The sequence below is a fragment of the Camelus dromedarius genome, chromosome 8, assembly GCF_036321535.1.
Source record: "Camelus dromedarius isolate mCamDro1 chromosome 8, mCamDro1.pat, whole genome shotgun sequence".
Lineage (NCBI taxonomy): Eukaryota > Metazoa > Chordata > Mammalia > Artiodactyla > Camelidae > Camelus > Camelus dromedarius.
The window spans coordinates 2,608,173-2,738,692 of NC_087443.1; the positions used below are offsets into that span (position 1 = coordinate 2,608,173).

At 46.9% G+C, this 130,520-nt stretch overlaps 2 protein-coding genes and 1 long non-coding RNA gene across 7 annotated transcripts; 1 reads left to right on the forward strand and 2 right to left on the reverse strand.

The window, feature by feature from the left end:
- The first annotated feature begins 31,361 nt into the window (after positions 1-31,361).
- On the forward strand, positions 31,362-76,359 carry ERO1B (endoplasmic reticulum oxidoreductase 1 beta). 3 transcript variants are annotated; one of them, XM_064487838.1, is made up of 17 exons: positions 31,362-31,645; positions 37,394-37,513; positions 43,642-43,725; positions 46,807-46,848; positions 48,388-48,470; positions 52,808-52,881; positions 58,153-58,273; positions 58,401-58,447; positions 60,822-60,833; positions 62,694-62,720; positions 65,871-65,963; positions 66,097-66,343; positions 67,117-67,186; positions 69,445-69,531; positions 70,494-70,627; positions 73,374-73,430; positions 76,025-76,359. In XM_064487838.1, the coding sequence occupies exons 1-17, from the start codon at positions 31,544-31,546 to the stop codon at positions 76,038-76,040; spliced, it is 1,416 nt and encodes a 471-aa protein (XP_064343908.1). In that variant the 5' UTR covers positions 31,362-31,543; the 3' UTR covers positions 76,041-76,359. The 3 variants fall into 3 exon arrangements, with proteins under 3 accessions (XP_064343908.1, XP_064343909.1, XP_064343910.1); XM_064487839.1 differs by lacking the exon at positions 73,374-73,430; XM_064487840.1 differs by lacking the exons at positions 73,374-73,430; positions 76,025-76,359 and adding an exon at positions 70,726-71,260.
- A 642-nt stretch (positions 76,360-77,001) lies between these two features.
- GPR137B (G protein-coupled receptor 137B) lies at positions 77,002-115,870 on the reverse strand. Of its 3 annotated transcripts, XR_010381804.1 has the most exons (8): positions 115,324-115,870; positions 100,759-100,808; positions 93,844-94,066; positions 90,911-91,060; positions 88,580-88,708; positions 84,987-85,111; positions 80,369-83,162; positions 77,002-80,198 (listed from the first exon to the last, which is right to left on the reverse strand). XR_010381804.1 is itself a non-coding variant. In XM_010979775.3 (7 exons), the coding sequence occupies exons 1-7, from the start codon at positions 115,735-115,737 to the stop codon at positions 83,051-83,053; spliced, it is 1,203 nt and encodes a 400-aa protein (XP_010978077.3). In that variant the 5' UTR covers positions 115,738-115,870; the 3' UTR covers positions 77,002-83,050. The 3 variants fall into 3 exon arrangements, 2 of the variants coding, with proteins under 2 accessions (XP_010978077.3, XP_031316674.2); XM_010979775.3 differs by having other exon boundaries at positions 77,002-83,162; XM_031460814.2 differs by lacking the exon at positions 88,580-88,708 and having other exon boundaries at positions 77,002-83,162; positions 115,324-115,761.
- LOC135321779 (uncharacterized) lies at positions 99,440-100,752 on the reverse strand. Its single transcript, XR_010381805.1, has 2 exons — positions 99,886-100,752; positions 99,440-99,559 (listed from the first exon to the last, which is right to left on the reverse strand). It is a non-coding gene; the product is annotated as an uncharacterized LOC135321779 (long non-coding RNA).
- Positions 115,871-130,520: the final 14,650 nt, after the last annotated feature.

A 130,520-nucleotide genomic window follows, 5' to 3' on the forward strand; every position in this document is an offset into this window, starting at 1 on the left:
CAGGACAGGAAAAAATTCACAGGAGGAAGGGGAGAGAATAAATAACCAACTTAGGAGCAGTTCTAACTTCAGTTGGGAAATCAGAAGCCCCTTCTAAATGCCTCTCTTCTAGATAGGTCTGTTAAACTAGCAAAGCCAAAAAGTACAAAATTATTTGTTTCAAAGTACATAGCCTCGAATTTTTGTCATGTAGAAAATTACCCCGTTGCCTCTATTGGTTAGCTGGAATTTTGAGAGGAAGCTAATGGATAAAGTAGGAGGATTTTTAGCACCGAGTGAGGGCAGCTTTCTGAGGAATGTGTATCTTTGAAGGGAGGTCTCCCCAAGCCTCTGGAGGTGTGCGTGTCTCATTCACTGGTCAGGCAACTTACTGCTTCAGGTGTCTGCACAATGGACTCAAATTAAAATCCACTTCCAGGGGGAGGGTACAGCTCAGTGGCAGAGCGCATGCTTAGCATGCAGGAAGTCCTGGGCTCAATCCCCAGTCCCTCCAATAGATGAATAAAAAAATAAATAAACCTAATTACCCCCCCAATAAAATAAAATAAAAAATCAGAAAAATAAATAAAAAGAAAAGAATAATATTTTTTGAAAAGCAGTAAGTTAGAAAAAATCCACCTCCAGCTACTCACAAATTATTACAGGTGCTGGACTTTCAGAGATCTTTGCAACAAGGCAAAGCCCTGGTTGTTAAAAACATAGAACAAGGTTACTGTGTAGCACACACATGTGAAAAATGGACATCTGTATGCACTCGCTGGTTTCAGTAAGTTGTTGTCCACAAGATCATGGGGTTGAGAAACAACTGGAAGGTTCCCAGAAAATGGTGGATTTTGGGGGGAAAGAAGATGAGGGTGCGATTACCAGATTTAGGAGGTAACGAACAAGGCATGAGCTTTAGGACGGAATCAGGAACTTCTGCTGTTGTCTTGGCAGGAGCTGAGGTATGAGGGCATCCCAGGGCTGCCCTGCGCTGGGTGGGACACTGGGAGGAGGCAGAGTGACTACTCCGCAGCAGAGCCACCGTTTCGGTTTGGGTATCAAGAAACCACCCAAGTAACTTAGCCAGAAAATCACACTTGTGGTAGGTGTCTGGGGGTTAGTTCTTCACAGCTGACAATACCGAGTTGGCTGGTGACTGATAGCCTTTCCAGTGCCGACACTCCTGGGGTCTGCGACTTCTTGTTCTGCTGCCCACCAGGTGTGGGACCTTGGGCAAGTCCTTAACCTCCAATTCTACCACTGTGTCATGTTTTCATGTGTCCCAAGCCCCAGAGTTTGTGTTATCCATAACCAGACGCAGGTCCTTTGGTTCTCGGTCTCCTCACTGGGCTGACCATCACAGCGTAGAAGGCGCAAGACAGCCCTTGGTGAGAAGTGATGGTTCTCTTCCCCACGAGGCAGTAGAAAAGCTCTAGGAGAGGGTGGATGGCTAAGGGAAATCCACCAGCGCTTGGGGGCATGGGGAAGGGGGTGCTGACAACAGACTTCTGGACGGAGGGCACAAGGTGCCACCACTGGTTCTGCTGCATCACAGAAGGTGCCTGGGGACCGAGCCCGGAGGAGCATGGTGACGGAGCGGCAGAAGACACTGAGAATGCCCTTGCTGAGCAATGAGAATGGAGATGTCTTGTTGTCGCTTTTGATTTTGTGAGTGTGTGTGTGAGAGAGGCAGAATGTGTTACATTTTCAACGAGGGAGATAGAGGTCTGTTTCCTTTTGTTTCTGATAAGATTTATTGTGTGATAAGAGCAAATTCATTCGCATGATTCTAGGTGGAGTCCTGGTGCCGGACTCCAGACGCAGGTTCAGAGAGTTGAAGAGGGAGACCTGGGGAGCCATCCTCTTAAGGAGAGAAGTAAACACTCACCATCGGGAAATCAGAGGTCCTACAGTACAATGTGGCTGGTGTCATCCGGGCCCAGGTCAATGAGTCTCACTGTTTTTAATCTAGCAGAGTGACTCCTCGTTGCATTAAGTGCACTGGGTCGTGCTGCAGGGCATCGAGGGAGCTGGGGGAATCCGTGCCACTGGGGCCTTTGTGGAAAGTACCTGGTAGTACACATAGCAATGGGGATCAGTTTTGGAGGACTTAGTCTACTCTGTTCCAGGCACTGGGCTCTGACCTGGGTTTATAGTGGCAAGATCAAAGCAGAAATAAAAATAGACGTGTGAAGTCTGGGAGGGTTATGCCTCCAGCGTCGTTCTTTGTCTTCAGTATTGCTTTGGCAATAGTGGGTCTTCTGTGGTTCCATATAAATTTTAGGATTATTTGTTCTAGTCAAATAATATCCTGGGTAATTTGATAGAAATTGCAATCAATCTGTAAATTGCCTTGGGCAATATGGCCATTTTAACAATACTGATTCTTCCAATCCAAGAGCACAGGATAGCTTTCCATTTCTTTAAGTTATCTTTAATTTCTTTAATCAATGTTTTGTAGTTCTCCACATATAAGTCTTTCACCTCCTCGGTCAAATTTATTCCTAAGTATTTTATTCTTTTGGATGTGATTTTAAAAGGGATTGTTTCCTTACTTTCCTTTTCTCATATTTCATTGTTAGTATAAAGAAATGCAACTGATTTCTGTATGTTCACAGCAGCACTATATACAGTAGACAAGACATGGAAACAACTTAAATGTCCGTTGACAGATGATTGGATAAAGAAGTTGTGGTATATTATACAAGGGAATACTACTCAGCCATAAAAAAGAATAAAATAATGCCATTTGCAGCAACATGGATGGACCTGGAGATTGTCATTCTAAGTGAAGTAAGCAAGAAAGAGAAAAAAATGCCATATAATATCACTTGTATATGGAATCTAAAAAATACATATACAAATGATCTTATTTACAAAACAGAAACAGACTCACAGACATAGAAAACAAACTTATTGTTACCAGGGTAAAGGAGGTGGGAATGGATAAATTGGGAGTTTAAGATTTGCAGATACTGACTACTTAATATAAAATAGATATACAACAAGGTCCTACTGTACAGCACAGGGAACTATATTCAATATCTTGTAGTAACCTATAATGAAAATGAGTATGTGTATGTATACATATGACTGAAACATTATGCTGTACACCAGAAATTGACACAACATTGTAAACTGACTGTACTTCAATAAAAACAAAACCAAAACCAAAAATAGATGTGGGCTCTGTCTGTCCCCACGAAGCTGAAGCCCGTCTGTTCTCTTTTATGGTCCCATCCCCTTCCTGTCTTCTCCAGACGCTGGGCGACCCCACCAAGCGCCTACAGGGTATTCGAGCCTGATTCTGTAAAAGGACTGCGGCGTCCTCAGTGAGCTCCCCAGGCCGGCTTCGCCTTGAGGGGTGGAAGGAGAGGCGAGGCGTTTCTTCCTTCTGTTTGCCGGCGATTTTATAATCTGGTGGTGGTTTTCCGTGGCTGAAAGTGGGTGAAGTTATCTGTCATGGACAGGCTGTTCAGTGCCAGATAAGTGTGGAGGAAGCCAGCCTGATGCTGTGGAAGAAGAGTGGTTCCTGAGTGGTCCCTCCCACTCCTGGGTGACAAACAGATTCCAAGAGTGTGATCAGTTACCTGCGGATGGCAGGCGTGCCCCCTGGAGTGCTTGGGAGATCAAAGGCAACTGCCCGACTGTGTTAGCGGATTTTCTGATGGGAAGTGCTTTGTGCAGAAGATGATGGTCTGTGGACCAGAGGGGCGGCATGCTGGAGCAAGTTCTACCAGTCGTGGAATATACTGTGCTTTTTCATCCTGGGCGCAGCACTCATTAATCTCCAGTCCAGTCAATATGCGGTTATAAAAATGAGCTTGCTCCTAACTGACATTTCTTCACTTTGTAACCTTTTGCAGTGCAAATTATTCTAACTTTATCCCGAAAATACCTACTCCTGTCTAGTAAGGAAAACTTGAGAGTTTTATAGCTCCATAAAGCATTTAAGAAAAACAATGGACTCATTCCTGTTGCTTTTTAATCCTGCTGACGTGCCAAAGAAAGGAGAGACAAGAAATATCAGAAATCTTATCACAAAGCGCAAATTGTGATTTTTACTTAAGACATAATCAGTCAGTAAATCTTCTGCCTCCTCAGAAGCCTTTTACAAACCACCTTCTAATATCTCTATTACGCCTTATAAATAAAGTAGTCATATATACACATATATGTATTCCTTTTCATATTCTTTTTATTATAGGTTACTACAAAATACTGAATATAGTTCCCTGTGCTGTACAGTAGGACCTTGTTTATCTATTTTATGTATATTAGTTAGTATCTGCAAATCTTGAACTCCTATTTTATCCCTTCCCACCCATTTTCCTCTCTGGTAACCACAAGTTTGTTTCCTGTCTGTGAGTCTGTTCCTGTTTTGTAAATAAGTTTACCTGTGTCTTTTCTGTTTTGTCAGATTCCACATATGAGTGATATCATATGGTATTTGTCTTTCTCTTTCTGACTTACTTCAGAAATTGACACAACATTGTAAACTGATTATACTTCAACTAAAAAAATAATTAAAAACCAAAGTAGTTAGCAGTGTCTAGCTGTCATTAATCACAATTTAGCTTACTCCCAGAAGTACAAATAAACTCCTTCTTACATTTTTATCCCATTACCTTGACACTGACGTAGAATTGTTCATCGGCTGATTCCTAAATCAGGAACCACAAAATTTTAGTAGAACGATAGTATTCTTGATGGTAACATGGAATCGTAAGTGCCCAATGAAGTTTTCTTTATTTGTAAGACTCTTTTTCTCAGTCTTTTATGTTCAATTGCTGGTCAAGTTTTTACTTTTATTTTTATTGATTGATTATTTTTAAAATTATCTTTTATTTTTTATTCTCATATTTTATTGAAGGATAGTCGATTTACAATGGTAGTTTCAGTTGTACAGCAAAGCAGTTCAGTCATACATACACATACACGTATATATTTTCAGCTTCTTTTCCATTACAGCTCATTCCTAGATATTCAATATAGTTCCCTGTGCTCTACAGTAGGTCTTCGTTGTTTACCTGTTTTATATATGGTGTGTCTGTTAATCCCAAACCTCTAATCTACCCCCTCCCTCTTTCCCCCCAGTAACCAGTTTGTTTTCTATGTCCGTGATTAATTTGTAAGATTAAATTAAACATTACAGTAGATGCGTCAAGGCCATTGTCAAGCCTCCGTCAAGAAGAGTCATTAACTAGAGGAATTTCCCCTTGCCCTTTGGGAATACAGCCTCTGAGCTTCCAGGTTCCGTTAGTTTGCTACACATGTTTGATAGCCTTGTGGACTTTCTGAGAACTGAACAGTATATCTGTGTTTAAGGCACTGTGGTCCTTTTTCTTAATGCAGGAATGCCAGTGTTTTCGCCTTTCATGTTACCGCCCTCATTAGGAAAGTTCCTGACCCACAAGGTTAAACCAGCCCTCCAAGTGAATTTTCAGAACTACCTCCAAGATGACCACCTGGTGTATCCCCAAGATAGAAGTGCAATTCCAAACAACATCCATAATAACTTTATTTAATTTTTATAAAACAGAAGCAGACTCACAGACATAGAAAACAAATTTGTGGTTGCCAGGGGGTAAAGAGGGTGGGAAGTGGTAAATTGGGAGTTCGAGATTTGCAGATACTAACTACTATATATAAAATAAAGAAACAAAAGGTCCTCCTGTACAGCACAGGGAAATCTATTCAAATCTTGTAGTAACCTATAATGAAAAAGAATATGAAAGAGAACATATGTATGTATGTGTCTGACTGAATCCCTATGCTGTACACCAGAAATTGACACAACATTGTAAACTGACTCTACTTCAATAAAAAAAAAGTAAAAGGAATATGGAATGGATATTGTTGGAGGACAGTTTTCCGTGAATCTCCATTTCTGCACATCTTGTGAGCAGAGGCACTGAAAGCCCTTGCTCCAGGCTGTCTTTTCAAAGATGTTTATGTAGTGAACATCCTTAAAATACAGAAGGAGGGTCGCTGTCCAGAGAAGAGGGCAGAGTTGCTCACTGTCCAGTATAATAAGGATAACATCTCCATTTAGGGAAAGATCAGGCTTACTGTCCATTATAAAAGCTTTGGGATCCCAATGCTCAGGGCTCCTCAACTGTGATGCAAACCTGCTGTGTGCCCAGCATCCACCTGGGCTGCTCCACGTTACCCCGATGACACCTGGGGAATCAGAGAAGCCCACGTGAATGTGAATCTCATGCTGTCCTTTCTTGTGCTGACCTAAATATCATGTGTCTTCTGACAGCACCCAGGAAACTGTGGCAGGCCAGCTTCTGAGCTTGCAGTGGGGGTAAAATTTCCAACCCTTCCAATTCTTTATAAAAAGTCAAGTAGGCAGTGGAATGTACAAGCATGGAGTTCACAGGAAGGGTCTGGAAGGTACGTGTCCTGGGAACATCTCTGATGTGCAGGTGCAGAGCTTGACCTTAGAGATGAACGGCTCATCCGTGGTCATGGGAAGGTTACCGCAGAGCTGACACCGGCACCTGGTCTATATGCTGACTGGTTAAGCCTGGCTGTGGGGTCAAGCTGCCTCCAATCTTGGTTCCTTTTGGCTATGTCTTGTTCTCTGACCCTGTTTTATAATTTAGGAAATGAGCATAATGATAGTGCCTGCCTTAAAGGGTTACTCTGAGTTTTGAATGTTTTAATCCTCGTCAGATATTGACCACAGCGCCGAATACACAGAAAATGCTTGGCACTCAAGAACTGTTTTCTAATCTTGATACGACATATCAGTGCATTTTGTACCCATGACCAACTGGCTCTTTTGCCAAGAACTGATTAAAGTAGAATAGGCCTGTGAGAAAATTCGAAGCCAAACGGTGAACGCCACGAGAAATCGCACCTGGCAGGTTTTGTCTTGGCTGTGGTTCCAGGAACAGACAAACAGGCTTCAGAGACGCAGGTGACCCCTTCAGGGGCCATTTGGGAACTTCCTCAGAGTTAGAGCCTCCAGCTGCAGAGACCACCAGGACCAAGCCTGGTATCTGTTCAGATCAGACGTATTGACTCCATATAGTGACGGGGGATGTTTCGCAGAAACCAGAGGATGCTGTTTGCCAAGAGGCTGGAGGAAAGCGTCCTTTGGAAGGTCCGGGCTCCCGCTGAAGGCGCCTGAGGCGGGTCTAAGGGAAGCTGTTCTGGACTGGTTGCTGTTTCTCAGGTGCAGTGAGCTGAAGTCAGGATTTGTCAGGATTTGGTGCCGTCTTCCTTCAGGCTGTTATAGCAAATGACCTCAGACTGGGGGTCTTTAAACAAGTGTTTATTACTCACGGGTCTGGATTCTGGGAACTTCAAGATCAAGGTACTGGCAGCTCTGGGGTCTGGTGAGGGCCCGCTTCCCGGGTCACAGCCAGCCATCGGCTTGTATCCTCACGTGGCGGACAGCAGAGAGTACCAGCTTGTGTGTCTTTTCTTGTAAGGACACTAAGCCCATGCCTGAGGGCTCCGTCCTCATGACCTAATCGCCCCAAAGGCTGTACCTCCTGATGCCATCACCTCGGGGGGTTAGAATCTCAACATAGGAATTTAGGGGGAGTGTAAACACCGAGTCCCTAAGAAGTGCTGTCATGAGGACAGGGCAGCTTAGCAGCTGGGTGCCCCTGGCATTTCACAGCTACAGCAGAACCTTAGAGACACAGTGGTGTCTGTGGCCCGTGCGGCTGCCCTTGTGCCTGGCCACCCAGTCGGACTGATAGCAGGACTGCTTTTTTCATTTTCAGAACAAACTGATTTCCCCTCTTTCAGTCTTGACAAACGTTTACTCTTTCAGAGTTAGTGAGTTCTCCCTCAGAATTTGGCATGTTTGCATCTGCAGTCGTGGAAACTGCCAAGGGGCCAGGGTCCCGGGTCCCAGGTCTCTGAGCCCAGCCTTTGCTGGCATGTCACAGGGTAGGGAACGCTGGACTTTCTCACTCCCTGAGCTTCCACCAGGAGGTTGGCACACATTGGCTTGTTGTTTATTTATATTTATGTATTTTATTTATTTGTTTTAATGGAGATACTGGGGATTCAACCCAGGGCCTCATGCATGCTGAGCACACACTCCACCACTGAGCTGCACCGTCTCACCCCAAGAACTGTCTTCATATTTTTTCCTACTCTGGCTCCAGAACAGTTTGCCGGATGGGCTCTCATTTAAATCCAACAAAATGAGAGTCCAGTAAATATTCTCAGAGAAGAGAGAAACCAGACTATCCAAGGAAACTCCACTTGAATTCCATTTTAAACTTATGTCATATTTATAAATAACATAAGTAATCACAGAGTTACTGAACACTCACTATGCGACAAGCATTGCTCTAAGCACTTTACAGGTATTTGTTCAATCCTCACAACTGCCCTATGAGGTAGGTGCTATTATTACTCCCACCTTACAGATGAGAAAACTGAGGTTCAGAAAGACACCAGGTGATAACGGGCAGAGCCGGGATGTGAGCCGCGGCAGTCTGGCTGGAGATCGTACCCTCGCTGGCTGTGCTGAACCATGCCTCTAAGCACTGCGGGATTCACTGCGATGCGCTCTAGGCTGTGGGGCAGCCCTGCTGATGTCTCAGGGGTCCTGCCCTCACGGTGGCCTCATTGTACCAGGCTGAAAACGGCCAGTGGCCTTTCCCAGACTGACGGAAGAGCCTTGCTTCCTCAAAGCCACGTGGCTCAAAAGCTTCCTGGAGGGAGAGAAGCTTGTTGTTTATTTTTAAAATTGAATTGCTTGTATGTGTGTTTGAATGGTGGTGGTCATGAAAGCCCTTAACTGGGCTTGCCGTGAAAATGGTGCAGAAGACGCTGATGGAACCTAGAAGACACTGATGAAACCTCGAAGAACTGGCAGTTGGTATGAGGCCAGAGAGAAATTTTTGAAAGCGTCTTTTGAACATCTGGCCATTTGTGAGGGCTGGGTAGGTTCTCGGGACAGGTTAGATTTCAGTTAGGAAATTTTGGAGATTCCATGCAGGGAAGCCCTCCTGAATCTCATTTCCTTGTGCTCTTGCAGGGACAATCCTTAGTTTGGGTTGGAAGGGAAGATTTGCAGACCAGGGTCCAGAGGGAGGGGCTTCCACAGACCCAGGGCTTGCTCTTGGGCCAGGCTGTGGACCCCAGGAGAACACACTCTCTGGCCAAGCTGGCACCTCCTCTGGTGTTGAGGTCCAAGTAGTCTCAACTTATCAGGTGCAATGGGGCCTTTGGCACCTGTGGTGGGCTGTGCAGTACCTCAAACTGTTGCAGAAAAGTGAGCTACAGCTCAGTGTTATAGTTCAGTGTTACAGCTCAGTTGTGGCAGCAACCTGGATCCACGCGAGAGACCAAGCAGCACTCAGAGAGTTGGAGAACTCAGGTTTATTACACCAGCAGGCCCAGAGGAGTTAACAGTCCAAGCTCTGGACCCCGTCTGTAGGTTTACACAGGCTTTTATAGGCTGCCAGTCTAGACTTTGCAACATTTTGTAACATCATATGCAAATAAGGTATAACAAAGGTGACTAATTAGGAACAAGCTTTGTAGAAATGGACCAATCAGGAGTGAGATCCATGCAAATGAAGCACTACAAATGGACCGATCAGGAGTTAGCTCAGGGAACAAATAGAATTTTAGGGGTAAGTTCCACTTTTCTAGAAATAAGCCATTTCAGAGGCAAAAAGTGAGATAGAGCTGCTGGGCCAGGGAACTGGATGGTGCTGGCAGGGGAGTAGTGGCCCTGCCTGGGGGTCCTGCTGGTCTTTTTTATGGGGCTTCCCGCCTGAAAACTCAGGAAGAGAAAAGGCTGCTTTAAGATGACTTATTTTTGGCTAGGAAGGAAAGCAGGAAGGAGATGACATTAGTGTAAATAAAGCAAATTGGGAATGATGTTGGAACTTTAGGATTTGTCCTTTATGTCTCTTACCTTGCGTATCTCCCCTGTCTGTGAATTGTGTTCTTAGAGAAGTGCTTGCCTTGATATTCCTGTTCATTGATTTACTCTTGATCTGTGTTTTCTCTGCTATTCAGCCCATCTGGTGAATTAACTTTAAACACGATTTTTATTCTTGCAAGTTCTTCCCTCCACACCCAGTCTATTTTTCCCCAGGTGCCATGGTCTCTCAGCCCTCTATAAATATTATCTATAGTTATTTTAGCACGCCCTTCTGCTTTTTCAAAAGACTCTCCATTTATAGATTGTCATCTGTCTTTCATGATGTTGGTTTTCCTCAAATGTTCGTGATTGTTGGTTATTAACAAACCTGAGCTGGAGAGTCCCTGATGACGTGACACCTTACTCTCCACACTACGGGGGGTGGTATGGGAGGAACTCCTGCCTGAAGCAGAGACATCCCTGTGCTGCCGCACAGCTCAGAATGAGGCGTGAAGCACTCCTGGTGCATTTGCTTCATCGTTATGGCATGATGATGATAGTATGATCTGATGTGTCAAAAAAAAAGTGAATTTTTACTGTCTCTTCTGTTTTTAGCGTTCTGAGAAGTAAACAGGCATATATGCTGGGAATCAAAGAAGAACATAACAAAATATTAAGCATTATTTTCTTTTACAGAAACCACCAAGCAAAAAAGATTTTTTTGGTTGTCATGTATGTATAATGAATTGATTTCTTTTAAATCATCTTTTAAATATTGCCTTCCCCCAAAAAACAAAGAATAACCAAGAGATTTTTTTTTTAAGATCCTACATCTGGTAAACATTGTCTCATGATGGCTGAGACTTGATTACTTACAGAAAAAGAAATAATATTAAAACAGGTGTTCGATTAGTCGCTGAAATGTTGAGTAACAAAAATTCTAGCTTTCTTTTGCGTAATTAGAAAAAAAATGGAATCCTGCTTTGAGCAGCGTGCTGTTAAATTAGAAATGAGTTGCATAAACCCCGGAATATGAATCTCATTGCCTTTATCAAATATTTAAGCGACGTTGCAGAGAAGACTGCAGACTACCTTCCATGAAGATCCCCTGGTAGGACAACACACTTGTTCACTTAACTCCATCCCAGCTATGGAATAAAAGCTTATCCCACAAGTCTGACGGACAACTCTGGGCACTTCCTGCATCCTCAGGACCCTGCGGTGGGGACCGAGAGGCGCGCTGCCCTTGGCTGCACATCAGTGATAGCTGGGAACACGCTGGGCTGTGATGCCCACCCAAGGGCAGTGAGACCAAGTTCGGTCAATGACACACTCTTTCAAGAATTTTAATTTCCAAGCAGAAAACCCACAAAGGACTGAAGGTTCAGAAGCAGAGTCACACAATGGCAGGGCCCCCAAGGAAATTCCTTCTGCTGAGGACTTGGGTCCTGCCTTGAGGGCATTTCAAGATTTTATGGCTCAGCATTTTCTTGGACCCTATGGATTGTTCAGTATAACTGCAATACGTTCCTTTGTTTTGAACAAAGTTTAGTTATTTCCTATTGCTTGTAAACATCGAAGACGCCTAGCTGCGGTGGAGGGAAGGGGCTAGTTTTGATTTTTCTCTTTTTTATTACTGATGGTATGGTTCAGGCGAGGGGAACGCTCCCCTCAGGTCTTCGCAGCTGGCGCTGATGCTCTGCTCTGAAGCCTGTCACTAGCTTGGCACACAGCCCAGGCTTCTCGGCCGCTGCATCCAGCCCAGGGCGGGGCTCAGCAGGGGTGCGAGGCAAGCCGCCTCCTCCTGGGAGACTGCTCGGATGCAGGACTCCCCGAGCGGACTTGAGGACATTGAAGACGGTGCTGCAGGCTAAGACTGTTACTCCACTTTCCTTCCCGTCTTCTCTGGCTTTTTAATCAGACCCAACTCCAGGTCTGACCGCTCTCCCAGCCTCTTCCGGCTCCCTCCTCATTTTCTCTGACGGGCATTTCCTCAGATAAATGTCTTGCACTTTACTTAAGTCAATGCTTTTAGAGAAATAAAAGCCAGTATTAGTTTCATTAAAAATTTTTTTAATTAAAGAAAAAATTTAAAATTACATACATGTTATCATATTGTGTGTCTTCTGGAAAGTTGCTTTTTTGTTTAGCATTGTGTTTAAAATTTCATCCATGGCTACAATTCATTATGAAATTTTCCATTAAATGGGTATGGATAAAAAAGAATTAAGCAAGAGAGGAACTCTAAAGATTAATTAAATCCACAAAAAAATTAAACCAAGAGAATTCTATAAATTAAACCTACAAAATAAAATGGGTATGGATAGTCCATTGAGAGATTAGAGTATTTTGCACTTACAAAGGTGAATGCACACGTACGAGTCTTTTGAGCACCGGCACAAGCATTTCTGCAGAGGACGTACCTGAGGTTGAAATTGCTGTGTCCTTTAACTATGATCCTACCGCCAGTTGCTCATCACAGTGGTTGTAACAGTTTACACACTGGTCAGGACTGGATTTCTCATTGCTTCACCTCACTGAAATAACCTTGTATCTTCAGATTCTTAAATGTGGTATAATCATAAAATGAAATATTACTTGGTAGTAAAAAAAAATGAAGCACTGATACAAACAGCAACATGGATAAACCTTGAAAATATTATGCTAAGTGAAAGAAGTGATTCCTAAAAGACCACACGTCTTGTATGATTCCATTTATATAAAATGTCCAGAAAAGGTAAAGTTACAGAGACAGAAAGCAGATCAGTGATTGACAGTTGGAGGGAAACTCGGATGGTGTTTTTCCTGGCAGGGGTGGAGGGTGGAGGGTGGGGGTAATTAGGTTTATTTATTTATTTAAGATGGAGGCCCTGGGAATTGAACCTAGGACTCGTGCATGCTAATCGTGTGCCCTACCACATGAGCTATACCCGTCCCCCTACAATTTTTGACTGCTTATTGGAGATGGGGTAAAATTAGAGGTGACAGATTGCAACCCAAGTAGACTTGCAAACACCAGCATAGAGAAGGTGGCGCTGTTGTTGGCAGCACCATGTGTCTGCAACAGCTGTGATCTCAGAGACTGTCAAAGCCTAGTGCTGTTGAGCAACAGAGACTCTGAGTGTCTTACAAAATGTGATGAGTAGATGGCTGCCTTCTTTCTGCCTGACGTACTGTGGGTAAAGTATTTTGTGAAAATTAAAGGTGAACCAAGACCATGAGTTGCTTTATAAATATTTAAAAGGACAGAAAGTCATTTCAGTGGTGTCAATAATGGGATTTAAGGATCAAAACTGCACATATAAGGCTTCCAACTACCACGTACGCCTCTTCCTTTTTCTGGATGGCACACCTGCTTGTCAGCAATGCTTTCTCATTCCCAGTAGAGAAATGACACATACTTTTTCTACCGTACAGTACCTGCTGTAAGAGATGCTAAATATAACACGAATCTGTAATTACCGATTATTTATGGGAGAAGCAATGCTCTCAATTATGGCTTTGGTGATACTGCTGTCTTCATTCATATCCACTGATTTTTTTTCCCTTAATGAATATGCTGGGCATTGAACCCAGGACCTCGAGCATGCTAAGCATGAGCTCTGCCCCTGAGCTATACCCACACCTAGTATGGTTTAGATATTGTGGAGAATAATGGGTTGTGAAGTGTAGCTAAAAATAATCCAGAGTGGGATATTCTCTTAGAAGGTATCAAATCAAAACAAACACACACACACCAAAACTCAGACCACCTCTCCCAATTTGGAGGATTGAAAATTTTCTCATAAAGAATTGTCGTGGAGAAAATTCACTTTATGAAGCATTGTCTTATTCACTTATTCTATTACGGGAGTTTTCAAGTAACAGTCCCCTCGGTTAGCTGTAAGCTGATCATCATTACAGCTTTCTGCAGGCGTGGCATTTGGAGCATATTATTGATATAATTCTGGCATTTCATTTGTGAAATGAAACGTGAAAAAAAAAACAACTTACCATCTTAAAATGTATGTATTTTATGCTCTGAAGATGATTTATTGTCAAGCAAGCTGTGTCAAAAGGCCCTTTGGTTAAATGGACTTTCTGGATGCCTGAAATCCTCATTATTCACGCCATTCCCTTAATGGCTTCTAAGGAGACGTCTTCATTTTAGCAGGGCTAAAGCATTTTTTTTTAAACTTGGAAATAGTCCCTAACTGAGTAAATGAAGTGAACAGAATTCAACCGGAAAGGCGCTATAGGCAGCTGGTGAAAGGGGCTGATGCCAGGGAAAGGCCCTGAGAGGCTGCAGCAGGGACGGCCACTTCTGTCGCTGTCAGGAGTCCGGGAGGCGTGAAACGGGCGGCTGGAGTGGGACGTGGTGCGCACGTCTGTTCCGGCGGCGGCGGCGGCGGCGGCAGCTGCCCACAGCTGACGTGTGGGACTGAGGTCGGGCCTTCGGATTTGTCAATGGGCCAGCAACTTGGATATAACCGTGAACTCTTCTTACTGGTGAATATCGACAACTAATTACACTTTTAAAAAGTCTGTAGGGCACAATTTGCAAGCCAAACAGGTTAGTTCTGTGATATGTATGAGGTCATGGACCACCAGTTTGAAATTCTCACAATAGAAGATTTTCCAAAGAAGCTGAAGAATTTTTAGGACCAAAGTTGGCCTCTTCTCAGGTGAAGCCAGAGCTCGCGGCACCGGGAGTCCACACCTCTACTCCCTGCACAGTGTCTCCTTGCACGAGGCCAGCTCCTTCCCTGAGGACAGAGTTCAAAGGTGATTTTCAACTCTCTCAACATTTTAGAACCAGCAGAGGCACCGTCCTTTCCCAGAAGCACAAGTCCGTCTTCTGAGGTGAATGAAAGTCATGGGGGATACTGCTCTGCTGGTACTTCCGCCAGGGGGTTAAGAGCATGAAAGTTATCAGATATTTACCTTACTCCACACTCCTCACATAGACTGGTTAGTACTTGGCTTCTTCAATGAGAAATCACGGGCAGCTTGGAGGATGGAAGTCTGGCCGGGGAGTTGGGACTTGGTGTCACACACACCACTAAGCCAGCCAAGGTTCTGCGGTGGGTAAGAGCATGGGCTCTGGAGACAATGGCCTGCTTCAAATTCTGGCTCCACCCCGACTTATTAACTGTCTGAGGTTAACCCATCTGTAAAATGGGGGTAATAAAGTACCCATCTATGACGTTGTTGTATGCATGAAATACATAGATACTTACTGCTCTATACAGTGGTTTGCTATTTAAAAAAAAAATAGTATTTTGGAAATTTGAAGAAACTGGGGCTCCAAGAAGCTAATTGACTTGTCCAAAGTTACACTCCTTAAAAACAGGGGGAAAAGTAGGTACTGGAATTTGAACTCCAATCTCTCTAATTCCAAATACAGTGTTCTGGTCTATTCGCCCCACCCCAGATTTTCTCATCACGATGTGGGGTTTGTCTGATTACTCAATAGAAGTGATTCGCACGAAACTGGGTTTTGCTGCAAATCTTGGTGGCACTGGAATTCAGTATAGCACGTCAACTGAAATAAAATGCACAACCTAAAAGTTGGAAGGTAAGCTTTATTCAGCAGACTGCCTGAGGATTGGAGCCCGGGACACAGCCTCTCAGGTGGCTCCAAGAGACTGTTCCAAAGTGGCAAGGGAGAAGCCAGGGTGTATAAGAGTTTTTGCCGCAAAGACCAGGTAGTCGGAACATCAAAAGATTACTGTTAATTAAAGAAAACCAGACATCTCAAGTTAAGGAATTTAGCGCTTTTCTGTGTATGGGAAGGTGCAAAGGTCTGGGCTCATTGAAATCGTTCCTTTGATGTGCACCTAGCTCTCTAGGGCCAGTGTCCTATTCTTTCCCATCCTGAGGGGGCACTGTTGGGGGTGCTGCAGAGGCTGGGACACCTGCTTGTGTCCATCCTGAGTTCTCTCCGCCGTCAGGGTGGCAGCAATGGCTGATGACTTGGTGGCCACAGCATCCTTTGTTCTGATAACGGCTGCAATACTTTTCATTCACAATTATGGAAATCAGTGGCGATACTTCAAGGCAAATAGCCTTCTAAATGATTCAGTGTGAGTTCTTTAAAGAGGAAAACATTTCAAGGCAGTAAGGGAATGTTCACAAGTCCAAGCTGGTTGTAGGTTCTATAACCCAGAGGGCGGGGGGGAAAGTCTCTCTAGAAACAGCGAACTCGAGATATAAAGGTTCATCCCAAAGCAGAGGAAAGCAAAAGCTTACCACTTGGTGCTCGCTTTGGTCAATTCAGGGGCAAGGAGTAAAGACCCTAGCGATGAAAAGAGGTCCCTGGAACTCAAAGGCCTTGCAAAATTAATGTACCAAAAAGTTCATTTGGAACACTTTTCTTAGTTCAACATCTATCAGCAGAGGATTTTGAAACAATGCATCAGTGACCAGAATGGGCTGCTTTATGGGGCTGAGATGAAAAGGTACTTCCAGACCTTTTCAGCCCCGCCCCCAGATCAGCTCACAGCAGCAAAAGCCCTGGGTCGCTCACATCTGCCAGGTGTTCCCAGGCCTGAGATGAGGCTTCTCAGGAAAGAGGTTCAGGCATCCTGAATCCATCCCAAATGGGCGGCATTAGGGTTTCCATGGGGAAGTCAGGCTCTGTGGACAGGGGAATCTGGAAGCATCTGGCTAGCACCCCCTGCGAGGCACGCTGGGCACAGGTGTGAGTGAGCCAGGCACCAGGACGTGCAGCCGGGCTGGGGCCTCCTCGGTGGGTGGGCGTGGCCTGGGCGCCTTACGTGATTTCCCTGGTGGAGAAGCTGATGAGGAATGATGACAATAAAGTCAACAACATGTATGCCGATCAGTATTAGAACTTTTTTTTTCTTTTAGGTGGGGTGAGAATTCGGTTTATTTACTCATTTATTTATTTACTTTTGCATGTGTATTTTTACTGAAGTCTAGTCAGTTTACAATGTTGTGTCAATTACTAGTGTACAGCACACTGCTTCAGTCATACATGAACATACATATATTTGTTTCATATTCTTTGTCGTTATAGGTTATTACAAGATATTGAATATAGTTCCCTGTACTCTACAGAAGGTCCTTGTTGTTAATCTGTTTTATATATAGTGGTTAATATCTGCAAATCTCGAACTCCCAATTTATCCCTGCCCAAATGGAAAGCCCTTGTCTTTTATCATGGAGTTGGATCCTCCGATGAAGCTTCACTGAAATTAAAGGAAAAGTCCCCAGAAATAGCAAGGCGTCAGTACCAATAAATCTTATTTGTTACTTCCTTTTACTCTTGTAGCAGCTTCAGCAGGCTTAAAGAAGGCAGGTGTTATCACCCTTGTGTTACTGATGAGTGTACACAACGGGAAGTTATAAATGACTTGGTCACAGTCATAAAAAAGGTGGCAGGAAAAAAGGACTAGAAGTTTGGTTTCCTGCCAGGCAGACTACCAGTGAGTGACATTCCTATTCTTTGCTCTTTTTGACAAAGTCTCCTTTCTACTTCCTCCAAAGCATCCACCTGTGCCTGAAAAAAAGATTCTAATGCCTCACATCCCAGTGAAGATTAAGCATTATCAGAATTAGTCTTTTCTTAAGGCCCCTTTCGTCAGTTGTCTCATCGAATTCCCACTTCAAGACATCTGTTCCAGAGATGTCACATGTTCTAAAAGTCTGAACTTAGGGCTGTTTCCTAGAGCTGGTAATAAACCTTTAAGGCCAGAAAAGGCATACAGATACTTAGAAATTTACCTAGGTTTGGAAGATCACAGTCCTTACTAAAAGTTCTGGTCATGCGTACCTACCCGGCCCCATCCAATCTTTCTCCGTAGCCAAAAGATCTTTAGTGCCATCCCTAACTATAATATTTTTTACCAATTTATTTCCAATATAGAGTAGCTATATAACATACATTTAAATGAAAATTTAAGACATAAAGCATTCTTGCAAGTATGTCAAACTGCCTTCATTTTCCTCTGTCTTCTGTCCAGATCTTATCCATTTGCATACACGTGCCATATATAGTGTTTAATCATGGTTCAACTTTTATTTTTTTTTTATGTATGTAAGTAATAACACCCTGGCTCACTTAAACACTCATTTAATTCACTGAAAAGATTTAAGATTGTCCTAAAGAAAGGAAAATCAGTGGCCGTCAATCTATACTTGAACCCTCAACTGAAGAATGAAGCCTCTGTAAGAAATTCTTCCCTCCTTGGGTTAGAGGGCGTAGAAGAGAGATGTGAACCCGTTTTGCCTTTAGACATGGGAGGTACTTTGAGATGAGATTCCATGTGGAAGGAGAACAAGGAAAAAAAAATCCTTGGGGAAGAGGGGGAATAAATGACTCATTCAAGATTATTCTAAGATTTTAGAAAAAGGAAAGATTCATTTAAATGCTTTCTTACAACACAGGTAATCTTATAAAAATGGCAAATAAAGTAGAACATAATATTATTTTCATCAGAATATATACTTAAAAAAAATGAACTACAGTCGATTTACAGTGTTGTGTTAATTTCTGGTGTATATACTTTTGAATATTTGTTGTCTTGTAGTAAATATACCTATGTAGCTTCGTGATGAAAAATAGCCATTTTGACAGAAAAAAGAGGTCATGTGTAACATGAAAGGATAACAGAGCAGGGGGCTTATGATGTCTTCATCTGTCTTCACCACCCGAGGTTTCTCTCTCGTTTCCGTTGAACGTTCTCTTCTTCAAGAAGCTGAGATGAGATGTAAATTCAAGAAGTAAATATAGTTAGCTTGGCACTGGCAAAGCATATGTCCTGAATCTTCAAAGTCTAAAACCTTCCCCATAAAATGTATAGGATGGTGAGTAAAAAGACAAGGCTCCTTGATGTCACAGCTTTTTTTTTTTTTTTAATGGAGGTACTGGCGATCGAGCCCAGGACCCCATGCATGCTAAGCACAGGTTCTACCGCTGAGCTCCACCTCAGCCCCTGGGAAGGCCCTCTGAGGTGTGGATTCTGTGCTCATGCATTATATGCGACTCACTCCCACACTGCAGTCTCACGTGCGCTAAATCACAGACGTGCCCCTCAAAAGGACTGTGTGTGATTACACACGAAGCTCTTCACAGCTTTTCAGACCACTCAAAACCACAACTGCTAAAACCAAGAACTGGAAGACTGACGGGGACCTTGCTACTGTGTAGCAAGTGTAGTTCAGGGACTGGTGGCATCAGCAGCACCTGGAAGCCTGTTAGAAATGCAGAGTCTGAGACTCACTGCAGCCTTGGGAATCTGAACCTGCATTTGAACAGGATGCTCGAGGGACTGACACTCTCACTGGAGTCTGGGAAGCCCTAGGCTAAAACACATCCCTGTGTCCTAGGGTTGGCCAGCCTGGTCCCCTCGTCCGCTCTGTGGCAACTTTATGTAAGTAGCTCCCGGGCTTCATGGAAGGGTTCTTCCTGGATTTTTCCTATTGAACGGAGATGGAGGCGTGAGCGATTTCTTGAGGCATGGCACAGTGTCATACTGGTCGGTATTTACAGCAAATTAAAAATAAAGGCTAACGGTCACCTGACTTGACAACAAATAACAAAATAACAGCTCCTAATGTAATAGTTACAATTCAGAATTTCTAGGCAGCAGTACAATTAGTCCAACAGTCTAGAGAGGACGAATTCACAATTCCTAATTTGTCTCTAATTTGTACGATGTATTTGCCTTGCGGTTTAAGTTTTTGTGGAGCAGGTGACATCGATGGCTTATTTCCAGGAACAGAAGTCTGAACACTTCTGCCCACGGCGTCTTGGTATTGGAGTTGCCAAGGAAAACAAAACACAGTCAAAGCACTGGATGGAGCCAAGCTGGACTCGCGTAGCGGAGACAGCGCAAGATGGTTGGTCCCCTGTGGCCAGTGGGCGCACCCCAGGCAGCCGATGCAGGGCAGTTGGCTCTCTGGAGCTGCACCAGAGAGAAGGACCCCATCCCCTCCCAACAGGGACAAACAGGGCAGAGGGGCTGGCCAGGCGCCACATGACACACATGCTTAAGCAGAGCAAAGAAGCACACATTGAGCCTGAAGCAGAGAAAGATGTTCCCACACAAGGCGACAAGCCAGCACAGGGCTTTGTCTCTTAGGAAGGAAGAGTTCCAGGCCTGAGGCCCCTGCCTGCACGGCCACGTGGGGGTTGAAGACATGTACCCGTGAGACTTCTTTCCCAGCTGTTTTAGTTTTAGTATCCCCCTGTCTTTCGTTAACTGTGGTCTACGTTACTTTTTTTTTTTTTTTTTTGCGATTAAGTCTTTTTTGGGGGGGCAGGTAATTAGGTTTATTTATTTTTATTTTTTAATGGAGGTGCTAGGGATTGAAGCCAGTACCTCGTGCATGCTAAGCATGCACTCTACCACCGAGCTACACCCTCCCCCAAACTTACATTAACTTTGTATAAAGCTACTTCATTTGACAGTAACCTAAGTTGGGAAGGCTCACAAACCGAGGTGCATCCCATTTTCCTGCATTATGTTGGCCTGGGAGTACTATTCCTGCTTCTCCTGAATGTTGACCCAAGAACCACAGCCTTCTGAAGTCCTTTTTAGGTGGTAAGATAATGCCATTGAGGACTGCCTGAAACAACAAGGTCCAACTGTACAGTAGGGGGGACTGCATTCGGTATCTTGTAATGACCGATCATGAAAAAGAACATACATAGGTGTAACTGAATTACTATGCTGTACACCAGAAACATAACATTGTAAATCAAGTATACTTCAATTAAAAAAAAAAAAACAGATGGACCTAGAGATGATCACATTAAGTGAAGGAAGTCAGAGAAACAAATATCATATGATGCCACTTACATGTGAAATCTGAAAATAAATGATACTAATTCTATTTATAAGCCAAAAACAGACTCATGGATATAGAAAAACATTACCGAAGGGGAAAGAATAGTGAGGGATAAATTAGAGGTTGGGGATAAACAGACACACGTTACTATGTATAAAATAGATAAACAGCAAGGACCTGCTATACAGCAAAGGGAAATATGTTCAATTTTTTGTAATAACAAATAATGGAAAAGCATCTGAAAATAAAATATATATGTGTGTCTATGTAGAACTGAATCACTTTGCTGTACACCTGAAACTAACATTGTAACTCAACTACATTTCAACAAAAAATTTAAAAAGTAAAAGGCCCGAGTATATCCTGTGAGCCTCACAGTGGCAATAACCACGCGTTGTTTCACTTCCGCGGTGCACAGGTTTCCTAGGCTGAGCGTTGGGTTTTGTTTTGGATCTTTCTTCTGCCGGGTGGCTGAGTTAGAACAGTGCACACTGCTCCTTGGAATTTTGAAGTTATCTTTGCAGACTCTCCGGTGCACAGGATCCCAGGGCTCCCAGGCTGTCGCTAGTAGGCTGGACCTGCGATGGCCTGGCCACGTGACCAGGGGACCAGGGGGACTGAACGGCCCCGCACAGCACACGTGGGCGGGAGAAGCGAAAGCAGACGGTCGTGGTGCTCACACTGAGATGTAGCACATCGTGGCAGGGTGCTCTCACTTTCCACACTCAGGAGGGACTCTGCGGGTAACTGTGCTTTGTGACCTACCACAACTTTGTTGATGGTGCTCTTCATGGAACAGAAATCATTCATTTTGTGGGAATAAAACTGACCAGTTAGGTTTGTGTTTTGAAGTCGTGTTTAATAATTCCTTTTCCACCTCGTAGTTCCAAAGATGTACTCCTGTATCATTTTCCTATTAACTTTATAGTCTTGCCTTTCAATGAGAAAAGCCAGTAACACACCAAGGATTCTGAGCTGTTTCGCTGGAAGAAGGGAGTTGCCATTCGCTGAAATGGGGAAGATGAACAGAGGAGCATCGCGGGGCCGGGATGCTTGGCAGACAGCACGGTGTACATGCCGTGTGGGCCGGGGTGCGAGCCTGGAGCTGAATGCAGAGGTCCAGGCTGGAGATGGAAATTTGGGTGTCACTGTCATGTGATGGCATCTATAGTGGCTGGAGGAAATCACCAAGGGAGTGAAAGTGAATAACCAAAAAGAAGAGCATGTTTAGAGGTCATGGAGACTAGGAAGAACCAGCAGAGGGGACTGGGAGGGAGGAAAGCCAGGAGTGGTGTTCTGGAAGTCAAGGGGAGAAAGTGTTTCAAGGAGTGACTGATCAGCTGGGCCAGATGCTGCTTCAGGTCACGCAGAAAAGAGCTGAAAATCCAGCTCTGGACAGAGCGATAGTTCTGCGGTGAGCTCTGATGAGGGTGGTTTTGGGGTAGTGAGGATAGAAACGTAATGGGTGTGGGTTAATGAGAGAACAGGATGGGCAGAATTGGAGATAAGCAAACGCAGATAACTAATTAGATAGTTCTGTAAAAAGAAAGGCACGGCACAGGGGACAATATTCCATTCTTGTAGTAGGTAACACTTAAGGAAAAAAAATATGAAAAGGAATATATGTATGTATCTGTATGGCTGAAACATTATGCTGTACACCAGACCTTGACACATTGTAACTGACTATATGTCAAATTAAAAAAAAAAAGAAAGAAAGGTATGGCAGAAACAGGGTCAAGAAAGCGTATTTGAAGGATGGGAGTAATGACAACATGTTTTTATATATTGATGGAGTAAGTCTGTAGAGTGCAGAGGGACACACAGGAAAGGGATGAGAGAACTGTGAGAGCAACGCTCAGTGTGTAAGGGCAGGGATGGGCAGTCCCAGGACAGGCAGACGCAGGCTGGGTGGACCTGGTGGTGGGAGACAGCGGGCCATACTTTGGTTTCTCTATGGTTTTTTGCAAATGAAACAAAATTTTTGGTTAACATATGTTAAATACAATGATAGTGATGGGTGAGATGTTCACTTTGTTTTGTTTGGAGGTGGGTAGGTAATTAGGTTCATTTATTTGTTTACTGGTTTTTAAATGGCAGTACTAGGGATCGAACCTGGGACCTCGTGCATGCTCAGCACGCGCTGTACCACTGAGCTATACCCTTCCCTCCTCATTTTTTTTTAAATGAAACATTTTTAAATTGAAATATAATTGGTTTACAGTGTTGTGTTAGCTTCTGGGGTTCACCAAAGTGATTCAGTTATGCATTCATATATATATATTCTTTTTCATATTCCTTCCCATCACAGGTTACTACAAGCCATTGAATATAGTTCCTTGTCCTACACAGTAGGACCTTGGAGATACTCATTCTGGATTGAAAAGATTATCTTTCAAATCTGAAAAGTCCCCATGTTACCAATGCTGCTGTGACCCTGGCGAGAAATGCTCAAATGCTCTGAGACAGACTGGTGACTTTTCTCCCAGATAGCTCTTTCTGACGCTGCTCTCTGGATGTTTTAAAGTGTTTCCTTAAAAAGCTTAATAAGAATAACTTAATAATAACTCTCTTAAAATAACCCCGCAATAATTAGTTCCCTTCATCTAAACATCAGCTATTTTTCAGTTTGGATCTTTGAGTCATAATGTTTTTCTTGCTGTTTTTTTTTCCTAGAGGAGCCTCCATTCCTGTTTCCTGGGCGTTATTGTATGTAGTCTAGTCTATTTCAACAAACTGGTAAAATGTGGCTGTTGATCGCTCCATTCACTGAATTTATAGCTACTGTCTAGTTCAAACTATTTGTGGTGGGAACATGGGATAATGATCATTAACTGAATTGATGACATTGGTGCCCAGACTGAAAATGAGGGGGAATCATCCTAAAATGTTTGCGATATGTTGGAAAAAGACTTTGGGTTGGTCGGTCGGTTGGTTGGTTGGTTGATAAAAGGCTTGGTAGAGCTCTCTGTGTTTTAGGTGGGATCACTGAAAGCCAGGATAGAAAAAGTCTTAAAAATCATCTGACCCAATTATGCAGTCGATGCTTAAACTCCCCTGTGACACCCCTGCTAAGTGTGTGTCCACCGTTCCCTTAGCTCTTGTAAGTGCTGGGAAGTGACAACTTCCCTCCTCTACATCATCGAAATTAATGAGCAAGAACACATTAGCAGGTTTCTATTTAAAATTGCTACGAGTTGTATGTAATTTTCAGGACAGTTAAGACATTTTTCAGTTGTTACTTGGAAAAAAAAAGCAGAATTACGCTTTTACATAGACTCAAAGCTGGGAAGTGCGGGTGGCATAAATACCTTGTGCAGCAAAGATGCAAAGAATCCCAAGCAAATTCTGGCCTGAAGCACTAGCCACTTCATAGGTGAGGGCACGAAATGCTGTGGGAAGTCTGAGCTGGCAGGTGCCAGCCCAAAACTGCCGAGGAAGGCAGCTTAATTTCTTCCCTGACCTTGACAATGCGGCAGACACTTTTCTCGCCTTTGACTTAGCTCAAGGTAACCGGTTTGCTGCAGAATTTAAAATTCCACCCTCCTGGTTCATAACTTTGATCAGAAGACTGCATTCCTAATCATTCATTTTTAATAAGACAATTGGACACAATTTTTCTCTTTAGAGCTCATAATGCAGATGGGAGTAAGAGAAATCATTTCAGGTTAGCAAACTTGATGCTTCATTTTCGTTTTAATCTACATGGTTGGAATTAATTTCCACCGACACAGACTTTCCCATTTGTGACGTAAACCTCAGCATAGTAAGTTTATTAAAATATGATTTCCCTGGGGAGAGAGGAATGACGAGGTGAAGCACAGGGGATTTTAAGGGCAGAGAGGCTATGTGTAAGATGCTGTTATGGTGGGTACATGTCAGCACACATTTGTCAAGACGCATAGTGTGTAGAACACCACGAGTGAACCGTAAGATCAACGGTGGACTTTGGGTGATGACGATGTGTCAGTTCAGTGTCTGTTCATTGACAGTAACACATGGCCCATTCTGGCGAGGGATGCTGAAAGGGGGCAAGGCTGTGCTTGGAGGGGACAGGGGCACACGGGAGCTCTACTTTCTGCTCCGTTTTGCTGTGAACCTAAAACTACTCTTAAAAAAGAAAGTCTATTAAAAAATGATTTCACAAAGCTTTCAGGTATGCCCACAAGTCTCTGAACGAGAACGAAGACTCATTTGCAAAATGTTCTTTTTTTAATTAGAAAACTTAGAGCCATTTTTGATCAATTTTTACACAGAGTGATTACAAAGCTACAGTGAAGGCATTTGATCAGGGATTTCTTTGGTAAATTATCTTGTAGGGTGAAGACTCACTCTACGTTAGTTGTGTGTTACATCCAGAGATGTCTGGATAGAGCCCCACACACTAGACGTATCAGATTTTAAGACTTTTTTTAGAGCAGAACCTGAAAACTGGGGGAAAGATTCTCTCGAGCAGTTGTAAAGTAATCTCTGAAATACCTGGATATTTTCTCTGCATTTTCTGATTGTTTTATAACCCGGTGACAACTGCAAACTGGTGAAAATAGGTAGTATTTTCCAAGAAATAGCTAGTCGATTTTATCGTACAGCAGACTGGAAAGTGAATCTCTGGAATCGTGGAAGAAAGGGGAGGCGTGAATAACCCGTTCCATTCTTGGGGGCCTGGAAGAGTCCCTGGAATGCAGTTCAGTGAGGGGTCTCATCCTGCGTCTGTGGGTGACTGTGGACAGTGGTCACAAGCAGTTAAGACCTCCACTGGGATTCCAGTCCTAAGAGGTGTGGGGTCAGGGCACGTACAGTGCCTTGCAGAGTGTGTGTTATGCCCGTATTCTTTTCAGGAACGAGTACAGGGTTTTTCTGTAACATTCTAAATGCAAGATGGTCATCCTGCTCACAAGGAAGTTCCTTGAAGAACGTGTATCTATGAGAGATCATTAAAAATAAATAAGCTACAAGGAGGTGGGGGTGGGTAGAGCTCAGTGGTAGAGCGTGTGCTTAGCCTGCACAAGGTCCTGGGTTCAATCCCCAGTACCTCCATTAAATAAATAAATAAACCTAATTTCCTCTCCTGCCAAAAGAAAAAAAAAAACAAGCTACAAGGATATATTATACAGCAGAGGGAATACAGCCATATTTTATAATACCTTAAACGAAGTATAATCCATAAAAAATTTGTATCACTGTGTTGTACACCTGAAACTAATATAACATTGTAAATCAACTATACCTCATTCAGAAACAACAACAACAACAAAAAACTAAAAAAAAAAAGTCCCTAAGTAGAATAAAGGAAATAATGCTAAATGGAAACCAGCAAGCACGTGATTCTGTTAAGGCCAAATGGAATCCAAATCTGAGTCAAGATGTTGGCAGGCAAGAGAACAGGAGGCACAGGAGGAGGTTGGACTCCTGCCCAACTGAGGCTCTGCTGGGGGAAGGGGCTGGGGAAGGGGACAGCAGGGCAGCAGTGGGGAGGAGGTGGGAGTGTGACCCCTGCATGAGGAGCAGCCGCACCGAGCAAAGATGAAGCAACTGCCTGCACTCAATATAAATATACTTGATAGGACTCAGGAGAAAGCAGCTGCATTGGGGATGCTAAACTTCCCGAGGTTCCCAATGACTGGGGTTACAAATTGACAGGAGGGAGGAACCCAGTCAGTGCTGACCCAGAAACACCCCCAGCAGGGATTTATGACCACCTGTGACCTTCTCTGCCTTTCGCTGTCTGAGGTCACCATCTCCATGACCTTGTCCCTCTCCACTTCCAGGGATGTTGGTTTCTATGTTGTGCAAACCTTCCTGGAGTTAGCCCTCACTGCCATGTGCCCTGGACCCTTTGTGGATGGACCAGAGTAGGACAGGGGACAGAAGTCAGACGGTCCCAGCGTGCAGGTCGTGACAAAGAACTGCGTGGTTATGTGAAGCCTTTTGCGCTAGAGAAACCTGCTTGGAGCATGACATTGACAGAATTATGATTCTAGTTTTCCCAATTATTTACCTTTAATAGGTGTTTCCCTGATTACGTTATATATCAACTTCTAGCGTAATACCATGTTTGTTATAAAGAAGAAAGTTTTATCCAAACTGCATATATCACCATGTAAACTCCTTTAGAAATGGAAATAACTCTTAAGTTTATCAGCCTTCATTGCTGTTAAGTGAAAATGTTTGACAGTGTCGCAGCTGAGTACATATGAAAGAAAAACAGTAAATGCTTTCGGTAGGTAACCAATAACAAGCCGCAGACCAGCCAAGTTCTTTGGTTTGGATTACTTTTAATCCCCATTACTTGTCAAAAGAAAAGGGCAAGAAATTCCCTCAGTAAAATTGAGAAATCTTATCATGAAGCAAAAATTCCCTTTGTAGCTAAGGTACAGGTGGAAATCCACTTTTAAAAAAATTGCTGTGGCCAGCTGTTAACACAGTGGGACTGTCTACAAATACAGTTGTTTAAACACAACAGATTACCATTATGTAGCAGGCTCATTAATCACTTTTCAGCTCACTATCAGGGGTGAAAATTACTGGTGTTATTAAATTTCCACCCCATTACCTTGACTTTTACTTAGAACCATCCATCAATGATTTCCTCCTTCATTAGAAGTCACAAGTTAACCAAGCCAAAAAAAAAAAAAAAAAAAACCCATCAAAGAAACACCATTTGATGGTATCTTGGAAATGTAAATACTTAGTGCAATTTCATTAATTCACAAGGTCTGTTAAGCATTCTAGTAATCTACTCAAGACAATTCTCAAGCCTTTGCTTCCACAACCATTAGCTGTAGACATTTCAACCAGTGCTTGCGGAAAAAAAAACAACTCTTGAAGTCATAGATTTCCAGTAATTGGTCTCAACTGGTCCTATGACAGGTCTGTAACTCCCTCAGTTTTGTTTTTTTTTTTTTTATGGTCCCCCAATACACCTCTGTTTAAGGAACTGTAATCTGTTGCCTTAATGAAAGGCTGAAAGTTCCATCGTATTGCCTCTCCCAGCAATGCTCTGGTCCAGCGAAGCCCATGTCCAGCTGTCCACGGGAGATGTTTAGGGACACCACACTCAGGATCGGTCCTGAGACAGATGCCTTCTAAGATCAGTGAAGACCCTAAGTAACATTAACCAGTTAATCAACAAATATATCTCAACTGCTGTTCGTGGGAACTGAGATGGCCATTAAAGAGAGGATGGTGTCAGGAGATGGCGTCCTCCAGAACTTGGCACTTGCGTGTCTGCAATCACATACACACAGGAAAGGCAAACTCCTGAAACAGAGCAGCAGATTGCTGGTGCCAAGTGAATGCGGTGGATGGGAACCGCCGTAGCCCCTGGATGACTCACTCCAGGCTATGGGGATGAGAGAATTAGCCCATCCTCTCAGAGAGGAAGGGAGATAATGGAGTGGAAAGTAGGCAGGGGAAACAAAAGGACATAATGTGTGCTTTTTGGTGTTCTGCTCTCAGGCCATCTGTGATGATTTAGTGAATGTGTGAATACATGCTGAGGTTAAAAAAGACAACGTTAAAGTGCAAATTGAGTATCTGAATAAAACCATGACGTCCAGAGTGGAACATCTGTCACTTTTTTTCTGACCAGCATCCCTTTTCCTTCTATCAAAGACTGAAGGTAGTAGCACTCACTGTTCATTTGTGCAATTACTTCTTGCTCATTTCATGTAGTCTTGTGGGGTTGTCAATCAAAGAGCTTGCTTCCTCCCCCCCAAGCTAGACTCTAGAAGAAATTTGAATTTTGATTCTAGGGACAAGGACTAAAAGCAATTGGAATTGAGTAATCCAATGGCAGTATTCTAGGTAAGATTCTCCTGGGAGCCCCCGAATGCTGTCCTGATTCTTGCCTTTCCAGAGGTGTGAGCGGTGAACTCTGCCTTGGTACTATAAGCTATTCCACATTTTAAAAATTTGCTATGATTTAAAAAAAAATTTAGCTAGAGCTGATTTTTGTGGCTGGCAACCAAAGGGAATTAGGGCATGCACTTTACTTCTTCTGTGACAATTTCCAAGCATAGTATTAGGGATGGAGAGGTTCAACCTGCATGTGCCCATGGAACTCTGCAGAAAGCAGAGTGACACCACCACACCTCTCAGAGTGCTGGCTTCCGTGCAGCTGATGTTGGGGAACGTGAAGGTCAAAAGTAGGGCCAGGGTGAGAGAACCAAGCAGAGGGCAGTCTGTTCACAAACCCCTCGTAACACTGGTAACAATGAACACTAACACAGATTGCAACAGACATCGCTGTGAGTGAGTCTGGGTAGTCCGTACCTCATGACAAACGCTGCGATTTCCAATTTCACTCACCAAGGAAAAATCCTATTCACCCCCAAAGGTTGGGTCAGGCTTCTGAGCTGGAAATGAGGAGGGGGTACCACTGTTACTGTTACTTTCTGGCTTAGGGAACCGAGAGGACAAAACCTATCCAACCCCTGCACTGGAGTTCTCTCCCTGCTTTCCCCTTTTCATCAACTGACCACTCAAATTGTTCTTCAACGACAAATCCAGAAGAGCCTGAACTACAGGCTGTGGATCCTGCCCTTGATATCACAAGCCCGAGAGGACCTGAGAGTAAAGGTCCATCAAACGACCTGAGATTTTACAAGAAAATTTATAATCCACTCTTTTTGACAAGAACAAAAATATTTCCAATATTTTTTATAACGTCATCCCAGGAAGTAGGTGTTACCAATGACATCGAATGCAGTACCGAGACGAGGAATCTTAAGAAAAGTCCACTGGATTTCACGAGAGAAAAGTTTTAGCAGGCTGATGGCAACAGAGTACAGTTATATGGGGGAAATGGGAAGATAGAAGAGGGAGGTTTGGCAAAGAAAAGAAGAGGAGAGATGGAAAAGTAGTTGGAAGAATCAAGTAAAAACTCTTATTGGTTTTTTTAATTGTTGTTCAAAGCTTTTAAAAAACTGTTTATTTTTAATTCTTATTTTTTTTATTGAAGTGTAGTTGATTTGCAATGTTAGTTTCAGGCATGCAGCAAAGTGATTCAGTTATAAATATATATATATATATATATATATATTTTCAGATTCTTTTCCATGACAGCTCATTACAAGGATCTTTATGTTTTTAAGCTAGGGAAGAGCTAAACATGTGTGGAGGCAGAAGAGAAAGTGTTGCTGAAGTGAAAAAGGCCAGACAAGGCTGGCTTCTGGGCATGCGACCTGTGTTTAGAAGGGCCCTGCACCTGGTTTAATGCTCTGCTGTCACTGTCCTGAAATTCTTCATATTTTTTGAGCCAGGACTCGGCATTTTCATTTTGTACTTGGCCCAGCCAGTTATGAAAGTGCTTCAAAAGGTATAAAGCATTATGTGTAGGCTGACTAATGCCCCTACAAAGATGCCCATGCCCTTGTCCCCAGAACCTGTAAGTATGTTACCCTATATGGCAAAAAGGACTTTGCAGATGTGATTAAGTTAAGGGCTTTGAGTTGGGGAGATTATTCTGGATTACCCGGCAGGCCCAATGAAATCACAAGGGTCTTTACAAGAGGGAGGCAGTGGAGTTAGGGTTGGTAAGAGGAGGCATGTGACAATAGAAAACAGGGAGTGAAATGGGACAATGTGATGCCAGGTCATGAGCTAAAGAATACAGGTGGCCTCTAGAAGCTGGAAAAGGCAAGGAAACATACTGTCCCCTAAAGACACCCTCTAGAAAGAGTGCAGCCCTGCTCGTCCAATTTGGACTTATGACTCCCAGAACGGTAAGATAATACATTCGTCTTGAGCCTGTGGTAATCTGTTACAGAGGCGATGGGAAGCTAATACCCACTACATAAATGTACGGTGATGTATATACGCGTTCACTAGAAATCAAGGATATTAATAAAACTAACAGCACCTATCATTTGGTGAACATTTCTTGTGTGCCAGGCATCATACGAAGAAGCCCTTTATGGATATAATATTACGTAAGCCTAGAACGATGCTAGAGGTGGGTATTACTGTATTTACTTTACAGACGGGCAAACTGAGGCTCAGAGAGGTGAAGTAACTTGTGCAAAGCCACATAACATACTACAATGTTTTAGAGGTGGGAGTTGAACCCAGTCCATGATCACTCGCAATTTTTCTGTGGGTTCATCTCCATCCCTTATTATATTATACACTCGGGTTTACTCCGATTCTTTAACGTGCACGGTGTTTGTGCGTGTCCACAGGAGTGGAGGCAGGACGGGGCGAGCATGACACCCACGACTGGGGCATGGAAGGCGAAAAGGGCGCGGGAGCACGTCCACAGGGGCAGGGGCTTCTGCAGGCACCCACAGCGGATGTGAGTGAGGCTCCAAAAGAGTGAGCGACACAAAAAAAGCGCCTGAGCTGGGAAGCCGAAGGCCTCCGCCGTTGGTTGCTCGCCCGCGTGGGTACCGGACGCATCCCGGAGGCTGCGGCCGCGCGGCGTGCAGGGACACGACACAGGAGGCCCCGCCCCGTTTCCAGGAGCAACTGCGGGTGGGAAGAGGGGAGGAGGAGGGGCCCCCACCACTCCCCTTGTTTTGGAGGCCGGCGTGGTCCCGCGTCATTGGCCGCCGCGGAGCCCGAGGCCCGAGGAGGAGGAGCAGCACCCCCGGTTGCTGTGCCCTGCCCCCTCCCGGCCCCGCCTTCCGGCCCGAGGCGCCCCCGCCTCGCGGACTACAACTCCCACAATGCCCCGCGCTCTGGGGGCGGGGCCGGGCGCTGGGAAGCCGGGGGCGGGGCCGCCCGTGGGATGAGGTGGGAGCGCGCGGCTCTCCAGCGTCGCTCACCGCTGCCGGGAGAGCGTCCCCATCTCCGGACGGCGAGCGGCCCCTGACCCGGAGTCTCTCAGCCTCCGGGAGGCGTCCCCTCGGGTCGTCGCCCGGGCCGCCCGCCGCTCCCCGGCCGGCCGCGGCGTGGGGGGAGGTCAGCATGAGCCGGGGGGCCCGGCGGGGCGGCGCGGGGCAGGGGGCGGCGGCCGCAGTGCAGCTGCTGGTCACCCTGAGCTTCCTCCCGAGCGTCGTCGAGGCCCAGGTGAGCCCGAGCGCTGGCGCGGCGGGGCGCCGGCCGAGCGGGCCGCGCTGGGGCTGGCGTGGGGGTCGCCCCGAGGGGCTTGTGGCGGCGGGGAGGCCGGGGGCCGGACACCTGACGGCCAAGCCCGCGGAGCGCCTGCCGGGGGCGGGGATGGCGGCGCGCGCGGCTCCCGGCGTGACTGGGGAGGCCGGGTCGGCCGCCGAGGTGTCGTCGTCTCTGTCCCCGGCTGTTTGAGCGGCTGAGACCGGGGCGGGGGGTGGGACGGGAGGAGGACGTCCGCGGCTGTCGTGGGGAGAGCACGCGCGCGGACGGCGGCGCCCACCCCGCGAGGCGGGAGGGGAGGGCAGGACGCCCGGCCCGCGAAGGCGACACTTAACTTCCCGGACTTGCGGATCGAGAGTCCCTCGGCTTTTCCCCCGTCCCTGGCCTGGGAGCGCTGTGCTTTCACCCAGCTGGGACTCTGCTCGGCGGCATCGCCAGGGGAGTCCGGTTACGACCCTAGGGGTCTGTGTCTGGCCTCGCGAGTCCAGCAGCAGTGAGGCGACGGCTGATAAATCAGAGTTTGAGCGTGTCTTTGTGAGACGTATCTTAACAAGTTTCTCAAGATGCTGGAAATCGCGGGGGAAGCGGACCAGAGCCTTTTGCCTGAAGAGAGGTGTTTGCTTCCTTTTTTACTCAGTAGACCGCGGCCAGGTGCTGTCTTGTCTGCACCTGCTGCAAAGTGGCAAAACTGCTAAGAGCGAAAAAAACATAAAAAGATGTCCCAGGTGGCCCGATAATGAGGGCAGATGTCGTTTGAAGCAATTAATGCTGGTTGTTAAGAAAAACTGAAGGTAACCCTGGGTGTAATCATGTAAACATGTTTTTCTAACTTTACTCAGACACTTTTGACACTTTTGTCAGTGTTACGGTGTTCTGAATCGAATCTCAGGATGCCTGAATCTTAAATTTATGTCCCTGTTCAAATGTTTTTTAAGTGAATGATTCGATAAAAGGGAGAAGCTTTTGGTTTTGGTTTTTTGGGAGCGTGTTAAAAATGCAGATTCTTTGGCCCCATTACCGGATGTTCTGATACAGTGGATCTGGATGTGGTCCAGGAGTATCAGCATTGTAAAACAGCCTTGCAAGTAACAAACGCAGTTATCCCTTCAACTGTCTTTAACCCCACTTGAAAACACAGGAACAGTGGCAATCTGGGCATATCTACCAGACTTATGAAAAGTATATTTTCCAAATTGTCTTTGGCAAAATTATTTTCTAGTTATTAATGGGCTGTTTCTTTTTTAGTAGAATTTACATTTAGATGTTTTTCTAAAATGAGACTTTTCTCTTTTTTTTCCTCATTTTTTTTATTATGTAGCATATATCAATTGTATACTGTATCACCAGTGTAGAAGCTTCACTTTAGGCTCCTATCACTAATTTTGTATACTAATGTCTTATAATTGCCTGTGTACTTTAAATTTTATTATATCCAAATGAATATGTGTAATTTAAATTTATGTCCAAATGAACATATACATATATATAGTTCAGCAGTTAAAGATTTGGCATATTCAAAGTAGCATTGTGCCAAACTGTCCTCAAAAATGAATACATTCGGTTTTTGTTTCCAGTGGTACTTTCTAATCATCGTGTTTGATCACATTTTAGATCTTACTGTAATTTGTAACGTTTAGATATACATTATCATTTTATTTGACGCACCTGTGGGGCTGTTGAGGCAACGGACTTTCAAAGAGTTACATGATTAGTTTCACACTTGTTACGTAAGTGAGCAAGATTTAACTGGAGACCAGTAGGCCTCTTTCTGTTCTATACAGTGCAACTCACTGTGCTTGCTTCTGTGCGGTACAGAAATAAAGCAGAAGGAAACCCAGGAAAATAAAAAAGTGGAACTAAGCCAGTTTTTCACTTCTCTTTCGTATACTAAATTGGAAGAAAAAACAGTAAAGAATGAAAGAGGTCGTACTTTTATTGACAAGAAATCATTTAAGGAGATGAGTATATTGAATATTATCTTTTTACATTTAAAGCATAAAGTCATTTGCAAGCACATAAAATGATAGGCATTTGTACATCTCACACCCTGTTTTATCAATGATATGCAAATGTGCTTTGTAGTACAGCAAAACACTAGGAACTAAAAACACCGCGCACAAGTGCTCTAACAAGCTTCCTGTAGAGAAGTAATTCCAGTGACATATATTTTTTAAGTCTTTCTGAATGCATTTCTGAGATGGCATTAAATCATAGAATGCATAAAGCCCCCTCAAGATGGAGAGCCAGAACCTTGAGACTCAAACGGTGCTGCTTCAGTCCCGTTACCCTGAGGATTTCCCCCAGACCCTGGGGACCTTGAGCTTCTGCTTTAACAACCATGTGGAGAGGAGGAGAGAGGACATAAAGCCTTTGTCTGCCCAAAGAGGGGACAATGAAAGGCCCCACAGTAAAAGCGGAACTCCAAAGGGCTACATGTTCAGTGTAAGGAGAAATGAAACCCACCACAAGTAAGGGGAGAGTAAAGAAACTTGCTAGGGAAAGGGAGGAAAACTGCCTTGAGAATTTGTAACCACGAGCCAGCCCTTATACAGGCCAAATTCATGCCTCCTGTGCTGGGAAGAGCTTCGAGGACAAAATTTAATTTATAGCAGCCTCAGGTTGGTACGCTCCTAGTTTACTGGTAAAAGCAAATACCCATCCCCGCTGTAGGAATTTGTTTTCAACCCAGGCCCTAAAGAATTCTTGAAGATAAAGTGCCAAGCAGAATAAGCTAACAGTCAAAAAAAAAAAAAAAAAAAATCGCGAACCCCACAAGGCACCGTGAATGAGGTATTAGAAGTGTAGACTACAGAAACAGACCTGTCCAGACTTTAGATTTTGAAAACATAAGGCATAATTTAAAATTACTATGTTTAATGTGTTTAAATAAAAAGATACTCAGAAATATGAAATAGAACAAGAGCTTTTAAAGAGTGACCAAATGATTAAAGCGTCGTGAAATAGGAGTTCTAGAAATGAAATTAACAACTCAATGGATGAACTACATAGCTGATTATACCCAGCAGGAAAAAATGATTATTGAATTAGACAACCGCTTTATGTCCTTTTCTTTCTACTTAATCCTCTAGCACCTCTTCTCCATGCTCGCGCTTAGCTTCATACTTGACCAAGTTAGAGTAATCCCGTCTGTCCACCTGCTAGTCTCTGCCGCGTGTATTTTGGCTTGGGCTGCATACCTGTGTATGAACTGTCTGTACTCTTAGCAAAGGCCAGTCCCTCTGCTTGTTAGGGCTCGAGCAAAACTTCCCTTTCTCTCTTGGATCACCAATTTTTCCTTTTCTGATGGACTGTTACTGTCATCATAAAACGTGCTGTTAATTCTACTATTTTAAAGTCCTCTTTTGACACACTCATCTCTTCTGACTCTGCTCCATTTTTTTGTTCCCCTGTATAGAAAAACTCCTCAAGAGAAGTATCTTTCTCTTCCCTGTTCTGGTCATTCAGCCCATTCCAGCCTGCTTCTTGCCCTGACCACTCCTCTGAAACTGTTCTTGTCAAGGTCACTAATGTCTTCCTTGCTGCTAAAGCCAATAGTTTGGTGAAGCTAAGGTTTAAAAACTATGGGCAGATTTTTCCCACAGCTCATCACTCTCCTTTAAACTCCCTTTTTTTTTTTTGGCTTCTTGGGATACTCTACGGCTCTGGCACCCTTCCTGTCTTCCTGCAGGGCAGTCTTTCTTAGTATCCTTTGCTTGATCCTCCTCTTCCCCTGACCGCTGATCACTTGAACCTCAGGGTTCAAATCTTGTCTCTTTCCTCTCTCTATCCTGGTCATCTCATTTAGTCTCTTGGCTGAAATACCGTCTACATAACTGACTTTCAAAATCTCCAGACTAGGATTCTCAGCTCTAGATCCACATGTCCAACTACTTTTTCAATGTCTCTATTAATTACCTGGATAATTAAGAGATACCTCACACTTGATGTATCAGGAACCAAATTCCTGATTTTCACCCCATTGGATCTGCTCTTCCCACAGTCGCTGCCCCTGAGTCACATGCAGCAGCCCGGCTGACCTCCGTGTTGTTCTGGAACACAGCAAGTGTATCTTTGCACTGAGGCCCTTGTGCCAGCAGTTTCCTCTGCCTGGCACACTCTTCTCATGGATTCATATGGTTGGCTCGCTCACTTTCTTAGGTTTCTGCTGAAGTGTCACCTTATCTGCTGTGTCCACTTACCTGAATGGTCCTCTTGCCCGACCATACGGTATAAAAGATAAAATGCTTCCTCCTCGCCTTGTGCTCTGTGGTCCTTTTAGCCTCCACTTAAAACTCTGCAGTGGCTTCCTCTCTCACTCAGTGTGGTGTAGTACAAAGTATATTTGGTCTTTGTCCTCTATTCCTGGCAACCCTTGGAATTTCCTGAGTAATCGGAGTGCCCCTTTCAGTCACGCCTGAGTTGCCTTAGGTGGGAACCCCTAGATAGCTTCAGGATGAGCCTGGTCCAGGAGGGCCAAGTGCTTAGAGGTGTGGAACTTCCAGCCCCACCCGCTGACCTCTGGGATTGGGAGAGGGGTGCTGTAGGCTGAGCTCTGCAAAAACTCTTTAAAACAGTGAGATCTGATGAGCTTCCAGGTGGTGAACACGTGGACTCGCTGTGGGGCAGCTCAGGGGTGTGGAAGCTCTGCACTTGGGCCTCCCAGGACCCTGCCCTGTGCCTGCCTTCCGTTTGGCTGTTTCTGAGTTGTATCCTTTGCAATAAACCAGTCAGTATGAGGAAGGTGTTTTCCTGAGTTGTATGAGCCATTCTAGCAAATCATAAAACTTGGGAAGGAAGTTGGGGAACCCCTGTTTGTAGCATGTTCATGAGTCCCATTTTTAAATTCAGCTGAGGAATGCTTTATGGAGTTTTTGGATCCTGAACTCACTTTGTAAATATCATTTTCTCCAATTTATTGGATAAAAGCATATATTTTATTAAAAAATTTTTTGGATGGGGAGATAATTAGGTTTGTTTATTTTTAGTGGAGGTACTGGGAATTGAACCCAGGGCCTCATGCAAGAGCATGTATTTTAAAGTGCAGTAGACTTGGGAGTAAGTGTCATCTCTGCTTTGGAAAAATTATTTTATCCTTGCAAAGCCTTAATTTCCTTGTATGTAAAATAAGGATAATAATACCACTTCATAGGGTATTTTAAGAATACATGAGTTAACACATGTAATGCTGTTAGCATTATGCCTGTCACACGAGTGTTCCACAAGTGGCGGTCTGAAAGAAAGTTACTACAGCAGTATTATTACAGCCTGTGCTTTCTAGGTAAGTCTTGGAAGAAACTGCCTTAGCATTTCCACGACTATTTGGATTTTATATATGTTTAGGCAAAGGAGAGAGCATTCAGTATCTTTCTTTTTGACCTCTAGCCAAGAATGTTTAGTCCTTCACCATGGGTATATCGACTCCTACTGTTGCTTTTTATTTAGTTGACCTTTGTAAAAAGTGGCTGCTTTACATTTCAATCAGCAAATACTAGCTCAGTTGAATGAATAATTTTATCTTTTTTTTTTTTTCAGATGGAAATACTGGGGGTTGAACCCAGGACCTCGTGCAAGCTAAGCACACACTCTGCCACTGAGCTGTACCCCCTCCATAATTTATCTTTTTATATAATGGAACAGATTTGTTAAGGTTGAAACGTCAGTCATTTACATCATTTCAATTATATGTACACGTATTTTTCCCCCTAGGTCACCGGAGTCCTGGATGATTGCTTGTGTGATGTTGATAGCATCGATAACTTCAACACCTTCAAAATCTTCCCCAAAATAAAAAAGCTGCAAGAACGAGACTATTTCCGTTATTACAAGGTATGATCATCATTTGATTCCACTGGTATTGAAGATTCTTATTTAGCTGTCCACAGGTGTGCTTTTTATGACTCTCCTGAAAACAGGTTTTGAGTCTTCTCAGCGCCCTGTGTTTATCCTTTATTGTTGGAATGTATTAAGAAAAGTAGTGAAAATCTATTAATCTTTTTGAACACTAGGAATCTGAGCCCCCTTCCTGTGTTTGGGGAACTTCTCATTGCTCAGTTCGGGTTCTGAGGCAGTGACCCCTCCTGCTACAGAGGTAGAGATGCCCAGGGCCCCTCTCCTCCGCCTCCCCTGTAGGTTAGGTGCTGTCCATAGACACTCCTGCCCAGCTGTGAGGTGTGCTGCTGGCAGTGTCGTGTGCTGTCCCCTCAGCCGTGCAGAGTCCCACTGCATTTGAACTGGCTGGCTCGCCGGGCGGGGCGGCACACCAGCCCCAGGGATGGAGGCAGCGCGCCGTGCACAGGAAGATGCAGCCTTGGTTCCGGAGCCTGGCGGTCTACTCCAGACCTCTGCAGAGTAACCGGCGCCAGCGACAGTGCAAACGCAAAAGAGCAGCGGGGTAAAAGCTGCCCTTGTGCTTCGCCCGTCTGATCCTGCTCCAGTATTCAGTTGGCTTTATAATTTCTTTGATTTTCCTTTTTAGTGTATTTTAAAAATTGAGCATGGTTTTCTTTTTTATCATGAGTTTGTATAGGTTATCTTAGTCCTTTAAATAGTTTTGAGGGTTAAAAAATGCATTATTTTGGCAGTCTTAAGTTGTGCAGAAAGGTCACAAATTAGAGACCTAAAGACTGGGAACTCACCCCCTTTCCCCATCAGCACCAGGAATATACAAAAAGTGAATGTCTCTCCTCTGTACGAGATCCTTTGGGAATGCAGATTCCATAAACTTATTTGAAAAAGAAATCTATGCCTAAGCAAACTATTGACTATTATTCTAGACATTTTACTTACAAATAACAAAGGTTGGAATACCTTCTTTTGACTCCCACCTCTGAATCTGTATAAATCTATCTGCGCTTGTAGCTGCTTGCTTTCTGCTGCTAGGCTTAACCATATGAAGTTGTTGCTTTTAGAGGTCAGAATAGTTGAATACTGCCATTTGCTTATGATTCTGTCTAGGGCTGTGAAGGACCGCTCCTTCTGTCCCAGATTGTCCCTTCATGGGACGTCTCCGTCATGTCTCCGCTCACTGTGTCCTAGCCCTCACCCTCCCGCTCCTCCCTTGTGGGGCTGTATCTTCTGTTGCTGTATTCCCACAGGTCTGGTCAGTAGTAGACACTCAAATATTTTGAGTAAATGAATTAATATCTCATTTAATCTTTACACAGATATTCTGTCAGGCCAGTATTGCCCACATTTTACAAGTGAAGAAACAAATGGTTTAGGTGTCCTAAGGTAGGGCACTTTTGTTGCCTTAACAAAGAAAACAAGTTTTATTAAGAAAAGGTGTGGAGCAGCTCACAAAATTGAAAGATAAGCTGAAGAAGCATGTCTCAGAAAATACAGAAATTAGAGCAGGAACTAATGGTCATTCTCTTTACGATACCACCAAAATTTTGGATCAGATTAGCCATTTTCCCAATTTTTTACATTATACAGGAGTCAGATTTCTGAGAGAAAGGGTCTAATTCGTCTAAGTAAGGTCATGTCACTCCAGCCCTTGACCAAAAGATTGAAAGACAAATCCTGTCTACATTTGCATATTTGCGTGTTATTTCTCAGGAAAATTAGGGGATGTTACGTAAGGAGGAAAAATGAAAGTTGGATAGGTAGAAATAACAATGTGGCCCTCGGCTAGCTGACGTACAGTTCCTCTTTATACGTGCAATTTAAAAAATGCTCTCACCAACATAATGAAACTGCTCTGTATATAACCAGAATACACTTACACTCTCTCCCAAAGGGGAGGGGAGTAGAGAGCAGTGATCTAGCTCATGCATCCAGCACCGAGCCTCGGGTGTGTGGGTGGTAGCTCCTCCTCTTCTAGTTCTGTCAACCTGTGAATTAAACAAAAAGGAAATCTAACCACCAGCAGTGCATTCTACATACAAAGGTGGCAGGAAAGGAAAGCTAAGAGAAGAGGTTAATTTTAAACACACACACTTGCTAAGATTCAGTCAGCAAGGACACACAGGTAGAAGCCATAGTCTACCTCTGTCGGCTGGCCAGTCGGCTGCTCTGGCTGGTGTGTATATTTTCTCTCTTGTACGGTCCGTTCCATTCCTTTATTTGTCAGGTATTTATGGAGTGATCACTTTGTAGCAGAGTATGTTCTAGGTGCTGTGAATACAACAGTGAATAGGACAGAAACTCTGATCTCATGAAACTTATTATGATTAGAGCAACAAACAATAAACAAATAATAATGTATAATTTCCTATGATTATAAGGTAAGTGCTATGGGGAAAAAGCTAAGCAGGAGACAGAATGATGGGGGTGGGAGAGGTCGGCTGCCCAATTTTAAAGAAGGAGGTCTTCCTGCTGTGCCATTTGAGCAAAGAGCTACCTAATGTAAAAGAGTGAGCCTGAAAGACTTGGGGGGGGGGGGGCGTTCCGGCCGATGCGAAGGCGTGGAGTGTTGGGAGGCCGGTAGAGCTGGAAGGACGCGGACCAGAGCGTTGGAGGGGTAGTAGGGGCTGGACTTAGGAAATTAGAGGTTGATGGATTTTAAGAGTGATAAGAAGCTACTGGAGGAATTTGTACAAAACAGACTGAAAGGGTGTGAGACAGGAAATAGAGAAACCGGACAGGAGGCCGTGGCAGCAGTCCAGATGAAAGATGCTAAGGGCTTGGGATAGAAGAGTCGGTGGAAGAGGTGAAAAATGATCAAATTAGTGTCATGTATGAAGGGTAACAAGCAGGCTCTTCTGATGGATTGAATGTAAGGCGTGAGGGTAGAAGTGAAATCAAAGGTGATACGTACATTTTGAGCGAATTATGAAAAAGTATATCATGACCAAGTGGATTTTATTCCAAGAATGCAAGGATGAGGCTTTCAGGGCTTCAGCAAGATTCAACACATGCTCCTGATTTTGTAAAAACATAATAGAGTAAAAATGATGGATACTTCCTTAACATGAGCATTTCGATCCTAGCACATCAGCATTGCAGCGTCTTCTGGGGAAACACTCTATAGAGGAATTCTCCCTTAGGTCAGGAACCATGGTATGGGGGTACTTACTATCTCCTTTACTCTTAGACCGTATTAGCCAGTATAGTCAAACAAGAAAAAACAACCAGTCATACAAATTTTTAAAGAATAAATAAAACTACTTCCATTTATAAATGACAAAAGTAGAGCTAGAAAACGCAAAATAATGAAAACAAACAATAAAAAATGCATCAAGATAGGCTCTAAACTTAATATTTAAAAAATCAGTATCTTCGTAAGTACAACAAGCAATGACGAGTTTGAAGATATAATGGAAAAGAAATCCCCATTTACGTTAGCAGAAAAGATAAAACGTATAGGAATAAATGTTTCAAGAAATCTAAAACCTGAAAGAAGAAGGCTTCAGAACACTCCTGAAAGACACAAAAGTAGGCTTGGACAAATGAATAGATGTCTTTTGTTGCATAAAGATGTTAATTCTCCTCCAGACTGATACATAAAAGTAATGTGACTCCAATAAAAACACCAGTTGGTTTTTTTGGGAGCCAGACAAGTTGTCACAGGGAAGTTCCCTGGGAAGCTGGCTCCGAGGCAGTGGTTAGTGTAGAGAGGGTAATTAGGGGATGCTCTGGGGACTGGCCTCTGGGGAGGGAGGCCATCAGGGCTGGCACAGGGAGGAGTAAAGCTGTGAGAGCCTCAAGGAAACCTCGGGTGGCCCCCCAGAGCTGTCCCCACTTCACGGACAGGTCTGGGCTTTTATATCCCTTCACCTGCCATGGGATGAAGGGCATTGTAGGAAGGGGAGGTGTGACCCTGGGCAGAGTGGCTCTCTAGCTGAGGTTGGCTGCCTGCGACCTTCCCAGGACTGGGGTAAAAGCCCTTTGTTCCTGAAGGTGACCCGAGCAGCATGTGCGCTGTCTCCCGCCGTCCCCTCCTTGCACTGGGTATTAGTTACCTGTTGCTGCATAACAAATAAGCCTAAAATGTAGGAACTTAAAACCACAAGCTGAGAAGGTGGCCTTCAGGGAGGACCTAAAGGGATGAGAGAGCAAGCATGTGGACATCTGGAGAAAGAACATTCCAGGCAGAGGGAGCAGCAAGAGCCAAGCCTGGAGACCACAGTGGGCCTCATGTATCTGAGGAACAACAGGAGGCCTGTGAACGGCCATTAAAGGGACTTGGATTGGAACTGCCCTGATCTCCAGAGGTGGTGTATGTAGGGGGAGAAAAAAGAGCCAAAGGTGATGCCAGGATTTTGGCCTGAAGACCTGAATGACGGAGTTGCCGTTTACTGAGCTGGCAGGAGCGAGCAGAGGGAAGAGCACAGTTTGAGGTGTGTTAATAAGTTGAGGTGCCCACGCATGTCCCCTGAGATGCCACGGAGGCGGTTGGCTTTACAAGCCAGGAGCTCGAGGGCGCCTGCGGTTCCCACCCGTGCCAGGCGGCTTTAAGCTTCTCTGTCTTAGACATCCTGACCCCTCTTTCGCTAGGAAACCTCTAGTCGCACCCAGTTTGCCGAGGAGGCCTTCCCCTTCCTGACACTGCAGGGTTGGAGTTCAGCCAGTCACTATCTGTTTGGCCCCTTCGTCTGTGACGTGGGTATTGCTGTCCTCATTGCTTATGTGCTTATTAAGGTGTCTAGTACATGTTCTAGGCACTGGGATAAAATCACGAACAAGAATCGGCAAAATCCCGACCCTTACAGTGGGGGTCGCAGACAGTAAAAAAGTAAATAAATAATATTCGGGGAGTGATAAATGCTATGAAAAAGTATAGAACTGTGTGGGATGCATAGCAGGCCCTACACTGGGGAGTCCGGTCGGGACACAGCTGCAGTGATGGAGGGGGTGAAGGGGTTGAGCCACAGAAGATCCGGAGGAGGCACCGGCGCAGGCGCAGAGGATGCTGCCAGCCAGGCAGGAGACAGGCAGCAGGTGCTGTGCTCCAGCACGCGGGCCCCGTGCCTGGAGGAGCGGGCTGGGGGCAGGCCACACAGGGCCTGTGGTGCTCGCTGCAGACTTGCCGTTTACTCTGCAGGTGGCGGGAAGCCTCAGGAAGGCTCTGAGCAGGGGTGGTGTGCTCTGGACTATGTTTCAAGGAGGTAGTTACAGCTGCCGTGCAGAGGATAGATGGTAGGAGCAGGAGACGGGCAGCAGTGGACCAGGCAGGGGATAGGTGGTGAGAAGTGAAGAATGCATTGTTTGAAGGGGATGAAAAGGGAGGAAACACAAACAAAACTTTGATTTTGGGCTTGGGCAGTCCATCTGGAAGTCCTATTGAATTACCGTCTTCCCGTTATGTTTAGGATATGAAAATACAGAGTTTTTACCGTGGTAAAATGTCCTGCATGGTCTTGCCTCACTCCACCCTCCTCTGCCTCCCCCTGCCTTCCCCACTGAAAGTCGGTTGCTCAGACCCCGGGATTGTCCCAGCCCTGTCACCTTTCCCCACACGTTGCTGCCCACTCTCCCCCGTCCTAAACACTGCCTCCACAGGGGCCTCCAACACCAGCCCCATTCTTTCTGTCACAAGACTCTGAACTTTCCCTTGTAGCACTTGGCACAATTTGTACTTAAACAAGCATACAAATAGATAATTCTGTCACCCCCAGCACACTGTAAGTTGCAGGGGAAAACGCTTTTCCTGCCTCTCTGTCCCCTAGAGCCCCCCCACCCCAGGGCCTGGGGCGGAGAGGGTGCTCGGGGCACGTGTTTAAGTGCACAGGTGCGTGAGGGACAGCTGGGCTGGAAGTAACAGGTGGTCCTGGAATGCTTCCCGGGTTCTTCAGGTGACCAGCGGGCTTGGACTTTAGTTCTCTTTTGAAGTGTCAGAGCGCTGATAGCAGTCGTTTATTTTTTAAAATTAGTGTTTTATCTGGGGTGTCTGAGAAGCTTCGGTGGTTGTAACTCCTGCGCTCTGTGCTGCAGGCTGGGGTGCGCGGTGATGCTCGGAGCACTGCAGTGCCGAGCCGCACGCCCACTGTGGCTGACTCCTCCTTTCTCTCCAGGTTAACCTGAAGCGCCCATGTCCCTTCTGGGCAGAAGATGGCCATTGTTCAATAAAAGACTGTCACGTAGAGCCTTGTCCAGAGGTAAAATACATTTTAAAAATAGAGAAATGAAGTGCTTTCTCTTGGACTTTTAGATAAGCATGAAGTCTATATTTTAGGCTAATGTCAATGCATTTGGACTTGTCATAAAATTCGTACGCTTAGCTCTCTCCTTTTGAACCAGATTACTGAATATTTAATCTGCAGTTGCCACCAGAATGGGTTTGAAGACACACTTGTCTCCAGTGGTGTTGGTGACTGGATGTAGAAATATAGTCTCATTCTAAAATGGATGGAAAACTGGAGGCCTGTTCCGGGGCTGGATCCACAGTTGGCTTTACTGAACCTGCATCTTGTTTCATGGGCAGAGACAGTGTAACTGGACCTTAAATTTCAAATTTAGAGTGGGAATTAGAGTGCATAAAGTCAGGAAATTTGAGACTTGAAATTAGGTCTTCACTCCGTCTTTTTACGTGGGAAAAAACAAGGGCTCTACTTACTCGTAAGGAGTCCTACATTTTAAACTTTGTTTTTTGACATCTAACATAATTAATTATATTCTTTAAACAGTAATTAGTAATAAGCTTTGTTTTCATTTTACTTTTTGTATCTAATCAGTCTAGTTTTTTGCCTTAAAAACGGGAAAAAAATCTGAACCAATATCCTTCCTAAAGGGAAAATTTTAAAAAATTGTTTACATTTTCTTAAAGGAATAAAATTGTTTTTTAACTTGATAGTTTGAAATAATTTCAGGCCTATAGAAAAATTGCATAAATTCCCATATACTTTTTATCCAGATTCCCAAAATGTTAATGTTTAACAAGTTTGTTTTATTATTCCCTCTATATGTATATACTAATATTTTTATTTTCTGAACCATTTAGGTGTAAGTTACCAATGTGATGATCTTTTACCCTGAGATACTTCAATATTTCCTTAAAAGCAGAGTTATTAACCACAGCATAATGAGCAAAATCAGGAAATTAACATTTAAATGATACCAGTGCCTACCCTGTAGACCTCAATCACACCTTGCCAGCTGACTTAATGACGTGCTTTACAACACTAACAGCAGCAGCAACAACAGTTTCTGATCCAGAGTCGTACTTTGTATTTGGATATCATATCTCTTTAGTCTTCTTTTAATCTGGAATAGTCCCTCAGTATTTGTCTTTCGTTGCCTTGACTGTTGGAAAGCTGCCAGACTATTTCCATTGTGGCTGCACCATTTTACATTGCCACTAGCAATGCATGATGGTTCTAGTTTCCCTGCATACTTGTCTACACTGACTACTGTCTTGTCTTTTGCTTTAGCCATCCTTACAAATGCCATCTCATTTTGGTTTTGATTTGCATTTTCCTGAAGGTCAGTAAAATAAAGCATCTTTTCAGGTGCTTACTCGCCATTTGTATATATTCACCAGAGAAATGCCTATTCAAATCCTTCGCCCATTTTAAAATTGAGTTTCCTTTTTATTGCTGAGTTGGGAGAGTTAATTGGCTTTGCACAGTTTATGTTCCCAAGTTGTATTTATGTTAAAATAATCGTTGTCTACAGTGGGTTATCCTTTGTAGTCTGAAATTTCTAATAAGAATAAATGAAAGTATTTATTGTACATAAATCCCCAACATAAGAAATATAACATTTTGTGTATTTTAAAATTTCTGTCTGTTCCCTTCCCATTCTCTTCCCTTTCTTTCTGGAGGTAAAAACTATCCCTTCATGTTGTTTATTTTTTTAAACCTAATGTTTGGGGGAAAATTGACTATACATTTCGTATTGAACCCACACTTGGCTTGATACAGTCTCAATCTGCCTTCTGTAATTCGAAGTCTAATGTAACTTCGAGGCTCACTTAATTTTGTAATTTACAGACTGCTGCTGCTTGTTATTAGCTTTACATTTATCATTACTTCTCATGATTCTTTTTTGTGATTTTTGTTATTCATGAGGATCATCTGTGGTTCCCACCCCAGTATCTCTTGATGGCCTATATTAAGATGTGCTTAAGTCAGGTTATTGCATTTCACATCAAACCTTTTGAAAAGCTGCTGATATTTTGATTTTTAGCATATTTTACTCGTTAGAGGACGTACAGTAGTCAGAGGGCACTTTTTATGGGTGTTTATTCCATATTTTACATTCTGGGTATGATAACTAGCTTCTACGTTTGACTTGAGTTTTTTAGTTTTCTCTCTTCTGCCTCTGTTAGAGGTGGTGGAAATTATTGAAATGATAAAATATTGGTAACATTTTAACTATATGATCTTTTTGTTGGTTGGGGAAAAGTCTCTCATCATTATAATTTACATTATTCAGTCTGACAGGAAAATATTTATTCTGAATGTTGGTTAAATTTTATCTATGAAACACAAACAAAGTAGGAGATTTGATATTGATTTGTTAGCCCATAGATGCAAATGTTGGAAATTAGTCCCCCCTGGGTTGATCAGAGGGTTGATCTGGAATTACCTGCTTTCAGATACGATTTTTGTTTAAGACTGTGTTTGATAAAGCAGTTGTAATAATTGATTGATTTATTAAAGCCCAAAACTAATTAATGGCTTTACAGAAGAGCATTTTGGACCTACATGCAGATCTTCCATTGGTAAACCCTAGATTACCTAGATTGGCAAACCCTAGGTTAATCGTATGAACCAGAGAACTTACTCTTGCCTTCTGGTATTGATCCAGAATTGTCCAAACTTTGAATGTCAGCTTAGAGCAGAAATTTAAATTGAGCATACAGATTTCAAATAATTTTGAGTTTTTAAAAAGTGGTTTCTGTGGTAAGAAAGTGTATGGAAAAAGTGATTGAGTCAGTTTTTTTTTTTAACCTGAACGTTATATAAACTATTAATTACTGCTTTGAGAGTCATTAGAGCTGATTTTGACACTTCCTCTGTTTCAGTTTTCTGTAGTATGATTTATAAGTCTGTAAATCGGGATAGCTCTTTACCTTTTCCCTCAGGAGGTAGTACGAAAACAATTTTAATGAATGTGTGTTTTCTCCTCATAGAATAAAACAGCCTTTGAATTAGAGCAATGGCATTAATACTCTGTGAAGAAATCTCAAAAAATATAAACGCCATTTAAAAATGTTTTGTTCTTCTCCTTTTAAGAGTAAAGTTCCAGTTGGAATTAAAGCTGGGGGCGCTAACAAGGTGAGTCGCTCGTCCTCCGTAAACGCGTCCGCTTTGCACGGTGGAACTTGCCCTCGCCGCCTGACGCGGCTCGCTGGGGGCGGACGCGGTTTGCCGCAGCACGCGGAGCCCCTCGCCTGTGGCGGGCAGTGAGGCGGCGTGTGTCCTCACGGCTGAGTTGCACGGCTGCTTTGGAAGCACTTGAGTTCCGCTTTCAGAACCCGTGGAAGGGCCGTGGGGAGCTGCGGGGTCCGTCCCCTCGTCCGCGCGTCCCGGCAGGCGTGGGCTGCCCCTCTTCGGTTTCCGCTGTTTTCAGCTGTCTGAACTTGCCGTGTTCAGGGTTATACTGCGTGTCGTGCACAATCACCGAGATGCTCTGAGCGTGGCGCTTCTAAACGGCATGAAGACATTCCTGTCTTAAAGATTGCCCTTTCCCCTTCCGCGCGTGCCATCGTTTACGTTGCCGGTCGTGTGTCTGGAGTTACAGCGTGCTTGTAGTTTTTCACGATTGTGCAGTTTGTGATAGAGACCGTCCTACCCTCTCTCCGTTCCCTTCTGTTGTGGCTCATTCTCTTTTACATACTTTTATTTGAGAGCTAAAGTAAGTCAACAAACAGTCTGAGGACACCTGGGCTCCCCTCTGGACTCCCCCCTCCCCGACCCCATCGTATTCTCTCCCCCCCGGAGCTCCCGCTTTGCCGAGGCTGGTGTGCGTCCCTCTGTGATAGTCTTGATTTTTATAGTTTATTGTACAGGTGCCCACAAGTAACATACAGATCTTTTATATGACATTTTTAAACATTTAAAACAATACTATATTTTGTATTTCTTCAGGTTAAAACATTTTTTATCAGTTTGTATTTTTACTCAGTATTGTGCTTTTGAAATTTTGTCTCTGCTGATATATGTAGATTTTGCTAATTTTAACAGCTGCAAAATATTCAGATGCATAAATCTTTGTGTAATTGTGCGAACAGCCATTCCTCTGTTGAGGGACAGTTCACTTGTTTTCAGTTGTTTGCTGTTGCAGACGGTGATGCCCTGGCATCCTGTCTTGCTGCACTGTGCACATATGGAAGCTTTCCCCACGTCTGTATTTAGCAGTAAGATTGCTGGGCCCTGGGATGTGCCTGCCTCAACATTAGGAGATGGTACCAGATAACCTTCTAAAGTGATTGTACCTTTTTATTGTTTTTGTTTTTAAATGTTACTCTGAATGTGGATTCACTCGTGGGACTCCTGGCTCATGGATTACTTTCTACAGACCTACATAAATGTTGTCAAATTACTTTCCCAAGAGGGCCTTCTCAGTTCTCATCATCACCACCATCCCAGTGCTGTTGTTTCATTTTTAATGTCTTTGCTTATTTATTAGGTGGAAATTTGTGACACATTTGCATTTGCATTTCTTCGATGTGTTAGGGATTTTGGTAATAGGATATTACCAAAATTATATTTAGTGTATGTCATCATTGACAAATTGACTCTTCTGCTAGTGGGACCAGACATAGAGAAACACAACAGTTATCACTGAACTTACTTTTATGAACTTCCTTTCAGTACTTGAAAGTGGCCAACGCCACCAGAGAACTGGAGGACTGTGAGCAAGCTAGCAAACTGGGAGCAGTTAACAGCACGTTAAGGTAAGTTTTACCTTGACAGTATTAAGAAAATAATCTTTTAGTTTATATGAGAAATCTTCTGACTTTTCTTGTGGTTTTGATTAAACATTATAGTTTCAACTAATTTTTAAAAGGAAAAAGTTATTCTTTATCCTAAATTCCACAATAACTTTGCTTCCTCTTGGCTGATGTGTTCTTAAATTTCTAAATCATCAATAGTGTCTCTGTTAAAAAGGAAAATTTTAGGCAGTTTATCAACTAGCAGGATTTTTAGGTCCATTCTTCCTGATTATTATGGGAAAAGGAACTTGAACCGACAAGTCTTTTCTAAAATAGTAATTCAATCTATATGTTACATTTTGAACGATAAAGGTTACTATTAACTTAACTGTTATATTTCATAGATTTTTTTTCTGTTGACTTTTCTTTATTAGCTCTAAGTATAAGTCTGCTTTTGAGAGCCAACATAAATTATTTGTAAGTGGTCTCAGATTATGCAGTATAAAATGACTGAGTAGATCTGTAGTTGTGAGTGGAAATGGAATATTATAGAAATTCTTTTGATTTACCTGTTTAGATTTGTATTTATGTACTATAATTGTTAAAGACTTAAGTTAGCAATTTTATTTATCTTTTCATTGATGAAAAATTCTAGTACAGCAAAGTAGAAAGGATGATATAATAAAGACCCAAATATCCTCTACTCCAAATGAACAAATCTTAACATCTTCTACCATGTTTTGAAGAAGAGAAATGTCACAGACAAATTTGAAATCCCCCATGTTTATTCCCCAGTTCTGTTTTCTTCCCTTTTTTCTTAGAGGTAACTGAATTTGGTATGTATCGAGTCCATGTTTTTGTCTTTAATTTTGTATATTTATATACATGCATACATATGTATGTGTGGTTGGTGTATATGATTTTATTTTCCTTTATGTAAATGGTAGAGTGCTGTCATTGACACTCTGCGGCTTTCTTTTTACACTGCACATTTTGCTTTCCAGATACATCCATGTTAAAACAGAAACTTGTCTCATTCTTTTAACTGATGAATGGTTTTCATCATATAAATATACCATATTTTACCCATCTGTTCCCCTACCGATGAACATTTAAGTTGTTTCAAAATTTTTACTTCTACAAATTATGCCACCGTGAGCATTCTTGATAATTGTGTGTGTGTGTGTGTACACACACTAAAGTAAAGCTGCTGCGTCTTGGGTTGCCCTCTTGCAGCTCTTACTGTTATGTGATGGCTTTCCAAAATACTCGTGTGGATGTATACCACCTCTGGTACTGAGAACTTGTTCTCCACATCCTTGCTAAACGTTGATGATGTTTGATTAAGTGTGAAATAGTGTCTCATTTTTTTTAATTTATACTTTGTTGATCACTAGTGAGTCTGTACATTTTCTCCTCTCTTTATTGGACATTTGGGTTCCTTATTCAACAAGCAGATCCCTGCAGAATGCCAGGTGCTGTTCTAGGGACACAGGAGTGCCGTGAGAAGCAGATTCCTGCCCTGGTGCGGCTTCATCCTATCAGAGCTATGCGTGAGCAAAGTTAATGGGAAGTGAGTGAGGTGGTGATGAGGACCAGGGATAGAGGATGCAGGGAAGAGGGATGGAGAGGGCTCGGAGTGAAGGTGTTGCACTGGTTTAAACTGGGCGGTCCGAGGAGGTAGAGCTGATAGGATTTGCTGAAGGATTAGATGAAAAAAGACAGGAGCTTTGAATGACTACGAGATTTGGAACTAAAAAAAGAGTTGCCGTTTACTGAACTGGGGGCACCTGCAGGAGGAGCAAGTTTGATGGAAAATTTTAGTGCAACCTTGGACTTGTTAAGTTTGAGCTACCGGTGGGACATCCAGTTGGAGATGTGGAGCAGACAGGTGGATACGCACACCTCGGTTTCAGGGGAGAGGTCTGGGTGTAGGAGTCATTCAGTGAATGTGTGGTATTTAAAAATCACAAACCTGAATGAGATTACCAAGGGTAGGATATAGATGGAGAAGTGATCCAGGGACCGGGCCTTAAGGCATGATGAGATTTTGAGGTAAATTGCCTGTTCATACTCTTTGCTATTTTTTTCTCCATTGGAGAAGGGGCTGCATTTTGAAATTAATTTGTAGGCATTCTTCATATAATTTGTTGGCTATATGAGTTGTTGGGGTTTGTCTTTGAATTTTGCTTATAGATTTTTGTTGTTAAAAGTTATAAGTTTGAAAACTTTTAAGCATAACACACATATAATAAAGTATACAAGTCTTAAGGATAAAGTTCAATTTAATTTTACAAAGTGCATCAGCTCTATTAGCCACCCTCCAGAACAATGTAGTTGCTACTCATAAGATGGCATGTCCTTTCCTAGTCATTAGCACCTTCTGGAGTTAACCATGATTTTGAGTTATACTAGCAAAGATTAGTTTTGCCTATTTGCATAAATGAAGTCATACAGTATGTGTTCATTTGTATCTGACTTATTTTATTCAACATTATGTTGAATAATATTATGCTGGATGTTTTCCATTTGAAGGCCATTTCACTAAATATTTTGGTGGCTCTTTGGTGGTGCGTTTGGTGTGCATTTCTATGGAAAATATACCTAGGAGTGGAATTAAGGACTCCCAGGTGGTTTTCCAAAATGACTGTCCTAAAACACGTTGCCGCTAGTCAGTAGCATGCAGAGGTTCCTCCCCCAACAGCTCCCCTGACAGCCCGTAGTGTCACTGGTGACCGTGACGCTTGTGGTTGACATACGATATGCTGCACCAGTTCCAAATGCGCAGCCTGGTGTTTTGACCTGAACACAGCACCGTCAGCACAGTCACGTCTGCTGTCCCAGAGGTTTTCTCACGCCCCGCTTCCACCCTGGCTTCCCCTGCTTCACGGACTAGACTTTAACTCACAGCACCGTCTTGATAGGAAGCCCTGGGTGAAGCCCAAAAAGTTCTTAAGTCCCGTGGTGTCCATCTTCGAACGGACTTTTAGAAAAGGTGAACTAGATGATGTCTAAGATTCCTTCTAACTCGTGTGTAAACCCCACTGGGCCTGGTTTGTTAGCGTCAGGTTAGCGTGCCGTGTCTTTTCTGCTCCCGTGGCTTTAGGCAAGGGTTAGATGAAACAGTCGGGAAAACCTCATCAAATAAGGGTGCTAAAAGTTCCTCTAAGTTAGTCGTACTGCTGACAAGGAAATAGGAATTCATATCAAAATTGCTTTGTTCTTTACTGTTTTCAGCAGAAGACGTACCTGATTAAACATAACCATAGCTGTGATTTTAGTTATAACTAGAACTTAGGCGTTCTTGTTTTATGGCAACATATGTATCAGCTGAGCCACCTTTGATATAAAAGTTTCCATTAACTATTATTATTTTAAATTAATTATATATCCCTATAGGAGAAAAAAATCCCATGGTAGTTGAATTGGGCATTTTTTTTTTTCGATAAATCTGTAGTGCGGCCGGCCTCCTGTACTGCTCACAGTGTGGTGCCGTGTGGCGTTCTCAGGTATGAAACAAATTACTGGCTGTGACAGTGCCACAGCTAGGAATACCTGATTTATCCTTGGTTCACAATTTTGTTTACCTTTTTTTTTTTTTTCTTTTGTGTCGTGACTATAGAAGGGTAATATTTCTCTCATGGATGCTGCCATCATGTATTTAAGGCAGAGAAGATCTAATGTAGGTTAAAGTGAATATAGGTCAAAGTTAACTTGAATGAATGTAGTTGTTCCTTGTCAGTTCTGTGAGTCAGCAATCTTGATCGTAGATTTTGGTAAATGGGAGGTAAGGTGTGAAATGAATGATAAGCCACGATGGAAGTGATGTCGGTGTTACGAGGGAGTCGCACGCTGGGTGGAGGAGGCTAGCAGTGCAGGTTTTAGTGTTCTGGGCCCTGTCAGTACAGAAGCAATTTAAATTAAAAGAATTGTTGAAAGTAAGTTTAATTCCTACTTTAGAAAAAAATAATACATATTTACTACAATTTCTGAGTCAACCTTGAAAAGACCAGCTTGAATTTTCTCTTTAACTTCATAGTGTGTGTATGTCTGTGTGTGTATATATATACACACACACTTGTAAGTTAATTTTCTGGTCAAAGTAATTATCACTGAACTAGGGCTAAAATAATTTTAATACCATTAAGAAACGTGTCCCTCGTGGAAATGAATACCTGTGTCTTGCATGTAACTTGTTTTCATCATTCCTTCGTGAGACCACTAACTGAATTTGTGACACCATCTAATTAGTAAAGAAGTAATCTCAGATTGTCTGTTTTTAATTACACTAGAATACAATGTTAAAGTTTTCAACTCCAAGTTTAAACATTTTTCTTTTTTATTCCTCCTTCCCATAGTAATCAAAGCAAAGAAGCTTTCATTGACTGGGCAAGATACGATGATTCACAGGATCACTTTTGTGAACTTGACGGTAATAAAGTATTGTAATTACATTATTTTCACTTGAACCCTTTGAAGACAAATCAGTGACAGTACAGAGTTGTAGCTTTAATATGCCAGGAGTTGTGTGTGGACCTTCTTTTCCATAGTGGCGCTAATCGAGAGCCTGTGTTCCAGGCCTTTTGCCGAGCGCCTTAGATACATGACTTCTGGGCTTGACAGCTACCCCGATAATAGGTGTGTATTACTTTATAGCTGAGGAAACTGACTCTCAGAAAGACGAGTTAACTTGCCCACGATCACACAGTGGCAAGAGGCTGAGACAGGATTCAGTCCCAGATCTGACTGAATCCCAAACCTGTCTTCTTTCTGTTATGACACCCCACCTCCGATAGACCTCCAGTTCACACCACTTAGTTAGATACAGGTCTGTGAACATAGTATAGAAATATTCTGTAGTTGGAGGTCTCAACAAACTGACATAAAGACACGGACACTGGGGAGAACTCCAGTTTGACTTCCTGACAGCCCTCCTTCCACGAGTGCCCTGGCGTGGAACAAAGACAGCGCACGTTCAGCAGTGGCAGCCGCTGCTTCTAACAGAGGAGAATTGACATGACTCAAAATACCGTATCTAGGAGAGGATCCCCAGTAATTGTGCTGAGTAGGCTGAAGTCGTTCATTTGGCCTCGCGTCACCTTTACGTAGGCATTGTTATGTTTTTGGTGGTGGAAAAGAGTTCGAGGTTCAAGCCCGCAGAGTTAGAAATAGCAGAAGTCCTCCTGAACTTGTGAAGCATCTGGTGGTCACACTGCTTTCTAAAGACTCTTTAAAGATTCACCTGCAGCGTTGTGCTGTGAATCGGGTCTGTGATGGAGGGGGTTACCGGGAGCCTCTACCAGAGTGTGGTGAATTGAGAAGCTGCTGGGAGACGGAATGTTATTACCGTGGTTTATGTGGTGTCAGCAAGGAAACTGTTGGATCTGAGCAAAGATTTTGGGGGTATCTAGACATAGTAATGGGCATTTAACAAAATACCCCTATTATGATATTTAGAATTGGCAGAGGTTTTATCGGGGCCCGCCGGTGTTCTAGGTTAGGCACTCACCTCGCTGCTTCCTCTTTCGTCTGCGCTTTGGTTTTCATTCTAATTGTGTTTGAGTGTTTAACCCTCCTAGTCACTTCTTTCTCACTTTAATTATTCTTTGATTAAAATGAAACACTTGGTCGTGCTTATTGAACAAAAAATGCTACTCAATTACAGGGATTACTTGCTGTGGTTAGAACTGATGTGCCCAATTGCCTGTCAGCAATATAAATAGTGTTAATTTTTTAATAATAGCTTCTTAAATTGTGAAAGTGGAAGAGATGTCCTATGAGACATATTTACCTAAAATCATCCTTTAAGATTTTAGCATAATTAACCAATAGTTTTTATATTTTATGTGGTTCCTAAATATCTGAAATCATGCTACTAGCTGGATTACCACTGCTCTTCTGGGTGGCAGCGTTCACGTGTGCCCCAGTGATGCACACCTGTAGTTTTTAAATGCTGTCAGAGTTGCTTTAGAGTCATGGCTTAGTTATTTCAGTCATCTAAAATCACTGGATTAAAACAAAATCTAGATATTCACCCCAGTTTATTGGAATATATCTGTACACCCCTGCTCTCTGCTGTTTTTCTGGTTTTGGTTTTGTCTGTATTTGAAAGGAACGTGATCCCTATAGATCAAATAGTAGGTGTTTTAATAATTTAGCAGTTTCAGGTAAGCTGCTCTCCCTCTCTTTTTGTTTGTTTGTTATTGTCTTCATGCCTGGCTGGCTGCTCCCTTTGCTTCGGGTTTCTGCTCAGATGTCGCGTCATGAGAGAAGCCTGCTGTCACCTCCCCTGTAAAATGGCAATAACCTCTGTCGCTGTCTCTGCACTGCGGCCGCTCCCCGAGCACTGAGAACTGCGTGCAAGTGTACTGGTTAGCTCCTCTGTTTGCTGTGTCGTCAGCTAGATGGTGAGCTACTTGAGGGCAAGGACCTGTCTCTTTGTTCACAACTGGATCCCTAGTGCGTAGATCACAGCCCCTGCATGGCACACGCTCAAGAAATACTTGCTGGATGAAGTAGTTGGTTTAGTAGTAACCTAAGCAGTTTTATTTTTTTATTTTTATTTTTTCCCCTTAAAACATGTCCATTGTTACATTAAAAATAGTTTTAAACTGTAGTTTCTAAATCTGGCTGTGTATCAAAATTACTTGGTTACTTTATGAACTATAGATTCTCCTTGACTGAGGAAATTATGTTTTAATAGTAAGTTAGTGGCAATTAGGGGTAGAGGTGGAGGTGGAGAACTGTAGGCTCGGTCCTGAACCCGTAACGGGTAGTTTTGGTCTAATCAAGAAGCCTGCACGCTGGGTTGGCCTACGCAACTGCTGCTTTAGGAGACAGGTGGGTGAGGAGGCGGGAAGCGTGCCCGGCGTCCTAGGGAATGCAGCTTGGCCTCGTGCGCTAGAGCTAAATCGGTACGGTGAGAACAACGTTCACCTGGGGGAAAAGATACACTTGAGGAGGGAGAGACATCAGTTCAAGCTGATGGATTCCCAGAAGTAGGTATTTTGATTCAGTGGAAATTCTTTGAATCCTTAGGTAATGGTTGGCATGGTCAAAAAGAAAGAAGAGCTTTGGAGCAGGTTTGGAGAGGGAGGAAGAGAAGACTTGGGGAGGACTTAGTAGGGATCCAAGAGAATTATCTGCATGAACGACACAGCTGTACAGTGGGAAGAAGTTACAGTTAGGGACAAATTAACATGGTGTCCCAGGTGGCCCAGCAGTGAGGAGGGGTGTGCTGTAGGGAGCCCCACCTGTGCATGCTTTCTCCCACGTGCCTTCCTCACTCCGGACGTCGTGACGTTCTTGTCAGTGTGGGTCAGGGGTTGAAACACCTTTCCTTCTCTTAGTGGGCAGATAGTAACTATTTCAGGCTTTGTGAACCCGATGGGCTCTGTTGCAACTGCTCAGCTCTGCCGTAATGTGTGAAAGCAGCACATGAGCAAATGCCCCTGGGTTTTGTTCCACAACACTTGGTTAACAAACACACAGCAGACCAGACCTGGCCTGTGGGCCATGGTTTGCTAACCCCTTCTGTAAGTTAACAAAACCCACCTTTTTCATAATTTGAAAAAGTATTGCAGTTTTTAAAATATTGATTGAATTAGTAAAATACACATTAAGAACATTAGGAAAGTAAGTTTTACTTAAGAAATTAATTTGAAACTGATATAATTGATTTTACTTGTAGACTTTCCACTCCCTTAAGTGTATTTTGAATCCATATACTTTAATATCTGAATCCAAGTTTTTTTTTCCCTTTGTTGGTTGTTTAGTTGGTTAATTGGGTGACGAGGTTGGTACTTACTGTTTGCACATTCGAATACAGATGACAGCACATAAGTGTAGGCCTATGTGCACACACACTCTTTATACGTGTGTACATACGTGTGTCAATGCATACGTATTTATTATATGATTAACATTTCTAAAGCTTATACACATAACTGAATCAGTTTTGCCAGTGAACTTAATCATGAACAGCTCAAAGAAATCTAAAGTGTAACAGAAATTAGTGAATTGCAAAACGTTTGTGTCTACAAAATTCCTCCTTTCCTAAATGATTTAAATTTTTATTTTTCAAGTAAGATTTTTTAAATTAAGTTTATTGATCAAGACTTAGTGATGTCCTTGGACAGTTCCTGCTCATCCATCTGTGAACTGCTTTTTGTGCCTTCTGTTTGGGCATCTGCATAATGTTAGTGCTAGAAGTAGAGCCAGCAGTCTTCAGAACCGCATTTCTGTTGTCTGTTAGCTGCGGTGCACTTAGGAATCGTAAGCTGGGATTACCCTCGTGCTCTCCCTCCGTCGTGAGAGTACAGGTAGGTCTTGGAAGGCATGGACCGTTATGATGATGGATAATCCCAGTCTACGGTCACTGAGTGGCCAGTGAATACTTGTGACTGACAGATAATGGACACAAGAGGGACCGTGTCTTAATGACCATTTTTGGCCCCTGTTTCAAGCCAGGTGTCTGTATACCATTGATTTAATATCACGACACCAAAAAGTAGGAAGCATATAAGTAAAAGAACACATCCGTGCCAACACGCATAGCACTTCAGTGACGTGTATTATGAGCGCACTGTGATACAGTCATCATCATTTTCCTGTGGTAAAAAAGCATGTACTTCCCTTTTCTTCCCAGACCGACAGCCTCAATATTTAAAACCATTTTTCTTTATGTTTCGTATCCCCCAGAGAGGTTCTATCAAAATGTTGCCCAAATAGTGCAGATCTAGTAAATACTCACTTGGGGTTCAACGTGGAAAATGGCTATTTAATTTTAAGTGTGTTAAGCTCTTGAAGTTGTGCTGCTAACCAACGTGTTAACCAGTTAGTATGTTAACCAACATGTTAACATTGGTAAAAAGTTAATACCACGCATTTTTGTTTTACTAGAACATTGTGTGACTCTGTGAGTGATAAATTTGAATCACAGAGATACTGCACCATTTGCTTCCTAAGCCCAAGAAGGGAGTAGCAGGGAAATCTCTTTTTTAAATACAACATGTGCGAACAGAATGAATGTTTCAATCATGTTTTTAGGAAGGAATATACATGGGGGCAATCACATGAAATGTTAAAATGGGTTATGACTGTTGGGTCTGTTCAGCCCTGATGGGTAAACCTTAAGAACTGACTACTGCCTCTGATAAGGTGAGGCACGTTACTTTACTTAAGAGAGCATTGAGCATCCAGAGGAAAGAAAGAAGTTATTTTCCTTTCTCAAGTTCAAGTTATGATGACTCCTCGGTCGAGTGCTGTCACAAGTGTGCTAACCACTCTGCCGTTTAAGTTGGAGACTACTTGAAAACGTAGCATTTGTCTAACTTTTGGGTAGTCCTCTTTGCTTTGTAATTTATTTCATTTTATTTTATTATTTAAAAAATATATTTATTGAAGTATAGTCAGTCTACAAAGTTATGTCAATTTCTTGTGTACAGCACGATACTTCAGTCATATAGGAACATACATATATTTGTTTTCATACTCTTTTTAACCTTAAGTTGCGTTATTTTTTGTGCTTTTGTTGGGGAGAGGTAATTAGGCTTATTTATTTATTTTTAGAGGAGGTGCTGGGGATTGAACCCAGGACCTTGTGTATCTCCCACTGAGCTGCACCCTGCCCCCTTGCTTTGTAATGTGACGGTCTAGCGAAATGGTGAAACATGGATGGTTTTGTGAATCGTTTCTGGTCCAGATGAGAGATCTCCAGCTGCCCAGTACGTAGACCTGCTGCTGAACCCGGAGCGTTACACTGGCTACAAAGGGCCCTCGGCGTGGCGAGTGTGGAACAGCATCTACGAGGAAAACTGCTTCAAGTAACCGGGGCGGTGGGGGCGGGGCTGGGGCGCAGCTGACGGGGTTGGGGAGGGCCTGCCGCTGTCAGGATAATTACATCAAACTGTCAAACCATTTCGTGTTTGAGCTTTATGCTCTCTCTTCCAGGCCTCGATCTGTTTATCGTCCTTTAAATCCCCTGGCACCCGGCCGAGGTGGGTTTTTCGTACATTTTCATGCTTTTAGAAGTTGTTTACAAGATATCTTTGTAACTAGACTTTATATTGAGAAAAATTTCAATTGTTTTATATTTTTGCTTAATGTGAACGAACAGTGTAAGATTAGTACTTGGGTAAGTCTCAAGACTCCCACCTGTTTTATAGAATTACTGTCATTTACTGACTGCGTGATATGTGCCAGGCCCTAAACTAAGAGCTTTGTGTAAAATAGGGCATACGAGCAATCCATGTATATCTGAGGTTCCTGGGGAACTCTTAAAAGTCCAGATGTCCAGGCCCTGTCTTAGTGCAGTTGTCAGAATCTGTGGAATGAGGACCCAGGCTCTGGCAGCTTTTACACTCTCCAGAGCACTCCAGTATGCAGCCAGGTTTGAGAACCGGTGGCTCACAGCGTGCTCCTCAGACTTCAGCGCACGCACGGACCACGGAGGAGCCTCGCTGGAATACAGGTTCTCACTCTGGGTCTTGGATGTGGCCCAGGGCTCCGACAAGCTCCCAGGCGGTGGCCCAGGATGCTGATCCAGGCACCATGCCTTGAGTCATCAGGGTGTAGAGGAGAAGCAGAAAGTCCGGATGCCTGGAGCACTCTCCAAGCAGGGGGTGGCCACTTGCCACATGAGGCTGTTGAGCACGTGAAATGTGGCTAGCAAGAATCTCAGTTTTACATTTTACTTACTTTTAGTTCATTTAAATTTGAAAACCGCAGCAGTCTGAAGTGTCTTTGCCGTTAAACAGAACTCTGCTGTTTTGGTGGAGCTGCTTCACCTCGTGCGTCACAGAGCACACTGTTGCGGTCCTGGAGAACAGGTGTACCTTCTGCTTTTCCAGTGTGGGTATTAGAAAACACCTGATTAGAGAACAGCTTTTAATTACATGCGTGGCCGGCGTTGTCGCAGACGGCTCGAGGTTCTCCAGTACACAGTTATTAGGCATATCCTGAGTCTGTTGTGAACGAGGAGCCAAAGCTGGGCGCAGCCCTGGGACTGACGGGCCATCCTGATGCTTGCTTTAGACCAGGATTGATTTAGGAAGTCGAATTTCCCAGTCTAGATCCCTCTCGCTAGGTGTTTCTGGGAAGCAGAGAGATGCAGGAGGGTTGGATGAGTGGGCCTCCCGTAGGGGTGCTCTGTGGCACAGGGACCCGTGGTCTCCCCACGTGTGGACGAGGTCACCGGAGTATGAAGAAGGTGTGCCTGGCTTCTCACCCTTTGTCTCTTTCATTGCTTTCCCCTCATAGCTTTACTGTTTTCAACTTAAATGTTTTTACTCTGTAAGATTTTCTAAAAAGTGAAACAATACAAAAAAGTGATATAAAGTGGAAAGGGGACCCCCCCGCCCACCTGCCTCGACACACTTTTTCTTTTCTGTAGCAGAGTTTGGAAGGCATTCTTCCAGACCTTTCCTATGATCACCTGCTTTTAAAGCAGAAGATGTAATTGTTCATTTCATAAAAGCATCAAGTCCTAAGGACTCCTTCACTTCCATATGATAAACTGGAGACATAAGACTGCTGGAAAGGTGAGGAGAGGAAGGACAGTGTGTACAGAGAAAGACGGAAGGGCGAGAAGAGGTGGCGATGTCGAGAGGGAGCGCAGAGTGGGGGTGAGAGCGGGCCCTGGGTGGCAGGCGGGCACCCGAGAGCAGCTCATTTGATGCTGCTCATTTGCTTTCTCCCCCGAAGCTGCTCCTGTTGGTCAGCAGCTATCTAGCCTCCCTAACGATGTTCCACACTGTTCCTGAGCCCTGGCAGATAGACTCCCACAGCCCACTTTCCAACAGCTTTTGTGCAGCAGAACGTTTTCCCAGAAATGAAACCTGTGTCCGAGTCCCACATCCAGAGCTGGGGCAGGCAGCGCGGCTGTGAATCCTGAAGCCCGGCCACCTGCGTCCTCCCACGCCGGGGCAGCCTGTGGCACCTGCTGGGACGGCTTCCCTGGCCACGGTTTGGGAGGTGCTTTTATGAAGGTTCATGTGTGCTGAGGAGTAGTCACCCGGCAAGGAAAGGTATCCCAGAATGGAAACACATGTTGAGAGAGAGTCATGTGCATAATGAGTAAAAGGGTGACTTTATGTATTTGTCAGTTAATTGTTGAAACTGGTGTTCTTCACGATTATTTCTAGTTGCCTTCTGACACTGCTTACCGTATATAGCTTGAAAATGTTGTTCTCTTTGGCCTGTATGCTTATTAAGAAGTCTCGTTTGCAGGATGGCTACACACTGACCAAAGTTCATGGTGTAATTATTAGTTTAACACACAGTAAGTTTTAATCCCGTATTAAAATAAATAGGATTGGAATCTGAACTGTGTAAGACATTTTCTGAAATCCTGTCTATTATTTTCTCTTTCAGGAAAAGATGATGGTGAGTTAAAACTCTGATTTTGGGTTTGCTTCACAGATGTAGAGAAAATTGTTTTACTGATCAGAATTTGATTTTTCCTCTATTTAATTAAAACTGTTTATTCTTTTTTTTTCACAAAATAGATACCAATGAATGGTGACGAGTATTTTTTATAATTTAAACTTTATCCTATATTTAAAAAAAGTTATAAAGACCATTTTACCTCAATGTTTAGTATAGAAACAGGATCACAGTCTACGTCCCCCATTTTCTGGTCATTATGAGCTACTTGAATATGTTCTAAAGAAATAGAAGTTAAAATCGTTTTATCAGATGATTTGTCCTGTGACTTTTTAATTTTCTTATTGACTTTGAAATTTAAACCTCAGTTATCATTGTAACAATCTGATGAATAGTAGTTTATCAGCAGTTGGTTATTGCAGGTCACTAAATGAATATTGGTCATAATGTCCATCAAAATAGCCAAAATAACTGTGTCAGATGGATGTTTACTTATCTGTGCGCTAGGGCACTGTGGTGGGCACTGGACAGGACGGAAAGGTGTATAAAACATGCCTTCCCTCCAGGAGCTGCCAACACACAGCAGGAATGATATGCACTGTGCGTGAACCGTGATAAAGAAGTGCTCTGCACGTTGTACAGCCAGGACGTGGCATCGCTCTTTAGAGGTGGAACAGATCCTGTCTCCCTGGGGAGATCTGGGCAGGCTTACTGGAGGAGGTGGCACTTGAGATGAACTTGAATCCTGGGGCGGATTTAGGCCAGTAGAATTGGGTAGCATGTTCTATTTGGATGACACAGCATGGGCCAAGGGGTTGAGAAAGGAAAAACGAGGCGTGTTTGGGGAGACTCTGTTAGCAGTAGGAAAGACTTCATTTCATATCGGGGTGGTTTAAATCGGAAGATAAGCAGAGGCCAGGTTGCTGAGGCCCTTGTGAGCTAGGCTTACCCTGTCAGCGGCTGGGGCTTCTTGGATACACAAGTGAGATAATGATGAGTGATCCTCAGTGACAGGCTGTTGAGTGAATGAATCTGTAGGAAGATGTGTGTGTTGTGTTACAGAAAAGGTGAAGACTCTCAGGAGGCAAAGTGAGTCCCCAGCACCCAGCTCATCCCCTGGACTCCTTGTTCAGCTCACCTGTGTATCGAGTATTTCTGGCCAGGCCTTGCTTTTCCCAGTTCAAGTGAGACACGGATATGCCCGTAGGAAGCGTGTAACTGCTATCTTTATTGACTGCACGTTTTTCCCACTCAGAAGAGTAGTATCGGGCTAGAGACTGTTCTCAGCATTAGTGCGCGAGTAAGTCGGGCCCGTCGGATTCTGGTCTTCACTGTTCTGAGGGATTGTCCTGAAAATCAGGGAACCTCTTAATTAGCCCTTGAAACTTAGTAGTTTTAGACAATTCAGAAATACACCTAGTTTGACTGGTTCAGGAAAAATGGAATAATTAAGAATTTTATTTTTGTATCATAATTCACTACTTTTTGGAAGTTTTAAACAGTGCTATGGTGTCATCATCAAAAGCAAATTTAATATTGTTTCCCCCCATACCTATGGGTATTTAAGCCTTCTAGTGAGTAAGATTTACGTAACATTTTGACTGAAAGTTTTCTCCAGAATTTTACTAGTCAGAGTATCGTTTGTAAGAACATTCTCCCAGAATTACGTCAGTTACTTTCGGGCTTTGCTGTCTAGAACCATATGCCGATTTTTCCACTTTACATGAAGCAGTGGACGTTTCTAAAGATATTCCTTAATCTGTCATAAGAAATATCTTATAGACTTAATTTATTCTTATTTATAAATGACCCTTTGAACATTTTAACCCAATTCTCTTTGTGTCTGTGATTTTTTTTTAGGAGAGTCGTTCTACACGTGGCTAGAAGGTAAACTTAATGTCTGTATTTTAATCTTATTGGCTTCTTGCAAACAATGAATTGACTTATTTAATATATATTCATACGATTTAGGATTCATTATCTAGACAACTAATCTTGACAGTGTTTGAAAGAAAATAATATGATTCAGGTTATTATATTTTGGAATTAAAGTTTTTGAAAATTTTGAGGATGTTGGTCAGCTGAAAACTAGTTTCATGGAAATATACAGGGCAGATGCCGTCATCAGGTTTTCATAATTCATTCCTAGTCCTGTTGCTGTTCTGTATGTAATACTCATCCAAGCTACTTTTCTAGTAACCACTATGCATATCTTTTTTTTTTAAGTAAAAACATTCTTTTTGGAGGAAAGTATTTTTAACATATGAAATTAAGGTAAATTTGAATTCTGAAGGTTTTGAACATGTTTACACATGTTAATATAGTCTAACCTTGTCTGAGTAAAGGATAAAAGAGTACAGATCCCAATCTACTAGATACTTTTGCATCTTATATTTTCCAGTGTTGAAAATATACAGTGTTATTAATGGAAAACAGATGCTCTAGGATTTTTAACAACTTTGGTTAATAACTAGGTGTATGATGCTTTTAAAAAATTTACCAAATTGCCATTAATTTATGAAACCAAAAGTTAAAATGTATTAATGAAAGACAAGCAGGTTGAATTAGGGTCACTGCAGAGGTAAACTAAGCAGCTCCACTTCGTGTCTGTCTGTCAGTCACACAGCCTCATAAATGGGAGTTCTCTCTCTAGTTAACGAGCTGCGCGCGTATCTGAGCTGCTGTGAAGGAGGACGTTGTTGTTGTGCAGACTCTGCTGGGAGTTAACGCTGATAGATGGCCTTTGTGGGGAAGGATGCTTAGCTTTGTTTAGTTAGCACTGTTCCCAAAGTACAAACTGCGAGAAGCAGTATTTAGGTTAAAAGAGGTGGTCAGAGACTCTGGATGTTGGTAACGGCGGATGAGAGTGAAATCTGTGGGCACTGCTGGGTACACTGTGTCAGGCACTCTCCTGCTGTCCTGCTGCTGAGAGTCCCCGAATGCTGCCGCCTGGCTGCAGAGAGCCCTCCTGTTTACGTGCCGCTGACCCAGCTTACCCAGCTTACCCAGCTCACCCGCCCTGTGAGTGCAGCTGATGCCTGTAAAATCGCTGAAGTGTTCAAATGACAAATAATAGTGTCACAGTAAATCCAGCCCTTTTGTGAGCGAAGCAGTTGGTGTCCTATAATTCAGCTGCTGAAAATGAATTTGAATGAAATAAAGTCCAGAAGAGGAAGAGGAGAACCACTTTCTAAACTGAGGAGTGGGTTTGCCGGGCAGGCCTGGCCACAGAGCGTGGGCAGGAGCAGCTCTCCAGCAGCTTCCTGCCGGGGGTTGTGTCTTGTTGGTGCACTCACTTGGCACGTCTTTATTATGGCGGTTTTGCTTGAGTGACCTAGTTTTCACAGTTGATGGAAGTACATGTCTACGCCCCTCCGCCCCCGCTTTTACCCCCATTTTATCTCAGGGCCCTGGTGGGCTGCAGACTAGACCTGCTTCCTAGTTTTCCACGCTCTCATTTGCAGCCACGTGAATTTTCACAGGCTGTCCCTTCTCTAGTCTTTAGACGTGTTGCTGCTTAGAGAAGTAGGTTGGAAGGAAGAGAAAGTAACCCTGCAGATCTGATCATTTTGCTGCTTTAATTGACTAAAAGTTGTCATGGAGAACTTAGTACCTAAGGTTTATATCAAAGTTATTCACATTGTTCGTGTCCCTTGTTACCATGCGCGTTCAGAATTGGCCGTATACTTTTAGGCAGAAATTCCACAAAAGGGAATTTAATTTCAACCTTTTGGTCTCCATCCATGACAATGAGAATATTCTAGGAAGAATTCCAAATTAGAGGATGACAGCTCAAAATAATTATTTCTTCCTATTAGAAGCTCCTTGCGTCAGACCCACCTGTGGTAGAACATACAGGGAGAGTAAATTGAAGATCTAAAAGATCCTGAAAAGATGCAGAGTAAGCCACGTACACGTTTAAAAGTCCTCCAGCATACACAGGAGGTTATTTCTTTAGTTTTTCTGCTGTTGAAGCCCATTTTTCCCCAGGAGGAAAGTAAAAAAAACCAAAAAGCAAAAAAGACAAAAACAAACACTGCTGGGTGGTAGGAAAGGGAAAAAGCTAGTTGTTCTGCCTCTGGTGGAGTCTTAAAACTTGCTTTTTTGCATTTTTATTTATTTATTAAATTTTTCTATAAAGAATATTTTCTAAAACATGTTTCTCTTTTTCAATTGTGATAAATTATGCATAGCACAAAGTTTACCATCCTAAGCATTTTTAAGTGTTCTTAATGGATTGAGTGCATTCATAATGTGCATCACCCGCATAATAAGAGAAGATATTTTTAAGTGGAGATGGGGGTAGGATAGGGTGTGAAATAATCTTGGCCTCTGTTTTGAGCAAAAGCCTGTGTGGCTTAAGAAGGCTGTAAAATAATCCTCCATCATATTCCTGAACTCCATCTTGATATGATTTTACTCAGTAAGTAATCAGCACACCCTTATTTCTTATCGGCTGAAATTCCTGGACGTCTGTTTCCCACGTTTTGGCTCCTTACGAGTGGAGCATGTAGCTGAGTAGAACTAGAGAGTTCCACGGCAGAGGGCTAGTGAGACGCACACTGAGGGTTCTGGAGGAAGGAGAGAAGCAGCGTTCAGGCTCCCGTCCCTCTGCTGTCAGGTAGGTTCAAATAAGGAGCATCTGTAGGGGAGGGAGGAGGAGAAACAGCTACTGTGAAGCCGCAGCGGGGCGCTGCGTCTGCCTTGCTTGAGCCTAGCCCGTGGGAAACCGCGCTGTTGCCCTCAGGGTAGCACGAGGACTTACCAGGTGCACCCAGTGTGTGGGCCTCGGCTAGGCCAGACACTCCCGTCTTCTTCTGCATTAGGATCTCGTGTTCAGTTAATGCCATTCTGCAGTCAGAATCCTGTTTCACCTTCTAGTGAGAGAATCTCGATCCAATTATTTTATATTTTTCCTTGATTTATTTTTGATGTACTTGAATCTTAACTTTAAAAAACCAGCCTATGTACGCATCTTCTTGATTATTTCTGTTATCTAAATGGATGTGATTTCTTTTTCAATCTTCTCCTGAATAGGCTTGTGTCTGGAGAAAAGAGTCTTCTATAAACTGATATCAGGACTTCATGCTAGCATCAATTTACATCTGTGCGCAAATTATCTTCTGGAAGGTAACCAGACTTTTACATAGAAACTTTGCCTTCTATTAGTATAAAAATTGTTGGGGGAAAATAACATACTCTCCACAGAGGAAAAAACATTCTGTTTATTAAAAGGATGTAATGTATCTCTCTTTCTCTTTAGAAACCTGGGGGAAACCTAGCTGGGGACCTAATATGAAAGAATTTAAACACCGCTTCGACCCCGTGGAAACCAAGGGAGAAGGCCCAAGAAGGCTAAAGAATCTGTACTTTTTATATTTAATTGAGCTTCGAGCTTTAACAAAGGTGGCCCCCTACTTTGAGCGCTCAGTTGTCGACCTCTACACTGGAAATGTGGAAGATGATGCGGACACAAAAGCCCTTCTGCTGAGCATCTTCCAAGACACCAAGTAAGAGCTGGGCTGAAGTGCCCCGTCCTGCAGCTGGGCGGGGCGGGGCTTGAAGTGCAGCGAAGGCCGCCTCTGGAAGGCGGGGAGGAGGGGCCAGAACCGAAGTGTACGTGGAGTGGCGGCATTTAAGCGTTTTTCTAAAAGTGATGACGGAAAAGGATCCATAAAGCATTGTTGTATAAAGTTTACACTTGAGAATAGGCTGTATTTTTAAATATAACTTTAAATTTTATGTAGTCTCAAAATTTAATGCTATTTAAATGTTCTTTCAACTGATTTTGATTTCTTCCAGTTGCTTTTAAAATTCACATGTAGTGCATGTTAGCCTAACGATGTATTGTCTAAGGGAACACTAACCTTACTTTCTGTAATACTAACTTTAAACCAAAGTGCTGGGTCTATGAAACTTAAGTTTATTGATGGTTAAAATGAGCGTGGAGTTGGGTTAAGAAGTGTTTAAGGTAAATTATGCATTACATTTCAAAAGATATTTACATTTATGTATATAAATTGTTTTTAGTTAATTTTTTAGGTTATTTTTATCAAGTAATTTTTTTCAAAATGTTACAGTCTTACAAATTACAAAGCCCTTTTAATCTTGCTTGACTCTTTTATTGAATAGTCTGTCTGTGAACTGTTTGCCACTTTCCTACGTTACCAGTCCTGACACATGAGTAAAGTGTGAATTTGAAAAAGTGTGGTATTCGTAGGAATAGAAGATTCCACCAGAGCGTGAATTTTTCGTCCGTAACTTACAGTATTGTCATCCCCAGGTCCTTCCCCATGCACTTTGATGAGAGGTCCATGTTCGCAGGTGACAAAAAGGGAGCCAAGTCGTTAAAGGTAAAAAGTTGTTGACTGGGGATCAGGGTGGGGGCAGTTTACTGTGTTTTAATCCCATTCATCTAAACTTTCTTCGCCAGTTCTCCATTTTGCTGAAGTTGGTCGGACTGGATTTTACTGTAGTTGATACAGAAACCTCTGCCTCCTTCCTTCTCAGCTCCTTTCTCCTTTCTGGTTTGACCAGCTGCTGAGTGAATCCTCAGTCATGACTCTGACTAATCACACCTTTATAAATGTCTTTTTAAAAGGCATCATTTTGAGAGAAAGTTTTCTTTAAAATCACAGTGAGCATTGCTGTTTTGATGCATCTCTCAAAAAAATCATGCACTGTTCGCCATTTTGAAGGCAATAAATGGTATATTTTCTAAATTTTATCTTACGGAATGTTACAGTTTTTGAAACTATTATGGTTTTGTCCTTATGGAGTGACATAAAAAGTAAAAGTTACCCGTTGACCTGTGATATCAGAAAGAGAATATACTTCAGGAACATGTTGAAACTTTGTGCTGGGAGCCCCGCGTTCTCCTTTGCTCACAGTGGTTAAGGAACACGGTGTCCCCGCACAGCGCTCATGAAAGCACTGCAAACTGCCTGACAAGTGGTCTTCTGCTACAGCTCTGCGATCTTTTTTTTTTTTTTAATATGCAATTCTGAACTCCAGAAAGCTCCAAAACCTGAAGCATCTTTATGTTTGGTACATATCAGTTTGTTAGCAAGACTTGAGCTGGTACAACACTATTTAGAGTGGTTTTTTTTAATTCTGCTTTGTACGAGTATCCTTACGCTCTGTTGCAAAAACCGTTGTGTATTCGGTTACGTGGTGTTGCCGTGCACTCTGGTGGGTGTCTCATAATAAGTGGTGTAGGTACTGCATCTGTAAAACCTGAAAAACTCTGAATTCTGAAACACGTTTGGCCCCAAGATGTTTTAGATGTGGATATGCTACAAGAACTCATAAACTAGCACTGAGTGGTTCTTGCTGTTTCTGAAATGCAGTAAGTTATTCAGCCACAACTGTATTTTAGTTTTGGAAGGTGGTTTTGCTTTATGGTTGTTTTAAAGACGTGTTACTATTATGATATCTAATATAACGTTGATTCATTTTTATAAGACTTCCGTTTTCTAAGTGTTTATACAAATATTATACCTTTGATCTTCAGAACACCCTGTGCAATAATAGATAAGACAACTGTGACTGTGTATTTTGTAGGTGAGGCGAGTAAGATTGAGAACAGACTAAGGTTTCACAACTAGGTGCTGGAAATTTTGTTTGCTATTTTTCAAAGGTGTATAAAGGAGAACTTAAAGGTCCATTTTCCCGTTTTCTCCAAAGAACATGAATTACATGAGAATGGAGAGCAAAGGAGTTTTGTGTTCTATTTATGTCATCTTTCTTTTGGCCAGAGTGTTGATTCCTCTGAACCCTTGGGCAGCTGGGTGGGGCTTGTGATGGCCAGGTTTTCAGGCGACTCGCTCCAGTTCTTTGCAATAAAATGTTTGCCTCCGTCCAATAAGATGATTTTTATGGTCAGTGTTTGCTATGCGAAAACGATGAGGAAACTTCTTAACTAGTGTTGTCCTCGGAGAAGGTGAGAATGCCCTTCGAGTCACAGAAACCCATACACAGATGCTCACAGGCGGAAGAGTTACCCAGCCGTGTGGGAAACTGAGACAGCAAAATCCAAGGACAGTAGGCAGGCAGGAGCCGCACTGGCCAGTGCTGGGGCCTGGGGGACCTTACCCTCCTGTAGCCCCAGGATCATCGTGCCCACGGAGCACAAGGGATGGGCGGGTGCGGTGCTAAGGAGGGAGACGGAAACCAGTCATTGCTCTCGGACGAGCTTTCTGACTCACACTCCCCCGAAGCAATGCATTGAAAACAGATGAAACACAGGTGTATTTCCCCCTGGTGGTGTGCAGATGCCAAATGGGAGGAGTAGTTAAGCTCCTTCAAAGTAAAAACCGTATTATTTACTTCCGTGTCCCCCAGAGTGTGCATGTTGGTTCTTTGTATGGAGTAGCCCCTCAATAAAAAGTTTACTGAATTAAGATGTGGAATGAATTTTACAAACAACCATTAACGTTAGCTATTTCACGTGCCATGTCATGCGCTACACGTTCAAATGTTTTTCTTCCTCACTGTTGAAAAACACAACTCATTCATTAATAAGTTTCCAAACTTTTATGTTTTATAATTTAGACAAATGCACTTTAATTCTAAATGTCTAATTAGAATGAAAATATTTTCCACATGTTAGGAGGAATTCCGGTTACATTTCAAGAATATCTCCCGTATAATGGACTGTGTTGGATGCGACAAATGCAGATTATGGGGGAAATTACAGGTTCGTGTGTTGTCTTCTGTTCTGAAACTATCGCTAACCTTAAATTTCTCCATTGAGAAGTTGTAAGTTTTTATTAAAATTTCCTCATTCATTGAATTAGAAATGTGCTTTTCCTGTTTTAGTTATAAAAACAATTAATATTAAACGGTGTGTTTTACTTGTGTGTGTAAAGACGTTTTCCTGTTACTCAAGGTCGGTGATTTTTGGCTTTACTGTAACTGTTTCTGCTGGTACAATCTCAGATTCATTTCTGAAGGTGGTGGTTATAAACAGAGTATATTAGTATTTTACATACCTATATAAAGGGTAAAATTATAATTTTAATTTCATTTATTACCAATTTTTGTGTCAGTGATCCAGAGGAGGCCCCCTAGTCACAGAACAGGGGAGTTCTGCCGAGAGGCCCGTTTCCCTGCGGACTCCACGGGAAAAGGATTGTGTGATACTTTCATTTTTTAACAAAGGTGATAGTAAGTCATAGACAGTTAAGAGGCAGAATTGCATTAATGGAGGCTGCACTGAAATCAGATTTTTTTTCCTCTAGTGCTAATAATTGAGAAATTATTAAGTACAGGTCTCACTATACTTAAGCGTATAGTTTCTAAGTTTTGACTTGCTGGGGGCTGCAAAGAATGCTTTCCAGATGACATACTGAACATTGTAATCCTAACGTGATATTTTCTAGATTTAAAAAAGGCATTTTAGTAATTTAGAAAAGTATAATATGTGTCCAAAAACTGTTAAACTATTCAGGTTTCTCTAACAGCTTAGGTAAATTTATTGTACGTGTAATCTGCGAGGAAGTAGGAACTGTATTTTGTATAGTTCCACATTTTGGTGAAAAGTTCAGTTCATACGAATTTCCTGGCTCTCATCACAGTGGCTGGGAGTATTCCTTTAAACCTTTATAGCAGTTGTTACTGTATGAATTTAATTGCAAGTTTATCACTATTTTTTTTCAGACTCAGGGTTTAGGAACTGCCCTGAAGATACTGTTCTCTGAAAAAGAGATCCAAAAGCTGCCAGAGAACAGCCCGTCTAAAGGTTTCCAACTCACTCGACAGGAAATAGTCGCTCTTTTAAATGCTTTTGGGAGGTAAGAACTGTGTTCCCAGTGAAGACCCTTGATTCCCCTGCTGGTTCCATCGTCTCCTCTGCTTACGTGGTTTGTTTTGCTGTGTTTTGGTGACATAGGTGGTTGCTGTGATACAGGGTCACGTCTGCACGGACAAGCCAGTTTCTCTACAGGTCACAGGGAAAATTCACAGTCTCAGACGCCAGTATTTCTCAGCTGGCCTTCTCGGCCTTGTGGGGAGATACTCTCCTGACAGGATCCTCCCTAGCTGTTTCACTTGCTCCCGTGCAGCAGCAGGGCTGAGGGCGGTCTGGTTCAGACAGTGGGGGGGAAGAAGAGGTGAAACCTCCAGCTGTTCCTTGAGCTGTGGAGGCACTCGTTCTTGCCCTGTTTTCCCTCTGTATCCAGACAGACGGCCTCCTTAGACTGCAGATGATTTTGGAAATAATTTGAATTTGCCTACAGAGGTGCACGCAGCACCACCTGACTACAGAATACAGACGAGAAGGCCAAGGACCACAGAAAATAAGAGCAAACGGCACTGTGCTGCCCTGGGAAAAGGGCAGCAAAGTCAAATCAAGGAGGAATGCTTTTTAAAAAATAGAGAACCGAGTGATACAGAGATTCTTGTGTTTTCTTTTTTTTTTTTTTCTTCTCTTTTTTTAATTGGGGGGAGTGTTTGTATGCTAAGCACGCACTCTACCACTGAGCTATTCCCTCGCTGCTCTTTATGTTTTCTTAACATGCATTTTTAAGTTAGAAAGAAGCAGTTAAATTAAAAGTAAATTAATTCCCCATCTTAATAGCAAAGATGTCACCTGTCGCTCCTCTGTATTTAAAGATGACCATGTTGTTTGAGCTTTCAAACACAGGACAGACATAGAATGTCCATCAGTAGTTGGTGTTTGATGAAAAATTCAGTCCACCCACTCATGAGGCCTTTAGTAAGCTAAAACAGGAGAAACTGAACTAAATTTAAATTATTTAAAATGAAACTTTTAAAGCTTTTAAACAGTTTAAAATTTTTTCTTAAAGTATGGTTGATACACAGTATTCTGTTACAGGTGTCCAGTATAGTGATTCACAGTTTTCAACGGTCCTACCCCGTGTATAGTTATTATAAACTGCTGGCCATGTTCCCTGTGCTGCACAGTGTATCTTTGTACTTACACGTAATAGTGTGTACCTCTTAATCTACTAATCCTGCCTATATCGCCTTTCCCCTTCCCTCTCTCCACTGGCAACCACTGCCTTGTTCTCTGTATCTGTGAGTCTGCTTCTTAAAACAATTAAATTCAAATAAAATTAATTGAGAAAGAAGCAGATGTCAACTTCCTCAGAACTGTTCTGAGTCTTAAAAGGAACACTCAGGAACTCGACACTTCCAGCTTCGGTTCTGTAGCTGGAGCCTCTTACTGCTCTGCTCAGAGTTGGGCCCCAGTGTTCTGAAATCTGCGCGTTAGTTCGTCATGAATGGGTAGCTTTCTTGGTCAAGCCACCGGTGTGATACAGCCCCACCTCCGCTGGGCAGCCAGCATGGCATCGCGGCATCGCCTCATCGCGTGGTGCTCGTGGGCAGACACGCAACGCGCAGGGGTCTTTGGTTCTGGACATGGAACCCTGGGAAGTGTGGTTTCTTTACCTTGAATGCTCTGCAAATGTCTTTCCTACACGAATGGCCATTTTTTGATAGTTTCAACATTTGTATCGAATGATTTATGTTCCAGGGCACAAACAGACATGGCATTAACATGCCTGTTGGATATTACAGTGTATTTTACTGCCCCTCCGAGCACTGGCAGAGCAGCAGGCCGCTGCAGGTGCGTGCTCTGGGCCAGGGTGCCTGCCTTAGCACGATGACAGGGAGTGTGGCACAACTCTCTGTAGTAAATGGCGAGGTCTGGACTGCGTCTCCCAGAGACTGCCGTATCGTGCTGGTGAGCTTGCACTCCCAGGGGGACAGGCAGCCAGGGTTCGTTTCTGGGATAACCTTTGAGTTTTTCTTTTTCTTTTATTTTTCAAAGAATAGTCAGTTGACAGTGTCGTGTTGGTTTCTGCTGCACGTACGCTCCCCCTTGTGTCTAAACCAGGCTTCGGCGTCTTCCTTCATCTTTCACCTGCTGCTCTTTACTAAGCTCTTTTCTTTGGTTATGGACCTTGGCCTCCACCTCATCTTCGTGTATATTTTGATAGGTTTTTTTTTAAACAGGTACTTTGAGGTACAGCATATGATTTCACATGTTTATAATCTTCTTTTCCCCTAATAATTAAGCACTGTTTCAATCCTCTAATAGTCTGAGGATTAGAGTCAGAATTGATACAACTTGTAAGAGTATAAAGAGAATGCTTTTAAGCCCACAGAGAGCGTGGATTTTCTGAGTCATGTGGCCTTGGGATCTGCTGAGCTGGTTAGGACCCATCCACCAGCTCAGTGACCCTGGGGAATTGCACATTTGAGCCTCTGCTTTACTAATACGTAAAATTGGGGTTAATTTATTTGCCTTGTAGGTTTTTTTTTTTCATCTTGTACAGCTAATGAGATTATATGTGTGATGGGCTCAGAACATTGGCTAGCATACCTTAAGCTCTCGATAGAAGAAAAGTTATTCCTTCTTAAGTGCTTGAAGAAGGGAGCTCAGTACTGCGTCTGTGTCATCTTAGAAAGAGAAACATTCGATTTTTACTGTGTCAGCCCTGAATTTCTATAATTTGAAATATGTACACATCATATTAGCTGAACTAATACGCCTTTTTTTTCCTCCTCTAGGCTTTCTACAAGTATAAGAGAGTTACAGAATTTCAAAGTCTTATTACAACACAGTAGGTAATAGAAGCTTTTATGTCTAATTAGAGACATAAAGTGACTGTGTGAAGCCTTTTTAGTCTTGGACAGTCAGCAGAAGGAGACAGTTTTCAGACTTCAAGAATCCTGAACTCTAAAGAGAAAATTCAAAAGTTCACTTGAATATTTATGCTTCTTAATAGATTATCAATGAGAGATATTTATAAATGAAGGAAATACTTTTAAAACATGTTTTACGGACACTGCATCTCCATCTGTTGGGTGTTCTGCTCTTCTGTTTGTTTAGAATTGGTTGTGCTCTTACTCTGTTATTTCCAGTGGTCACACCTGAGTGACTGCGTCTCCATCCTGATGACACTGCTGCAGTCTGTTGAGGAGGAGGAGAGCTGGGGAGCACGTGTTGTGTAGGGCGGGTGTGTGTCAGTGACCTCTAAACGTGCTTCTAGCCTGGCCTAGCCCTGGTGTCACCTGAAATGGGAGTGATGGATGGATGACCCCGTCAGTGTGCAGTTACAGAAGCCATGTGCGACTCCCGAGACTTCAGCTTCACCGTCACTGGGTTTTATTGACAATTTTTACTTGCTGTTGCTGCTGTTTTGTTTGGGTGTAGAGGACCTGCTTCGGTAAAGGTGACCAAGTACTGTCCCCTGTGCTGCTCAGCCAGGTTCCACGCGTGTGCAGGGGGCTGGAGCAACAGGATTCTTGACTTAGACCCGATGAATCAGTGTCTGTTGACTGTGCATTTCTTTGTCCCTACTCCAATTTTAGACATTTTTGTTTAAGAAAACAGCCAAAAAAATTGCATAAATACTTAAAATACTTAGTTTCCATCTTGATAAAATTTGAATGAGGTTATATGGATTTATAAACCAATTTAAAACATTGTGTACACAAAAAGCTTACTATTTTAAGTTAAAGTGAGCATTTTTGAAGGGTTTTATTTTAGAATGCCGTCTATGCAATCGTCTCTCAGTCTGATTTTCCTCGGTACGCTGCGCAAGCGGGTGGGTTAGCTCAGACCTCAAAAGCTTCCCCTTCCCCCACACGTTCTTTTCTGGCTCTTTGTGTATAGATGGTACTTCGTATGACTTGTACCAACAGATGACTTCATAAATCCTAAACTGTCATTTTCTAAACCTGGAATTTAAATATTCTTAATATTTAAAATATTGGTTATTTTAAAAAAATGTTAGTATGTCTAATGTGATTACTTTGGAAGGTCGCGTCTGTATGCGCAATGCGGGTATCAGTCTTTTACGCAGTAAATAAGGGCTCTTAGACCCCCGTCTTATCCTGCCGAAGTCTGAAATGTGTTCAGTGATGAGCTGGTGGCATATTTTAAATTGTACTTAGTCGGCTTGCCCCCCTTTTAAGAATCTTCAGCCGCCCCTTGGAGGAACAAGGTCGGAAGGCAGTGAGAGCTCACTGGTTAATTGTTTGCTTGTCCATTTCCAGCCTTTCTAGGCCCGGAGTTTTTATGTTGGTGGTGGTGGTGGTGGCGCCTCCTTGTTAAGTCGAGTAAGCCCAGCTGGCTTGGTTGCAGCCGCCTCCACTGCTGCTTTTCATTCTGAGGGATGTAAGTGTTGTGTGGTGGGGGAGCGGCACCTTAAGGTAAACTTGTCTGAAAAGTGAGGAAGTCATCTTGCTGGTAAATTATCGAGAGTTACTCTCAGTGTTCTTCAGAGTCTGAGGAAACATGACTGTTTTAAACTTCTTCTGTTATTACTGTAAGTTTAAAAACCTTTTTGGTAACATTACTTTGCTGTTCCCTCAGTTAAAGATAAAGGTTATTATTCAAGCTGTCTTTATCAGAGAGAATCTTTGGTCATTTCCACTTCTTTTCTTTATTGTGATTTGTTTCAAGCTTAGTTAAAATTGTGTATTAGAGTGAGTTGTAGGAATTAAAAAAGTCTAGGTAGGGTAAAAAGTTCTTTTAAAGGTTTTGCTAAATCTTTCACTACCAAGAAAATAAATGAAGTATTCTTAAACTGAAATCTATTTAACTTTATTTTACCATAAATTAGATTGTGGGGGGCAACCTACATTTTTGTGTAAATCTGCGTATTTCTTAAATGAATGTGTGAGCTCTTGGAATCTTCGTGAGCCTAGTAATGTTTTATGGCCCTTGTGGTATAAATTCTTTTCTCCAGTTTGCAAACCTTTTGTTGTGAAGTGACGTTAGGTTGCCGGTTGCGTTGTGAAGGTGCTTGGCTGGCCGTACCTCTTGGCAGTGTGTCTTTTATCTCATCACCTAATTTAAAAAATCCAGCACTTGATAATATAACTGACAGAAACGATTGTACCAGCTGATGAAGTGATGAAAATGAAGAAAAGGAAAAAATTCCTTCTTTCAATGGCATGAGTTTATTTTTTTCTTAAGTGTCATCTATGTAAGTTAGAAATGGTTGTATATTAAATTGGCAAATTTAAATGTTTCTTGTGTTGATTCTTAGATTGTGAGGAGGACTAGACGGAATGTGAGTAATAGTTTTTACAGGTGTGAAATTTGATAAGTCAGATGTTTTATTTTGACATTTTAACATTGTGAACTTCTCAACACTCGTAATCTCTGTATGTCTATGAAACACTGTGCCATGTTTTCCAACTTTACCCAGGTGCCATTGTAGGTAAGAAAGGACAGCTGTTTTGATCTCCATCTACATTGCCTTCGTCTGGAAATTTGGGAACAGTTCACAGTAAGCCTCTCAGCAGTTTGCAGACTGGAGTACCTGCAGAAACCTAGCTAGTCACCAAACTTCACAGACGGGGTGCATGGTACCATCGAAATTATTTGGTAAAACAGAAAAACACAGGCATGCACACAGGTGTGCGTGCTCTATTTTAAGCAACGTCAACAGGTGCAGCTTTGGTTTTGAACAGAATTCCAAATAATTTTGCTCTTGTACCCACCAGATTACAGAAAACGTGAATAAAAGTAAATGTTTCTGCACTCTTTCTATCTTGTTTTTTCCCCCTTTTAAATGTTTCTGTTTGTGAGATGAAGAATTGGTTATAACTTGTGGAGAAGGGAGAAAATAAGTAGTCCGTGGTGGCTTCTCTTTCAGGGCGTCACCGGGAGCTGCGCGTTAAGGGCTCCGCATGGACTGTTTTCTTTTCCCAGCAGCACTGGCAGGGAGGTACGGTTACTTCTCTGTTTTTAAATAAGAGGACTGAGGATAAGAGGCTAACGTGTCCACAGGCACAAGTTCTAGGCTGTGGGACTAGAATTTGAAACCAAGGAGTCTGCCTCCAAGAGCCTCTGCTCAGAACGTGGTGTTTGTGTTGCTTCATACGTTGAGCCTGTTACCATTCGACTAAAAACGGGGGGCTTTTAGCGTCTTTGATTCATATCAACTCAGAAGATTTTTCAAATATACTTATTTTATTTAATTCTTTTAATAAGTAATACATTCACATTGTTCAAAAACCAAGAAAATACAAAAAGCTACACAGTGGAATGTCTCCTTCCTGGCCTGCCCCTGCCCCTGCCCCTGCCCTTGGCTTCTTGTGTCCATCCATGCATTTTAAGACAGATACGAAGTCTTATTTTTTCCCTCATTTTAACCCAAAGAGTAGCATCATATACATACTATTTGCTTTTTTTTTTTTTTCACTTAGTTTTTCTCGGCAGTCCTCCCACTTTTTTTTTTTTTAAGTAACTGCTCGGTGTTCCATTATATTGAAGTACAGTCCTTTAATGAGCCAATCTCCTATTAATGGGCATTTGGATTGTTTCCAGACTTTGTATATAAGTCATTTCACACATAAATAGATATGTACTTGTCATCTAAATGCCCCCAAATGGAATTTTGGGGTCAAAGACCATGTGCACTTGTAATTTTGGAAGATACTAGACTAGGAATACTGCCCTCCACAGGGGATGGTTACGAGTTTGCCCACCCACCTGAAATTTAAGACCATGCCTGCCAACCCGCAGCCTCACCAGCACCGACACTATTAAAAAGCTGGATTTTTGCCATTCTGCTAAGACGCAGTTACGTATCGCTGTGTTTCAGTTTGTACTTTTCTCATCGTGAGTACGGCTGACTGCCTTTAATATGTTCAGGAGCCACCTGTGTTTCCTTCTGCGTTCATATCTTTTACCCATTTTCCTGTGGCTCTTAGCACTTCGAGGAGTGCTTTATTTGTTAGGGACATTAATCCTTTGACTGTAATACGCTGTAAAATTCTTTTTTAATTTGTCTTTTGACTTTGCTTATGATGGTTTTGACGTGCAATTTTTAAATTTTTACACAGTCTAATTTTAATTTTTAGTGGTTTCTGGATTTTGAGTGGTAGTTAAGAATGCCTTCTTCACTCCACTGCAATAATTCAATTGTATCTTCCCCCAGAACTTTTATGGTTTTATTTTTTTAGATCTAAATGTTGGTTCCTCAGGGTGTCTCCTGGCATAAAGTGCAAGTTACAGGTGCGGCCTGACTTCTTCCCGGTGACCGCTCAGTTAGTGCAACCCGCCCATCGCACGGCTCCTTCCCCCCGCCAGTTGGAGATGCTGTTTGTCACGTGTGGAGTCCCGGGCTTTCCTTCTGTCCCGTTGTCTGTTAACTCGTGCACCAGCACTGCATTATTTTAATGGCTCAGAGCCTATATTTTAATACCTGGTGCACTGGTCTCCACTCGCTTTTGTTAAAATAACTTTTTTAGCTCTTCTTGTTGGTTCCATATGAGCTTCTAAAAATCCTTTAACATATGGACCAGGCAGAAGCTCCATCCAGCTCAGGGTTTTCTCCGGAGGGTAGCACTTCTGACCACACAGCGCGTCACGGTTGTGTTAATTTGACATTTCACCTGGTGAAGACCTGCCCCGTGCTGTCGGTCATGGTCATTATCTCAGTGTCCTCCTGCTAGGGCCCAGACGGCGACGCGGGGCCCAGATGGGCAGAACGAGCAGTGCCTCTGGAGACGGGGTTTCCTCTCAGCGCTTTTAGGACTTAGTTCTCAAATCATTCTTAGGAATTATCTTGCTGTCCAATCCCATTTGCCTTTTTATTTCCATTATGGGATCTTTGTCCAAAAGTTGGATGTCTTGGAAGAGCCATTAAAAAAACAAGGGGGGAGCCCTTAACTGCATTTTAAACTTGTAAAATCCACATGCGGTGGATAAAAGGTCACCTAAAAAAACCCCAATGATATCGGCCAAAACAACAGGACGGGAGGGCTCCCTCCCCTCCCAGGCCCCGCCGCCACGTGGCCTGACTCGGTCACGTCGAGTTTGTGGTGACGACACGCCCAGGGAGAGTACGGCTGGCCCCTGAACGTGGGACTGAGCCGCACGAGTCCAGCGAACACACATGACAGAGCGGCAGCCCCGGGGGTCTGCACCCGCGGACACGGCGAGCTGTGAAGTCGCGAAGCTGCCTGTGCATTTCCGGCCACACCGAGGTCGGCCATGCTCAACACGGAAACCTGCTTGTGGAGCAGGTACCCTCAGTGTCTGTTTGGCAGGCCAGCAAGTTGTCGCAGACGATTAAAACCAGCCCCTCGGTCAGGGCGGCCAGCATTCACCACACATCGTCTGACAGAACTGAACCTTCCCTGCGGACCTCCTCACAGACTGTCTCTCCCCATGGTAAGTGTTCTGCTCTCTGACGGGTGCCAGGTCCGCACTCCTGAAGCCCAGACTCCGGCAAGTGGACGCACCAAGGGGCCAGCACACCAAGGGTGTACGGGACAAACTGGCCGGCAGAGCGGTAACTCGTGGATCCTAAGCAAACCCTTTTTATACCTCAGGTAATGCCGTCCAGGACCACTGAGACTCAGGCCTGCGGACAGACAGCAGGACCGGCGCAGGTTAGCTAGGTTCCTGGGAAACTGAGGGTCAGAGTCAGGAAGGGCCATGGTGACAGGGACCCGCAGGGAAAGAGGGACTCTGAGACCACGCAGGCTGAGAGGCAGCAGGTCGTAGCTGGAGCTGGAGAGAGAGCGCAGAGCTGACCTCGGTCCTGACCAGGCTTCTCGGGCTCAGAGGCGGTGCACCTGTTCTGGAGAGAATGTCTAAGTCTCTGAGTGGTGGGGCAGCCGAGGTCCAAAGGGACTGGTCAACTTTGGAGGCTAAAGAGTGAATGCGGCCAAGGTGTGACCCACCTCGAGGAAGAGAGGGAACAGGTCCCAGCCACCGGTCAAGGACCAGCTGGAGAGGAACCAGCCAGATACCATCAGAAGCGCTGAGCCACTGGGTCTGGACCTGAGGACTGTGGCTGCCGGGGTTCTATCAAGTAGGGCTTCCAATCTCAGAACCCCACCACGGATGAGCCCGCCATGGGCGCCCTGACCCGGGGAGCTAGACCTAGGTGGGGGCCCAGGGGCAGCGCTCGTGGCTGTCAGGGGAGTTACTGACCCTCTGGTGCAGGGGCTCTTCCTGCACACCTGCTAAGGGCCAGGAGCAGGGTCAGCGTCAGGGCGTCGCCGAGCCGGCCGACTGGGCCCAGCACGTGCTTGGTGCTCCGCAGACCCTGACATCTACCTCCTCACCAGCGCCGCCCCTTTGATACAAACCTTTGCCCACTTTAATCAGCTTGTTCATAGTCTTGGATGAGAATCCCACTGTTTAGCTCCTTCCCAGTAGCTGCTCCACCTGGACGGCGAAAAGCCGTAAGTAGCATGGACTTCAGACAGTGCATTTCTTTTCCCCCACAAACTGAAGGTTTGGGGCAACGCTGCATCGCGCCAAGTCTGTCGGTGCCATTTTTTTCCAACAGCATTCGCTCGCATCATGTCTGTGTCACATTCTGGCAACTCTCGCAGTATTCCTACATTTGTTATGGGGACCTGTGAGCAGTAACCTTTGATGTTACTCCTACAGCTTGCTGAAGGCTCAGATAATGGTTAGCACTTTTTATTTTTAGCAATATGGTATTTTTTAATTAAGGTATGTACAACTTTTTTTAGGACAATATATCGTACACTTAGTAACTGACTGCAGTGTAGTGTAAACATACCTTTTGCACGCACTGGGAGACCACAGAGTTCACGGGACTCCCTTGACTGCAGTACTTGCTTTACTGCGGTGGTCTGGAGCCGAACCTGCAGGATCTCTGAGGTCTGCCTGTACCCAAATCAGCTGGAAGTTTTTCGACGGTTAACTCGGAAGTGTGGACATCTATTCACGTTTCCACTGGATGTAAAGAAACTGTCACGTGCAGCCTTCTAGTGCCGAGTCAGACTTCGATAAATCATGGCACAAAATTTTCAGTGATTTAAGTGCCTCTTCCCCCTACTTTTTTAACTTTCAAATTGTGGGGCTTTTAGTTTCATCATGTTGCCTTAGAACGAGAGAACACCTGGGTATTTTAGAGCCAGCAGTCACCACTCCTTGCCTTCACCAGTTCACCTGCGAGTTGCTTTGTTAGTGCACATTGCACAAGCAACTCAGGAAGCTGCAGAAAACTGTAATCGTCCTTTCCACACCACACCTGCAACATTTCACAGGCTACATGCGATCGTTTACCTTGAGAGAAAGACAGTTCGCTACAATCATAGTTTTCTATATTCTAGATGTGTTTACAACATTTGTGCTTCAGCATTATTTTTTAAAAAGGGAAGAGAAAAATAGGCACTGAGAACATTTTTATCCTTTCCAATAAAAAATAACAGTTCAAATGCTAGCAGCTCTATCATAAAAATAGGTTATGGCTTTTACCAGTTAACACTGAGTATTTCGATCTTCCTGCCAATAATCAGAATAACAAAGTATTTGTCCATCATCGTAGGATGAGTATAAAAACTGCATGGCTTTAGTGACGCTTTTAAAAATACATCTGCCCTTCAGTGACCGAATATTGAAGAGCTACAGTATTTCCTGAAAGCACCATTTAAAGGGTTTTTAAGCATTTGCTGATCTGCCTTTAAATTCTCCTAAGTATCAGTAACAGACAGTGTGGCAGGTAGGCTGTTCGTAAAGCTACTCAGAACAGCAACTGTGCCGTTTTAAGGCAACTGGAGTAGTCAGTGCAAATGTGGCTTCAGTGTAGAATTTCCCCTGGCAGTAATTATGTTAAATATGTGACCCAAATTCTTGCACACACTGAAAGGCAAGTATGTTTTGTGTGACTATGCAGGGCAGAGGTGCTCCGGGCCAAGGAAAAGCCCGATCCTGACCCACTTCAAACTTGAGATCCCAATTTTAAATAGAACCATCAAGAGAAGCAGACTTTGATCGCTGTGAAATCAATGCCCAGAGATTAGTTATGCCTGAAGACTGAAATGGTAGGTCCGAGACACCCAAAACAGGCTTCCTCACTCAGGCAGAACTGACCAGTGTGAGCTCCTCTCCGCCTGCCCCTCCCCACCTCCGTCCAGAGATGGGAGGTCCCCTAGGCCGAGCGGGGGGCACTTTCTGCCTCTGGTAGGTCACTCCGTTCCGCAGGAAGAGCGAGCGTGCGACCTCCCTGACAGCCGGGTACGCGCTCCTACCGCAGGTAGTTTACAACTGCAGGCTAGATGTTATATACGCATCATCATTGCATGTGTCACCCTTGGAGATTCTAGAATGGCACTTACGGCTGGGGAACTAGTACGTCACGACATGTGTTTCACTTACATGAATGACAACGGTGAGCCCCTGCACGTGGCTGAGAGATGGCCCTCGTGCTAGACAGCAGGGCCCTGCTGCTCCCATGTCAAGGGCGCAGCCTCCAGCAGGCTGCTCTCACAGCTCCTTAACGTGGTTGGAAACTAAAAGAAAGCTGCTAGGATTCCAGTCTTTTGGCTCTAGGACCCAGGGGAATTTGTTACCGATCCCCCGGTGAGACCCTCTTCCTTGCCCACCGACGGATGGATGTGCGGTGAGCTGGGAGAGGGGCAGTCCCGCGGAGTCCCGAGGCGGCGGGTCTCGGATGTCACGGGGCTCACAAAGCACACAGAAGTCTCCAGTACAGCAGGGGAGCTTTGCCAGCGTGAGTCGAGTCTATCAATGCTGTTAACGTTATCAACTTATCAGCGTAGTGTCTGCACTAGCGCCTTGTTTAGAGAAGCACTAAATGTTGGCAACATACAGGAGATTCTTTGAGGGTCCAACCACCTGGGCTTTGAACAGCTCTGAGGAGCCAGTTCCCTCACGTGCAGTCCGCTGACATTCTGCTACGTTACAACTTTCAACGCAGGTTGCAACTGGCTTTCTAGATGTCGATTATAGTTAGTCTCTACCAGCATGGAGCTCAGAATCTGAGTGACCTGAAGAGGTAAGGATCTGAAGAATACTTTAGTCCAAAAGCCTTTAAAAAAAAAAACCATCAGACCATGTCCTGTATCCTTTTAAAGTGAATTATGCATAAAAGTCTGTGCAAATTACAACATATATTGCAGTAACATTCTCAAAAATCCCTAGTATATTTTAGCATTATTATTTAAGTTATATAAAATACATCTTTATAAAATACAGAATTTTTTTAAAGTTTAAATTACAGCTGCTGAAATTGGCAGCCAGGCTCACTTTTTAGTACTAAAATACGGTTTTATCAATCTAAATTATTGCTTAGTCCTATGGAGTCATCAGAAACCTGTGACAAATAAAAATCAAGTCCTATTTCTTAAGGAAAAGTGCCCTAAAGTTCAGTTGTCATTACATTAGTCTTTCTGAAGCTTTTCAACTGAGGAATCTTCCATAAAACTGTTAACTGACACTACCCGTGGCTCGGTTTGTCAGGATCCAAAACTGAATCTGGTTGCGAAGTTCCCCCTTGTGCCAGGACGCTGTTTGCTTGCTGTCCCCAGTCATAGTAGTCCGGAGCAAAGCTGGGAAAGAAAGGGGCGTGTCAGCGCCTGGGGACACTGTCTCTGCCGGTCTTGACATGTCTGGTCTGGGCAGAACTGGGGTCTTCCATAAATGAGGCAGCCCCAAAGCTTTCCAGAGCAGCTCCTGGAAGCCCCTTCCCCACAAAACAGTGCTTCACACGGTGACTAGAAGTCTGCCCTGGAGCCACCTGAACCCAAGAGAGCCCAGAAGCACAGCATCACTGGGCCCATAAGCCAACCGCTGGTAACGACAGAATGATTCAGCGACAAATGGTATCCGAATCCTAGCGGAGCAGAGCTCACTGCGTGTGTGGCTTCTGTGCCTCGGTTTCACCTCCTGTTAGAGCAGGGACTACCTCGGTGGGGCTGAGCCAGCCCCCGGGCAGCGCTCAGAGCAGCGTCTTGGCCTCTAGTCACCGCGCTCAGCGCTGTTATTCTTCCCAGCCTCCCCTGCGTCACGGAAAAGGGGTCTCCTCTGCCACAGGGGTCGCCAGGGCGCCCGCAGCTCCGTGTCGCTCCTGGCAGGTGAGGGGTGAGGGCCGTCCCAGGGGGGCGGGGGGACACATACAGCAAGTCGGGAAGCAGTCAGGTCACTGGGTAACAGGACTGAGGGGCCAGCGGCCCCCACGCGTGGGCTCCCCGATGCCCGCCTGCCAGCCCTCAGCTGATGAAGGACACTCTTCACTGGCGCGTCTGCCCTAACAACCCAACAGCCGGGTCACGCCCAACCTCACGACAGCTCAGGCGGGCTGCGTTCAGCCCCCCCCCCCCCTCGTGTCAGTCACAGACCCCACCGCCCTTCCCGGGCCCTAAGCCTCTCACCTCACCTGCGGCCACCCAGAGCCCCGTGCCCGAGCCGGTCAGGCCCCTGTGACGCGACCTTGTAAAAGATGCCAACAGCCGGCCCTCGCGGCTCCCACGGGCGCCCCTCGTCCGTGTGGCCTGCTGTGGTCTATGGCAGCATAACCCAGTAAACTCTATGTTCATCTTGTGTCTTTGGTAAACCCTTCTACCGCCCACAACACCGGCCCGCCTTGTCCCCCGACAAGGACGGTTTCAGGGAGGAGGGTCAGGCCCCTTGGACCCTGTCCTCCGTGCACACTACTGGCTTCCACGTTGTTCACAGCGCCGGCTGGGGGGCTGGCCTGCCTGCTCTCCTCCCCAGCCCCACCCTGGATTCTCTCTGACCAGGATCTCTCTGCTCCCAGATCCACTGAGAAAGCAGTGTGTGCTCCCGGCTCGTCCTCAGTTCCCTGTCCCGACAGCCCGGGCTCCCTTCAGGTCTCTTTCAAGGTTTCCCAAGGATGTCACTGTTAGTAGAAGAGCAGAAAAGTGGGCACAGCCTCTCTCTCACCCTGCCCGGGGGCGGGGGGACCTGACAAAGGACTGCGGGAGACAAGGTCTCACTTCTGAGAAACACAGCCTGAAGCGTCCCTTTCAGAGGAAAGGCCCGGGGGTCCTGGGAACCCCAGGCCTGCCCCCCTCCCCCGCCAGCTCCCCTCGCCCCTGCTGGCCTTGAAGTCCAGGGTCCCCGGGGGAACGAGGGGATGTGCTGGTCCCTGGCAGGGCGGTGTGGTGGGAGTGTTGTGGGCTGGGGAAAGGGAGACGGGGTCCAAGGGCTACCCACTCCTGCTGGCCTGCTGGCCGACCCTGCCCGTGGCCTTGAGGGAGGGGGTGAAGCCCTGACCCTGGGGCAGGCCTGTCCTCAGCTGCAGTTAGTCTCACAGGCAGCCCTCCCCCCACCTCCTCCTGTCCCCTGACCCTGCCTCCAGTCCCAGGGCTCTCATCCAGCTCGTGCCCCTCTGACAGGAGCTGGGGTCTTACCTTCCCTGAAGTCCCTGAGGGGCAACGTTCCAGGCAAGGTCATCATCACTGTCATACCTCCGAGGGTTGTCAAAGAAGTAAGACCTGGGACTGAATCCGTGGCTGGGGACCATTCCCGGGTTGGTCTAGAAGGACAGTCAGCTGGTCAGGACTCTCTCAGACACCAGGCCTCACACGCGCTTCATTTTAAGCTGAGATTAAAGCTTTGAAAGATGTGTGTTCCCCACCATGAGCTTGACAGCTTCCCAAAAGTTGAAAAGATTTTTCTGATGATCAGTGGTGATATTAATGCATGAGAATTTTTTTTGATACTGTATAAGGAAAACTTAACTTAGAAGGTCCACATAACTCAATAAACCAGTATTTTCCAAATGATCAGTGCAAGACATTACGAAACCACGCATGGGTAAAAAGGTCCACTCTGAGCGCAAGGTAAACCAGCAGGTGCTCCTGTATAACACCCTCTGAAAAGTGCACCGATAGGGGTTACATTCCACACTGCAGCTGGCCTTTAAGAAATCACAACTTACTGAGTTTGGATGTATATTAAAGAATGTTCACCGTTACATTAGAAAGTTATTAAAATACTCATTTTTGCAACTATGTATCTCTGTGAGGCTGGGTTTTCTTCATGTACTTCAAGCAAAACACATCACAGACTGGATGCAGAAGCAGCTGTGAGAACCCAGCTGTATTCTATTAAGCCAGATACTAAAATAGATTCACAAAATTTTAAAACAATACTATTATTCTCCATCATTTGTTTTGGAAAATATAGTTCTTTTTTCTATAAAAAAGAAATATGTAGTAACATGGGTTTATTAATAATGAATTAATAAACTGAGTGAGTAAAAAATTTTCTCACGCACACATACCCCCAAACAAAAGCATTCTGGGGTCCTTGATAATCCATCAGTGTAACCCCAAACAGCCAAAGCAATCCTGAGCAAAAAGAAGAAAGCAGAGGCATCGTGCCCCCTGACTTCAAACTATACTCCAAAGTTACAGCAATCAAAGCAAAATGGTACTGGCATAGAAACAGACGCACAGATCAGCAGCATGGAGCGCTCAGACAGAAACCTACGAAGACACGGCCAGCTCATTTACAACAAAGTGCCAAGAACCTTCAGTGGGGAAAGGACAGTCTCTTCAATAAATGGTGTCGGGGAAAATGGACCACTATCTTACACCGTGCACAAAAATTAACTCAAAATGAATGACAGACTCAAATGTAAGACCTGAAGCCATAAACTCCCAGAAGGAAACACAGGCAGTAAGCTTGACATCAGTCTTGGTGATTTTTTGGATCTGACTCCAAAAGCAAAGGAAACAAAAGCACAAATAAACAAGTGGGGCTACATCAAAATGAAAAGCTGCTGCAGAGCAAAGGAAACCATCAACGCAGTCAAAAGGCAGCCCACCAAATGGGAGAAAATGCCTGCGAAGTCTATGTGTGGTAAGGGGTTGATATATAAAACACATAAAGAACTCATACAACTCAACAGCAAAAACAACAAACACCACCACAATCTGATTTTAAAATGGGCAGAGGATCTGAACATTTTTCCAAAAGAGACATTTTTCCAAAGAAGACATATAAAAGGCCAACTGGAACATGAAAAAGTGCCCAACATCATTAATGATCAGGAAATAAAAATCAAAACCACCATTGCACACCTGTCAGAACGGCTATTATCAAAAAGGCAAGAGACAACAAGTTTGGTGAGGACGTGGAGAAAAGGGAGCCCTTGTGCACTGTTGGTGGGGACGTAAATGGTGCAGCCACTGTGGCAGCTCCTCAAAAAACTAAAAATAGAACCACCACATGATCCAGCCATTCCGCTTCTGAATATGTATCTGAAGAAAACGAAAATAGTAATTCAAAAAGATGCACACACCCCCATGTTCACTGCAGCATTCCTTACAACAGCCAAGACGTGGAAATAACCTAAATGTCCTGCGAGGCAGGAATGGATAAAGAAAATGCGAAACACACACACACACACACACACACAAATACTCAGCCACAAAAAAGAATGAAATCGTGCCATTTGCAAAAATACGGCTGGACCTTGAAAGCATTATGCTAAGTGAAATAAGTCAACTAAAAAAAGATGAAACTTTTTTATACTGTACACCAATGACACAGCGTCGTAAACTGACTGTACTTCAAGAAAAAATATACATATACAAAAAAAGATAAATACCACATGATCTCACTTACATGTGGACTCTAAAAACAAACAAACCCTAAGCTCACAGATACAGAGAACAGACTGGCGGTTGCCAGAGGTGGGAGGTGGGTGATAGGGGTCAAAAGACACAGACTTCCAGTGAGAAACTAAGTCCTGGGGACTAGCGCACAGCACGGCGACTACAGTTAACACTGTACTGCATATCTGAAAGTCGTGAAAAGAGTGGATCTTGCAAGTTCCCATCACAAAAAAATTTGGAAACTCTAGGTGGTGACCATTTTGCAACAGACATAAATATCAGATCATTACACTGCACACCGAAGACTAATATATGCCTTCAATTATACCTCAATAAAAAAAAGCAAACAAAATAACAAATAATTCATCAGTGTGAAGCATCTAGAGACCAAAAAGCCTGGGAACCACTGCTCTAAGATAATACCTTAAGTAACAGATATATTCAAACACAGCAGCCAAGTAGCTCAACGCACACGCAGAGCGTGTCGAGGCTGACAAGCTCCCCTGGACCGTGAGAGTATCCACGTTGTTCTGTATTCATTTAACAAGACAGTGCTGAGAGAGTAGCAGATCCTAGATACAAAGTAGATAAACAAGAGATTTCTTCTGTACAGCATGGGGAATATATGCAATACCTTGTAATAACCTATAATGGAAAAGAATATGAAAAGGGATACATGTGTGTCTGTGTGTGACTGAAACATGCTGCGCACCGGAAACTGACACAACGTTGTAAACTGACTAGACTTCTATAAAAATAGCTTGCAGAGAAAGGAAAACAAACAAACAAACAAAAAACCAAACAAACAGACAAACCAAAACCAAGACAGCACTTTGGGCAACAGCCTTGCCCTCCTTGGGACGCAGGTGTATGCCTTCCTCAGGACCGCCCTGGGGGTAGGGGGTCGAGCTCCTGAGCCTCTGGGACACCAGGAAGTGGTGAGAGGGCACACGGGGTAAGAGGGTTTTATTAAGAGACTCATCCTTTGTCCCCTGGTCACACAAGGTTCCCAGAAAATGTGAGCTGTCTGCCTGCAGGGAAGGAGGGAAAACGAGGCACTGGAAGGGTTTAGGTTTAGGGACGGAGCCCAGGACCCCACGCACTCTGAGCACGCGCTCCACTGCTCGGCTGCTCCCCTTCCCTCTCTCCCCCAACCTTTTTTTTTTTTTTGGTAAAATAAAACTAAACTGAAAAACAAATTTCCCTTAGAAGATGATTAAGGGGTGGGGGGAAAGAAAGTCTCAGTTAAATCGACAAGGGAACTTTTCATATCAGAAGAGGGCGGAAGAGGCTCTCCACTGAAAATCTTGGGAAAAATTCTGTCTGCTTCGTGATGAGAATTAGGAGATGCTTCTGCAAAGATAAAGCGGTTTACTGACCAGGTCCTTTGCAGGACTCCTAACTCGGAAGAAGAAGACCACTAAGGTGGTAGGTAAGAGCTCCCACACGAACAGGACCACTCCGAACACCACGTAGCCGGCGTCGCCCAGCTGGTTCCGCAGGTCCGCCTGTCGGGAAGGGAACACGGAGAGTCACCAGGCGGAGGGCAAGGGAAGCAAGTCTGAGCCAGCTCTTCCTCACGCAGACGGAGACTAACTCTAATATCGTGTCGTTCTTTTCGCCTAAAATGTGCATGTTGAAATCAGGAAACACTCATGGTCCAGACCTCAGGTGGGGAGTTACTTCAACCGTACAAGACAGACAGTTTTCTTCAAAACATTCGAGAGAAACTGCCAGCCTCTGACGTTTCATTCCTCCCCCACAAAACCCTCCTTCGTCCAAAGTCGGCCTGGAATAAGCCGATTTTCTTCTCTTCAGTAACGGCAGTGAGGCCGTTCCTTCTGCCGCCCTGGCCCCCGTTCCCGAGGGCAGCACACACGTTGTGCCTGTGGCCTCTCCCTTAGGAGATGCGTGTCGGTTTTTAGACCTCTCTTCGCATCCTATCCTTTACCCTTTAAAACTTACAGCAAACGAGACTGTCTAGAAAAATGCTGTCTGAGTCCAGGGTGTCTGCCTCCTGGACAAGTGAGACAGCCGAGCGGTGGAGAACAGCGGAGGCGCGTGGCCGGCGGCACAGCTCTCCCCGTGTGGCCCGGCCGGTTCAAAGGACGGCGACACCACTGTCAAGCCAGGAAGGGCCAGCGCCCCGGGCGGAATCCTTCCGCCCTCCCTGTCACCTCATGGTTAAAGTCCAGTCACCCATGCCGGTCACGCTCCTCCTCACAAACATTGCTCCCAAACTCTGCACCTCAAATTCCACCTCTCCGTCTCAGCAGCAGGTGCTGTGTGACGTTCCGATCCACACAAGCAAGCTGAGACCTGGGCCATCTGTTCTGCTTACGACACAGAGGTCTAGAGATCAATAAATCAATCGCCACTAAAAACAACAGAATTTTTAAAACTGTGGTCATATTTTAAACTTGGTATAATCATAAGCTCTTAATTAAAAGAAACACTGAGATAATTGTCTTGTTATAAACCAAATCTCTGTTGTTTAGTCGGGGCAGGTTCTGTCTGGGGTGATAAGGGATTTCTGGAGACGGACGAGGGTGACGGACATGTCACTGAAATGCAAGCTTGTGAATGATTGAAACAGTCAATCTTGTCTATTTCACTACAATAAAATCCTGTGTGTATTAGGACTAAGCCTCTAATCTATCACTGACGAAAGTTTAGATTTTTATATACTTAAGTTCTGGTCACGGGGGACGCCGGCAGCAGTGCCGCAGCCCACTGTCTCCCATCCTGCTCATGAGCTGGTGGTTTGGGGGGGGGGTTATGCTTGTTACTGATGCTGTTATAATAATTTCTAGCTGTAACATCTTGCACGGGTGTGCCTCTTCAGGATTTCATCTTGTCTTCACAGTTTTAACTTATCATGGTCATTTTATTTTTTCTTCCAGAGTCTTCATTCAGGGCAAGATTTACGTGCATTCCTCTATAGTTGGGTGTCCACTGTTTTTCCAGGAAAAGCTCAGGAGTGTTTGTGATTCAATCCAATGGACCCCAACTACAGAAGCTCTGTTTCTTTGCTGTGATGGCTGTTTGTGTGTCTCATGTCCTCTGTGAACATCGACTCCTATAGGCAGGGGTGGGTCTGGTCGTTTTTGTGTCTCCAGCACTTGGTCCGGGGCCGCTGGAGACACAGAACTGATACTTCTCCAGTGAGAGGAGACTAACTAAGCCTCGCTCTTTTTCATTTTGAGCTTTTCTGAGCATGGATGCCAGATAATGTTTCACTACCTTTGTTCATCTGCTTTGTAATTTATGAATTTCCTGAAGCTACTAAAAAAAGAAAGTTTCAGATGGAGATGTGAAATGGGTTCTTTCTAACACCTTAATATCCTCGGTCACTTTTGTCTAGATTTCCTCCAATCCTGTCAGTTTATACGTTCCATTAAAAAAAAAAAAAAACCTCATAATTTTATGTATTTTCTGAAACCTGAATACAATTTGTTTTACCTCTGCAGATTTCACCCTTTAACAAGATCATCTTACATTTATATGAAAGCACTTAAAAAAAAAGTAAATACTGCTGGACACAGGCCCCAGTAAAGAAAAAGAGGTGTGTGTGCGTGTGCGTGTCTGTGTGTGTGAGGGTGTGTGTCCCAGTTTTCTAAGAGACGCGTGGGCTGGGACAAGGCAGCACTGCGACCCCGTTTTACAGGCAAGGATGCAGGCGCCTCACGGGGCGGGGGGCAGCCACTGACCTGGTCGGACACATTGTACCAGTCGTAGTCGAAGGAGCGCACGTTCCTGCTCTGGGAGAACGACAGGGTGAACAGGTTGTAGCAGGCGCGGGAGGCGTAAAGCAGGATGACGGTGACGCCGACGGCAGTCACTTGACACACGGAGGAGCCCTGGAAAAGCAAGGGCGTGAGCGGGGGACCGGCCTCCTCCCGGAACACGGCCTGGGCTGGGACCTGGCGGGCCCCCCCGTCTCAGAGGCAGCGCGGCTCCGCCGAGCGTGCGGGAGTACCCTCCACCCCGAGGCCCCCCTGCAGACCTCACCCTGCTCCACGCCCCTTCCTAAAATCTCAAATGACCCTCCTACTGAGGCTCCCAAACCTGGGACGTGACCTGGGAGCGCCTTCAAATAGGAGCCATTTGCCTCAGGCCAAGTCTGTAAGAACAAGAAAGCCAGATGGTTTATTCCGTTAGATCTCTAAGTGCCACTGCCCAGTTCCAAGGACCCTCTCAGCTTAGAGCCCAGTGCCCGGCCCCTGGCTTGGGGACAAGCCGCGGGACTGGTGCTGGGGACAGTGGCTCCAGGCAGCGATGCTTCCTCCAAACCCAGTGCCGGCCAGGCTGGGCGTCTTGGACCCCCACCAGACCCGGGGGTGGGAGCCATGTGGAAATGGGGGGTTCGTGCCCAAATTCATGAAGCTATCAATTGGCCAAAGTCAGTTAAAGGACCCCTTAGCGAGAAACAGATAGCTAACAGAACCGAAACTCTGAACTGATTTTTGAGTTTTGCATTTGGAAGTCACTCACTAAACCCAAGAGACTATTTTATTTTGCCCGTCATAGTTTATGAGTTTGTTTGCCAAGGGGGTGATCTAACTAGTAATGTGACAATCTAAAATTTAACCCTTCCCGTTAAAACCACAATTCTGTTTTTTTTTTTTTTTAACTGAAGTGTAGTTGATTTTATGATATTGTGTTAGTTTCAGGTGTACAGCAAAGTGATTCAGTTACAAATATACATATACATATATATATATTCTTTTTCATATCCTTTTTCATTGCAGGTTATTACAAGATATTGAATACACTTCCCTGTGCTGTGCAGTAGAACCTTGTTGCTTCTCTGTTTTATATACAGTAGTGTGTATATGTTAATCCCAAACTCCTAATTACCCCTCCCCCACCACAATTGTTTTTAAAAAGCCTTGGCTGGCACTTATACAGGACAATATAAATAAATATAAAGAAAAAAGCTAAGGCAAAATCAAGTCTAAAGTTTGTCAAAATTTATAAATGAAAAAACTTCCCTGCCATGCTGACTTTGGGGATTTGGCAAGAGCCCAGGCAAATCACAGGATGCCCTGCTGGAGGCACAGATGTTAACCCACTGGTTACCACTGAAGATACAACATCCTGGAGACAGAGCTGCTCCCGGTCTTCAGACCAAAGATGTTACAGACACCTGGGGAGCCTGGCAAGGAAGGGGGTGGGGTGGGGGTGCCTTGTGCCACTGAATTTCAAAAAAGAGGAGCTGTGAAATCACTCAACCACTTTGCAAGTGAGAAAACCGAAGCTCAGGAGCCGACAAGCTCCGTGTCAAGTAAGAGCTCCAGGTGGGAAAGGCAGACATCCTGACACCCCGTGGGGCCTGTACCTTCCATGGAGGTTGGGAACGGATTACAAATGGGCCAAGGGATGAACGCATTATGTATTTATTTGTTTTCACCTCTAGGTGGCTAAGTCCAGAGGCTTCCAGCGACAGCGTTGAAAGGTGTGGTTTTTAGCTTTGTGAATGGAGGATCACAAAGAAAAAAGCACTTTTCAAAAAGTTGGCAGAAAGCGCTGAAGCGCACTGTGGTAGGAAGCGCATCGCGCACCTGGGGGCCGGAAGTGTCGGGTTTCCACTCCTGGGCTGGATGTTTTGCCCCACGGTTGTACTGCTCTGACTTTACGTGCATCAGAATAACTGATTTGTTATTTTCTTGTGCGGTTAACACCAAATAAAAAATTGAAAAAGGAAAAAAAACGGTAAAGGTAATAGAGGTAGGGGTGGTCCCACGGCTGGCCAGAGTCCAGGGCACCCGCTCCCGACCTGCACGTGTCACCAGCGTCTCAACGAGGGGAGATCAGGGACCAGGCTGGGCGGGGGCACGCTGGCCCCTCTGCTCCGGGCACCACGCCTGCCCCTCTGTAGCTCTGGGGCTGGGAGGAGAACACAGACACTCTAGGCAGGGAGGCCCAGCAGCGAAACAAGAGAACAGGCAGGCGCTGCCCTCTCCCAGCCCGCCTGGCTCCATCTCTGAATGTCACCACCAGAGGCATGCGGTCCTGAATGAGGGGGACGCTCTGGTGGGCACAGCCAAGGTGGGGGTGAGCCTGGATCCAAGTCCCCCTGCACTAAGACCGGGAGGAGGAGAGGACAGGACAGACCCCAAGCCCCAGAGCCAGGCTGCCGAGTCCAAATCTCAGCTCTGCACTGACAAGCTGTGTAACCCAGGGTGAGCCACTGACCTCTCTGTGCCTCAGTTTCCCTGTCTGTCGAGTGGGTAACACCCACCCCCCCCCAAAGCAGTGAGGGTTGCATGCGTCTCTGCAAGCAGAGCGTGGTTACAAGCGCACACCAGACGTGTGCTCCTGCTGGTACCCGTGGCACAGCCCATCCCCTGGTCCTTTAAAATGCCGCTTAGACCGCTGCGTCTACAAACCAGGGACTCACCTCTCAGCCAGCAATTCTGCACACTCCGATACACCCTGCGCCCCCCAGAGCGAACGCTTCTCGCCTACAAAGGTCAAGGAACCACGTACCTCTGTGATCTGCAACCCGCCCCCCGCCCGCCCCCTGGCTAACCACCTGCAGGAGGTCAGGTGTGAGATGCATGGGTCAAGTCCACCTGCAAACCAGGGAACTTTCTAGAACTGGTTGAGTGGAGGCATCTCAACCACAGTTCCATCTTACCTTGGACTCCAGGTAGATGTTGGCCAAGGACATCTTAGAGATTTTGTAGAGGCAGACGGACAGAGAGACGGCACACAGCACGAAGAGCGTGTCGTTAATGGCCACGCGCACAGACACGATGACCTTCCTCTCCCAGTGGCCCGTCTTCACCAACACCGCGCAGGTGAGGTTCACCAGCAGGAAGATGAGGCTGATGAGGAGCGAGGCCAGGTAGAGGGGGAACCTGGGAAAGACCAGAGGAAATGTGAGGCTCCATTCCCAGAGTGTTGCTTGTACATTCTGGATCCATCCAGAAGGAAACTGATTTTTTTTTTATTTGTTTAAATGCTTAGAGCAGTAAACAAACACTGACCGGCTTGGGCTTTGGCAGTTTTCTGGATTTAAATTACAAATCAACTGCAAACGCGGGGAGGTGCTGTACCTCTCCGAGCCCCCTTTCCCTGTCCCAGGGGGCCATGAGGATCACAAACTGTGGGCATCGGCCGACGCGCCCCCTGGTACCCAAGCCCCACGAGGATGCAGAGAGCAGAGCCCAGTGCTGAGCCAGAGCTGAGCGTGGGCGAGGGTGCCAGCTGTTCTGCGCCCTGAGAACCTGGGCAGAATCGATCTGTGTGAGCCTCAGGGTCGTCGTCAAAAAAGAGACAACAATCCCCACCTTGCAGGCCATTTTGGAGGCTTAAGGGAAACAATGTTGAAAAGGGGGTTTAACCCCCAAAAGTCATCGAGCCTGGAGAGCACTCCCTGGCGGGTGGTCTGCCGTGTGTTAGCGCCTGCTCAGCACGTCGCCCGGGGCTGAAGGAGACAAGCTCTGTGGTGGGCTGTTTCTACACATCGTTTCTCAGCTGCATGCTGCCTACTGACCTGTGCCAGGTCTAGAGAAAGGCTTCTCAGATTTACTAAAGCAGAAACCAGCAGTTCAAGCTTCCCTTTAGGACCATCCGTATCGTGTTTACTTCAAGGAGACATCACTCAGGACGCTAGTAAGGAGCAGAGTGGTTTGGCTCAAGACTCGACCATTTAATGCTGGAGGGGGTGTGGAGAAAAGGAAACCCTCCTACACTGCTGGTGGGAATGCAGTTTGGTGCAGCCACTGTGGAAAACAGTATGGAGATTCCTCAAAAGACTGAAAACAGACTTACCATATGATCCAGCAGTCCCACTCCCGGGCATATATCCAGAGGGAACTTTAATTTGAAAAGACACCTGCACCCCAATGTTCACAGCAGCACTATTTACAACAGCCAAGACATGATAACAACCTCAATGTCCATCCAAAGATGACTGGATAAAGAAGCTGTGGTATATTTATACAATGGAATACCACTCAGCCATAAAAATAATAAAATAATGCCATTTGCAGCAACATGGATGAACCTGGAGATTGTCATTCTAAGCGAAGTAAGTCAGACAGAGAAAGAAAAATACCATATGAGATCACTTATATGTGGAATCTGATAAAAGGCACAAACGAACTTATTTACAAACTAGAAACAGACTCACAGACGTAGAGAACAAACTTACAGTTACTGAGGGGGGAGAGGGAGGGGAGGGATAAATTGGGAGTTGGGGACTTGCAGACACTCACTACTACATATAAAATAGATAAACAGCAAGTTCACACTGTAGAGCACAGGGAACTATGTTCAATATCTTGTAGTGACCTACAATGAAAGAGAATATGAAAGATAATGTATGTTCATGGATGACTGAAACATGATGCTGCACACGAGAAACTGACACAACATTGCAAACTGACGACACTTCAATTAAAAAAAAAAATCAACCGGTGGCTCACAGCAAAAGAGAATGTGACAATGAATGTATATACGTTCATGTATAACTGAAAACTTGTGCTCCACCCTGGAATTTGACACAACATTGTAAAATGACCATAACTCAACAAAAAAAGCTTTTTAAAAAAAAAGGGCAAAAAAAAAAAAAAAAAAAGGGAAAGGAGAGGGAACAAAAAGGCAGAATGAGCAAGCAAGCAAGAGAAAGAAACGGAGGGGGCAAGAGGCTGAGACACTGGCCTCGCACGGTAAGATCAACATTTTCTCCCCCGTGATGTGCAGAGAGTGATGCTGGGGCAGAACCTCCTGAAGCGTCACCAGCACCTCACTGCCCGGCCCCCTCCACATCCTGCTGGGCGATGTTCCCCAAGCCTCCTTTCCCGGAGGTGAGAAAAGGAAGAGATGTTTGGTTTTCGGCAGCCAATTCTCTGGCGTTTTTTTAGCCTCAGTAAGTATGGGCATTGCATACATCGGGTATGATTGAAGACAAAGAATGCGGAGAGGGAAGGAAGAAGGTGACGTGCGGGACCTCGCAGGGGAGAAGCAAGCTGAGTGTATGGGGCAGATGTACAGAGAGAATTTAAAAAATAAGGGTCCAAAGAGGAACACATTTTGGAATAGGATTATGAGTGAGGTGAATTTACAAACTTACAAATCTAATTATTTTTTTGGTAATCTTATGTAGTTTTGATATTTTTAAAAGGGTCATTGATGCTCATACATTAAATAAATAGAACCTTTTGATATATTCTTAATATCTTCATACAATGACCTACTTTTGCTTTGGCAAGCTAAAAAACATTTATGTAAGCCCAACATGGAAGCGTTATTATAATTTCTTTCCAAATAATCACATGTTCTCTTCGTTTTTCTTCCTTTATTTTTTGGTCATGTGTGGCTTTCATTCTGCCAACATTATTGCCTTCATAGAAGGGAAGCTGGGTGTTAAGAACAAATGGTCATTTCTTTAACATTTAATAGTTTAGAATCACACATACCTAATGAAAGAACTAATCTCGATTACTTGCCCCAAAGTTGTAATTTTATACCCAAAGAAGTGCTTTTTTCTTTTTTTGGTAATAAAGGCAAAAGAGGCTGGAAAAAAAAAATCAACCATTGAACTTGAATGTGTTTCCAAGTCCCAAAGCAAAAAACCATCCATTAAAAGTGGGTCTGAAGCTAGAGGGCGATCAATGTCAGGATCTCCCAAAGCCACCACAGACCGAGACAGAAACCTGGATGCTGGTCCCGGCTCCAGACATCACGTCACTGACAGGAGGTGGTGTGGCGGTGAGTGGGGTGGGCAGGGGGAGCAATGGTCCAACCACGTTTGATTTCCTGCCATCAGATGTCAGGGCGATGTAACACACCCCACTTTCCCAAGCTCATCTGAATGGGGTTTTATGTCTTGCAGTTAATGATTTAACACACGCTGGCTCTGCCTGCCTCACTCATTCTCACCCTACGGGTCTTAGCTCCAGTTTCACTTCTTTTTTTTTTAGGTTTATGTATTTTCTTATTTTTTAATGGAGGTCCTGGAGATTGAACCCAGGACCCCCCGCATGCTAAGCACGTGCTCTACCACTGAGCTGTGCCCTCCCCGCTAAATCCCACTTCTTCAGAGAAGCCTTTCTGACTCCCTCCTGTACCTGCACGCACGTGCACACATGCACACAGTGTGCACACAATCAGGCCTCCCTGGGAGCTGCCTTTCTGGTCCTCTGCACCTGAACTTCACAGACTGACAGCCAGTTTATAGTAAGGCATAGGGACAATGGTCTGACCAGTGCCTGTGCCCCCCGGGCCATACGCTCCCCGAGGGTCCAGACTTTGGCTCTTTCCTTCACTCCCTCTACCCACACTGTATACAGCAGGAGCTCAGTAAATACGCTGAGGGGGAGGGAGTGCAGGGGGAAAGTCGGTCCAGGTGAAGATGTGCATTTAGAATCCAGAAAGCACCTGTCAGAGACCTAGACGAGGCCGCCCTTTCTTTCCTGAGGACACTGTCACAGCAGCTCCCAGACCCTTCCCCATTTAGGGGAGTAGTCTGAACCTGAGGAACCTCTGAGGGTCAACTAACATGAATTAGTCTCCAAGGACAGCTCTTTTACAGGATGGGACTAGGCCCTTCCAATCCACCTCCTCTCCCCGGGCATCACGCACCTGCTGCCCGCTGGGCGTGGAGGGCCGGCCGCCGGCTCCCGGGACAGCTGCCCTCGGTCAGCAAGGCTCTCCCTGAACGAGGAGCCCAGAAGCCCCCCGACTGTCTGCTGCCGCTCCTGTCATGCCGAGCAGGCAGCGACCCTCACAGCAGCTTCCACGTGGGTCAGTTCCAGGTGCTGGCACCCTCCCCGGCCCTGAACTGAAGGAGCTCAGGGAGGGCGGCCCCCAGCCCCGCGGCCGCAGCGCCAAAGCACCAGGCTGGGCTGGTGCACCCCTGCGCGACGATCGAATCTAGGGCAAGTCTGTTTCATGTCCTCACACTGCTAAGATCAGGACCGTCTCCCCACGTGGGATGCTGTGCGCTCGACGCAGGGCTGGTTCTTCTCTTCCTGAAGCGGCCGTAAGGGAAAAATGTGCCTCAGGGAAAAATGCTAGGTCAGACTCAGGGAGAGATGACTCGTGTGTGCGACCCCAGGACTGTCCTGACCAGGCCTCCACACAAGGCGAGGCAGGACTTCTGTGTCTGTCCTGCACGGCTGCTGAGGGCCGGGGAGAGAACGCGTGTGGGGTGGTTAGCACGGCTCCCGGTCAGTTATTATGGTTTTACCCGTTCTCTACCACGTCCTCACAGTGATGGGGGAAATCAGAGGCGTGGAGAGAGAGACAAAGGCAGGACTTCTGGGAGTCACCAAAACCTGCAGTCTGGCTCCTCCAAAGCCCTGTTTTTCACGGTTTTCTTATGATCTGCTGTGCTTGTGTGAACAGCACTATTTGGAAACAGCCAGAACCTCTGGGACCAGCCTCCTCGTTCCCAGCTCCCTGCACACACCTTCCAACCATGCGACAGCAACAGCCTCTGGAGAAGCCCAGTCTGGACACCCGGCTTTTCCAGAGGACTCTCCAAGCTGTTGTTTCTAATACTATGGTGGAGATGAATTCTTACGCCTCCTTCTTTACTACAAAAGTAATACATGAGCCCTGGAGGACACCGGGAATGGGTAAACCCGAGACCAGGCCTAGCTCACCACCCAGACAGCGTGGTGCCCACAGCCACCGGGGTGTGGCTCCCCGCCGCCCTCTCCATCCCAGAGGGTCACTCCAGGGCCCCTGAGCCTCCGTCCACCCCTCTGCCCAGTGGGACCCAGAGGATGTGGCGCGGGAGACACAGCCACCACAGACACCAGGCAAGTCCTGGTCCGTAGCGAGGAGATGCCCACTCCCCTCTCCTCTCCTGCCTCAAAGAGCTGCCGGGCGGACTCAGCGGGCCTTGAGCCTTCTCCTCTGATGTCACTCTGGGGAGCAGTGAGGCCTCACTTGTCAAGAAAGCCACTTCCAGAAAAAGGTTTCATCGCCTTCTGTGCCCACTTCCTCCAAAGCTGCCCCGCTGCTGGCCCCGAGTTCCTCCATCACTTACTCGCACAGCGGACTCCGAAGTCCCGCATGAACAGTTCAGCAGAAACAGGAACTCAACTCCCCTCAAAATAGTGAGACACCAGGATCAGGCCAGGGTGGCGGGGAGGCACCGCCAGCCTCATCCCTTGTACCCTGGCCCGAGAACTGTCACCTTTCTGAACCTCAGCCTCCTCGGATACAAAACGAAGATTAAAACAGACACTTTCAGAATTTTAAATAAAAACTCTTGGTAAATTTAAGGTGATCTGTATTTAAATAAAATATAACACGAGGTGGGGAGGGTAGAGCTCAGTGGTAGAGCGCCTGCTTAGCATGCAACAGGTCCTGGGTTCAATCCCCAGTTCCTCCATCTAAAAAATAAAATAAATAAATAAACCGAATTACCTCCCCCCACCAAAACAAACAAAAATTTAACATGGATACATTTTTCCGTATCTTAAGTAATAAGGTAATTAAATTTTCATTTTGACTCAAGATGTTAAGTGCCAAAGTCGCCTTTCCAGGACTGTCTGCCCTGGACGCGAACTCCCCTGGGTGGGGCGGCAGAACACCTGGACTCCCCCCATGCCCCCCTCCCCCACTCACACCTTTGGGACAGCTTGTCTCCTGTCCCCCTCTGGCCACATCTGACCATTCTGGAAGCCCCTGGTTCTCTGCTGCTGGGGAGTTGACAGACCTCACTGAAAATCCGGGGAAAGCAGTGGGCCGTCTTCCCAGGACACACACACAACTGGCCTCTGCATCTAAATTCGGCACACGATGGAAGGGGCCCCTCCGTGATGACCAGCCTCCTGCACTCGGCCCTGCGCAGGCCTGGCTTGCTCCTCAGATGTCCTGCGCCCCCACAGTGGCCATGGCAGAGACCCGCTCACACCCCCGCAGTATCACGTGTGCTCCCTCTGCAAGTTCTTGGGTTGTTCCGCCCCCTTTACAGACAGACCGTGCGTCCCTTGAGGACACAGACTGCATTTCCGCCTTGGGGTGCCCACCTGAGTCTTACGTGGTCAAAATATACTTGCTGGGTGTGGAAAGAGCCCCAGGCTCGCTGATGTGCGGGGAGTTAGGGTAACCGTACCGCAGAGTTCCAGAGAACAGCCCCCACCAGCAATGGGCAGCCACAGACCAGGGCTCAGGCCAGCACGGCAAGGGCAGGACCACGGGGACCGGGATGTGGCATCGCTGCACCTGCACACAGGGCGGGGGGACGCCTGGCCGCGCTGCGTCCCAGGGACCCCATCTTCCCTTTGCTGCCGGGGCCTCTGGAAGGCCGAGAGGCAGCAGCACCGCTCCCCTCCCCTCTCTGTTCTCCCAGATGAAGACAGGCACTGGGCTCTGGTTTCCAAACAAGGCAGATGTGCCACCAGACCTGGGAAGTCTCAATTCAGAGCAGAGGCTGGCGGGCAGGGGAGGCCACCTCGCAGGGCAGCACCCAGGACACAGCGGGTCCAGGCAGCTCAGAGGAGCCAGGCGTGTACCCCTCTGCTGGGCAACGCTCCACAGGGGAGCCCTTCACCTGCTGTCACCCAGAGAGATGCCCGCGGCTACTTACCGGTACTTGAGTAATTCTGGAGAATATTTGGACTTGGCTTTAAAAATCACCTGCAATGACAAAACAAACAAACAGAACACAGCAGGTTGGAGACACAATATGCTGACCCTGACACACTGGTACCAGTGCTTGGAACCCCCCATTCCCTCCCTGCCGAGGCGCTGCGCACGGCCGCTGAAGTTGAGATGTTTGCTTTGCGAGAAAGTTCGTGACGCTAAACATCTTTTAGGCTGTGCACACACTTTCAAAAATAAAGGTACTTAATAGCACAGAGAAATACATACGAGATCTTGTGGTAGCTCACAGAGAAAAAAAATATATGACAATCAATATACGTATGTTCATGTATAACTGAAATATTGTGCTCTACACTGGAATTTGACACAACATTGTAAAATGACTATAACTCAATAAAAAAGTTAAAAAAAAAAGTAAAGGTATTTAAAAATGGTTTAAAAAAATTTTAAAGGTATTAGTGGTCTACCACTGTCCAGCACTTCCCTTATTTTCAGATTTCTGTTTGAGCCCATCCTTCCCCAGAGGTAGAGCCCACTCCCCCAGCCCCGCCACCGTTATTAGAGTTTTCACTGGCGCCACATGCATGTGGTTGGAATGTGCGTGTCCACTGACCCGGGCCTCAAACGTCGCAGCCCACTGGACTACAGAGTGTCAGACCTGACGGCTCTCTCTGGGGGAAATGCTGCTTGCTGCAGTTTCTCCCGACCTCAGCAGCCCGCACAACGGCTCGGGGGCGAGGTGGGCTCCCTTATTGCCAAGTCTGCAGAGATGCCTGCAGTCTCCCTCCCCTGGGTGCTGATCTGCGGATCAGAGGCCTCCACTGGGGCACGCTGCTGGAAGTTTAAGGTGGGGCCTGAGCCTGGAGGTGAGATGGCCAAGGGGAACCTGGGTCCCTGGGGAGGCCGCGCGGCAGCAGGTGGGCAGGGATGGGAGTCCAGGCGGGGAAGGAAGTAGAGCCTGAGTGGGCGAGGACAGTGCCGTCCCTGTAGGGGACCCAGAAGGTCTTCAGCAGAATGAACACAATCAGAAATCAGGTCTGTGCTTTAGGGGGGCGGGGCAGGGGGGGGTCAGAACCAAAGGGCCTGGACCACAGGTTCAGAGGAGGTGAAAAGAAGGCGTGACAGGCAAACCAAAGACAGAGCTAGACAAGTGGCTGCCTGGGCTGGGGGTCTGGGGACAAATGGCAGGGGGTGACCGCTCCTGGGGTGATGATGATCTGAAGCTGGTGGCGGTGAAGGTTGCACAAGTCTGTGAACACAGAACCTTAAATGGGGAACCACACGGGCTGTGACGTAAAGGAGGGAAAGGCAGGTGGGGTGGGAGCTGGGCCAGGGGTGGGAGTGCCCTGGGCAGCACTGCCTCAAGGGCCTGGGGGGTGGAGGGGTGAGCCCAGGTCAGAGACACGGACCGGCAATGCGGCCCAGACGTTGGACGGAAGAATCCGGGGAGCCGGTCCCCGGCTCTGGCAGATGTTGTGGGTGGAGGGGGTGGAGGGGAAGCGGGCGGACACTGGGGTGGCAGACAGGAGGAAGCGAGAGCCGTGAGTCATTCCTGGAGCATCAGCCGCTCTTTAAAAAAGGTGTTTGTGAAATGAGAGAGAGAGGATGTGAGCGCACAGTTGTGAGATGGGGACCCGCAGGTGGAGGAGGAGCCGTGGAGCAGCAGTGGGGGGCGAGGCAGGAGGTGCAGGGGAGGGCGCCCGGGGGCGGGAGGCAGGACGGGGGAGGGAGGCTGCCAGAGGGTCGCGGGGACAGCAGCAGGCTCAGGCTAGAAGCCTGGAGAGAAGGGAGGTCCCAGGGGAGCCTGCCCAGGAAACAGGACTGGAGCACAGGAGGGCCTGGCCTCCTCTGCTTCCCTCTCCCCCTCCATGTCTGCACAGCCGGTGTCGACCCAAGATTTCTCAGGGGCTCCCTGGAAGCAGGGAAGGGACTGGAGGGCCAGGGAGCAGGTTCCATCCAACACTACCTCGCGTGGTGGAAACAAAGTACTTTGCCCTCTCAAATCCGAATCCCCGTCCGTCTCAGCATCATTCTAACGGCTTTTAAAAAGTCCTACCCAGAACTAGCGCCAATGAAGAGAAAGCCGGTGGCCTTCTGGAGATCTGAGTCAGGTTGGGGGACGCCCTGTGGGCACTCCTGGCTCCTCTGATTCCAGTTCTGAGAAGAGCTCCAGGTGGGCGTGGATGCGACTTGCAAGCTGGCCCACGGGAGGCCGGGGTGGAGCAGGGAGCTGGCTCTCCCCTCACGTCCAGCCCCAGCAGCTCAGCGCCCTCCTGGCCACCCCAAGCCCTTCCCGCCACCCCCTAGATGACGCAGGACAGGCCAGAGAGCGCATGTGACGTCCTTGCTCAACGCCAGCAGAAACGTCCTAGAAGCAATGGCCGCCCTCGGCCGGCCTCCTCTCATAAATTATAGTCCCGGACGTCTCACGGGTCTGTTCCCACCCTGTGAACTCCTGCCAGCCGGCTCTCCCTCCTCCTACCTCCAGCTGGCATTTGCTGCCTCGCCGTCATCTTTCCTAGTACCTGTCAGCTGTTTCTGGCAGAAGCGGCCTGGGTACCTCTTTGCGGGTGGGACCCTGTCCCTTGGGCATTCAGCGAAACCCAACAAAAGCAACCTCTTCTGTCCCCAGAGGCAGTGACAGCGACGACTGAATGCTTCCAGGCCTGCACTGTGTTGCGAATCCCTCTCCGTGACCGTTTTGCTCGATCAAGCCCCCCACCAGACACGACCTGTGACTCCGAGCCTCCACGTCTGAGCCCCCACCTCCCGAAGTGATGCCCCCCGGAGAAGCCAACAGGCAGGGTGGACGCCTGACAACCTCCCACCCCACGCCCAGGCTGGACACCTGATCCCCAGGGGGCCGTGGTCCCGCCTGAGGGCTGTGGCCCCCGGAGACCCTCAGAGTAACGGAGAGGGTCTGAAACTGCGGGCACCAGGCACAGACCGAAGTCTAAGCCAGTCTCCGTCTCTCTCCCCCTCACTCACACTATTTTATTTGTTGTTATTGTTGTTGTTGTGTTTGGGGGGTTCTTATCTATTTAAAGGAGGCACCGGGGATGGAACCCAGGACCTTGTGCACGCTAAGCACACACTCCTATCATGGAGCTGTACCCTCCCCCCATACTATTTTAAATGTATGTATGCAAAGTCGTTTGAAAATGCTACAGATTCATGGCAGGCTTATTATGAAGCCCTGTCCACAAGGCAGCAGCAAGGCCCAAGCTCACAGGCCCACCCTGCGGCTCAGTCACCTCGGGCACGCCACCTCTGCGCAGGTGTCTTTCATTTTCAGTGAATAAAAAGGCACCATTGAAGCCGCCAGCATCTCTCTCCCTGGCTCGGACCCCTCCCTTCTCCTCGGAGGGAGCCGCTCCCTGAACCTGGGGTTCCGACAGCCAAGCAGACTTCTACTTTGACTCCTATAAACAATCCAGGGTCCCGCCTTGCATGGTTTTTACCTCATCTGAATGAAGGCCGTCCACACCCGTCTGCAACTTGTCTGTTCACCTGTCATGAGGCGCTGACAATGTATCGGTGCTGAAACACACGACTCTAGTCCCTGCGTTCTTACCTACAACTCTGCACAAAATACGGATGACACGGAGCCACTACAAGGACAGTTGCTGACCTTGAAGGTGGTGGACTGACTGGAGGCAGCTGGCCTGCTTTCTAAAGAAAAATGACTGCAACCAGAAAGCAAGAGGACGTGCCCTTCCTTGCAGTGTGCAAGCCTTCAGGGCCTGCTGCTGCTGTGTCTCTCAGACGCCCACCTTCCTTGTGTGCACATACTTACAGTTAACACCACGGTTATCTGATAGTGCCAAGTTCTTTAAGAATAATTTCAAGCCTTTTACATACACACACAAAAAAAAACAAAAAAGCCCAGGGCATCCACTGTCTACAGGTCACAACTGTGTGCCCACCGCCAGCAGAGAAACATCTCAGGATGGTTAAAAGCGTGGATTCTGGAGCCGGCTCACCTGGGCGTGAATTCGGGCTCCACTGATGATCAGCTGTGTGACTCTGGAAAAGTTACCTAACCTCTCTGGGCTTCAAGTGCCTCCTCTGTAAAATGAGACTAACAATAGTGTCTATCCCAAAGGCTTTTGTCAGGATCAGGTGAATTAACACATACAGAACCCTTAGCCAAGTGCCTGTGCCTAGCAAGCACTACGGAAGCGTTCGTCCGCTGTCCCCGCCAGTTATCGTGAGTCCCCGCATCTGTCCTCAAAGCGTGATTCTAAATGCACAGCTACTCAACTGTGGTCATAGATGCTCTCTCGACCATAAAAGGAAATTTCATGCTCAAAAAGGTTAGGAACCACTGACGCATTTCAGTGCAGGCTCTCAGGATCCTCCCCCACACACACCATGCCTCCCACTTCTTGGTATCCTGGGGAAATTATGCAAACCCCGAGGCGCTGGTCTCCCAGGGTGACAGTCATTACTCTGCTTCCATACGCTGAGCATCCTCATTCACCAGAGCGGGGTGACAAGACCTGAATTTTTCTTAATTTCTGGGGTCCCTGAATCCAAATGCAGGATTTCCCCGTTTCTGCAGCAATCCCTGAAGAGCAGAAGGGGTCTGGCATGTCAGGTCAGTTTGCTAAGAAAGGAAGGGTGAGGGTAATGTCTCCAATGTCTGCAGACACTATCCAAGTTTCTAAAGCCACAGAATCCCAGGAAAAATCAAGGAGTGTGTTGCCCACGCTGTGGATGCGGGGGGCAACAGCCTGGAGCCCAGACGTGCTGTGTGCCCGGCTGGCCAGGCACCCAGGGAGGTGACTGGCTCCCGAGGGGAGGTCTTCACCACGTCACCTCCTGTCTTTGAATCCGGTGAGGGGGAGGTTCAGGGAGGGAGTCCCGCTCACGGCCTGGCCTCCTGTTCACCCTTGGGACCCAGAGCCCCCAGCAGTTAGGCAAACCGCTTTTGTGAATGATGACACTGCCTCTCCCTGGAACTTCCGCAAAGCCCAGAACCCCCAGAAGCAACCTCAGCCTTCTCCAGCCTCCTGTCAGCTGACCAGGCACCTGAGAGCCCTCCTCAGGCTCCTGTGTGTGTGCACGTGTGTGTGTCCTACCCCCACTGGCAGCCTGGGAACCCCAGGAAGGCAGGAGCCCGGCCCACACCTCTCCCCCCGGACTCTCAGCACTTCCTGTAAGTGATGAAGGGACAAGGTCTTGCCCGAGAAGGGCATCTGCACCCCCCTCGCTCCCTGAAGGGGCTCCTTGCTCCAGCTTCCAGCTGAGATCCCCTCTCTTCTGTCGGCTCCCCAGGGCCTCCCTGTCCTCCTAAATGGGACGGCAGCCCCATCCGACAGCGCCAGCCCCAGCCAGGCTGCCCTAGCGGGCTCCTGGACCCACCCTGGGGAGGGCAGGCCAGGCAGTGGCGTCAAGGGGCAGCGGCACCCATGCAAAGGCCCCCAAGTCACCAGCGACACACCGAACCCGGGCCGCCCTCGCTCTGCCTCTCCCGAGCACCTGGGCTTACACGGTCACAGGCCTGCTTTGCTCGCCCCCTACAAACTCGACCTCCCTGGGCCTCGGTGTCCAGCGGGGAGATAACAGCCTGGGTACCAACATCCATCAGGGTGACTTCTGTGTCCTCCACCCCGCGAAGGCCCACAGGTGCAGCTGCAGCCTTGCTTCTGGGTGGGCGCGGCCCCACGTGCTCGGAGGAGGGAAGGGACAGGACCCAGCGCCCCCAGGGCAGCCAGGGCTGCAGGCACGGAGGCCCGGCCCGGCCCACGGAGGTGGGCCGGGAAGCACCAAGCCCAGAGACTGCCTGGCAGGACTTTCCCTGCTTGGGCTCGGGGGTGGGAAGGGCCGTGGCCCTGCCAGGTGGCTTCATGATTATTTATTATGCTTCTGAACCGCTCCTGCCACAGACACAGCTCACAGTTCGCCAGCCAGAGCCCTGCCCGTGATTGCTCCAAATGTGCTTAAATACGGACACACTACAGCCCAGAGGAGACCTTTCTCCGCCAAGGAGGTTTAGCTGGGTTGCCAGCCAGCCAGCCCTGAAGGCTCCAGGAAGGGAGGTCTCCGGCCCCTGTGGGGGAGACATGTCGCACCCCCGCTTCCCGGTCCTCGCGGCAAGTCACGCACAGATGACAAAACCAGTGGGCAGTTAAAGCGCGTTTCTGTTTTTTTTTCCCACTAGAAAATGACGTTCTGCCCGAGAAGGAAGAAATCTGAGGTTCCCTGGAACTCCTGCCCCTGCGGGGAGCAGTCTGGGGTGGTGTCTGTCACGAACGGCGTGTCTGTGCCCCCCCCCCCCCCAGATTACATGTTGAGATCCTCGCCCTCAGTGTGACGGTGCGAGGCAGGGAGGACTCATGGGGCACTTGGGTCCTGCGGGTGGAGCCCTCGCGGGCGGGATCCGCTCTCTGAGCGAAGGCACCCGGGAGCCCTCTGCCTGCCGCTCCCCGACGTGAGGACACGCGCGGCCGCCGGCCCCAGGCAGAGGCCCCCTGGAGCCCAGCCACACGGACACCCTTCCCCCAGTGTCCCGTCCCCAGACCCTGAGGCAGGTGTTTCTGGTGTTTAAGCTGCCCCGTCCACAGCATTCTGCAACAGACCAAGAGGGTCAGCGCGGCTCCTTGTGGCCTGCCCGAGAGAACGGCCGCCGGTCCCTCCTCAGGGAAGGAACATGGTGACAGAAACTGCTCTGGGGCGGGGGTGGGGGGAGAAGTGAGACATGGGTCTCCTGCCGGTCTGCCCCCAACTCTCCGTGGGACACAGGAAAGGACCCCGGGATGGCGACCAGGACCATGATGGACAAACCTACATCCCCCAGGAAACCACGAAGGGGCTGAGGCTGCCCCACCCCCAGCAGGGAGGACAGGACATGTGCCACCAAGTCTGTGAAGGGCCGTCTGTCATGAGAGCGGGGACCCGGCTCCGTGAGGCCACAGGGGTTGGGAGGGGAGGCGACCAGCCTCCCCCAGGCTACCCCCAACTCCGTCCTGGTGTCAGTCTGGGCCCCAGGGAGCTGCCAGTAGCAAAGCAGGGCAAGTGGATTTGATGGATGCTTAAAGAGCAGCAAAGCCACTGGTTCTTTTGAAAACACATGTCCTGGAGAGAGAATGACAGAGGTGACAAAGTGAATTAAGTCCCCAACCTTCTATCGGAAACATCTCCTGCCTGGTGTCACCTCTGTAAGGACCGTCACTATGTAACATAGGCTGCCGACACCAGGCACACAGAATTTAGCAGGTCTGTTCTTCTGGCCTGCATCCGGCCTGCACAGCCTCCCGAGAACCCCAGGCACTCAGAAGCACGTGGGGAAGCAACCTCGGTGACCCTGGGTGGACAGGTGGCTGTGTGAGCTGGGGGTCACACTTACAGGAGAACCACCAGCCTAACAGGGATGAGGGAGCGACACGTGCTCCAACGTGGATGAGCCTCGAAACACTACGCCCCGTGAAAGAAGCCACACACAAAAGGCCAGTGATCGTATGACTCCTCTGATGTGAAGTATCCAGAACAGGCAAATCTGCAGAAAGCGGACTGGGGTTGGCCAGGGGCTGGGCAGGGGGAAGTGGGGAGGGACTGCCTCGGGCAGGGGGGCCCGCAGAAGCCCGCACTGCTCACCTCCGGCCCACACTCTCTCCTGTCTGCCCCCCCACTCCTTCCCGCCCTGTCCCATCCCACAAGACAGACTGTCACATCGCCTGGGGGGCCAAGTGACCTCTGACAGCTCTCAGGGCTGGACAGCAGCCCAGGAGGCAGAGTGCAGCCCGGGCAGCTGATGTCAGTGTGTGTAGATGTTGACCCCGTGTTTTACAAACTGTGTAGCTCAGCTGGTAAGTCTGTCCTAAAAGGGGGGGTGGCGATGCCATCACAAGAGGTGCCCCCCCAGGAGCCCTGGTCCGTGTGCCCCTGCTCCCAGCAGGCGGGGAGAGGTTCCCTGCTGGGTGCTGTGGGAGGCACCCCCATCTCTATGTACATCTGTCCTTCTCTGCAGTCTACGACCCTTTCGGGCAAAAATTCCACCTTACTGTCTCTGACCCCAGACACCTGCAAGCAGGTGACTGAAGAGATTTGTGTGCTGAGTGAGTGACACTCTAATCACCAGACGTGAAGCCACGGCCTGTTTCCAACCCGCCAGAAAGACTTGCCCCAGTAAATGCCACAGTCAGGTGAGGGGGGAGCTTGGTGACACACCAGCGTTTGTCCTAACCTTGTCCCAGGGACCAAGTCCAGCCCGAAGCCTGCTTTTGTATGACCTGTGAGCTGAGAATCATTGTGATCTTTTAAAAGAGACATTTAAAAGAAAAGGAACATGCAACTGATGCCAGATGTGGTGCACAAGGCCTGGAACACTGACGTGTGCGCCTTTCCAACTTCCTCGCCTGTCACCCCTGCACGCGAGTTTGAGGAAATCAGCCCACTCACAGGGTAAAACCACTCGGACCTCATCTGTCCTCAGAAGTTAACAGACTCTGAACTTAGGCACAGTACAAGTCAAAAATGAAATGTTTACAAGCCTTCGCAGACCTCCGCGGCTGCCCACGGACCAGGCTCCGTCCGCAGTTTGCTGAGGCTCTTCCCGTCCTGGGGAAGCGGGCCCGCCAGACACACAGCCAGAAGGAGCCTTCCCTCCTCCCACGGGACTCTCACGGCGAGCAGGAACCACGGAAGCGGATCTTGGAATCACGTGCTGTGACGTTTTCATAAACCTCAGACCCTTTCAGTGATGTCCTTCGGATGCGTGGCCGTCAAGTCTGTCAGTGCTCCTCTCCAGTCAGCCTGGCCCTCACTGCCCCACCCAGCACCTCGCAGCCGACGGCTCTGGGGACCAGAAGGTGCGGGTGTTCAGGCGAGGGTACGTCACAGCCCTCTGGCGGGCAGGGCAAGGCCGCTGGACACAGCCACCAGCAACCCGCCTGAGCGGTGAGAAAAGCCTTCAGGCGGCACCCTCCGCCCCCCTGCTAGTCACTGCTTGTCTGACCCTGGGAACGGCTGCGGAGCAAAGGATGCAGCAAAACCCTGCAGTGCGAGGCTGTGCAGGCCCCAGACCCAGGGATGGGAGCCGAGGGGACCAAGCTGGCGGCGCTCAGCTCAGCCTCTGCCAGTGGGGAGCTGAGGCTTCAAGGTCAATGGCGCTGGATCTCAGATACACTGTGAGTCTCACTGTCCCCATGTGGGCCGAGGGCAGGACAGAAATCTGGTTCACCTGACGCTGGCCAGGGAGCCCTTCAGCACCGAAGCAGCAGCAATGGGGGCAGAGAGAATAAAGACCAAGTGTTGGGAGGAGAGAGCTTGGGAAACCGGGTTGCACAGTTAGAAAGCTGCTTCTCCGGGGAAGTTCTGGAAGGAAAACGAGGAAGTGACTTCCTGGGGGTGCTGGTGGTCGATGGGAGACTGAATGCTAGTAAGAAACTCCTCTTGGTCCTGTGTGTGCTTGCTTGGGTGTGCACGCATGCGCACACACACACACACACACACGCATGCGCGCACACACACACACACACACACACACACACACACAGAGCTCTGGTGGCCGTGAGCCAGCGAGTGACCCCAGGGAGCCAGCGCTGGGTGCTGCAGAGGTGAGGATTCCCTGCCCCTGTGCAACCGTGTGGCCCCAGCTAAGACAAGGTACTTGGGGGCCTGCAAAGACTTGCCTCATGTGCTCCTAAGCTCCTTACTTCCTCAATCGCCAAGAGGCCTAGAAGCTTCCCTCTTCACAAGTCCTAGATCAGCACCGGGCACACGTGATTCAGGAACATTTCTCGATTAAACTGACTGCCAGGAGCGTAGCGAGATCCACTTACTCCTAAGACCCCCCCACCTCCCTTCTCCTGGTGGGGGTGCAGACAGGGTCCCCAGATTCAACTTTCAGCCACCCCCTGGTCCCTGGTCTGCAGGGACGAGGACCGGACGCCTTTCCCGCTGAGGGGTGTGGTGTGCACCCAGCACTCGTCCTGGCTCTGCACGCCTGCTGGGGTGACCCTGGACAGGTCACCAGAATTCTAGAGGCCATCAGAGCCGGGTCTGGAGAACAGGAGCCACTGGACCGGACGGCACCCCCAACCTGCCCCAACCCCAGGGGCACCCAGGCTGCCGTTTTCCTGGAGCAGGTCGGTAACGGGCTGTGGAGGCGCAGCACAGGCGGCCCCCGCTCTGTCCACAGGGTCCCTGCTCCTTCCACTCTGGTGCTCCTTCCCTGTTCTACGGCCTCCACTGGCCCACCATGACCCCAGGACCCTGCCACGACCTCCGACACCCACCGCGACCCCCGACACCCACCGCGACCCCAGGCCCCGCCATGAACTCTGACACCCACCATAACCCCAGACCCCCACTATGGCCTCCATGAGCCTCAGGCACCCACAATAACCTGCTGCAGCTTCCCAGCCACCCTCAAAGGCGTGGTGGGTCCTGGCTCCTGCGTCAGCATCCACGCACCACCCCTCCCCCCACCCCGACGGCTCACTTCTCCTTCCTCTCCTGTCACAGGAGGAGTCGTCACAAGGCTCAAGACAAGTCTGCAGCAGCGGGAAGCTGAGCCCACCGCATTCCACCAGATTCAGGAACCCAGGAGTCTGAGGTCCAGACACGCAACGTGGACAGAGAACAGCTGGGAGACAGGACTGCCGAGGGCACTCCGCCCCCTCCCCCCCCCCCCACGACCTGCCCAGAAGCTGGCAGCCTTAGCCTGGGAGCCTCTGCTCTACAGCCAGGGGTGAGGGCCCCACAAGGCCCGGTGAGCAGAGACCCCCAAGAACCTCAGGTCCCCGGTCCTGCCCGCTAAGTCCGCTTAAAAATGCCAATTCATAGCACATGATGCTTGAAGAACAGGCCTTGGAGGAAAGGCCTCTGCTCCAGCCAGGGCTCTCCCACCTCCCAGAGCATCAGGAGCTGGGGGGGGGGGCATCTGCTGCACCTCGACAGAGCCCAGAGCTGGCAACACAGGGACTCAGCACCTGGAGCTCCAAGGAGAGCCCCACAGGTTTGGGGCCGCGCGCACACCCCACACGGGGCCTGTAAACAACAGAACCAGTCCTACCACTGGCCGCTGCCCCACATCTGCAGCCTGCTGGAGCAGCTGGAGAGGGAGCCGAGGAGAAGTTACCAGCCTGTGGGCAGGAGAGCAGTGCTCGCTGTGGGAGACGACGGTCTCCACCCCAGGCCCGTGAAGAGGACAGATGCCTGCAGAGCTGGGCGTGCGCAGGCCCAACAGGGGAGACATCAGGGCTGAGTGGGTGAGGAGGGAGTCCTGGCCCAGGCCAGCCAGGGAGGTCTGAGGGCGCTGGGGACTTGGGGGGCGGTCACTGCTTCCACTAGGGATTTCTGCAGATGGGAGGAAAGCAGAGAATGTAAAGGTGGGGGCCGGGGAGGAGACACAGGGTGGGCACCAGCCCATCACCCGGGCTGGGATGGAAGGGAGGTGGGGAGAGGGGCCAGGATGAAGCCCATCCCACAACGTAGACACAGCCACAGGCAGAGTCACCCAGAGAGGCAGAGCCAGGCCGGAGATGGACAGGCAGGGTCACATGACGCAACCCTGCCCCTTCCCAGGTCCACCCCAGGAGAGCCAGATTCCAAAGGTGGCGGGGGAGAGGCTAAGAGCGCAGGGCACACCCTTCTCCTCCAAGCCCTGGATGCTCAGCCAGGCGTGCCCTGGACGCGGGGGGGGGGGGTGGTGGACAGGAGGTTTAAACTGACTGTAAAGCTCTCATAACCGAGTATGACCAGAGAGCGAGATGGTCCACCTGACAGGCAGTGAAAAGACAGAATGCACTCAGCAGAGGTTTAAAGGAGAGATTTTGGGGAAAAGTAAATCAAATTGAGCCTGTGCAATTACCAGATTACCCTAAGAATGTGTGTCTTCAGGCAGACAGGAGCTGGTACCGGTGTGTGGTGTGTGCCCTGCACAAAGGTGTTGGCCAGGGAGCAGTGGAGGAGGGTGCTGAGCCAGGCCGCCAGGAACTGGGACAGGAGCATCCACGTGCATCTCAGAGAGGTGCCTCGCAGGCTGCTGGGCACGTGGTCACCTGACCTCGCCTCTCTGAACCTCAGAGGGGAGCACCCTTCTTACCAGGTTATCACGGAGGCTTTCGTGAGATGCGCACACAAACCCCAAGGCCTGGACCAGCCACAGAGGATGTGGCACCAACAGAAAAAATGTCCTCCACTCTCAGAACCAAACTTGGGGCACACGGCTCCCTTCCCACTGCCCTTTCCCCCTCCCACCCAGGAGACGGTGCAAACCCACCTCTTTGCTGAGGACCCAGGTCCTGCTCCCGTCTCCTGAAGCTGAAACATATGCTCCCCTAAAAGCCCTGCGGTTATTCCTTAGCTGTGTCAGAAGCGCACTTTCATCCCCTCGCTGGATGCTAAGCTCTCAGAGGATGGGCTGTGATGTTTAGAGTGAATTATGTTTTCCCACTATAATTATAAGAGGTTTTAAACACTGTGCCATAAAGGATAAGCCCCGCACTCAGATGTCACAGATTTGGGCGTGACTCCCAGCCCCAGGGCTCGATGGTCATGTGACCTTGAGCAAGTCATATAACCTCCCGGGCCATCCTCAGAAAAATGGGAACACCATCGGTACTTCCTTCAGAGGGTGGCTGTGAAGAGGCAGTAAGCCAAAACACTTGGCGCGTGGCCAGCACACAGCACTTGCTTCTTAATCGTTAGCCACGACCCCCATCGTCCACAATCTGGTTTGCATGCTCTGAGATGGGGCCTGGGCAGCAGCGGTCCCTAAGGCTCCCCTGGCCATTCCAGTGGGTGAGAACCCCGCCGAAGAGGAGCGTGGGAGGGGAGGGGAGGGGAGGGGGGAGAGGGGTGTCAGAGCTGGGAGTCAAAGGGCACCCTCTTTATCATGCCCTCGGAAGTGTATTTGTCAGGAAGCCAGGGTCTGAGATGCCAGCAGTCATTGCCACCTTCTCCTGACAGCCACCCCAGAGACAGACAGAAAACAAGACCTGAGATTGATAAAGCAGCCAGGGCGGTGGCTTGTGGACTCCTGGCTCGAGAGGCTGTCTGCCGGTCACTCTTTCCCTCGCTCAGCACTTCCTTGCCAACCAGCAGCTGGTGCAGAAAATGTGCAGCAGCCCTGCCCCTGACCCAGTGCAGAATCCGCGTGCGGTCGCCGGAGGGCCGTGCTAGTGCCCTCCGCTTTCCTCTCGCTCTTTTTTTTTTTTTTTTTTTTCTCAAAAAGGGAGCAGTATAAAGATCTCCACGTGCAGCCGGTCCATCGTCACAGTCCTTGAAGTAGCATCAGCCTACCTGACCTTTGTGTCTTGCTTGAAATCACTCCCTGCAATCCAGTTAAAACGCCGGAGCGTCTGCAATGTAGCTGACTGCCTGAACTGGTTTTCGGGCTGAAAAGCAGTATTTGGACAGATGATACACATTACTCACGGACCAGAAAATATGCTGATACTCTGGATTTAGGAGAAGGCTCTGAGCAGAGATCCTGTTCGATAAGATTATACTGGCTACTGAACAGTCCATTTGTTAGTTTTCAGCCAAGGGTATTTCCTCCAGATTTTCAGTCCAGGGTTCCCCCGTCCTAGGGCCAGCCCTTCTCCACTACTCTTTTTTTCCTTTTTTTAATCAACGACATTTTCTTCCAATACATAAGGCCACCACTGAGAGGAGTGGACTGCTTGCTGGCACAAAGCCTACCCAAACGGCAGCTCTGAAACGCCCCTCACCGGGTGACGCAGTTGGTGCCTTTCCCCTGAGCAGGGTCCTGGCGAAAATGGACACTTCAGGGCTCGGACAGCTTCTGGGAAGCAGAGGTGACGGCGATGACAATGGCGGCCTTGTGCTGCTCCGCCTTCATGCCACACCTCACACAGTACTTGGAAAGGACTCTACTAAGTCAACGGTCACAACAGCCAAGACAACTGGCGCTTCTCCCATTAGCTTATTAACAACATGCTCCATAAAATGACTCCCGTGTGCCTATAAAAGCGCCGCAGTCAACTTTTACGGCTTTTTCTCGGGGCCTCTCGGATGAGCTCAGCCCGCCCGCTGCACCAGCGCGGTAGCAGGGTGGTGGCACCCCGGCTGCTGTGGGACAGTCCTGCGGAGGAGTTCGTCAGCGGTGGGGCGCCTAGGCTCACAGCACCTCATCCCCACCAGGAATGTCCCAGCCTCCCGTCACTCAAAAACCCAGTGTCTGGCCCCAGTCTAGAGACCAACGTGCATGCTGGGGCTTCGAAGCTTTGGAATGAGGGTCTAGATGAGAAACGCTGGCGCTCACGTCTCCCTGGTGGGCACACCTCCCACCGGTACCCGACTGGATGCGCCCAGCTGAGGGCAGCGGGTAATGGGTGGCCCCCAGCCCTCGCTTCCCTTTTCCTCCTCCTTTGCCTTCTTTGCGAATGGGAGGTCGTTACCTGGGAGAAAGGCCTGCAGGTGGAACCGGGCTCAGACCAGCCCAGAACCCGTGCTTTGTCCCCGCCACACGCTCAGCCCTGCGGCTCGGGGACCGGCCCGCCACGGCCGCCTCGCCCCCGCCAGGCGCGCGCCGCCAGGTGCCTCTCGCCCGCGGGCGTGGCTTCCCGCGACTCACCTGCGTGAAATACAGGTTCATCAGCGTGAGGGTGAAGAACTGGAGGCACACCGGGAAGCAGTAGAGCAGCCAGAAGACGAAGGGGCTGAGCGCGTTGGCCGCCACGAAGTCCTTGAAGTAGAATGAGAAGAGCACGGTCCGCAGGGAGGCCCAGAGGAGGCAGAGGAAGAGGAAGACGCTCTGGTAGCTCAGCCGCTTGTGGCGGTAGCGCAGCACCAGCCAGAGCTGCACGTAGATGAACACAAAGAGCAGCGAGTAGAACACGGTGTAGACCACGGTGAGGCCGAGCTTCACGTAGGGGGGCACGGCAGGGGTCAGCGTGGGCGGCAGCGAGTCGTTGCGGAGGGGGTCCCACGGCGGGGCCTCCATCGGGCCGGGGGCGCTGCGGCGCGGCCGGGGGCGCTCGGGCCTCATCGGGACTCGCTGCCGCCGCCGCCGCCGCCGCCGCCGCCCCCGAAGGGGTCTCCGCGCATCCCTCTCCACCCGGAGCCCGGCGACTAGAGGAAAGAAAACAAGCCGCACTTCCTCCCCAGGCACCACATGATTCACTGGGGCGGCCTCCGTCTGCGATTGGCAGCGCCGCGCCCGCCGCCCCCGCGCGCCCGCGCGCCCGCCAGCCCCGCGCGCCGCGGCTCCGCACCGCGCACCCCAGGAGCCCCGCCCCGCGCACTGCGCGCCCCTAGGAACCCCGCCCCCCGCCCCGCGTGCTCCCGCACCGCCCCCGCGTCCCACGCGCCCCCAGGAGCCCCGCCCCCCGTCCTGCCCACCTCCAGGAGCCCCAGCCGCAGCGCCTGGCCCCGCGCCCCTGGAAGCCCCGCCCCCTCCCCGCGTGCCCCCGCCCCGCCCCCTGTCCCGCGCGCCCCCAGGAGTCCCGTCCCCCGCACCGCGCGCCCCCAGGAACCCCGCGCCTCGCCCCGCGAGTCCCCGCCCCACGCTCTGCGCGCTCCCGCACCGCTCCGCCCCCGAAGCCCCCAGGACCGGCAGCCTGGTACCCGCCGCCCACTTCTCCCGGGACTGATCCACGCGCCACCCGGTCTCAGCTGATGATTACTTGTTGTTTTGCAGAAGTTAGTTATTTTATTTCAACAATGACATACGTTGCAATTTTTTAACATTAAAAATAAAAACCTTACGGCTCTGTGACTATGAACTGGCTGGCGTTTTTTCTTTAGAAATCTCCTGCTGGGGTGATGTTGAGTTCTAAGTCCAGAAATGCCAAAGACAGGGTTTTTGTGTTTGAGGTCAAGTTTGCATACGCAGAGTGAGGAAAGGAATGGTCCCCGCGGCTGCTGCCTGGTCTCGGCGGTAAGCCGGCCTGTTTTCTCCCGGAGATCCATCCGCACCGTGTGCCCGCGCCGTGCGCCAGGAAGTGTGCTCGCCCCTCCTGTCCCCGCAAAGCAGCTAGTGCAGCGGGGAGCAAGGCGGCGAGTCAGCGGAGGGAGGGAGGCCGCAGGACCTCAGGGTGGGGGTGACTGCGCTCTCGGTGTACTGCCTCCCATTACAACCAACCCAGGCAGTAGGACGGTCCGTTTATCAGACCAACGAGCCTCTGTGGTTTGCTGTGGCTGAAGGGTCGCTCCTCCAAGACGGCCAGTTGACTCAGTTTCCTCCCCAGGGCGAGTCTCCATGGTCATTCGGGGGGTGTTGGAGGTGTAGGGTGCTGTGGGCAGGGAGGGCCCTCCAAGCTGCTTCCTGGAGGCATTTCTAGGCAAGCAGTTCGAGTAAGCAGGAAAAAAGGAACCCGAATCTCCAAGATTTCAGTAATATCTTATGGTTTATTTTTTCATCTTCAGTGAATAGTCAACTTCGTGCCTAATTGTGTGTCCTGTTTCCTAAAAAGACCCCCGCGGAGCCTGGATCCAGCCCTGCTTTTCCAACAAATTATTTAGTGTTTACACTCTCCCCTGTGTATTTCAGGTGCGTCACCAGAGCCAAGGTGTCACGCTCCTTTCGCAGTTCCTCTCTTCTCTCCTTGTCTCCCCAGCACTGATCTTGTTCCCCAAATCCATTCTGCACAAAGCAGCTAGAATGATCTTTCTGAAAAATAAATCTGGCCATGTCACTCCCATGCTTACATTCCTTTCACTTGTCCAAATGAAGCATTGTTCTGAGGATAAAGTCCAAACTCTACCCTAGCTTACCCCCAGACTTGTCTCTTAAGAGGTGTTAATGAATGTTGCCAAGAAAACTCTTTCCACCCTTTCCTCCCACAACTAGCCAAATCCTATTCATCTGTAAGAGGGTTACTTCCTCCAGAAAGTCTTCCCAGACCACTCCACCCACCATCCACTTAGGTGCACCACCTGTGTGCTTCCAGAGCATCTTTGCATAACTGTCACTCCACCCCACTTGTTTATAAGTTTCCTAGGGTAGAAACTGTGCCTCGCTTACCAATGTCTTCCCTGTGCTTGCCTGGACATTCAGAACGTGTCTGTTTCTATTTTATTAAACTGAAAGAATCCAGTGTCATCAGAGGCTCTCATATTTCCCCTCCACCAGGCAGGACCTCTGTTCCCAAGACAACCTTTGATCCAAGATGGCTTCTGGCTCTCCAGCCATTGCATCCACCTCCCAGGCTGGCATTAGGCAGAAAAGGGGAGGCCTAAAGAGCACTTGTCCTCTCTTGTTCAGGGAGCCTTCCCAGAAATACCACACCATGCATCACTACTCATTGGCAGAACTCACCTTAATAAGATAGCTGGAGAGACGTTGGGAAATGCAGTTTTTATTCCACATGCAATACACACAGCAAAAGGTCAGGGAGGACAAGGAGGATGGATTTGGGAAGGAGCTAGCAGTCTTTACCATGCTCCCAAGCTGCCCCAGACAATGCCAAATGTCTACAATAGTCTGTCCCTTTTAACACCCAGCATCGGATTTGCTTCTTACCACTCTTACAATTCTGAAAATTAAAACTGTATAAAATAAAAATGCTTCCACTTAATATAAAGCTACATTCCTTGTACAATTAAAAAGTACCTTCACTCCTTCCTCCAAAGGGGTCGCACTGAAGGACATCTTCTGTGTCCAGCTCAAATTCCAGGACCTCTGGGCAATGAGTCCTTCCTCCTTTACCTGTCACAGCCCATCTCAATGTTCTGAACTTAAAGATTAAAGTGTTACCATATCTATCTTGAATTTATCCTATATAAAATGGGAGACAGTTAAAAGTAAAGGGTGATTCATTAAAATAGATGCAAATATACGTATAACACAGCAAGGAAGAAAATACAGTTGGAAGTTAGGGTTGTTATTTTTGCCATTGGCCACAAGGCTTTCATTGGTATGTAATTATATCAACTTATGACTCCTCTCTTAAACGCACATTCCAAACCCCCTTTCCCTTTATCAAGCACCTTGGCTAATCAGGGGAGAATCCTTATTCTGAGGGAGCTGAGTGCATTCATTTTTTAATGAAAAATTGTTTTCCACTGGACATACCGGTAACATGCGGCACCACCACGGCTGAATTCTAGCTACTGGCCTCCATTACCCATCATACAACGGCAACCTGGCGCCCCCTTGATTGTCACCACCATCACGCGCCTTTTTGCGTTTTCACCCACTAGCACGGGGAGTCTGGAATAGCCAGTGTCTCGACTTCAATCTCAAAGGAACTACGCTTGAGTCTCCTGGCGGAGGAATTCCTCGCTGACTGCTGAGACCTTTAAACCAGCAGAGCCCAGACGTAAAGGGAAGAAGAATTAAAAATTCAGCAGTAGATCATTGGTGTATTCATGAGGGAAGCCATCCGTTTGGACCGTACAGCTATGTATTCAGGCTTCAAGATAACCAACGCCACACACTGGCACTGAGTTCAGAAGATCCTCTATGTGCTGTTGGATAATCGCAGTGTCTTTCAGCAGGCACTGGAATTAAGGCCACAGTTAGTCATTCCACTATTCCATAAGGCCAGCAGCTGCTGCGGGACAGGCATTAACACACCACATTTCTTCTCCTGGGGTCAAGTGGGATCCTTGGTCAGAAGGGCCGACTGCAGTCATGTTGGATTAAGACCCACCCTAATGAGCTCATCTTTTCCTATCATTGTTATTAAACTTTGGTAAATTTAAGCAGAAAAAGAATATATTAAAAGGCCCTTTATGGAGCTCACGACATCCTCGGGCATCCTGGAGGAGTTTGGAGGCTAAGAAAGTAGAATGACACCCAAAATAATGCTGCAGAACCGGTTCTGTCACAACACCACCACTGCTGCCACCCCAGGCGCTGACGTGGTGGTTTGCACCACAGGCCTCACCCATGCTGGACGCTGGACACTGCCTGTATCAATTAGGAATGAAAACGCAAATAGTAAAAAACCCAGCTAATCATAGGTTAAACATAAGTGCTTATTTTTCTCACATCTCTAGAAATTCGTTGTTGCAAACATGGATTCAACTATCTAAAAAATCTTCCAGGGACACCGGCTCTTTTGATCTGCTTTACCACCCTGTGCATATTGGCTTTCATCTTCAGGATGGTTCCCTCGTGGTTGCAAGATGGCTGCCGCAGCCCTCAATGTTACATTTGCCTTCCAGGCAGAAGTGGGGACAAGACAGCAAGGTGGCTCCTGAGGTATCAAGAAGGCAAAAGGTTTCCAAGAAATCTCAAGACAGATCTCCATCTCTGTCTCCCTGGCCAGACGTGTGCCCTACAGCCATCTGGAGACGCAAGCAAGGCAAGGAATGCAAGGCGGGCCTGGATGGTGGGGGTGGGCTACGAAGACGGTTTGTCAAGGCGTGTTGGGGGAGTGAGTCCCTCTCCAGAGTAAAGTGTGCAGTTCAGGCTGCTTTGAGTCAAGGTTTCCAATTCAACGTCTGGGGCAGAGCCATCGGGTTGGCTGAGCCTAGACCACGTGCCCACATCCCAGCGGCAACAGCGGCTGAGAACATGAGAATCTGGCATCTTCAGCTTCCACGGTAGGTGCTTCTACTTCCTAGAATAGGACATTCCCCGAGGTAGGAAGGGAGCTCAGAGGCTGGGGGCCAAAGTGGCGACAAACAGCCTCCTGTGCTGTGATAGATTTCCCCAAATGATGATACACACATAATTAAACGTTCAGAAGTAACTTTTTAGGAAAACGATATGACATCTTCACGAAATTATCTTTTTTTGATATCTGTCAGCACTCCTCAAAAATTCTTTTAAATATTTAAGGGGTGAGAAGAAGGCAGACCAAGGAAGGAATGTCTGTTTTGCCCCTTGTCTGGTCACTGGGATCCAGCCGTCACCAAGCATCTCTCCCAGCTCCGGACCTCCTGTCCTGACTGAGCGTTCAGGTACCCGGGAACCCCAAGCTGTGCAGCTGCTCCGGGACTACTGACCCCAGCACGCCCGGCCTTCCGGAGCTTTCCCGCACCCCCACCCATGCTCCATGCCAGGTCAAGCGTGTCTGCCCGTGTGCCACTTCAGGGGACGAGAATTTCCAGGGTGGTAAGTAGTTCATTTCAATTAACAAATCCTTGCTGGAATTTTCCAGGAAAAGAGTACTCTGCTGCTTGGTACTGCTGATGCCAGCTAGAGAAATGAGATAGAAACAACGTAACTAACCACAGCCTGCTCAGTGTCCGATGTTAGGAAAGGCCCCTAAAGGGGGCACACTCGGCGGGAGCATCAGTCAACTAAAGAGGGCGTGGCCCGCAGACCACGGAGATGACACTTACTCATGTTAACGGTGGAAATTGCTAGATGAAATGGTTCAGCAGTTGCAGTAGACACAGATTTGCTGCGTTTTTACATTTTTTAAATTCACTGCTGAAAACTTTGTGTCGTGTGGCTTTCAGTCTCTAGAGTCCACTCCTAAAAGACTTTTTTTTTTTTGCTCTCGGTGATGTGTCCTGCTTCACCAAATGTAGTGATAGAAAAACATGAGAAACTCTTCCTTTCCACAGTCAACACATATTAGGTATTTGATTCATTATTGAATGAGCAATGGATTCCCTGGCCACAGTTCTCAGCAATTCAGGACGAAATCAACATCTCTTATGGGGCTTTCTGGTCCAAATTGCAAGCATTTTTAAAAATTGGCTATAGTCAGTTTACAATGTTGTGTCAATTTCTGGTATATAGCATAATTTTTCAGTCACACATATACATACATATTTTTTCATATTTTTTCCTTATAGGGTACTACAGGAAATTGAATATATTTCCCTATGCTATGCAGTAGGACCCTGTTGTTTATCTATTTTATATATAGTAGTGTGTATCTATGTCTGTGAGTCTGTTTCTGTTTTGTAAGTAAGTTCATTTGTGTCTTTCTTAAGATTCCACATATAAGTGGAATCATATTTGTCTTTCTCTGTCTGACTTACTTCACTTAGTATGACAATCTCCAGGTCCATCCATGTTGTTGCAAATGGTATTGTTTTATTATTTTTATGGCTGAGTAGTATTCCGTCATATAAATATACCACAGCGTCTTTATCCAGTCACCTGTCGATGGACATTTAGGCTGTTTCCATGTCTTGGCTGTTGTAAACAGTGCTGCTGTGAACACTGGGGTGCAGGTGTCTTTTTGAATTAGAGCTTCCTCTGGCTGTATGCCCAGGAGCGGGACTGCTGGATTGTATGGTAAGTCTATTTTTAGTTTTTTGAGGAACCTCCATATTTTCTCCACAGTGGCTGCACCAAACTGCATTCCCACCAGCGGTGTAGGAGGGCTCCCTTTCCTCCACACTCTCTCCAGCTCTAAATTGCAATCTTAAACTTCAGAAGCTAAGGGTTTCAAAGGTTTCGGGAATGCTAGGAGATTCAGGGGGAGTGGGTGAGACAGCCTAAGTGACGAGAGTCCTGCAAGCTAAGATGATTCTTCTGTGGAAGTTCCGGTTTCAACAAATAAGCCTAACACTTTGTGAAATCGGATGTACCTGTCTATTTTTATTTAGTTCATGTTTGTAATCCCTAAATGTAAACACGTTGGAGCATATCAAGGTTTTAAAACAACTTTGTTGGACCTTAAAATTCACCCAGCTCAAGTGCACAAACCAGTGATTTTTAGTGACTTCACCTACGGTGCAGCTATGGTCATGATTCTGTGTTAGAACGTTTCACCCTCCCCAGTAACAGGCGTATCAGATTTTAATTCAGTCAGGTAACCCCGTGGGGTTGTTCGGAGCAAACTCCAAATCTAGAACAATGCTTAACTGCTGTCGAAGCAAACAGGCAGACGGTGTCGCCCTCCTGATGCTCTCAGTACCTTGTAATAACAGATGAGCGTTGAAAAGAATATATACGTGTATAACTGAAGCCCTATGCTGCGCACCAGAGACTAACGCAACGTTGTGAATCCACTCCATGCCCTTGTAACGGTTCAATGACTCATCAAAACTTTGGCATTGAGTGGATCTGCGGTAAAAAGGGAACTTCGTGTATACTGAAGCCCACGGTGTCACGAGCATGGAACATTACCTATTTGCCTGAAAACAGAATGGAATGTTCCCTACCACCAAGTGCCCCAAAGAGCATGAACCGCAGACTTCGGGTTCTGCTCCAGGGAAGGCGGCGTCCGTGGTCTGCTCAAGTCTGGGGGACGGGAGGGACTAGAGCCAGCTCTCTCCAGGGGGTCTCAGAAGGGCATTTAAGCGGCCTGCTCTCTGCCACATTCTTCTTCTAGCTTCGCATTTTCATCTCCAGGAATCAGGCTCCAAGTAGCTCTTGCGGAAGAGGAGGCTGACTCCATCCGTCACATCTCAGGGCCTGTCAGTCCTGAAGCTCCTCCTTCAATGTTCGAGACCCTCCTTAGGGGAAGAATAACGAAAGTAGGGCTCTAAAGTCAATAATTTATTTAGAATAACACATCACACATTTTCAGAAGCTGACTAGCACTGCAAACACCCCCAAATCCAGGAGAATAATGCTGTCTTTTTGCTTATTATGTGAGGCATCTCTAAATTCCCTTTTCCCTACATTTTTTGGGTCTTCATACTCCTCTTCATCTAAGAATGATTCTGCAATATAAATTTCTCTCTGTAGAGAGAATAGAAAGCGAATTCTTTTCTCTAGCACAATTGCTCAAATCCTGCTTTTATTATTGAAGTTCAGGAGAGTTTCAGCTGCACAATTCGTAATTGTTACTCATGTGGATTTTTTGGATTGTTGTGAGTTTGGGAAAACCTCAATGAGCTTTTCTTTTTTTCTTTTCCCACTTATGATCCAGATCTTTCCAGGGCATCTCAAGTTTTCTTGTGCAGTGATTGGATTCATCTTAAGCAGTCTTTCAGTGGGTAATACTCCTTACCCAGTTTGTTGTGAAGTCCAGCTCACGGTGTATTGAGGGTCGTAAGGTACCTCCGTCTTTCAGGCCAGTCTGACCTCCTGAAGAGCAGTCCGGACTTGTCACACCCTGAGCTTCATCTGCAATTTTCCTCTGGGAGGCAGTGCATAGAGATGGCTTTGTGTTTAGAAAAGAATCAGTGCCCTGCCCACGGTGCCAGGGGGTAGCCTCCTGAACCCTCTGGTGATCTGTATGCAGACCAGGCAGAGGGGAGGCAGAGGAGGAAGACTGAGTGGGAGGGCTGGGCTCTGGGGCCCGGGGGTCTGCACTGCTAGGACCCCACAGATGCCCTGGGAACAGGCCAGTCCTTCTAGGGCGGATGGAGAGTTTAAACTTGGTCCAAGAGCATCTAGAAGTAGAACCCATGCAAAGTTCTGGCTAACTATGCTCTCGAAATGGGAACTCAGGAGGGAGGGGAGAGCTCATTGGTAGAGTGCGTGCTCAGCATGCACGAGGTCCTAGGTTCAATCCCCAGTCCTTCCTCTAAAAAAATAAGTTTAAAAAAATGTGAAATCAGCACCTGGAATAGTAATTCCAACAGTAATCATGTTCGATATCTCGTTTTGCACTGAGAATAAGGAAACAAACCGTATTAGATTGTGAGAGCTGCCATAACAAGGTACTTCAGACTGGTGCCTTAAATGACAGAAATTTACTTCTCCTAGTCCAGAGGCTGGACGTCCACGATCAGGGTGCCTGCCTGGCAGAGTTCCGGGGAGGCCCTCTTCCTGGTTTGTATGTGGCCGTCGTCTCCGTGTCCTTGCGTGGTGAGGAGACAGTGAGCTCTCTGGTGTCTCTTCTGACCAGGGCGCCAACCCCATCATGGGGGCCCCACCCTCATAACCTCACTTAAACTCAATTGTCTCCCTAAGGTCCCATCTCCAAATGCCATCACACGGCTTCAGGCTTCGACCTGTGGGTTTTAGAAGGACACAAATCAGTTCTCAGTGGCACCAACTGCACGGAGGAGGTAGGGAAGCCTGGGGAGGGGCTCCGATGACCGGGGAGAGGTGCGGTCACGGGTGTGGAGAGGCAGTTTGGGGGCCAGTGGGGGTGCGTGGCTGCTCCCCTCTGCTTATGGTAAGAGCGCTGGTGGCTGCAGCAGCCTCGGCCTGGCCAGCAAGTGCTGCCTCAGCACATCAGGCCGTGGGAACAAGGCCGGCCCTCTGCTCTGACAAGCTCAACGACCAAGTTCAGAGCTTGGGGAGGGCCCCTGCCCACTCAGGGCACGCAGCCAGCTGAGGAGGTGGCCGAGCCGGACACACGGGGCCCCTCTAGCAGGATTAGGCCCTTGGCACGCCAGGGACTGAGCTGCTAAGGCAAGAAATAGGTCACTCTGGGCTCTGTCTGGGGCGGACAAGTGCTGTGCCTCCCTGACCTGAACACGGCCTTGCTGAGACCAGGCTAAGCCATCACCCTCACAGGGCTACTGTGAAAACGAAATACAATAATTTCATTCACGCACTCAGCCGTGGCTCTGGAGGTGGCCCGGCAGGGACCAGGGAGTGGGAAGTGGTGCCGTGCTGACAAGTCAGCGAGGGCGAGGGTGGACCAGAGCCACCCCGACCTTAGAGACGCAGGGACCATGCCGGCCACCCGGTGCCTCCCTTCTGGTTCCCGGTTGTCACAAAAGTGACTCAGCAGCAGGTGGCACTTAGGAGCTGTGTCATTGCCCAGCGCCAGGACGGAGAGCCCCGAGAGGAAGATGAAAGGGGAAGATGTGTTTAGAGTTGGGGAGGGTTTGAGAGACAAGTGGGAAGTAGGCTTGTGAACAAAAAAAGAAAGTTTGGGGGGGGGGGTGTAGCTCAGTGGTAGAGAGGTAGGGTTTAATCCCCAGTACCTCCGTTAAAAAAATTTAATGGCCCAACAGGCACATGAAAAAGTGCTCAGTATCACTAAGTATCAGAGAAATGCAAATCAAAACTACAATGAGGTATCACCTCACACCAGTCAGAATGGCCATCATTCAAAAGTCCACAAACGACAAATGCTGGACAGGCTGTGGAGAAAAGGGAACCCTCCTCCACTGCTGGAGGAGGGAATGCAGTCTGGTGCAGCCATTATGGAAAACAGTATGCAGACTCCTCAAAAAACTAAAAATAAACTTACCCTATGACCCAGCAATCCCACTCCTGGGCGTATATCCAGAGGGAACCTTAATTCAAAAAGATACATGCACCCCAGTGTTCATAGCAGCACTATTTACAATAGCAAGATATGGAAACAGCCTAAATGTCCATTGAGGATGACTGGATAAAGAAGATGTGGTGTAAACAAAAAAAAGAAGCAGCTGTGGTGTATATATACAGTGGAATACTACTCAGCTATAAAAAGAAATAAAATAATACCATTTGCAGCAACACGGATGGACCTGGAGGCTGTCATTCTAAGTGAAGTGAGCCAGAAAGAGAAAGGAAAATACCATGTGATATCACTTATATGTGGAATCTAAAAAAAAAAAAAGATGAACAAACTTACTTACAAAAATTGACAAAACAGAAGCAGACTCACAGACATTGAAAAACTTGTGGTTACAGAGGGGGAAGGGGTTGGGAAGGAATAAATTGGGAGTTTGAGATTTGCAGATACTCACTACTATATATAAAACAGATAAACAGCAGTTTCATACTGTATAGTGCAGGGAACTATGTTCAATATCTTGTCGTAGCTTATGGTGAAAAAGAATATGAAATGAATATATGTACATTCATGTATGACAAGCACTGTGCTGCACACCAGAAATTGACACAATATTGTATTGACTATACTTCAATAAAAATATCTCTACAATTGAAAAAGAAAAAGAAAGATTTGGTAAACAGCAGAGTAGAGGGGGTGTGAGGGAGACAGCGAGCAGGCATGGGACTATCCCCCAGAGGCCAGAGCCCGAGCAGGTAGGGCTGAGAGGGCCTGTGATGGAATTAAACAGGCTCGAGGAAAACCAAACCAAACTAACCAACCACAACCACTTGTAAGGGGTTGGGATAAAACACTTTCACACCTAGCATTTCATTCCTTCCTAAGCATGCCCCCATTAATTTATAACCTTGCTCTCTCTGGCTAATGAGTGACGAGAGGCTCAGAGGTTAGGGGACTTCCCTAAAGGCACACAGCTCACTGCGGGCAGAGCTGGCCCTCGAAGCCCCGTGTTTAGCTCTGAGACATCACACAAGGCTGCGCAGAGAGCCCAGTGACGACCCAGCCCCGCCAGCCCGGGGCGAGACCGCGGCTGATTTCACAGGCTGTGTAGCCACGGTTTCACAGAGCCCCCATCTCCCACCCACCTGCTTGCCTTTAATGTGCAGCCAGCTGCTGGACTCTGGTCAGCCCAGAGAGGGCGGCGAGCCCAGGCCAGTGGGGCAGCCAGCTCCATTCTGCTTCAGTGAGAACAAAGTGACCGCTTTTCAATGGCATCTTTTTTTTTTCTGAAGTACAGTCAGTTACAATGTGTCAGTTTCTGGTGTACAGCACAATGTCTCAGCCATACATATATGTACACTCATTTTCATATTCTTTTTCATTAAAGGTTGTTACAAGATATTGAATATAGTTCCTTGTGCTGTACAGAAGAAATCTGATTTTTTATGCAGTGGCATCTTAACCACGTGCTTCTTGACAGACTTGGTCTCCGTCTGGATCCCACGTGACTCCGCAGTAGCACATTTTAAGCAACTTGATGCTGCTCAGTCGACTCCAGGGAGTGAGGGACAAACCGCCAGGGACAGAGAGCATGCAGATGTCCCCTCTCAAACAATCAGGACAAGCTGGAGGGCAGGCAGAAACCTTCCTTCTACCCATCACAGGTGCTCAGATGGCGCTGTGTAATCAAAAGACATTAATAAGACAAAACCAAACAGGTTTATTAGCATGTATCACTCACATACGCCTGGGAGAGAACAGGCCAAAGGGAAGTGGCTGAGAACTCTGGTTTGTACAACATCGTCGACAAAGAACAGGGCGGGGAGGGTACAGCTCAAGTGGTGGGGCGCATGCTTGAGGCCAAGCATGCATGAGGCCCTGGGTTGAATCCCCCGGGATCTCCTCTAAAAATAAATAAATAAGCCTAATTACCGCCCCCCAAATAAAGAACAATACATGTATAGAAAAATGAGAAGAGACAGACAGACAGACCATGGGAGGGGATAGCCAGGGATTACCCTTGAGATCGAGCAGCCAGAGAAGGCTCTGGTGGGTGGATCAGTTGAGATCCAAAGAGCCACGAAACAGGAGCACGGCTGTGGGAGAGAAGGCAGCTGGGGACGTGGGGAGAAGAGCCACGGCACCAGCCCGACCCTGTGGCCTGTGAGCAGGGGTGCGGGCGCTCGGCTGGTCCAGCCCTTCCCCATGTGTAACATGTTCCTTGATTTAGAGAGCTGCACCGCCTGGTTAGAAAGGGGAATGCAACCCATGGAACAACCGGAGAGCAGCCGGGGGATTGGAGGGTAAAGCAGAGGGGTGGGAACTGGGTGGATGGAGAAATGGAGAAGGCCCGGTGGGCGGGGAACTGAGGCAGAATGTGGTCCTGGGGTCAGAAGCGCCTTTGAATCCGGCTCCTCGTGTGCCACTGGGTGACGTTGAAAAGTTATTTTTCTCTCTCTGACCCTCAGTTTCCCAATCTGGAAATTAAACCTTTTTTTTTTAACCCCTCATGTGTTTGGGAATATGAATGAAGTAAGCTCTATGCAGGCCTTTGGGCAGTGACATGCCGGTGCCTCATAGTCGTCCAGGACGGGGTGGACCCTCTCCCAGGGGCAGCACTTGGTGGATTTCCAGTGTCTGCTGAAAATAAGCAGCTCAGGGGCTACGGGCGGCCGTCCTGACCCGTGCCGCTGATTAACAGTCTTGACTAAATGATAGGAGAGGTTTGAACAGGAAATCACCTCTTTTCTCTCCCTGTCCCTTCCCCTCCTCTTCCTCCTCTGCTCCCTCCCTCCCTCCCTCTCTTTCTCTCTCTCTCCATCCCCCCCACCGCCTCCAGCTTCCTCCTGGGCAGTGGCTCAGGACCAGACCTCACTCAGCACAGCCATCTCTCAGGGAACCCCGAGCAGGCTCTGTTTCACACAAATATCAAACACGTCATTTACTTCAGAGCATAACATGTGAGGATCGTTAAACCCAAGAGCACGACGACCGTTATTTCTTCCGGAGAAGCTGGTCCAGTGACCCGGGCATTTCTCTGAGGCCTGGGTCCCGGGTGAGGGGAGGGCCGTCCTGCTCGCTGGCATAGTGGGGCACCTTGGGAAACGTGGGTCCGTCCATCCCTAAAAGCGCGGAGCAATCTGTACAGCGCAAATGTTCCCCCCTTTCTGAATTTTAGAGTTGAAAGAGATCTAAACACCCTTTGTTTTACACATGAATAAGCCTCCAGGGTATTTACGAGGTCACGCGGCCAGTTAGTGGACTGATCCAGAAAAAACCAGAACTCAAGGATTCTGATGTGGACAAAGTCTCAGCTGCGCAGCTCTGCCTCTCCGTCCTGTGTGAGCTCACGTGAATAAGCAAGCGCTGGTGGGCTGAGATCAGGAGGCAGGCAGGGCCCCCGGCCTGGGGAGGGGGGGCGGGGTGACCCCACACACAGACGCCGCCTGTCCTCCTTGGGGACACTCAGCAGGGGCAGGAGAGGAGCCCCTCCATCACTGGACTTCTCCACCACCGCAGAGTGGCTAACACCAGCTGTAATTACACTACAGTTTGGGGAGCTTGTTAAGTGCTTTCTGAGAGTCAGTCTTTCTACCCTAGTGGAGGACTACAGCCTTGACTGTTCTCTTATTTTTTTCCCCCAGGACCATGCAGATGCTTCCTTTTCCTCTCAGCATCCTGTCATCCCTGGGAGACCCCTCAGGAGTAAGGATGTGTACGTAGTGGGAAGGGCCAGGACTTTCTAGACCCAGCTTCCCTTAACGATTCTGAGATCTCCATCAAGACATCAGCCTGTCTCCTAGAGTTGCTTGTATTTGTTTACTGTCCAAATAGAACTGATTATATACGAAACACTGAGCTATAAAGGGGGCAAGCAAGATCCCTGCTCTCCAGGGGCTTGCCCTGTAGCTGGCTATACACCGGCAATTATAACGTAAGTTCCAGAATAGAGCGACCACCTGTGTGGATTTACTGAGATATGAGGTAGCCTAGTTTTGCAACACTGGAAATACAAGGGGTCCTATCCTGCAGCCTCTAAAGGGGTGAGGGTAAGGATGGTGTTAGAGGTCACCGGGGGCCAGATTACAAGGAGCATTCTCTGTCTACCTAAGGAGGTGAGAGTTTATCCTATTAATTCAAGCCACACTTGTAGACTTGAGGGCAGGATCCAGTTTCCCTCTTACAAAGATCACACTGGTTGAAAGGGTAACCCAGAGGCAGGGAAACCAGCCACGAGTTTTCTGGCAACAATCTAGGGGGTGGAGGTGAATTTCTGAGCCCCCAAGGGGAGCAGCCAGAAGGCCCAAGAGGAGGGAGGAAACCTAGGGGAGTGGGTGTTACAGAAATAGCAGGAGGAGAAAATTTGCTGGAGGGCCTGGAAAACAGGATTGTCCGGGGATACAGCCCAGAAGTCAGACAGGACCAGGGGCAGTCCCTGAGACATGGCCACCACGGAAGGGCTGACAGCCTTCAGGGGACCAGCTCTAGGGCCGTTGTGGGCAGAAGCCTGGCTTCAAGGATTAAGGAGGAACCAGGAAGGGAGATGAGCAGAGACGAAGAAAGCCTCGGTTCCCTTACCTGGCCAGAGATGGCGCATGTTACAGTGTAGTGAAGGCGCACAGTAATGCCGATGCACTTAACGCCGCTGCGCTTAAAGATGGTTAAAATGGTAAACATCGTGTTACGGACATCTTGCTACAATTTTTTTAAGTTAAAAAAAAAAGTTTACAGAAAGTGACCGCATTTTGTGCAAATTTTGTTTGTTTCTTTAGAAGGTTTAGAG

Excerpts from the sequence above, each read along its gene's own strand:
- ERO1B (XM_064487838.1), top strand. The coding sequence starts at position 31,544 with ATGAGCCGGGGGGCCCGGCGGGGCGGCGCGGGGCAGGGGGCGGCGGCC. Across the intron at positions 37,514-43,641 it reads ACTATTTCCGTTATTACAAG|GTTAACCTGAAGCGCCCATG; the intron begins GTATGATCATCA and ends CTTTCTCTCCAG. Across the intron at positions 58,274-58,400 it reads TACGAGGAAAACTGCTTCAA|GCCTCGATCTGTTTATCGTC; the intron begins GTAACCGGGGCG and ends TCTCTCTTCCAG.
- GPR137B (XM_010979775.3), bottom strand. The coding sequence starts at position 115,737 with ATGAGGCCCGAGCGCCCCCGGCCGCGCCGCAGCGCCCCCGGCCCGATG. Across the intron at positions 100,809-115,323 it reads TGAACCTGTATTTCACGCAG|GTGATTTTTAAAGCCAAGTC; the intron begins GTGAGTCGCGGG and ends TTGTCATTGCAG. Across the intron at positions 85,112-88,579 it reads GGAGTCCTGCAAAGGACCTG|ACCAACCCGGGAATGGTCCC; the intron begins GTCAGTAAACCG and ends CTGTCCTTCTAG.